This window comes from Prionailurus bengalensis, chromosome B4 (genome assembly GCF_016509475.1).
Source record: "Prionailurus bengalensis isolate Pbe53 chromosome B4, Fcat_Pben_1.1_paternal_pri, whole genome shotgun sequence".
NCBI lineage: Eukaryota > Metazoa > Chordata > Mammalia > Carnivora > Felidae > Prionailurus > Prionailurus bengalensis.
In genome coordinates, this window is record NC_057358.1 from 135247088 (window position 1) to 135391266 (window position 144179).

At 49.8% G+C, this 144179-nt stretch overlaps 1 protein-coding gene across 3 annotated transcripts; it reads right to left on the reverse strand.

Moving 5' to 3' along the window:
* Window positions 1–3112: 3112 nt before the first annotated feature.
* TCF20 (transcription factor 20) lies at window positions 3113–114365 on the reverse strand. 3 transcript variants are annotated; one of them, XM_043562777.1, is made up of 6 exons: window positions 114309–114365; window positions 52645–58350; window positions 18649–18742; window positions 10821–10870; window positions 9567–9694; window positions 3113–4380 (listed from the first exon to the last, which is right to left on the reverse strand). In XM_043562777.1, exons 1-5 carry the CDS (start codon window positions 114312–114314, stop codon window positions 9611–9613), a joined length of 5940 nt encoding a protein of 1979 aa, XP_043418712.1. In that variant the 5' UTR covers window positions 114315–114365; the 3' UTR covers window positions 3113–4380; window positions 9567–9610. The 3 variants fall into 3 exon arrangements, with proteins under 3 accessions (XP_043418712.1, XP_043418714.1, XP_043418713.1); XM_043562779.1 differs by lacking the exon at window positions 114309–114365 and adding an exon at window positions 106837–106934; XM_043562778.1 differs by lacking the exon at window positions 9567–9694.
* Window positions 114366–144179: the final 29814 nt, after the last annotated feature.

Here is a 144179-nt window from a genome sequence, read left to right on the forward strand (position 1 = left end):
GCTTCCTTCCCGAATTCCCACACCCCTACTCTCCTGCTGGGCCCAGGACCTAGTTTTTTGGGGCCCAGCTGGGCCTTCCCTGCATCTCGCCATGGCCAAGTACTTGATGGGCTTGGATTCTGTCCCACCCACACCGGAAGTACTATGTGCTGGGTACTGGGTGCTGGGCTAAGTACTGGCAACATGGTGGGAAGCAGATGGCGGGCCCTGCTCCAAGGTGCTCAGGACCCGGAGGAGGCCAGGCCGGCAGCGTGGGGACTGCTTTCAGGGTCACGGGGACACTGCCCCAGGCTGGAGCAGGACTTTCTGGAGGACCCTGGAGCACTGCAAAGTCTTGTGGGTGGTGAGGGTGGGGCAGCCGGAGGGAGGCGCCTGGAGGTGGCAGCTTTGCAAGTCTGGCTGAGGTCTAGACTGTGCGAAATTGCGGTCTTGGCTTCCAGGAGGCAGGGAGACCACTTCTAAGGCCACTCGATAGAGCAGGAGGGCGAGACCCTAGGCGCCCTGGGGGAGGGGGGGGGGGGCTCTGATCTGCCTCAGCTGCGCGCTCCTGTTCAGCGAGCGGCGACTCTCTACCCGGACCGCCGGTCAGGTGGTGTTAGCATGGGGAAACGTGAGGGCCCGAGTGTCCGGTCACACAGTGGCCTTAGATAAACTATCCCTACCCCTTCTTTTGATGCATCGTGCCCACTGGGGGGTTGCGAAGGGCAGTGGCCTGTTGTCCAGGGCGGGGTGGCCTCGTGAGGCCTGTGGCCTTCTGCAGCCATTGTGCAATCATAGCTTCGTGTGCCAGGCGCTGCTGTTCACGTGCCCTCTCTGCAGCCCCTAAGGCTGCTGGCTTCCAGTTCGTGGTAGGAGATCAAAGTCATCGAGCAGCATTGGGGTCCGTTTCAAAGTGCGTGCTCTGAGTTACCGTTCCACACTGGACAAACACTTCAAGGGCCAGCACTTGAGTTCCGGGGATTTACTCACAGACACACTCAGGGCCGCCCCACCCCCAGTCAGGCGGTGAGGCTGCCCAGGAGAAGCGGAGATGGGAGTGAGCGCTTCGCAGGGACCACACGTGTCACTGGAGTTCGCCTGCCCGGGGAGGGATGGCACCAACACGGCGCGGACCGGGAACCGCCCACCCCCGGCACCCCTGGGAGGGAGCTTCGGCACCCAGCGAGGGCGCTGGGAACGTCGGTGGCATTTTGCTAGCCGTGACCCCTCTCCCTCCCTGCGGCATGGCGGCGCCCACAGAGGAAAGCCCCCAAAATTCCTGGGGACAGAAAGAGGCAGAAGGTTAAAGCGGACCCTGCGTGCAGCTTGCCGGGCACATGGGCCTGGATCTCGCACCTGTCAATGCGAATATACTCAACACTGCACACTGGTTAAGATGGTAAATATTTTATCCGCGATTTTAAACTTATGAAAAAAAATCCATGTTATCGCCATTGCATACCTATTAGAATGGCCAAAATCCAGCACACTGACACCACCAAATACTGTTAAAGCTGTGGGGCAAAAGGAACTTCCATAAGCGGCCGCTGAGAACGCAAAATGGCACGGCCACTGTGCAAGGTGGCTGGTGGTTCCTTACAAAACGAAACCTTCTTACCATGTGATCCAGCAAGATCCTCGATATCGACCCAAAGGAGTTGAGAACGGATGTCCACACAAAAACCTGCACACAGGTATTCACAGCAGCTTTATTCATAATTGCCAAAACTGGGAAGCAACCAAGACGTCTCTCGGCAGGTGAGTGAACTGTGGTACATCTGGACAATGGAATATTCCTTAGCACTAAATGAGCTATCAAGCCATGAAAAGCCGTGGAGGAACCTTGAATGCGTTTTCACTGAGTGAAGGAAGCCAATCTGACAAGGCTACATACTGTATGATTCCAACCATATGACATTCTGGAAAAGGCAAAACTATGGAGACAGTAAAAAGATCAGTGGTTGCCAGGGGCTGGGAGGAGGGAGGACAGGCAGAGCACAGAAGATCTTCAGGGCGGTGAGACTACTCTGAGACTGTAACGGTGGACACGTGTCATTACACCTCTAGTCCAAACCCACGGAGTGTGCAACACCAAGAATGCACCCAAATGTCAACTACGGGCTCTGGGTGACAACGATGGGTCTACGTAGTAGGATCACCGGTTGTAACAAACGCACCGCTTGGCTGGGGTAGGCTGTGTGTGGGGGGACCGGGAACACACGGGCACGTTCTGTAACTTCTGCTCAATACTGCTATGAACTTAAAATGCAGGAGGTGAGGCTTCCTGCAGAAGCTGGAAAGCCGGAGCCAGGAGCGGAGTGTGGAACGCAGCCACGCCCCGGGGAAACGGTCATTTCAGAAGCCAGTTTGAGGAAAGTCCTAGAATCATCCCATGTGCCTCACTCAAGTATCATCGGCAAGTCAAAAGGGGACAGAAGAATAAAAGCAAAATGACAAAGAATCATTTGCCATTGGGAAAATATTTTCCTCGAGACACATATTTTTCAAGGTTTGTGGTTTAGCCCCTGACACCTGAAATCTATCAATTTCATTTGAACCGTGTTAACGCCAAGTCAAGACCAGACGGAAAGCCGCGCGGCTCAAAAAGCCGTCACTTCCATGCAGGTCCCACAGCCCGCCCAGCACACCGACCCACGCCTCCGTCCTGGTGGGCGAAATGAGAAATGGGCCGCACGGCTTGATGGAGCCATTAACACAGAATTAATCTGCCATTTCTGCAGTCCCAAATTGATGAGCACACAAGAACTCATTTATAATTGCTTATTTCTACTTCACAACATTCCTTCCAGTATTTCTGTTCTCTAAAAAAGTCCATTAACATTGCATTATTTTTTCATAACCTTTAAAATTAATGTTGATTGGAAACCTGTCCTCATACCAACTTAAGTAAATCTGCCCATCCCCGCACACTGGCTGAGTTCCACCCGCCCGGGCGGGGCCGCAGAGGAGCTTGGGTTTTGTGTCCTTCCAGGCCCCGCTGCGAGGGCCGCGGGGGGCGCGGGAGGCTGGGGCTCGGCTGGACAGTCAGATGCAGTGGAGCAAAGCCACCTTTGGGGGCTGGAATGGGAGGAGGAAGAGACGCGTTTGCTTTACATTAAACCAAAAAAGGAAACAAGGTTAAAATGAAGTTTATTATTTTTTGATTTTTTTTTTGTTTTTTAAATAAAACTGTTTGTGAAACAGCCATTTTATCCCCACGGCAGAGTGACCCCTGAAAGATGCACTAACCCCTTCTTAAGGCCTTAACAAGATTTTTTTTGTACTTTTTTCTTCTTTTTTTAAAACTCAGATATTTAAAAATTATACAATTTACAAAACAAAACAATACAACATAAAGAATCATGTAGCGTGGAGCTGCTCACCTGACAGGCCCCCTTTTCCTTTATAAAAATGAAAGCAAAAGAAAAAAGGGCTAACTGGGTGTTCCTGGTCAGCCTAACCACACTGATGGCACTCAACAGCCCCTCCCCCGTGTGCCGAGTCCTACAACTTAGATTTCCTGTCCCGTCCTTCGGCCTGGGGAGGGGGAGGGGGGGACAGGGTACAGCTGCCAGGAATGCATCCAGAGGCAGGCCACCCCCTGACCCTGCCTGCCGGGCACACTTAGTGGGGCGCTCATGGTTCTCACTGGCCACAGTGACCCAGGACATAGCTGTGACCTTGGGACATCTGCCAATCTCACCCCCCAAAAAGATAAAACTTTTAAAAATAATAAATAAATAGTGTTTCTGGAAATGAAAAAATTTATTTGTGTTTAAACATCATTCCCCCACTCTTGAAAACACGGACCGTCCCCACATCCCCCACCCCCCCAACCCCCAAACCTTCCCACTTTGAGACAAATTAACGACAAAGGATGGTTCTGGTGTGGTCTGTCTGCTCTTTCAACCCTGGGTCTGCAGCTCTCTGAACCGGCGTGAGGCAGGCTAAAGATCAAAGCCACACCCCGTCCTTTATGAGACCAGCTTGTTCAATTTCACACTTAAATTTCACTGTTATTGGAACAAATTTGGAGTTCTTTAACTAGAGAATTTTAAAATAGAATCAAAAGGGATAGCGCACCTTTCATTTAAACAAAGTCTTTCCAGACTAAAAATAGATTTATATATATATATTTTTATCCCACCCTTTTAACCCCCCCTTTCCCATCATCCCACCCCACCCCCCTCCCCCCACATTGTCACTATGGAGATCGTGTCCATGGAAACAGCCATTCCAACTTCTTGGGTCTTTCTTTCCTGTGGTGTCACGGTTTGGGTGTGATGTAAGGACTTAGGGAGGAGGTGCTGGCGGGGCAGGGCGGGCGGGGCGGGGCCGCACAGCAGGACGGTTCTGGTTCCATCGCGAGTGTCCACCACCTTCTCATCTCCACAGTCTCACCTGGAAGACAGAACCGACACTGGGTGCCGGGAACGTCCGTGCGGCCCTGCGGCCGACAGCCCCCACTCCGTGGGTCCAGCGGCTGCAGACCCCCCCCCACAACGGTGCCATCGAGGCAGGAGACCCCCCAAGACCGGTGGTGGCCAGGAACACGGTTAAAGACGGCAGTGACCCCGCCGGCTGCTCTGTGACTAGACTCTGTGCCCCGAGGTGCGGCTGCCTCTCCGGCAAACGGAAGGAACTGAGGCCAGGAAAGGGCTCCCCAACTGTCCTGGTGGGGGCCGCCCCGGAGTCGGGCAGCTCTTGGGGTGACCCCTGCTCAGGATGCCACCACCAGGGGCCCGGAGTGGGGCTCGGCACTGTGGCGGCCCAGAGCGGTCCTCACAGAGGTGGCTGAGCACCCAGGCGATCTGTGGAAGAACCGCTCACAGCCACAGCTGCTCGCGGTTGACAAGAGTGATACTTCACATGACAAAAGAACACTCTCCGGCCGGCGGCTCTGACAGGGAGGGCAGAGCCAGCTCTGAGGCTCCCCAGGCGCCCCCTGCCACGGTTCCTCTTCCAGCCCAGGCTCCAGGCTCAGAAAGATGATCCAGACAACACCCGGGGGCCAGTGGGGCAGTGCCGGGGGCCTCCTCAGACTACCTCACGGGTCACTGTGCGGGCCGAGGGCTGAGAGAGACACGCGGCTTCCGAGGATCAGTGGCGAACAATCAGCGGAAGCCGAGAGTGGCGGAGGCCTCCCCCCGACCTGCTCCCTGCTACTCAGAGTGCCCCCCTCTCCCTCCGACCCCCTCTGGGGCCCCCCTCCAACAAATAACCCCCAGGAAAACCCAGGCGGTGCTGTCCCTTTTCTGTCCTCATACAACTAAGAGGCAGGACAGTTAAGAAGGCTATCTGTGTGCAGGAGCTGAGAACCTTCTATTTAGAAGCACCCGAACGTATACCTGCCCTTGCCGAAAAGAGATGCCTAACTGCTTGGCGTAAAACATGGTTACACGGGAAGCCCTTCTGCAGAGACAGCAGGACAACGTCATCCCACTCAGGTGAGGCAAACTCCAGGGCTCCAGCAGCCACTCAGGACGTCCACGGCGACAGCGTGGCTTCCCTAGTTCTGAAGGTGGCCCTGGGCCCCAGAGGTCGCCCTGGCCCTTGCGGCCCATGCTCTGATTGGCCCCCAGCACGGGGAGACTCTCCACTCCGCCCTCTGGTTTTCCTGAGGTGAAGGCCGCCAGGGGAGGGGAGAGAACCAAAGGTCCCGTGTAAAGGTGATGACAAGGGTGGAGCTAATGGGATGACTCAAGCGACAGCCAGAGTGGGGAATCTTGCTGGGGACGCAGGACACCCGTCCAGGCACACCGCGTAAGGCCCTGCGTGGGGAGGGAGGGACAGGGTGGGGTCCCTTGGCACAGCGCTGGGCCTGCAGCCCCAGCCTGTTGGCTGCTCAGAAGAGCAGGCCCCACCCCGGCCCCCAACCTCAGAATGAAGCAGGCCCAGCACCTGGGGTCAGCCTGGCCGGGGTGGGGGGACTCGGCAGGGTGCTGACCTCGGGCTCTGGAGCGCCTGGTAGTCTAGGCAGCCGTGGCCTTTACAGCACCTCCTGCCTGGCTCTGTCTGCCAGCCTTGCTAACGGGGACCTTTCCTCAGGGTCTGATGTCAGACTGCCCTGAATATGTGACACCTTGAATGTCAGGGGACCCTAACTTCTCAGAGCTATTTCCAAAAAGCTGTTCCTTCGACAGGGAGCACAGGAAGAAAATTCGTGTGCCAGGTACTATGCCAGAAGTTTTACAGGGGTCCTCGTGAGGACACCAAGGCCTGACCCCCGTCTCACAGGGACCCAAAGCCACGGGGGCTGCTGACAGGGGCTGCTGGGACTGGGGCTCCCACCCAGCGAAGCCCTTCTGTCTGGGCCCCCGGGACCCTGCCTTCGAGCCTCAGTCACCGCGTGGTCTTGTCCAACCACATGGGACGTGGCCGAGACAGCATGGTCCCGGGCGGGGAGCCAGGGGCAAACGCCGTGCCAGCTGCAGTCACTCAGCGGCGCGGGTTTTCAATACTCTCTGTAAAAGGCACCTTGGTGTCCGGCTGCCAGGGAACAGGATCTCACCCTGGGCTACAGCCTTCCAGGACTCCCGCTCTCCTCCGCTCCCACCTTCCTTCCCCTTCAGCGTCACCTCTGTGGCCTGGACAGGCCTCTGGCCGCACAGGCACAGCCTGCCTTCCCCAACCTTCTCTAACCGCAGCCAGAATCCATCACCCCAGCCCACCCTACCTGGCCAGTTTCCACCTGTCGGGGTGGGACTGTGTGCCACTTTCTTCTCTGGGGTGCGTGCCCCCCTCTAACCGACTGCCTGCATTGCCCTGTGCGCGCGCTCAGCTAGGGCACAAGTGGGCAGATCCAAACACGGTTCCTGTCCTCAGTGGGGACACAGTTTATTGGAGAGGCACATAAGCAAGCAAACAAATGATTCCAAATTGGCCTAAGAAGGCTGCAGCCTGGGAAGGAGGTGGTTAGACAGGGGCTCAGGAGGGAAGGCCTCGTGAGCAAGTGACACGGAAGCCAAGACCTGAGATGAGAGGGAGCCTGTCACTGAAGATGGGGGGGGGGGGGAGAGTACCGAGGCCCAGGGGGATGGCAAGTGCCAAGGCCCCTAGGGAGGAAGTCTGGCCTCCGAGGAGCTCACTGGACACTCCTATAGGCCTTTGGAGGCACGGTTAGGAGTCAGCACAGGGAGAGGGCGGGCACCCACCGGCCTGTCGCCCTGCTTCCTGACACTCACAAGTGGGGAAGAGGCGGCCCACTGGGTGACTGTCTGCCCAAGGAGCTTTCCTCCCTGGCCATGTTGGCCTGCTGAGGGACAAGTGCAGGTACCTTGTCCCGGAAGGACTAGAACTCCCACCTCCCAGCCCCCGGGCTTTGTGTTAGACAGGGAGGCACAGGGTCCCACCCAGCCGGGCACAGCAGGCCAGCACCCCACGCTACACTGCACAGACACGTTAAAGACATTTCTTGACCGAATCCTCACAAGGTGGGCCATCGTCATTCCTCTCTTTACAGAAGAAACAGAAGCAGAGGCATTTAGCGGCCTGCCCCTGGTTACATAGCACTTTCTGTGTGAGAAAGGGGGGCACCAAGAAGCAGGACTCATGTACTCCTGTCCCTTCCCTGCCTTGTCAGGGTCACCCATTGATTGTGGCTCTCTGTTCCTAGAAACGGCCCCAAGATGAAATGTTCTCTGTCTCCGATTACTGGGGTTCCCATACAATGTGTGGAGGGCCACTGCTCTCAATGAGATGGCTGAACTGAGAAAGCGGGACAAGGGTCCCGCCTTGTGGGGACAGCGTATGAAGAAAATCGTTTCAGGTGGACAAAGCTGGACCCCACACCGATGGGCCAGGCCGTCACCACTCAGAGCTGCAGTGTCTTTTGTGCACGTGGGAAGCACACACCGACACTGAGGTCTGAATGCTGAAGCTTCCTGCTCCACGCGGGGGCCGAGGGCTACTGGCTGGCAGGGCCCAAGGCTGGCTGGAGAGGAAGCAGTTGATGAACAAAATTAAAATTCCCAACTGGAGTTCTGCTTACCAGGCCCAGGGCTCAGACTTCCTTTTTTTGTTTTTATCCCTCTCCAAACATGAGCTGGGATTCTGGGACAAAACCAAAAGGCACTCAGCACCAACTGGTTCTTTCCCTAACCTGGTCATCCAAGGGCACTTCCAGAATGTTCCTCGTGGCCCCTGTAGCATGTGGCTCTGCCTGGCAGGCAGCCAGGCAGTGGAGTTGACAGGAAGAAGGGAGAGCCCAGGCACAGGACAAAGGCCAACAGAAACAAGCTGGAAAAGCAACCAGCCTGCTGTCTTGCCCCAGGGGCTGCTCGGTGGGGAAGGAGGGCAGGAACAGTGGCGTCGCTGCATTCCAGAAACCCGGGGCTGCTGCTAGCAGCAGTGTGCTCATTTGGTTCCTGAGACCCAACCACCTGTTCTGCTCTGTCCCTTCCATTCCTCAGCCCCCTCCCTGGGAGAGGAAGACAGGCCTAACTGCAAAGGCCTCACTCGACAGCCCCCTCGAGAAAGCACCACAGGCCTCCACAGCCCTGCAGCCTCCACGGCGGAGCAGAGGGGCTTCTCTGGAATTCTGTACCAGGACCCACCTGAAGAACGAGGACTTCTCAAAGGACAAAACCCGCCACTGTCTGAGACAAATTCTATTTTTTCCTCAAATTACTGTTGGGTATTCCAGAGAAAGGTGGAATCTGCCGGTTGTAACAGGGGGAGGAAACGTGCCACAGACTAAGCGCACCTGTGTGTGGCTCTCAGACGCCGGGAGTAAACACAGAAGCCCTTCATTTGAAGAGAAATAATCCCTTAATGAACATTTCTGAGACAACTGGCTCCCCCACCCCATCCTATAGGAGCAACCGCCTCAAGTTACATTTTGGCTTTTCTTTTTTTCTCTTTATGGTCTCTTTTCCTCAGTCCTCAGTGACTCCATGTGTGTGTGGGGGGGGGGGGGGGCAAGGAAGCCAGTTGGGGAGGAGGGGACGCCCGCTGCCTCTGGGGACGCTGGTCCTCTAATCCCGTTTTCACAGATGCACACCGCCCTGACCACGAGCCTGGACACACTCGCAAAAAGCATAACTCAATCTCTTGAGGTTTTTAGGAGTAAAATTAAATCGGATGCTAAAGTCTCCTAAATCTTTGAGGGGATTTTCCTTCCCTTTGTACTTTTGCGCAAAGGAGTCCTTCACAGTACTTGGGGAAAGAGATTTCAAAGAACAAAACTGGGAATTTTTTTGTTTTTCAAAGGAAAAGCCACGATAAGCTTTACAGAGAGGGAACAAATAAAAAAGGACAGCCCCCTGGCTAGAAGCATTTCTGAGTCGGACACAGGGGGTGGGCTGCTGGCAGGGTCTGTCCCAGAAGCCTCTGGGAGCACCACACGCACGCGCGCATGGGCTGACTTCAGCTCGGTCACTGTGAGCTCCGACGGGCAATGGGACAGCCTCAATCACCCCTCCTCGGGCTCCAGGGAAGCTAAGCGACGGACGGGGAGACGTTCTATCCACCTGGTGTCGGCCGTCCACGTGATTAAAGACCTGGGTGCAGCCGGGCCTGGGGCGAGCAGGAGGGCAGAGGCCATGACACCCACCGGGACTCTGGCAGGGGTGCCGGCCCCGACTCACCTGTGCTTGCTGTACTTTCCATTCCCACGAGCACTCTGCCCCCCTCACCCCCGCTCCGACTGCTCTGTGCTGAGGCTGCCTTTCGCTGTCTTGTTCTGCAAGGGGGGGAGGGGGAATGGGAGGGGAGGCTGACGCCGGCAAAGCCAAGGACACGAGACAGGAGGGACAGAAGAACAGTGTGGGGGTCAGGGAGGGCAGAGGCGAGGAGAGGAATGGCACATGGAAAAGGAAAGAAAAAGCAAAGAGTCAGTATTGAATGACAAACAGGAGATATTCAGACAGGGTTTTCTAAGACAAAATGTGACCATTAGAGAAGTTTAAAAAATAAAAAAAAAATGCAAATTAACTCGAAGAGAATACTGTAAGATCCTAGGATCCATTTCTGGAAGTGAACTTTTAAAGAAAAGCCGGAGTAAGCATCTTTCAGAAGTGTTTTGAAGGCAGACTGTCAGGATGGCTTCTTAGTTCGCTCTGGCCCCAGTCGGAGACTGAAGCCTGTGAGCGTCCAGTGACCACCAGGTGTCAGTGTGACCTCAGCCAGAGGACAGCACGGCCGCTGCAGGAGCTCCAGGAGGCGACAGACCTTGGCCGCAGCCCCCATCCTCTCCAGGGCTTCCCCGCACCCCCCTCTGCACCCTCCCTCCCTCCTCCCCCACACGTGCTGGCTCAGCAATGGCCCAGTCACCCCAGATCTTCCATCATTTCCTAAAGGGGCCACCAAGAGAGGAGAGACGCCTCTTGAATGATGTGGGAAATCAGGTGGCGGCGGCCCACCAACCACACCACAGGTCGCTTCCGCAGTGAGGTAAGATCTAGAAGAGACTGAGTTTCCCAGCAAAGCCCTGGAGTCAAGTCTTATTTCTTTCAGTCTGGGAAAATGCCTCTGATTATGCACCAAGGCCTACAACCAATCTTACCTTGCGCCAACCTGTGAACTGGGGTTCCATTAAACTAAAATGGAAATCAGTGGTTTTATTGAGTTTCATCTTCGCATTTCTCTTAACAATCAGATACACACCTTCTGCTTCCAGACATCTCTCCCAGCCTCCCACACCACATGGTGGGGGGGGTCGCCCCAGGGCACAGGTCTCCCTCCTGCAGGGAGAGACTTCCCCCAGAGAGCACAGGGCCTCTCTGCCCTCCCAGGGCCAGGAGTGGACCGGAGCCCAATCACAAGGGTTCTCCAAATTCTGGTCTGTAGCTCGTACAGAACCCCGCCCCCGCAGCCTGCCGGGGGCACTAGCTCTGACTCACCTTGTGCTTGGGGCACCTCACCGAGAAGTTCTCCTCATGTAGCAAACAATCTGCAAGACAGAAAGGGGCAGTCAGACAGCTGGCAGACAGCACAGCCCAAGGGGAGTGGGGCCATGCTAGCCAGGACTGACAGGGTCAGACATGGAGATAGGAGGCCCCCGCACTGGCGTTTCTAAAACATCAGAAACACCCCCAAATAAACTATGGGACTGCAACATGATGGAGCATCAGTCACTTAAAGCATTAGTGTTTCAAAACAGCCAGTGGTACAGGGAAACACTCATGACACAAAATGGCTTGAAATGCCAGGATACATAAATATAGAAGTACAATCCTAATTTTAACAAAGTGTGTTATATATGCGTTTTAAAAAAGAAAGGAAATTTACCAAAATCTAACAGTGCTTCTCTCTGGGCAGCAAGACCACATAGGTGATTTTATTTATTTATTTTTTTTTACATGTTTCCACGATTACACCATATTATTTTAACAATGAGAAACAACCTCCAATAAATCTTATTTTTAAGATCCCTGATTCTAGGCTAAGCCCCTCCCACAGGCCCAAGCTGAAGCTTCCCTGTGAAAACGCCCCAAATCCGGAGGCACCTTTCTCCTCTGTTGCAAGCCCCGCCATCTATCACCTTTGCTGTACAACCCACGGAGACACAGGAGAAGTTCCCGACACGAACCACATAATCCACACTAAATGCTTCAGGGGAAAACGAAATCCCACGAGGGGGTTACTAATCCTTGGAGGAAAATGATTCATTCCAACTTTTAACGTGGTGACAGCATCCTCGCTGACAGCAAGGACACGCATCCGCCTCCAGGTGAGTCGAGCTCCGTGGCACAGGGGTAGCGTGTGGAGCGGGGCGAAGAGATCTAATTAATGAATTCGCTCTGCACACCACAGCTCCCGGAGACCGACAGCCAGGTCACCGGTGCCAGATGTGATGGCAGAATGTTAATAAATATTGATCGCACATTCTCAGAGAGCTCCCGGGCACCATGGCGGGAGGCAGCCACGGTACTTAGCCTTGTTAAATGTATGATTTAACTCAGGTTTAAACTGAGGTCCAAATTCGCAGCCTGTGTACCCACAGATTTCAGATGAAATAGTAATGAGCAAGGGAACACACAAATGAAAACTTCTGAGGTCCTTTGTATCTTAAACAAACAGAAAAAGACCCTTTCATAATTGGGCCGGGCCTGTCCCATCACTGCCTCCCCCTGGAGCCTCTGAACACCCAGGGGTGGGCAGGCAGCCTCCCTGCTCCCGGGGCAAGCCTCAGGGCACAGGAGCTCCGCAAGTCCGCTAACCTCCGAGCCCTCCCCCTGCAAGCAAATAGCACGGCAGTAAATGAAATGTGTTAATTTAAAACCCACGAGTACATGGCGTGACCAAGGCTCCCGCTGCTCCAATCTGCCAGAGAGCTTATGAACAGCAGGACACAGACAACTGGAGCTCAAGGGAAGCACTTGCTCCTTACCTGGGCTTTAGCAGCGCCGCGTGCTGGCGGTCTCTAGGTTGGGCCACAGAGAAACAAACGGCAGAGCCCACGTGGGGCTCGGCCACCTCGACGCCATAGGGGTTTAGAGAAACGAGGAGGGGGACCACGCTGGCTGGAAACGGTGCCACCCGAGAGGCAGAGGCGGCTCCGTCCGCCTCCCAGCCACGAGGAGTCACCAGCTGTGAGAGACCATTAGTAAAATATGTCTGAAGCTAGGAAACACCTTCCCTCTAAGTTAAAAAGCAGAAAAGAAATAAAGTAATCTAAGTACACACTGCAAGCAACTAGAGTTAATGTCAGGTACTTCTGCAAATGCAAGGCTCCTAACAAAATCTGCCAGAGACCACGTCCACCTGTGGCAACATCTCCCGCGCAGACAGACTGCAGACAAACGCTCTCATCCGTGCTTGGAATACCCACAGGCCACCAGGAACCGCCATCACGCTCCTGGCAGGCACAAGAACCAGGGCCAGAGAGCTTAGACACCCGCAAGGGCACGGGGAGCCTCTTCTTGGCTGCCTCGAACCAGCCCTTGCTGGGGGAAGGGGCGCGGTGAGGCCTTTCCTGAGGTCTCTCAGCAGGCGCCCGCCCTACACAGCCAGCCAGCCTCTCGATTTGTTTTCCTTAAGCCCCTGGTGATATCCCGCACTGGCCAGAGGGCCTGGTCAGCACTTCCACACACTGAAGTCAAAGTAAATGGCTTGCCGGATCATCACACACGCTGGAAAAGACTCACAAGGTTGTCTCGTCAACAAGACGGCTTCCAGACACAAACACCGATGCCCCAGAAGAGGATTCCGCTTTCATTTCTCTCTACGCTCGTCTTCACTGAGATCCTCATGACAAGCTCCTTGGAGCTTCAGATACTCACATGCAGCCGCAGCCACAGCCACCCTGGGTGTGGATGGTAAACTCGAGGAGGGAGGAAAGGAGAGGGGAGGGCTCATGTCCTTCACACGTGCCAGGCTCCGGAAGCTGTCACCAGCTCACCTGCAACCCACCTCAGAGCTAGTTAGTACTTAGATTGGTAAAATCCAGGCCGGGACACGGGGACCTGCCAGTCTCACCCGCCTTGCTGGGCCCAAGGAGGGGACTATCAGGGCAGGGCAAGCAGGGCCTTGGCACTGCTTCTAGGGTGCAGAGCGTGGCCCCTCCAGGGAAGGGCCAGACACCAGTCCGCTCAAGGGCCCTGAACCCACTCTGCGGCAAGATCAAGATCAAAGTGCAGTGGAAGAGCGGCTTCTAAACGCTGCTGCAAGGGTGGCTGCAGAAAGCAAGTTTCCAGCTGGGCCTCCTCCTGAGGGGAAGAGGAAAATCCCCTCCAGGCTGGATTCTTTGTGCACAGTAGTTATTAATGTGCTACCGCAGTCCTTTTTTTCTTTTGGTCTTAATTGCTGTGGCTCATTGCATTAGTATGTCATTTCTTTTGAAACTAGTGCTCACGTTCTCCTCACTGCATCTCCCCGGAGCCCCAGGCTGCGCCTGTGACGGAACAAGTAGCACAGGACAGCCAACCATGATGTCACTAACGCAGGACCAACAACAGGTGGAGGGAAGCTGTGGCAGCTACAGACCCTCAGGAGAACAAGATTCTGTTTCCATGGAGATGTCCCCAGCCATAAAAGTTCTCTCTTAGACACGAACAGCTCTGTAAAGGTCTGGGTGGTTCACAGCCAGGCAAAGATGAAAGTGTTCAAACTGTTCTTTACAACAAGTAGCAATGAGGGGCTCTCCAACCCAGGGATGTATAATTAGGAAGGAAGTCAACCAATGAACGCCTTTCCTGGACACACAGATCCATCACATATAGAACAGAATTCCTCAGGAGACCCTGTGGGATAAACACAAGCATCTATCCCCACAGAGCAGTGTGGCCTTCTGGGTCACTGTGACTCAGGTCATCAAAAAAGACTGATAAATCCCAAGACACGGTCATCCGGTGATGCTGCTTCCTTGGTCCCAGATCTTCACGTGGAGCAGCGGTAAAGCCAGCAGCAGCTGGGGCAACAGCGTCAGGGCCTCGGCCCCACCTGGGCGCCCCCCTGACCCAGGCAGCCCCTCTCTCACCGGATACTCGGCCACCAATTTCTGCCAAACAGTCATGTTCTCAACTCACCTGGGAAGGCCACACAAGACAGGCTCAAACAGAGAGTGACAAATACCATTTTCTTTCTAATCTTCAGCTGGTGAAGCAGCCCCTGCTTCCCTGCAGAGTGGCGGATTGAGCAAGCCTCCTTTGCAGAGGAAGAGGAGCCCAGCGCCACTTCCCAGACAACCCAGTCCCGCCGCCGGAGCTTGGAGGAGGCAGTGAACTAAGCCCAGGCTTTCCAGCTGCTACCCACACGGGGACATGTAAAGTTTAAGTTTAAATACAATGAAGTAAAATAAAAATTCAGTCCCTCATTCCCAACTAGCCACATGTTAAGCACTTAGTAGTAACACAAGGCTTGTGGCTACTATGCTGGAGAGTGCAGATCTACAACATTCCCATTATGGCAGAGTCCTACCGAGCACCCTGCTTAATCCCTAGAGAAACTGCCAGGAGGCAGGCTGTGAGCCTGGACCCTAACCTGGCTGGCACCCCAGGGTGCAGACAGGGAGCGCACTCATGCGGGGGTGGGGGTTGTGTACGATGTTATCTGCCTGTGGCTCACTGGATGTTTCTGGGCAAAGCCTCAGTGCAGGAGATCACCTCTCACCTGGCCACTGACTGGGACAGCCAAACCTTACAGTATTCCCCGCACAAAATTATAAACTGCCACAAACTTAATATGTTTAAACATCTTCATTTAAAAACCACGAAGCTTAAACTAAAAAGAGAATGTAACCAGGGGCAATATCATAACAACGAGAAAAGGCAGTGGCTGGCTCTCGAGGGAGAGGAATGAATGGCTATACTCGGGAATGTGCTGGACCACAACCCAGGGTGAATGGCAGCTCTGACTCAACAAAGAAACATGGAGGGGAAAGGAAGAAAGAGAATGGAAAGGCCGGACTAAAACCCAAGATCCCTGAATTGACATCTTAAGGCTGTCTTCTTACTCGCTCTGGCCAAGCAGCGTCCCAGCCACCAGCTGCCCTTCAACGTGCAAATGCATACTTTCCTAAGAACTAACTTTGGCATAATAAGCATTATCTTTCTGGATCTTTCTGGTGTTCAGCTATGCCTCCTATGGAAACTTGGAAGGAAAATCAGAGAGGGAAAGGAGGAATAAGAGAAGGACTTGTGAGGCAGAGGGCCCGCAGCTCCAACAACCACAATGGAAGGAAGCAGCATCCAGATAACACACTTCTCCCCGCGTCTGTCGGGTTCTACTCCGTGTGCCTCACGCTGCTGTACCTGCTTCCGCCACCTGCTCAGCCATGCCCTCCCCTCTTCCCTGCCAATTCTAAATCAAACCTCACCTTCTGGGGAGAGTGGGGCTGCCTCCATGGAAGGAGGGACTCCTTCCTCAAGCACTCAGGCATAAGAAGCATCCTGCCACTCGCTGCCTCTCGTGGACCTTCCCTTTTTCTCCCCCTCCTTCCTGAATGAAAGTACAGTAAAACCTTGGTCTGCGAGCATAATTCCTTCTGGAAACATGCTTATAATCCAAAGCACTTGTACATCAAATTGAATTTCAAGAACCATTGGCTCAGTCGTGATGTGACATTCGGCGTCACGTGCTACTTGTATTGCAAGACACTGCTCACTTATCAAGTTAAAATTTATTAGAAACGTTTGCACAGAACAAGTTACTCACAATCCATGGTTTTACTATATTATGAGGGCCACTGAGGTGAAGCCCTTAGTCACATGCTCAACAAGTTACAGGTGAAAACGTCCACTGAAAGGACAGGAGTCTAAAAGAAGAGGACTTTCCCAGGCTAAAGCTCTGAGTCAAAATTTAAGGCATCACTGGGGCACTTGGGTGGCTCAGTCGGTTTAAGCATTCGACTCCTGATTTAGGCTCAGGTCATGATCTCACAATTTGTGAGATCACGCTCCGCACTGGGCTCTGTGCTGACAGCGCAGAACCTGCTTGGGATTCTCTCTCCCCCTCCCCTACTTGCACTCTCTTTCTCTCTCTCAAAAGTAAATAAATACACATTAAAAAAAAGTTTAAGGCTTCTGGGGCGCCTGGGTGGCTCAGTCGGTTAAGCATCCAACTTCGGCTCAGGTCATGATCTCACGATCCATGAGTTTGAGCCCCGCATCGGGCTCTGTGCTGACAGCTCGGAGCCTGGAGCCCGTTTCAGATTCTGTGTCTCCCTCTCTCTCTGCCCCTTCCCTGTTCATGTTCTGTCTCTCTCTGTCTCAAAAATAAATAAACGTTAAAAAAAATTAAAAACAATTAAAAAAAAAAAAGTTTAAGGCTTCTGCATCACTCACTGGATGGAACTTTCTGGACGAAAGTTTCCCCTTCTTTCCACAGTTACGACACTGCAAAATACTACTCTGATCACATCAACAGACATGGAAAAAGGAAAAACTGCAGTATCCTTTCATGATAAAACCACTAAACAAACTAACCACTAAACAAACTCAGCTGCATCAAGAACATCTATGAAAACCCCACAGCTATCATCACATTTAATGGGTCAGAAACAAGGCACGGATGTCAGCTCTTGCCATTGCTACCCAACATTATGCTAGATGTTCTAGCCAGGGCAATTAGGCAAGAAAAAGAAATAAAAGGCATCTGATTGGAAAGGAAGAAGTAAAACTACCCATTTGCAGATGACATATCTTGTATGTAGAAATCCATTAAAAAACTATTAGAACTAATCAACGAGCTGAGCAAAGTTGCAGGATACAAGATCAATAACAAAATCAAACGTGTTTCTATACGCTCACAATGAACAATGTGAAAATTAAATCAGGGAAACAATTCCACTCACAATCACACCAAAAATAGTAAAATACTTAAGAATAAATTTAACAAGTGTAAAACTTAAACTGTGAAACTATCTCGTCTGGTCATGAGTTGGAAGACATACTACTGGTTAAGATGGGAAAACCCCCCAACTTTACCTGCAGATTCAGTGCAATCCCTAGAGCTCCAATGGCTTCTCTGTACAGAAACAGACCAGTTGATCTTAATTAAAATTCACAGGAAATAGTAAAGGACCCAGAATAGCCAAAACAATCTTGAAAAAAGGAATAAAACTAGAAGACTCCCACTTCCCAATTTCAAAATCTACTACAAAGTTACAGTAATCAAGACTGCGTGGGACTGGAGAAAGTCCAGAAATAAGCCCATCCATCTATGGTCAACTGGTTTTTGACAAAGTTGTGCCAAGATCATTCCACGAGGAAAAGAACAGTCTTTTCTACAAACGGAGCTAAGACAACTGAAATCCACATGGAAAGAATGAAGTGGACTCCTACTTCACACCATATATAAAAATTAACTCAAAGTGGATCAAAGACCTGTGTAAGAGCTAAATTCTTAGAAGAAAACATAGGCATGAATCTTTGTGATTCTGGATTAGGCAACAGTTTCTTAGATATAAGAAAAGGCAGGGACGCCTGGGTGGCTCAGTTGGTTAAATGTCCGATTTGAGCTCAGGTCATGATCTCACTGTATGGATTCAAGCTCCGCATCAGGCTCTATGCTGACAGCTCGGAGCCTGGAGCCTGCTTCGGATTCTGTGTCTCCCTCTCTGTCCCTCCCCCGCTCACGCTCTGTCTCTTCCTTCCTTAAAAATAAACATTAAAAAAAAAAAAAGGGAACAACCACCTAAACGTGCATCGACTGTTAAATGATAAATAAAATATGGCCTAAAATATGGTGTCCTTAAAATATGATTTGGCAATACAAATGAAGTAGTGACACACGTCACAACATGGATAAACCTGAAAAACATTATGCTAAGGGACAGAAGCCAGTCATAAAGAGTATGTACGGTATGATTCCACTTCTACAAAATGCCCCAGAACAGGCACATCCATCACGACAAGAAGGAGATCAGTGGTTGCCAGGGGCTGGAGTGGGTGGAGGGCGAGTGACTGCTAACGGGTAGGAATTTACGAGGTGATGAAAATGTTCGAAAACTGATTGTGGTGATGGCTGCACAATTTTGTGGATCTACTAAAAACCACTGAATTGTACACTTAAATAGTGAATCATGTGAATTATATGAATAAAACTGTTATTATGACCCCATTTCACTCCTTTTTATTATCCTCTCTGCATTCCTTTAGAGTTGACAAACAGAACAGGGTCAGAAGTGACAAAAAGAACTATAAAGAGAGGAAAGAAGGCAGGGAAGGAACCAAAATGTACGTCCCGCCCTTCAGATGCTCTGGATAAGGGTACGTAGTCCCGTCTTACCTGCGTCAATGGCACACGGGTAATGGTATCGGAAGGAGCAGCCTTTGTTGTAGCAGCCCAAGGTGGCACCTGCCTCCTGGCAGTGGGAACATTTCTGGAAGGAAAGAAGTGCACCACATCAGCATTCCAGAGTCACCCTCTCCTCCAGGCCTTCCCTAAACCCCATCTGTCATACCTCAGTACGTCTCTGTGGTTACAGGTCTGTGGTTGCGGGGGGGGGGGGGGGGGGGGGGGCTGGTCAATTGCTAACCTGCCACCCACTGACCACACGGTGGAAAGGATCCAGCAGGAACGTTTTAGGCCAGGCCTCACAAATGTCCACAAACAGATCAAACAGAACACCGCGGTGGGGCAGGGTCCCCAGACTCGCCTATGGTGCTCCTCCTGCCCACCCACCCGCACACATGCTTGCCCGTCCTTTCCTCGTTCCTGCCGCATCCTAAAATGCCAGCTCTTGCCTGTTTATTTCTGCTGTGAAAGTCTGGGGTAGCAGGAGAGGGTAAGATAGTAGAGTTATATATAAACCTTTTAGAATTAAAAGTGGAATTTGGTTTCTAGTTCTTATATTTGTAAGATTTTATTTTTATTCTACTTTATCCCAAATGCCCAATACAAGTATATTTCCCTTTTCAAAAAAGATGGGCTCCTGTGTGCAAATGGTATTTTTATACACAAATCCTATTTTAAATGCACTAGGAAACCTGCCACAAATTTCTGGCTAAGTGAGACACTATTCTGTAATTGAGATGCTCCCCCTTACATGGGCAGGTTTCCTTAAAGCGGGGCACATCTCTATCATCCTGTGATGCGGCAGCTGTGAGCTCTCAATCCTGTCGGCATAGGAAATGTGACCTATCAAAAGTCATCGTTATTTGTAAAATTCAACCAACTTGGCCCTACCGAGAAGGATGCAGACTCTTCAGGTGGCTGAGGCACACCCCGATAAGGCTACCTGCATGGCCCAGACACTTGTTCCTGATTCTAGGAAACGGACCATGAAAAAGTTCTCCCTCAGCAGTCATACTTGTGGAGAGGAATGGCTCCCCACACATGCCCTCGTGCTCCCTGAGACAAAGTGCCTCAACGGCACCCTTCTCCCTCTTGTCTCGTGCAAAGGCAGGGCCCAGGTGGCAGCCTCTCAGGGGACAGTGTGGTCCCCAGATCTGCAGCAGTCAGGACCGCCTCGCCAGTGGGAGGAAGCTCGCCTGGATGGTGCCGTGGAATGGGCGGGACGCCCGGGACACCCCGGCACAGAGTAGCAGGCCCAAGACCAGGGAGCCGGATCAAGCTTCCCTGGTGCTGACGCTACAACCACACTAGCGCCAGCGACCGCAGAGCCCGAGTGCCCCCTATGCAATGGGTGTCCCTGTGTGCCACTGACGCACGCCCGCTCAGTCAGCCCCGTCACCTCCCCACTCTCCCTCCAGATGAGGTGCCTGAGGCACCAGAGAGAGCGCACTCGCTCCGGCTCAGAGCAGATCCGGGCTGACCACCCCTGGCATCCTCCAAAGACAAACTTGGCTGGAATAGGGTGGTAAGACAGGTCTTTCGGGGGCTCTGCCTTCCTCTCAGGAGACCAACATCTTTCTGAGTGCCGGTGATCAGTAAATGTTTGCCCTGTGCCCTCGCACCCTTGCCAAGGCACAAAAGATTACTCGGCCTGGACTAAACCAAGGGCAGCTGGCAGCATTCTGAGTGGCCCGGGACCGTACCTACCTTTGTCCGTGCCACAGAGCACCTTCAGGACAAAGGGAACATGGCTGATTGGTCAGGGGCCCTGCCCGCAGCAACTCCTGCTGCCTCACCTCTGACTCCAGGAGCCCCCAACAGTCAGGTATCCAGAGCGCTTGTGCTCCAGGCCCTCCCTACCCTGGAGAGTGAATCTCAATCAGTGGTGGTCATTTACAGGTGGGTGCAGCAAGCATTTCTGGAAGGAAGGTCTGCAGTTTAAGGAACTTCTAAGGAAGTTTCACCCCTCTTAAAAAGGGACAAGAGGCAGGAACAGGCTGTCTGCTCACTCGGCCCCCATGAGGATGGGATGGTCACCACGAGGGGACAGCTGCAAAGATAAAGCCCAAGCTGCTGAGGACAGCAAAGTGACAGGGTGGAGGGAACCTGGACCTCTGAGACCCTGCTAAGGATTACATTAACCAGGTCAGGGACCATCCCATCTCCAGACTGTTAAGGGGGAGGACACTTAAAAAAAAATCACTTTTGGGGCACTTGGGTAGCTCAGTTGGTTAAGCGTCGGACTTTGGCTCAGGTCATGATCTCGCGATTCGTGAGTTTGAGCCCCGTGTTGGGCTCTGTGTTGACAGCTCAGAACCTGGAGCCTGCTTCTGATTCCGTGCCTCCCTCTCTCTCTCTCTGCTCCTCCCCTGTTTGCACTCTCTCTTTCTCTCAAAAATAAATAAACATTAAAAACTTTTTAATAAAAAAAAACAAAAAAAACCAGACATTCTACACAGACCCCCTATGAAAAGCAACCTGGAGAGCAGGATTTGTCATCACCCAAGTTCACAGACAGGAAAGGGAAGCAATCAAGCTTGGATGTGAACAAGGTCCATTTCCTTTCTACCTTAGCACATGACTCTGTCCCCTGCAGCCCCTGCAGGGCTTCTCAATGCTCCCTGCCCTGAATCAGCCCACAGACCACAGGTACTATCTTTTGCATAAAGAAAGCAAACTCACCACTCATCAATGATGATGCTTGTTTCTTTCAGTTAAAAAGCATAATTAATTTACTATATTGCATCCAGAGGAGAAAGATTCCGTTATGGTATACTTGGGTCTTGAAGAAAGGACATTAAAGAGTTTGTTTTGTATGTATGTATGTATGTATGTATGTATGTATGTATGTATGTATTTCAGTGGTTCTCAAAGTGTAGTCCTTGGACCAGCAGCATCCAAGCATCACCCTGGAACTTGTCAGAAATGAAAATTTTGGGATTCCGGGAAGACATTGGAGTAGGCAGAACCAGGAATCTGTCTCCCTACCTGGTCGACAACTGAACTGGCCGAATCTGTCTGATAGAACTATTTTGGAACTCTGGTGTCTGTTGTAGGCGTGCAAGTTTCAGGGGAAGACTTGGGTGGTAAACTGCAGCTAATTTTGGTCAATTCCAGCTCCTGGCACAGTGGCTTCCATCTCCCGTTCACAGCCAAGCTCCAGGCAGCTGTGCACACGATCCTGGAGCAGCTTGCACACAGCCTGGGGGAGCCAGGGTGGGCAAAAAGAAACCCATCCTCCAAGTATCAGTGTATTGGGGGGAATCTCTGTTCTGACTGATTATTGCTTCAGATCACAGAGGTGCAGATGGAGGTGGCCAACCACGCTGTACCTCCCCCTGACTGTTGTAAGCCCCTCCCCCTCAGGCTGAAGGGACTTCTAGGAGATTTAAAAGGCTGGCATCCTCTCCTCACCATTTTTTGCTTTTTTCCCTTCTGGGAGCTAGACATTAAAGAGTAGGATGTTAAAAGAACAGCTATATACTTGGGTGCAATTAGAAAGTGACCCATGTGTTCCCACGGAAAGGCTTAGTAAAGACCTGAGAAGGCTTGAGTGAAACCTCAAGCTGATCCCAGACACAGAAACAACATACAACAATGGAAAACAAACAAACAAACAAAACCAAAACAATTAACAACCTCCCAAAAAGCAAAGTTTGGGGAAGGGGGAAGTATGATTTTCAGAGTGATCACATTATTAAATTCAAATTTCCAGTGTTCAACAAAGAAATCACACGACATACATAGAGACAGGAAAGGCCAGTCTATTTGAAGGAAATAAATTAAACAACAGAAACCTTCCCTGAAAAAGACCTAACGGCAAGTATACCAACGACTTTAAAAGAACTGTCTTAAAAATGCTCAAAGAAAGAGAAAGTTAAGAACACAATGTGTGAACAAATAAAAATAGCAGTAAAGAAGTAAAGAAAACCTAAAAAGATAACCAAAAGAAATTCTTAAAGCTGAAAAGTGTAACTGGAATTTAAAAATTCACTAGAGGGATTCAAATGCAGACTGGAGCAGGCAGGAGAAAGAATCAGTGAACTTGAAGATAGGACGATGGAAATGATTGAGTCTGAGAAACAGGAGGGAAAAAAAAAAAAAAGACTGAAGAAAAGTGAACAGAGCCTAAGGGAAACCATTAAGTAGACCATCATAGGCAGTGAGGGAGTCCCTGAAAGAGAAGAGAGTGGAAGGGGCAGAGACAATTTTGGAATGGCTGAACACTTCCTAACTCTGATGAAAGACATAAATATAAACATCCAAGAAGCTCAATGAACTCCAAGAAAGATGAACTCAGAGACCTACAGTGAGACACATTACAATCAAACTTTCAAAAGCCAAAGAGAGACTCTTGGGAGAAGTAAACCATCACAAGCAATCCTCTCTGTATGACTACTTGCAGATTCCTTATCAGAAACTTTGGAGACTGCAAACAGTGGGCTGATACATTCAAAAATCTAAAGAAAAAAAAAAACTATCAACCAAGAATCCTATATCTGGCAATGCTGTCCTTCAAGAATGTAAGAAAAATTAAGACACTGCCAAATAAACAAAAACTGAGGGAGCTGATGGCTGCTAGACCTGCTCTGCAAGATATACTCCAGGGAGCCCTGCAGGGTGAAGCTGTGCAGAGGAATAAAAAGCTTAATAAAGGTAAACACACTGGCAATTATAAATACAGGTGCTACGGGAGCAATGGCTTGTAACTGCATTTTTTGTTTTTCTACATGATTTAAGAGACTAATACAGCTAAAGAAAAAAAAAACCCAATTAGTGTAAAAGCTAGTATTACTGTTAACTTTGGTTTGTGACTGCAAATCTTGTTTTCTACATAATTTAAGAGAACAATACATTTAAAAACTTATTAGTTTGGGGTGCCTGGGTGGCGCAGTCGGTTAAGCGTCAGACTTCAGCCAGGTCATGATCTCGCGGTCCGTGAGTTCAAGCCCCGCGTCAGGCTCTGAGCTGATGGCTCGGAGCCTGGAGCCTGTTTCCGATGCTGTGTCTCCCTCTCTCTGCCCCTCCCCCGTTCATGCTCTGCTTCTCTCTGTCCCAAAAATAAATAAAAAACGTTGAAAAAAAAATTAAAAAAAAAAAAACTTATTAGTTTATGTTTTGGGGCACACAATGTATAAAGATGTAACTGGGGGACATCAACAACAGAAAGGACTGGAGCTGCAGAGGGGCAGAGTTTTTGCATGTTATGGAAATTAAACTGGCAAAAAAATAGCTATTAAATATATAGGAAAGGAAATGAGAAAGGAATTTAAATTTTCCACCATTAAAAAAAATCAACAACACAGAAAAAAGACAGTAATGCAGGAAATGAGGGACACAAAAACCATAAGACATCTAGAAACAAAATAGCAAAATAACAGAAGGGGCTCATTATCATAATTACTTTAAATGTAAATGGATTAAACTTTCCAATCAAAAAACAGAGACTGGCAGAATGGATATAAACTTATGATTCAACTATATGCTATACATAAGAGTCTTACTTTAGATACAAAGACAAAATTGACAAAGTAAAAGGATGGAGATACTCCATGCGAGTAGTAACCAAATGAGTGGAGTGGTATCCTATTATCAGACAAAACAGACTTGATGGATAGAAAAACCAGACAGAAGAAAGAAAATAGAGGACTTAACCTTATAAAGCAACCAGTCTAACAGACATACACAGAACATACTACCCAACAACAGAACACACGTTCTTTCAGTGCACACAGGACACCTTCCAGGACAGACCACATGTCAGGCCACAAAGTAAGTCTCAACAAATTTAAAAAGATATCATACAAAGTATCTTCTCTGAGCACAAAGAAGTTCGAAATGAGTAACCAAAGGAAAACTGGGAAATTTAAAAAACTGTGGAAATTAACATACTTTTAAACAAAAAGTGGATCAAAAAAGAAATCACAAGGGAAATAAAAAATATTTAGAGATGAATAAAAATAAAACCACAACATATTAAAACTTTTGGGATTCAGCAGAAGTGGTGCTAAGGGGGAAATTTATAGCTATAAACACTTACATTAAAAATAAGATCTCAAAGCAACTATCTACCTTTGTAACTTAAGGAACTACAGAAAGAAGAACAAACTAAACCCAAAACTAGCAGAAGGAAGGAAATAAAAAGGATTAGAATGGAGATAAATGAAATAGAGATCAACAGCAGAGAAAAATCAGTGAATCCAAAAGTTGGTTCTTTGCAACACTCAACAAAATCAACAAACCTTTAGTTAAATGGACTAAGAAAGAGATAGGAGACTCAAATTACTAGAATCAGAAATGAAAATGGGGGCAATACTATTGATTCTACAGAAATGAAAAGGATTATAAAACAGTACTATAAGCAACTGTATGCGAATAAATTGAATAACCTAGAAGAAATGGACCGATTTGCAGAAACACAAAACCTACCAAGATTAAATCATAAAGAAATAAAATACCTGCATACACCTGTAACTAGTAAGGAGATTGAATCAGTAGTAAAAAATCTCCCCCCAAAAGAAAAGCCCTGGACCTGATGGCTTCACTGGTGAATTCCACCAAACCTTTGAACTATTTCAACACTGAACTATTTGAACTGATATCAATTCTTGTGAAACTTTCCCCCCTAACTAGAGGAGGGAACATTTTCAGAATTATTCCAAGGCCAGCATTACCTGATGCCAAAGCCAGACAAAGACAGTATATATATAAACAACAATAACAACAACACAAAAAACAACAAATATCCTTTATGAATATGATATAAGAATCCTCAATCTAAATACTAGCAAACAGAATTTAGCAGCATATTAAAAGGATTATATGCATGACCAAGTGGGACTTAGTCCTGGAATGCAAGGCTGGTTCAACATAAGAAAACTGTTTGTTGTAATACATCACAACAGTATGAAGGAAATAACCACAGATCAACTCAATTGATGCAGAAAAAGCATCTGATAAAATTCAACACACTTTTATGATAAAAACACTCAACAGAATAGGAATAGAAGGAAATTACCTCAATATAAACAAAAGACATATATGAAAAACCCACAGGGACTATCATACCTAAAGGTAAAAAGATGAAAGCATTTCCTCTAAGATGAGGAACAAAGAGAGGATGCTGGCTTTCACCACTTCTATTCAACACAGTACTGGAGGTTCTAGCCAGAGCAATTAGGAAAGAAAAAGAAATAAGAGGTATCCAAACTGGAAAGGAGAAGTAAAATGATCTGTTGGTAGATGTTATGACCTAATATGTAGAAAACAAACACTAAAGAGTCCACAAAAAACCTGCTAGAATAAATGAATTCAGCAATGTAGAAAGATACAAAAATCAATACACAAAATATCAGTTGCATGTCTATACACAAACTGAATAACCTGAAAAAAATTACACACACTTTTGATTTTCAATAGCATCAACAGAATATTTAGGAATTAACTAAAGAAGTGAAAGACTTGTACAATGAAAATTATAAAACATTGTTAAAAGAAATTAAAGAAGATATGAATAAATGGAAATCCATCCATTTTCATGGATTAGAAGACTTCATATTTAATTAAAGCGTCAATACTACCCAACGTGATCTGCATATTCAAAAAAAATCTCCCCCCCCCCTTTTTTTTTAAAGAAATACCTATCCTGAAATTCAAGGGACCACAAATTGCTAAAATAATCTTGGACAAGAAGATAACTGGAAGACTCCTACTTCCTGATTTCAAAACTTACTACAAAGCTACAGTAATCAACAGTGTGGTCCAGGCATAAAGACAGGGATATAGACCAAGACAACAGAGCAGAAAGCCCTGAAGTAAACTCTGGCACATAGAGTCAAATGATTTTTGACAAGGGTGCCAATACCATTCAGTGAGGAAAAGGACAGTCTTTTCAACAAATGGTGCCAGGAAAACTAGATATCCACATGCAGCAGAATGAAGTTGGACCCTTACCTAACACTATATTAAAATATTAACTTAGAATGGGTTAAGAACTTAAATGTAAAACCAAAACAATAGAACTCTTAGGAGAAAACATAGGGCAAATGCTTCATGACATCGGGTTTGTCAGTGATCTGTGGTTTATGACACCCAAGGCCCATATAACAAAAGAAAAAAGACAAATTGGACTTCATGAAAATTAAAAAAAATTTGTGCATTAAAAGACACCATCACCAGAGTTAAGAATGGTGATTTACACAATGGGAGAAAATATTTGCAAATCATATACTGAATAAAGCATTAAAATTCAGAATATACAGAGAATGCCTAAAACTCAATGGCAACAAAACCACCTATTTCAAAAATGGGCAGAGGCCCTGAACAGACAGTTCTCAAGGCAACATACAAATGGCCGATGAGCACATGAAAAGATGTTCAACATCACTCATCAATAGGGAAATGCAAATAATAAGATGTCACCTCATACCCATCAGAACAACAAAAACCAAGGGCACCTGGGTGGCTCAGCTGGTTGATCGTCTCTTGATTTCAATCAACTCAGGTCACGACCCCAGGGTCATGGGATTGAGCACCATGTAGGGCTCTGTGCAGTACACGGAGCCTGCTTAGGATTCTCTCATTCTCTCTCCCTCTCTCTCTCCCCCTCTGCCTCTCTGTCAAATTAAAACCATACAAAACAAAACAAAACCCCAAAACCAACAAGTGTGGCAAGGATAGGAAGGATGTGGAGAAAAGTAGAACCCTTGGGCACTGTTGGTGTGAACGTAAAAGGAATAGCTACTGCGGAAAACAGTATGGCAATTCCTCAAAACATTCAAAATACAATTATCGGGGCACCTGGGGGGTGCATTTGATTAAGCGTCTGACTCTAGATCTCGGCTCAGGCCATGATCTCACAATTTGTGAGTCTGAGTCCCTCATTGGGCTCTGTGCTGATGATGTGGAACCTGCATGGGATCCTGTCTCTCCTTCTCTCTGCCCCTCCCTGGCTTGTACTCGTGTGCGCATGCTCTAAGTAAACTTAAAAAAATAAAAAATACAAATAGAATTACTGTATGATCCTACAATTCCACTTTTGGGCATATAGACTCAGAAATGAAAGCAGGGTCTCAAAGATATTTGTACACCCATGTTCACAGTGGCTCTACTCACAATAGCTAAGATGTGGAAGCAACTCAAGTGTCCACTGACAGATGAATGGATAGGTAAAGTGTGGTGTATACACACAACAGAGTATCATCCCGCCTTAAAAAGGAAGGAATTCTGATGCCCTGTTACAACAGAGAAACCTTGAGGACACCATCCTCAGTGAATTACACCGGTCAGAAAAAGACATATACTGTATGATTCTACTTACATGAGACAGCTAGAATAGTTAAGATCATAGACACAGAAAGCATAATGGTAGCTGCCATGATCTGGGGATAGGGAGGAGAGAATGGGAGTTAGTGTTTAATGGGCACAGAGTTTCAGTTTTGCAAGATGAAGAGTTCCGGAGAAGGAGAAGGAAAAGGAAATGTAAATTCTCAAGGCCCATCTCAGTCTGTGCCGTGACAAGTGTCCACGCAGTTCTGACGCACAGTACAATGTGAGAACCCTTGGTCCAATTTCAACTCTCCAACTTTTTAGCTGAGGAAAACAAAGACCCAGAGAGGTGCAAGAACTGGCTGAGCTAGGATTTCAGGTGTCCTGGGAGCCATTTAGTGCTTCCCTCACTATACTTCTGTTCCCTACTGACCAATGTAGATTATGGCCGGGGGGGGGGGGGGCGGGGGGTGATAGGCAGAACTACACCCCAAAATGTCAAAGATGTCCAACCTCATTCCCAGAACCTGCCACCTTACATGGCAAAGGGACTTTGTAGATGTGACTCGGTCAAGGACGCTGGGATGGGCAAGAGTATGCTGGAGTCTCCAGGTGGCCCCAATCTAGTCACGGGCCCACTCAAGCAAAGGAGCCCTCCCAGAGGTAGTGAGAGTTCAGGGTTTTCGGGAGATGCCAACACTGCTGGTTTCAACGATGGAAGAAGGGGCCATGAGCCAAGAATGGGGGCGGGGGTGGCCTTAGAAGCTGGGTGAGACATGCAAACAAATGCTTCCTTAGAGCCTCGAGGAAGAACAGAGCCCTGCCGGCACCTAGTGTCACCGAGTGTGAGCCTAGTGAGACCTGTGCGGGACCTGAGACCTACAGAACTGTAAGATGACAAGTCTGTGCTTCCAGCCCCCAAGTTTACAGTAATGTGCTACAGCAGGGATAGGAGACTAGGAAGTGGGGATTTCCTGCGAAAATCTCACAAGAAAGAAGTGACTCTTCATTTTCCTTTTACGTTCTTCAATGTAACAGATTTCTCCCTCATGGCAACACCCACAACTTTCCTCGCTTTTTATTAGACAAATTCTGGCGTCATCAGTGACACTGGACCTGGAAGGGACACTGGCTCTGTCATCAGTGCCCTTGTTTCTGGTTTAAGAAACAGAGGCAAAGTGGCCCGCTGGAGATCACGTCACCAGAAGTACCAGCACTTCAAACTGCAGCCCTTTTTCTTCTGAACCCCAAGCTCGACATTCTTTATACCACATGGCCTTCCAGTCCCCTTCATCCACTCAACTCTCCAACCTTTGAAAAGTACTTCCTACATGCCAGGTGCCAAAGACAGAACAGAGAGGCCTCTCTCTACAGTGTCTTCAGTTTCCATCCCATACCCCAAATCAATACCCAGGCTGATACCATTTCCAATTGGATTTTTATTTGCCTTTTATTTAAAAAAAAATTTTTTTTTTCAACGTTTATTTATTTTTGGGACAGAGAGAGACAGAGCATGATCGGGGGAGGGGCAGAGAGAGAGGGAGACACAGAATCGGAAACAGGCTCCAGGCTCTGAGCCATCAGCCCAGAGCCTGACGCGGGGCTCGAACTCACGGACCGCGAGATCGTGACCTGGATGAAGTCGGACGCTTAACCGACTGCGCCACCCAGGCGCCCCTATTTGCCTTTTAAAGAAGCTGTTTACACTATCATTCTCCTACAATGCAAATAATACAATAAAGTCACTGCACAGCTAAACGTCCTTTGTTTTGGACTACACTGTTGTTACAAATTTGGGGGTATTCATTCCTAGGGGAGGTTGAGGCCACACAATACTGCTCTCCACACAAGTGAGATACACAGTGGGACTTCAATCATCATTTCTAAACCAAGGAATGCCTTTTTTTTTTTTTTTTAATGTTTATTTGTTTTGAGAGAGAGAGAGAGAGGCAGAGAGAGAATCCTAAGCAGGCTCCGTGTTGTCAGTACAGAGCCTGACCTGGGGCTCAATCCCATGAATTGTGAGATCATGACCTAAGCTGAAATCAAGAGTCAGAGACTCAACCGAGAGCCACCCAGGCACCCCAAGTCAAGGTATGTTCTTTTCCTTTCAGTGTTCATTTATCTTTGAGAGACAGTGAGACACAGAATCTGAAGCAGGCTCCAGGCTCTGAGCGGTCAGCACAGAGCCCAAGGAGGGGCTCGAATCCACAAACCATGAGATCCTGACCCGAGCCAAAGTCAAACACTTAACCAATTGAGCCACCCAGGTGCCCCTCAAGGTAGGTTTTCTTTTTTTTTTTTTTAAATTTTTTTTTCCCAATGTTTATTTATTTTTGGGACAGAGAGAGACAGAGCATGAACGGGGGAGGGGCAGAGAGAGAGGGAGACACAGAATCGGAAACAGGCTCCAGGCTCTGAGCCATCAGCCCAGAGCCTGACGCGGGGCTCGAACTCACGGACCGCGAGATCGTGACCTGGCTGAAGTCGGACGCTTAACCGACTGCGCCACCCAGGCGCCCCAAAGGTAGGTTTTCAAACAAACAACAGCCCAATCTTCCCAACAGCAACATTTTCATTTATTATTGAAGAGAATGGGGCGCCTGGGTGGCTCAGTCGGTTGAGGGTCCGACTTCGGCTTGTGTCATGACCTCACGGTTTGTGAGTTTGAGCCCCGTGTCGGGCTCTTGTGCTGACAGCTCAGAGCCTGGAGCCTGCTTTGGAATCTGTGTCTCCCTCCCTCTCTGTTCCTCCCCTGCTCATGCACTGTCTCTGTCTCGCAACAATAAATAAACATTTAGAAAATATGTTTATTATTGAAGGGAATAAAGGTTATTTTTAAGCAACTCTTGTCATTTCTGATGTTGTTATCTTGGCAAATGGATTGTAAAATGTATCCTTAGTTTTGGGGCACACTTCAACAACAGAAAGTGGCCAAACACCCACCCCGACCCTTTCACCAGCCCTTCTCGCTGTCCCAGAGGCAGGGCTCACTGACTGGAGGTGGCAAACTGCAGGAGCTGAATCGCTTAAGAGCGGTTTAATCCGGATCTGCCGGGGCTCTGAGGAAAAGTTTTGCGTGCCTCTTCATTCACAGAAAGCCTCTTTCCTGGGAGATGTAACGGCGACCTGAATAATCGCTCTGTTTAATGAGCATCTCGAAGCAGCCTCAGAGCACCGAAGCATTTGGGTCAGAGTATTATTAGTGTTGGTGATAACGGGTCCCGTTCAAGGTTTGAAGATCACACGTGCCGCCTCTACCGTGCCCGAGATGGCTTTTATCTGCACGCGCTTTTGTGCGTGCTCACGTTATTTACCCACTCCTCTTTGTCCACCTCCCCTCAACCGTGAGACTCACTCTTGTGTCCCCAGGACAGCACGCCGCAGGAACCGTGAATATGAGCTGGCCGAGTGAGCGCGAGGTCTGACGAACTCCAGAGCTTGAGAAAAATGAATGAGGCTACTCTTCGAGAGGAGTTAAACAGCTGATGCTGGTAGCGCTTGGAGAATGTGGAGCAAGGTGTGTGCTCCTTCTTGGCTACCGGCAGGAGCTTTTTTCCCCCCCTCTTTTAATTATGCCTTCTAGATCTAGGACAGAAGCCTCTGCTGCCGGAGCAATCTACTCTACCTACGTGGCAGCGACATGGCTGATACACAAGGAGCTGCCCTTTAAGGCCCTCAAAGCATCTTTGTTTGACGCAACTCTGCATCCTATCAATTTTCTTTCAAGAGCACTTCAAGGTGTCGGCCGAAGCAATCCATATAAAACCTTATATGTTTTGGGTCCTTGCTTCCTCAGAGCTAGATAATCTCCTTATGTTCCCTCACGAAAGCTCATGAGACCAGCTAGAGCATTTTCCTGCTGCTCGCCATTCTCAGACTCCAGAGACGGGCTTGGCGACAGCCTCTGGAACCCACACCATGGCCCAGAGCGCCACCAAGGCTTCAAAGCCAACCTTGGAGGGCCAGGGAGATGCCCAGGTCTTTTCCAGCTCTACAAGACACGCAGCACACGGGCTTGAAAGGTGTGCTTGTGTCCCACAGCTGTTCTAGCAAATGCATCAATTTTAGTAACTGAATCCATTAAATACACCTCTCAGTAAATTGGGACGACACCACTGTAAATGCCAGTCGGTCACATTAGCAGCACTCACTGGCTAAAGGGTGTGTGTACCTGAAAACAAAGTGTCAGGTTTGACCAGCTTTTCAGAAAACATGCGGACAGCCCAATGTCACTATCATCCAGGTGTGGAGCCGCGCAAGGGCCGGTGGAAAAAGAACCTGAGGGTGTCAGCTCTTGTACCAAAGCCAAAGTCAGCACACCAATTTTATCATCTGTAAGATGGGGATAACAGTATTTGCTTTAACTTCCTCATAAAGTTCTTATGTGAAGTAACTGTGAAATGTCTTATAAGTTAGTTATGTAATTACTAGGACTTATAACAACATGGAAAACACACCTTCATCTATAACGTGTCATATTTTTGACAGTTACTGATGTCAAAATTAGACCCACCACAAACCAAGTAGAGTCTATTAAGACAAACTAAGTCAAACAATTATTTTTTGAAACACTTCCCTTGCGAATCCTGCCTGAAACACGCCGACCCTAGCTGGTCCTGAACACCCGCCACACAGTCGTACTGCCGCTTCGGGGGGTGTGTATGGTCAGCTTTTCTCTATAAATAATGGCAATTAGTTGTGGTGTTTTGTGCAGCACTTTCGCGATGGAAGGTACTAAGTAAACAAGGAGGAATAAAACCACACACAATCAAGTACAAATTAAACACTTGCAGGAGATCAAGAGCATCTTAACGTACCCAAAGCAGACACACTGAGCACAACCAGACCGAGGCAAAGTGCCCTGCAGGCTGGTCCCCTGCATCTGCAGATACTTACACCTTCCTGTTACGTGGACAGCAGGCCCAGGCTGCCTCTGCCAGCGTCACGAGCCGCACGCTCCTAGCCACAGTTCTCCCAGCTCCCCCCCACCCTTGTTATGCAGCCCCTCTCACTCGCGGTGGAATGATCTGGAATAATTTCTCCTGCTGCTTCTGGGTGTCCTGCCACAAGGGGCTGAGGGCCCGCAGGTGGGAATGCTCCTCCCAACACTTCTAGAGCCTAACGGCTCATCTCTGTCCCCTGGGAGTCATCTGCTTCCCACCAAAACCAAGAGATGAAACATACACACGCACAATCTTCCTTAATCTGATCATTATCTTTCAGGTATAAAAATAATCTAGAAGTTGAAATGATACTTTTAGACACCCCCCCCCCACCCCCTCCCATGTCCCAATCAAAAAGTGGTTCTGCTGCTGGCCCTGAAATTATTAGTTTCTTTGGGAAAGCTTCTCAAACGACACGATAAACCTACAGTAATAAGGGTCTCTGTGGCCGAGTAGGGGTTGAGGGGTGGGTGGTCCTGGAGGTGGAGCAAAACACAAGACAGCATGATCAAGGTCAAAGTCAACATGCAGCTGTTCTAGCAGTCTCTTAGTTACATCCCTGATCCACGAGGACAGTCTGTTCCCTGAATCCCCTTCCTACTGTCTTTGTACTCACAGATGGATTTACAGTAAAGTTATGCTGCTTTGAATGAGGCCAGAGGGCTTGGGATTAAAGGACTCTTTTCTCTTCATTAACAGTGTCCTTCCTTGTCTTTCTGCACTTCATCTGCCAAACAGAGGAAGCCAGGATTTAGCTACAACCTTGAGCACACGAACAATATATTTAGAGTACACATGCCTTTATACAACAGATATGGTGATTTTACCATTCAGCAAACAAATAAGAAAAGATTAGGTGTAAGATGCAGCCGGGCAAGGGTGTCTTTTCTCTAGAAGACTCTATCACATACACCTTTTTGGTCGTTGTTGTTTTATACATCTAGATTTTCACATGGCAGTGTGCCGAAGCAAGGTACACCTGTTTCCCTCCGTCAGACGGGAAGGGAAGTATTGGCTGACAGGTGAAAGTCAGGCTGGTGCTTCTTTGCAGAATGACGAAATGCAAGTTATTCTACTGAATATGATGAAAGGATTTTGACTTCCTGATGAGCTCTTCTTGGGACTTTTAATTTGCCTCATTACCGTGTCCATTCTGAGTCAACGGCACAAAACTGCGAAGTCCAGAAACTAGGAACACGGGTTGGAGGAAAGTGAGTAGGAACTGGATCCCTTGGTCCCTAGGGGCTGCTTACTCCTTACCTTCCCTGGAAGGTACCTCACAGGTGTGGTCAAGGGGCCTTGGATCCTCAGGGGACTTCGCTTTGATACTTAAGTTTGCTTAAATGGTGTCAACTTCAGAAATGTAAAAATCCTTCCTTTTTTATTATTCATTCAACACATTTTTATTACATGCCTATGGGCAAGGCAAAGAGGCCCCCAAACTGAGGACCCAAAGTCAGGTAGTGTCGGCCCTCAGGCAACTTCCAGAAGAACTGGGATGTGCTACGATGTGAATAGGACTCTCCAGCTTAGAGGCAGGATGCCCACCTGGTTAAGGTCGGGAGCGCACTCCTGAGGGGGTGTTGCCTGAGCAGTCTAGCTGTGAAGGAGGAGCAGGAGCTACTGGGGCAAAGAAGGCAGGGAAGGCGTCCACCACAGGGGGAACAAACAGGAACAAGCAGTCAGGGTGTGGAAGGTGCATGTGGTGGAACAGGATTCTGAAGGGGTGGAGCCAGATGAGCAGGAACGTGGGGCCAACGTCACTGCCAGGTTAGGGATATCATGGAAGTTTGTGTGGGAGGGTGAGGAAATGCATACAAGAGGCTGCACTTAGAGACACTGAAGATAAACCGGTAGGACTTGGTGACAAGCTATAGCCCGGAGTCTGTGAGTCGTGTCTCGGGAGCCCTGGTGCGTGGCGGTGCCTTCGCTTGGTGCACGAAGTGGAAGGGGAGCCCTTCGGGCATCAGCACAGCAAGATTCTGATGAGCAGAGGACTCTCAGAGCCCCAGCTCTACAAGTGACTTACCTTCAAAACATTCCGTTTACAGAGTAGAATGTTTTGGACCTAGAACAAAATCTTGACTGGAATAACCAGGAATGGGTTTAATTTCAAATGACATTTTCTGGGGTAACTGAAGATAAAGCTAGAAACCCTTTCCGGAACACATTACACTATTTTGAATTAAATTCATAATCTCTATTGCCTCAGAGTGATGATTCCATTATTAGGAATATTCTTGTAAGATACTAGGTAAAGACTAGGCGTTATCAAAGTGACCCCAAGATAGAACTTAAAAACTTGCTTCTAAAAATGAATCTCAGGGCACCTGGGTGGCTCAGTCAGTTAAGCGTCTGACTTGGGCTCAGGTCATGATCTCACAGCTCATGGGTTCGAGCCCTGCGTCGGGCTCTCCATTGACAGTTCAGAGCCTGGAGCCTGCTTCGGATTCTCTGTCTCCCTCTCTCTCACTGTACCTCTGGGACCTGTGCTCTCTCTCAAAAATAAATAAATAATCATAAAAAAAAAAAAAAGAAGAACATGTAATAGAAAACATTACAAAAAAGTAAATCTCTGCTGGGAAGCTTTTTTTTTTTTTTTTTTTTTTATCATTTTCTTGTTTATTTTAAAGTGGAGGGGAGAAAAAGAATGCAGTGAAAGACATGTTCCAGTTAGTTAGCTGACATCTCCTATATTTGCCTTCCTTGCATTCCGTGGGGAATCTTGGTTCCTGCCTCAAATACTGGCGTCTAAAAAGAGATGAAAACATGAAATGAGAAAAAAGGAGAGAAAGCCAGGTTGGAAAAAGACCTTCCTTGAGAAAGGAAACCAACCCCTGGCCCTGCCTCTCACCAGCCAGATGAGCATGGCCCAGTTAATCTATTTAAACCTCGATTCTCTCAACAGTAAATCGGGGATAAAATCCCACTGGGAAAAAAGGAAGGAGGTGGAGAATCTTTTAAGAAAACTGGTGAATGAGATGGGGGGTGGGGGCGTCTGGGTGGCTCAGTCGGTTAAGTGTCTGACTCTTGGTTTCAGCTCAGGTCATGATCATGCAGCTTGTGGAATTGAGCCCCACATCGGCTCCATGCTGACAGCATGGAGCCTGCTACGGATTCTGTCTCTCTATGCCCCTCCCCCACTCGTTCGTTTTCTCTCTCTCTCTCTCTCTCTCTCTCTCTCCCTCTCAAAATAAATAAATAAACTTAAAAAAAAAAGAAAGAAAACTGATGAGAGGGAAAAAAACTCAAACCGTATAAAACTCTAAATGTGTTTGACAATGAGGGAAGAGTGTTTTGTAAATGACATGTAAGGTATTCCTAAGACACCCTGCATAAAAACAGAAGGAAAAAGTTCCAGCAGTGATCCCAAAGGGAATGGACAGCCATTCCAGAACAACCAGAGCCCCCCACTGGGCTTATCTGGAAGGCCACGGGAAGCTGGAGATGGACAGCAGCACAGACTTCCAGGAAGATCTGGCTTTTAAAACAATCCACCACTGGGGCGCCCGGGTGGCTCAGTCGGTTAAGCGTCTGACTTCAGCTCAGGTCATGATCTCGTGGTCTGTGGGCCCCAGCCCCGTGTCAGGCTCTGTGCTGACAGCTTGGAGCCTGGAGCCTGGAGCCTGCTTCGGATTCTGTGTCTCCCTCTCTCTGCCCCTCCCCTGCTCATGCCTCTGTCTCTCTCTCTTTCTCTCAAAAGTAAATAAACATTAAAAAAATTTTTTTTGACACAATCCACCACTAGCAATTAAACACAGCTATTACTACTTATGTGCGCTTGTTTTGAATATTTATCTTTTCACTGGAACATTTTTAACAGATCAGGAACAGTATTTACCCCCTCTCAATTATATGTCTTCATATAAACACTTTACTGATGACAGTGGTCTCTGAACACATACAGGTCCTAGTAACCATTTCTACCAAGGTGCCCGCAAAGCTGAAACAGTTTGTAACGATCACGTATGGAATGAACTTCAACAGTTGATGAGGTGGGGCGCAGATACTGACTACCTGTTGTGGGTTTTAAACGTTCTAGAATTCCCTCTCCTGGACTTAGAGTCTTCGGGTTCAGCAATAATAAAGGTATAAAGGCAAGGCAAAGCAATATAAAGCAATTTCCCTAACAAAATGCATCCACTTGCCAAATGTAAGTTAAAACCAATCTCTATCCCCCCACTTCCTGGAATATTAAACTGTTAAAAAACTGTTAGCTTAATCGTTTTTCTTTTGCACAAAACATACAGTTATGTTAATATACATTCTTCATAACTCCACCTATCAAAAACTCCACACAGGTTTTGCTAAGGATGATGTTTCTTTAGGCTAACCAGACCTTGGTTTTCTCCAGTTTGTAATTTTATCCTACACGTAGTTTACATTTTAGCTTACCTACAAGTACATACACTCCATTAAAATAATTCTAATCAGAGGGCATCTTTTATAGCTGGGGAAGAAAGCTGTGGCTTTGATAAAACGTTACACATTTTGTTGAGGGGGATTTTTAAATATTACAAATGAAAGAGATTTGTGCCCTTTAGGAAGTTAGAAAGGAGGGGCTTGGGTCAGGGAGGTTTTTTAAAGCAGTAATTAGCATGTTTGCTCCCAGTGGCAGCTGAGAACCTGAGAAAAGGCTGCACCCAGCAGGAGCAGGAGCCCCGGCAGCCCAGGGAGAAGAAAGAGAATAGCCTTTTCTTGAAGTATAGAGATAAATGCTTATGGACAGAGTTGAAAACATTGAACTTAAAGTTGCACGAGACTACTTACTAGCGTAATTTTATTTTCCCCTTTGCTCAAACGGTGGATTGGATTTAAGGAGTAATAATTACCTTTTGTGTTTAGCAAGGCATCTTTTTAAAGAAACTGCCTGCCAGGAAAGGGACTCTGTATAATCCTCCTCCTCTCCACGGCTCATCCCAGGAGTTGAGTCTATGCTTCCAGAAAACCAATTACAGGGAGCCGCTCATTCACAAGATGCTCGCATCTAACTGTTGACGATTTCGGTAACAGAAATGACAAACGTGCTGCCACCACAGGCCTCCTTTAACGGGACTCTGAATCTGCACAGTCTACACGGGAGCTTCAATCTGCAAAGTTCCCAACCCTTGGAGGCCTTCTTCCGTATTTTTACTGCCTCTTTTCCCACTTGGCTTAGTTTTATCCTTTCCTGCCGGATCCGCCTCCACCTCACCATCCCTCTCACCCACGCATCTGTCTTGTCTGCAAAGCCACCCCACTTCCGCAGTGGCCGGTTCCTCAAGGGCAAGGCCAGCCTGAAAATGGACAGAGGAGGCACCTTCATCCAGAAAAAAGGCAGAAAGGAACCTGAGAAAACTAGGATGTCTTGGGTGTATTTAAACTAGTGCCAGTGTAACTCTCCACAGGGCTGCTGGCCCCCGCACCCTAGAGCCAGGTGCCAGATCCCAACAACCCTCTCTGAGGGCTTTATGGGGCCACTTAATGAAGCGACAATGTGTGAGACACCTCACTTCAGGTCCAAAGCCTCATGCCCTCCTTCCCAGAAACCTTGCACTGGAAGGAAAAATTGGTACGAACCCGGCATGGAAACTGTAACCAAAACTGGTTGACTGGCTCATGATCTAGCTTTTGTGAACTAGCTCAAACACACGGAGTGTTCAGAGTTGATTTTGGCCCGTCACCTGAAGCATGTGTTAACAATACAGACTATGGCCACGACCCAGAAGGACTGAAGGTGCACCATCATCCCAGGTGTTTCTAATCCCCAAGAAAGTTTAAGAACCATTGGCTCAGTCCATCTTCATGGATATGTATGTATATTTTCTTCCTGATTTTCTACTTTAGAAGCTTAATCCCAGAATGGAAGATACTCAGCAAAAGGCCAATCTTAACTTCAACAGAGGAAGAAAATGGAAACTTAGATGTAATATGACTAAGATTAGAAATATTGACTAAATTCAACAATTACCTCTTCCACCTCCAAGCTTTATTTTTTTTTAATTCTGTTTTTAACGTTTATTTTATTTTGAGAGAGACAGAGAGAGCATGCAGGTGAGGGGAAGAGGGAGAGGAGAGAGAGAGAATCCTAAGCAGGCTTCATGCTGTCAGCACAGAGCCTGATACGGGGCTCGATCTCATGAACTGTAAGATCGGAGTCAAAACCAAGAGTCAGACACTTAACTGACTCGGCCACCCAGGTGCCCCCACCTCCAATTTTTAAATGACAATTGACTGTTATGGCCAATCTCATTTTATTCCTTAAAACAACCCGATAGGGTGGTCCCGTTATTATCTCCGTTTTTACTGGGTAAAAAATTAGGTGGGGAGAGGCTAAATGACTTGTCTACCATTACAATTTTGCAAGCAGCCAATCCTTATGAATAATTCCAGAATAAAATGAGACCTACAAGAGTCTGTAATCATTACCCCTTGCCAACAATCTCTTCTGGTGTCTTCAAAGACCTTCTGTTGGATAAATGCAAGAGTCCCTTTTTCTCTGGGCAGCCTGGTCAGTGCACAGTGGTTATGTGATAAAAAGGTGGCTCCATCACGTGGGTTCTCTTTCATGAGTAAGATTACAAGGGCAACAAATACACGATGGCGTTGGCAAAATTACTGAAACCGTTTGAAAATATATCAATGACTACGGCGCTTCAGAATTCCCAAGTCAAATTAAAGAGCTAAAGGCAACAATTGGTATTTGCTCGTGGTCTCAGAGCCTTTGAGGGCCCAAGGGGTGGGTGTGTGGGTGTGTGTGTGTGTGCACGCGCACGTGTGTATCATTTCCTGGGGTTCCCTAGAGTTAATCTGGAAGCTAATTCTGAATGTGATCTTCTAAAACTCACCAACAAAATCTTGTTGGCATATTCACAGTAAATGGAATTCTCTTTTCCAAAGGAGGGGGAAGGATGCGTCTGGGAGAATGGAATTTCCTTGCTGGAGAGATTAATACCCCTGGAAGTGATTCACTTTACCGAAGAAAGGTGTCTAAGTCCCTGTAAAGCCTAGCCCTGCCAGGAGGCGAAGCTGAAGCAACAGCAGTTTACAAAGACACCCACCACAACCCTATAGCCACCTTGCACAGTGCTTCTCCATCTCTACCGTGGGTGCTCAGCACACAACCCTGGTCTGACATGTCACAGTGGAGAGAAAGTCTCTTGGACAGTACCTGGCCCACAGTGAGTGTGCTAACTACTAATGACCATTTATGACCACCTGTGACGGATAAGGGGCAGGAGCACGTGGAGAGAGCAGGGTGAAGGGGTTGCTCGAAGTAGAGAATGAAGAGTGGTCCTGGTGGACTGTGGGTGTCAGAGGGCATGGGAGCAGGGCTTGGGAAAGCAGGGAGGTGTGGCTCTTAATATGTGCCTATTTCTCCCTCCACTCACTCTTCAAATCCCCCAAGTCACTCTGACCTATTGGCAAGAGCCTTCCTGACTCAAGTTACGTGCGGCTTCTTGGTGCCTGCACAGACCCCACGCTCTCACTGCACTTTTCATAAGTGCTGATCTAAGCGAAGCTAGAGCTGCTCTTAGCCACAAGAAACCATCCATCAAAATTCCTTAGTTCTGAAAGGGTCGTACTTCCCTCGGATGGCTAAGAGGCACCTCAGACTCACCATGAACATAGTACACCTTTTGATTTCCCCACCAAACCGGTTCCTCCTCCAGGCTTTCCAGCGTCAAGAAACGGCATCGTGTCTGCCCCATTGTTCTGTGCCAGTCCTGCTCACACAGGCCACAGGAATTAGCTCCTGCCCACCTCTCCAACTTCATTACCCTCTCTCTGTATCCAGTACTGCCTCACCATACTGCCTTTTCTGTTTCTCAAATCCACCAAGCTCGGTTTCCCCCTACGGCCTCTGTATGCTCTGTCTACCGTGCCCTCTGATCTCATTATATAATGAGTGGCTCATTATACCACTCCCACCTCAGCCCGTCAGGGAAATTTACCTGGACCCCCAATCTGAAGCAGCTACCCAGTCACTGTCTATAACATCATCTCATTTTAACTATGTGCACTGATTTGTTCCTGGCACAGAACAGATGCCAACTAATACTGGCTGAATGGACAAGTGTAAGGTGCCAGTAAACGGGGGCTGGAAGCCTGCAGGGCATGGCTATGCTTGGGGTTTAGAAACATCGCTGCAGCGTAGGAGGCCTGGGTGGCTCAGCTGGTTAAGCATCCGACTCTTAATTTTGGCTCAGGTCATGCATGATCTTACACTTCACTGAGTTCAAGCCCCATGACTCTTGGTTTGGGCTCAGGTCATATTCTCACAGTTTGTGAGTTCAAGCCCTGCGTCGGGCTCTGTGTTGCACTGACGGTGCAGAGCCTGCTTAGGATTCTCTCTCCGTCCCTCCTCCCCTACTCTCTCTCTCTCTCAAAAATAAACAAACATTTAAAAACATAAGATAAAGTAAGTACTTTAAATGGCATCCAAAGGCCCACCTCCTACCACCAAACATCTGTTGCTCGTTACAGGTCTCTTAGGACAGCCAGCTAGACACAGGTTCACCCTGCCCCGATCAGCCATGTGTCAGGCACTATGGTCGGTTCAGGCAGGAAAAGTCATGATACATGGTGCTGAGTGGCACAACAGGTATGACGGGAGTGCTGGGGACTTGCTGCCTGGAGGACCAGGTGACAGGTGAGCTGGTTTTTTAAATGTGCTTTTCAAGAACAACAACAGTGGATTAAAATGCCCCGGCCTGCTGGGAGGTGCAAAGTCTCATGTCTGCAAACACAAACAGTGTTTTTGAGGGGCTGCTTTTTCAAAGCACTAATATATTTTGATTTCTTCCAGAGGGAACTCTACCTAGAAAGAAGCAAAGAGAACCAACTGGCCGACTATCCTACTGCTTAACGAACTATCATCCCACCAACTCAGCTTTTTTCAACAACAGCAGCAAATACAACTTACAAGCACACCAAAGGCCTACACCTGACATCCGGCTCAACCAAGATTTAAACTTCACAGAGACAGTTTTCCAAGCCTGGAGCCACCTGGCATCTCTGTGGAGCCAGTTACCATGAATACGCCTGCGAGTGAAATGAACAAAGACGTTTTACTAGAAACTCTTCCACAGGCTGTGCAGTGAAACACGTAAGAAATGAAATGCCTCCAAAACCGATGTCACTGCAGCTGGGTCCCTCTCCCATCCTGAAGTCTGTTCTTTCAGACGGAAACGCGACGTTGTGTTGACCTTGGTCTCACGCGTCTGCTTGTGTGGCAGTTCTTCAGTTCTATTCTCTTAAGGCACATTTGACAGCCGTCTGCTGGCAACATATTCAAATTAAGTGTCAGCTCATAAGCACTGCGGCCAAAATCACCCCACCGTACCTGGCTTACTGGGACAGGGTCATCCAGGGCTGACTTTCCTCTTCAGCTTAATTCTACCCAATAAGCTTACTGACAGGGACATACCTCCACTAAAAGGACACGTGAGGACACTTTCCAGGCCAGACACCAGCTCACAGTACTTGCTTCCTTTAAAACTACCTCGACGCCAAAGCTTCTAGGAATAGTTTAGTGTCCACCAACGAAGCTGCCTGATCTCCAACGAAGTTAATTGTACCAACAGTCCTCGGTCACCGTCCTATTTATAGATGAGAAAACTTTATCTAGGTGCTCTCCTAAATGCCTCCTTTAGGTGGCCCTCCTGAAGAAAGGGTTTCCATGGGTCCCCATTTCCCAGGTAACTGAAGTTATTCAGACTGGGGAAATGATGCACACAAAAATGACAAAGTGAGGAGAAACATTAAAATTAATAGGGGACGACTGCAATATCACTAATCCAAGAAATAAAATTTAAAGGAAAAAATTAAAAATTTAAAAATACCCAATGTTGTTTGCCTCATAGTAAAATGTGGGCTCTCCTGTATCTGTGGATGATCATAGCTCAATACGATCCTTTTTGGTTAAACCGCAAGATAATGCCTAGCAAAACGCTTAAATATTCACACTTTTTGACTTAGCAGCTTAACATCTGGAGGTTTTCCCTCACATAAAACTCCACGAATAGAAATGTTTACCGCCGCATAAGAAATAGTAAATAAACTGGAATCCTCAATGTCTAACAGTGCAGGAATACTTGGCTAAATTACACTTATACACGTATTAAAACAAAATACCCTAAGTTACTATGCAAGCTAAAATTACAAAATTAAGTGAAAAAAGCAACACAGCTTTGTATCTGTAGTTAATGGCAGAGCCTCTCTGGGTCTGGATCCTGGGCTCAGTTTTGTCCAGGAGCGCAAGGAGGCCCACCTCGGAGGGCTGCTGTGAGGTTTAAATGTGATAATTCACGCACAGCACTTGGAAAGCACTCCATCCACGTCCACAATTGTTACTACACTATTATTATATCTAGTAAAACAAGCACATGGACAAAATCTGGAAAAGAGGCAAATCTACTGGGCTGTCGGGATTTTGCCTTTCTTTTACCTACTGTTCCATTAGTTTTACGATATGAATAACACTGTTACTATTTACGCTTATGTAGAGAACATGTAATTCTGTCATAGAAGGTAGTTTGCCCTTTTATGACTCAGGAGTTAAGACGGAGCTTCCAGCCTGTGGACGCACCCAGCGCCCCCCGTAGAGCTCGAGTGGCCAGTCTGCTAAACCTGTTCTTCTTTAGTCCTTTCTCGGCTTTCCTGTTGCTTCCTAAATTTAGTCCTTTCTTGGCTTTCCTGTTGCTTCCTGTGAGTGGAACTTCTCAGACCCTCCAAAAATAAGTGTCCGTGCATAGTGACAACCTGAACCTCAGAACCCATGTGACCTCAAAGTAAAGTGCATGCACTTTGTCTCATCTCAGTTCAGCACATACAGGCCTTCAGCTACACCCTGGAACTCTGAGAAAATGGGGTGTGACACTGTGCACAACAGAGTCTTTTCCAGGCCCCCAAAAGTAATGTTTCATATCAGCTCTTTCTCACTATAATTAAATGCAATTTGGTATTCCACTGTGTTGTCAATAATGTCAATGTCTTGGAAAATTATTAGAAAGCCAAAAATAGGGGCGCCTGGGTGGCGCAGTCAGTTAAGCGGCCGACTTCAGCCAGGTCACGATCTCGCGGTCCGGGAGTTCGAGCCCCGCGTCGGGCTCTGGGCTGATGGCTCAGAGCCTGGAGCCTGTTTCCGATTCTGTGTCTCCCTCTCTCTCTGCCCCTCCCCCGTTCATGCTCTGTCTCTCTCTGTCCCAAAAATAAATAAACGTTGAAAAAAAAAAAAAAAAGCCAAAAATAGCAAATTACCTCTTCTGTGCCCCCTCCCACCCCCAATCATATTGTAGCAATAATTAAAATGATAGCTTAATTTCTTTGATGGCTTTTCAGAGAATTCTCTATGAAGGATTTTTTTTTTTTTTTGAATGACACAGATCTCATGATTTCCTATTTCTTCCCACTTTCTTGCAACGTGGATTAAGTTTACTGGTTTTACACATATCCAAAAAGCTAAATAAAAACCAGCCAGTCCTTAGGAGAAAGTACCGTCCTGGAGACCCGGAGCACGGTCGCCCCGAACACGCAGACTCGGCTGAGCTTTCACGCCTAGTGTTCCCTCCTGCCCACAACACGTTAGCTACCAAACGAGGGTCTCCCTTCTCTTCCTCATCCCCTCTTTGCTGCTACTGGGGTCTTACCCACCCCATCCACTGACCCGCTGGCTTGGATGGGAAGCCTCAGCATCATTCCTCACTTTCCTTTACCTGCCACACCTAGTTGGTTTGGGATTCTATTGACTTTAACTTCCAAAGTGATCGTCGTTATCTATCCACTCCTTCCGATTCCCTTCTCTGCCACTTCTTCGGCCCGTGTCATCTCTATGTAGACTAATGCCACAGCCCTTCAACCAGAGACCTGCCTCTTCATCTCTCCCTGCGTCTCTCCTGAGTTGCCCTCATAAGACCAAACCCAATCGTGTGATGTTACACACTCAGAAACTGCTAGTGGTTTCGCACTGCCCTTAAGTTACAGGCTCAATCCTCAGACTACAGTACAGCCCTCTGCAGTCTTCATATACTATACGCGTTACCTTTTGGGCGGGGGGGCGGGTGGTGGAGTGTGATGGTTCTGAATCATTCTGTGAATTCTTTATTATTCTGGATCTCTGGGTGCTGACCCATCAAAAATGTTTATTTAAAAAATAATTTTAAGGGTGCCCGGGTGGCTCAGTCGGTTGAGCATCTGACTTCGGCTCAGGTCATGATCTCACGGTTTGTGAGTTTGAGCCCCGCGTCAGGCTCTGTGCTGACAGCTCAGGGCCTGGATCCTGCTTCGGATTCTGTGTCTCCCTCTCTCTCTCTGCCCCTCCCCCACTCGCACTCTCTGTCTCTCAAAAATAAATTAAAAACTGTTAAAAAATTAAAAAAACAATAACTTTACTACTGGGTAGACTCTTTACTTCGGCCTTAGGTAATCACTATCGAAAAATTACCAACTCACAAAAAAGAACGTTAATGCTCTTATTTAATGTACAAGGCAGATTTTATTCCCTTCGTTCCATCTCCTCTCCTTTGAATAATCTAATTCCTGAGAACGTCCGCGTGGGCTGCTGCCATATCAGAAGACACTAACCAATACTGCACCTGAAATGCCACACACCCTGCTCTCCCCAAACAAGAGTAAAAATGAAAAGAAAATGGTTGTTTCACATGCAGGGCAGCCTCCCTTCCTGGAAGAAGCACTGACGGCCCACGGACTACAGCTCCCGGGGTGAGCTCACAGGGACGCATCTTCACGAGAGCACGAGAACGCCACTCTAGGGCAGACACTGGCCCACAGCCTCGCCAAACATTACTCCGTGCACCTTCCAAAGAGTCACTCGTGCTCCTGACAACCGTCTTCACAGCAGGCACTATCAGTCTCCACGTTTTATAGATGAAGAAGGTGAAGCACACGAGCTAAGTAAGTGCCTTGAGCAAGTGACTAGCTGGGAAATGCCAAGTCCTGGATTCACACGAGGCAACAGGACTCCAGGGCTCTCACGGGACCGCCACCGCCCCGGCCGCTGAGCAGAACGGCAAAGGCACGAAGGCGAGGAGGATCTCTGAGGGTACCATTAGGCTGACTGGATTTTCCCTTATCAGACTTCTTTTCAATAGGAAGATGGGAAGACACCGGCCTGCAGCTGGAGGCCTTCAGGTCCTACAAAACTGGCCTTGGCCTGGGGCAAGGGGTGGAGGACAGTATGGAATGAAGGAAGCCCCACGTCCTGGAAAATCCAAGCTCTCGTGCGGGGAACCGTGTGGCACGATGCGTGAATCACATAACCCTTCCTGACAGAGGCCGGGAGCCCTCCTGCCAAGTGCCGTTTCCCATACACCAGTGTGGGACCTGGGGCCAAGGCTCCCCGACGCTGAGGAGGGAGTGAGGGGCGCTTCCAGCGTTCAAACTTCAGAGCTGTACCGGTTTTCTAGAGGGACCCAGACAGCTGCCGACGTGAAACGAATGCCTACTTCTGCGTGCTATCTCATCACCTTAGCTCTTTTAACACATCAGCAGTAACCAGTTCAACGGCTCAGGGATGACTTATTTGGCCTAGTATGGAGTAACCTGTCGATATTCTTGTTTATGGTCCTTTCCCTTTGGCATTTAGTCTATTCCTTATAGCTTTTATTTTATAATCAGGTGTAAAGTTTCTCTCATTATCCCTCCACCTCTAAAAGAAACAGATTTTAGGAAAATTCTTTCAATTTGTCACAATGTATTCTGTAACACAATATAAGCAACAAAATTCAAAACTGCGAATTTCATGATACTCCTTAGAATTTAGAAAAACCAAATCCTGAAAGTTAACCTTTCTCTGGAGGTTAGTGTCAAGGTCATCACAGGTCGTGTTGAGAAAAACAGGTAATAAGATAATCACACAACTCTGTTATCTGCTGAAAGTCACAGGAATAGAGAGATGCATGAACCCCGGTGCCTGAATGGGTGATACAGACAGGCTGGGACAGAGGTGTGATTTGTGGCAACAATGATGAAGTGACAGCCAGAGAGAGGGGACCAGAGAGGAAGACAGTGTAAGGAAGCCAGGGCAGGGGGGGGGGGGGGGGGGGGGGTGGTCCAGGGGAGGGACCGTCACCGGGGGGCATGCGTGTACAGTGAGTCAAGAGCAGAGACCAGGAGCCTAGTGGGAAACCTTCAGCAGGACCTGGGCAGCCTCCTTGGGTGGGTGACAGTCCATTACTCACTCAGGGAACACAAACGGAAATTCAGGGAGCATAGGACAACGCCTTTATTTCACACATAACCAGAGAGGCAAACTGACCTGTTTTTGATCATTTAACATGCAGTTACGTTTTCATAATGTAATAGATATATTAATACTTTTACACTTGTGAAATTATGTTTTTTGTCACAATTTAAAAATTAAGGAGAATATTAGCCTGTTAGAGATGGTGGAAGGATCTATTTAAAGTTGTATTAAAAATAAGCTTTAGGGGCGCCTGGCTGGCTCAGTCAGAAGAGCATTCAGCTCTTGATCTTGGGGTCATGAGTTCGAGCCACACGTTGGGTGTAGAGATTACTTAGGTAAAACTTAAAAAAGAAAAAACAAAACTTTAAATGGAATCTTTAATACATTGATTAAAAAAAAAAATATTAACCCCAATCTAGTTAACACACACTGTGGGGTAAAACCTTTTTAAATTCCCATGGAGGTTGTTAAGAATCTGTTTGGAAGGGGAGTGGTCAGCCAGGGCAAGGGGGGGGGGGGTGGAGGGGAAAGGAGGGAACAAGCAGGCCAGCTCTTCCCCAGAGCAGGGCACACCAGGGATCCCTGTCTGCTGCCACAACCCTGAACCCTGAAGGCCTTCACGTTCTAAAAGTATCAAACATGGTTTCTGTACACCGAGTTATGCGTATGTCTGTTTCGAGGCAACTGCCTCTGTCACAACATCGTGTCCGATCAGAGGTCACTGTGGGCTCACATATACAATCAGACCAAGGTAAATAAACAGAGGTAAGAGTCAGACAAAACCAGAGGACTGTGCAGAAATGAACGGATTAAGTCCCACACTCAGAAAAGGAAGGAGAGCAAAGGCCATCTGCTTGAACAGGAATGTTCTAGTTTTCAGCAGTTTTCACAGGGTGACACTTACAGGGAGGGAACTGCTGTCTCTCGAGGACTTCATATTATTTTGTTATAATATTATGCTTGTCAAAACACCTGATAAATGCATAGGCCAAAATGGATCTCTAATGAAATATATGTGGCCTTATCTCAACATGATAGGGTTGAGAGGATGCTTGTTAAGCGCACTGCAATTGAACGCATCTGCTAAAACCTAAGATAAAACTAGACTCAAAGTGGCCTTGACAAATTGAAACAGCATCTATCAAATTAAATAAGAGAAGGCAAGTTAGTGTAATTTTAATTTGTTCTCAAGTACATAAGGAAAAGGAGAATAAAAACCGGGCAAATAAAACAGAAAAAGAGCCTGTAGTCATAGTGGAACATCGGTCAGCTCAAAAAGCTAAAGAAGCATAATTTTTTAAACCATTTTTAAAATCAACACATCCATCCGAGTGTGTTTCACTAAAGCCAAATCATTCTTTATTCTGAGGGTAATGGAATGGTGCTGTCTCCCTTCCTATCTCATTGGGTGGCTTGTGGGAATAAAACAGATATGCAAGTGTACAGAGAAATTAAATTCAATATACAAAGCTAGCATTCTACTCCAAAATGGGTGTTAAATAAACAGAATGGAATTGAGGGAAGAAAAAGTTTAGTAATTTTTAAAGGGTGACGGCATTGAGAGTGCAACATAAGAAGATAAAGATTCAGCTGTAGTATGAGGTATATTAAGATCTGTCATGAAACTACTATGTTCTATGTCAATTATACCTCAATTAAAAAAATAAGATTGGTCAGCTATTTGTCTGAACCCTGTTATTAAAGGAGATGGTGGAATCTGCAGCCCTGATGGGGCCACCAGAGAACCCAAAAATCTAATTTAGAGCCTCTACTATATGGAAGAAGCATAGGGACAAAATTACTGCCTTTATGCCTTTTACCTTTAAATGGAGCATTCCAACTTTTTATCCCTTAGGACAGATGATTAATTTGAAGTACTTTTGAAACAGCTGAGGCTGAAATTAAGATTTTATTTTTTAATGTTTATTTTTTTTTTATTTTTGAGAGAGAGAGAGAGAGAGCACAAGCAGGGGCGGGGCAGAGAGGGAGGGAGACAGAGAATCCCAAGCAGGCTCCGGCTGTCAGTGCAAAGCCCGATGCAGGGCCTGAACCCAAGAACCTCGAGATCATGACCTGAGCCCAAGTCATATACTCAACTGACCGAGCCACTCGGGCGTCCCTGAAATTATTTCTAAAAAACAGAAACCACTTTCAATTTTCTCCATCTAAAGTGCTTCATGTTCTCCTAACCACCTAGACCATGGCAGCGGTGGGATGGGGATGGGCCAGAGAGAATGATTTATCATATTCAGTCTATTTGTTCCAACTATATAACATGCCAGATTTTACTTTGGGATCAAAGCTGACAAGTAGTAAATAAGCTAAATTGTGACTTTCTGAAGACACAGATTCCCAATTAGGAATTTTAAGAGGTAAGTTTGCTGGTCACCAACCTTTCTGGGGTGGAGGGACTTGTGATTTAGTGTGGTCACATTATTCTCGGGTGTCTTCTACTTTCTATAAACTAGATGTGGACTGAGACACAGGATTTAGGGATCTGCTGGGCAGGAGTCCACCTGCTGACAACCGGTTACCAACGACTGCCCCAGAATGTTCAACAGTTTAGACATAAAAGTTACTCTGAGAGGGGCACCTGGGTGGCTCAGTTGGTTAAGTGTCCGACCTCGGCTCAGGTCATGATCTCGGGGTTCATGAGTTTGAGCCCCACGTGGGGCTGGCTGCTGTTAGCATAGAGCCCACTTTGGACCTTCTGTCCCCCTCTCTCTCTGCCCCTACTCCACCGGTGCTATCTCAAAAATAAACATTTAAAAAAGTTACTCTGAGAGAAATTAATAATATTCTATGTTGTAATAAAGAAAACACTGGCAGGGGTGCCTGGGTGACTCAGTCAGTTAAGCTTCTGCCTCTTGGTTTTGGCTCAGGTCATGATCTCATGGTTCTTGAGATCAAGACCTGCATTGGGCTCTGCACTGACAGTGCAGAGCCTGCTTGGAATTCTCTCTCTCCCTCTCTCTCTGCCCCTCCCCTGCTTGCCAGTGCAAGTGCACATGTGCTCTCTCTCAAAATAAACAAACATAGAAAGAAAGAAAGAAAGAAAGAAAGAAAAGAAAGAAAGAAAGGAAGGAAGAAAACACTGAAAGGTGGGCAGGGACACATACCTAAAATAACAAACACAACAAAACAAACCACCAAATATGGCAGGCAGGCCACCAGCAAGATGAGTACTGAGGCCACCAGCTGATAGAGTACTGAATACTCAGGATTGACTATTTACAGAATTTTGTACTTAAGGGTCTTAAAATGTTAGGTCCCTTTAGGACTTGTGCATTGTAAAATGTCACATGTGTACGAAGTAAATGTGTTTCAAGCCTGGGGATTGGGAGCAACTCTGGTGATGGAGAGGAAAGGAGGGAGAAAAAACTCCCGTGGGGGGAAAAGGTCTGAGAGGGAAAGGCAAGCCCCTCGTGTGACTGAATCAGAATGTTCTAATTTCAATTATGTTATCAACTTCACAGGGCACCTGGGTAGCTCAGCTAGTTAAGCGTCTGACTTTGGCTCAGGTCATGATCTCACAGCTTGTGAGTTCAAGCCCTGTGTCGGGCTCTGTGCTGACAGCTCAGAGCCTGGAGTCTACTTCAAATTCTTTGTCTCCCTCTCTCTCTGCCCCTAACCCACTCACATTCTGTCTTAGTCTCTCTCAAAAATAAACATGAAAACATTTTTTTAATTAAAAAATATATAAACTTCCCATTAATTACATTCTTTACTACAGTTTACAGTTTTGATTTCCTTTTTTTATCAGAGACTGATCAATTCTGGAGACAATACAATGATAAAATATACTGCTTTGGGGAGAAACGTAGGGGGAGAGGAAAAGAATGTCCAAGAATACTATGATCCTGGCTGACACAATCCTTCTTCACGATGATTAAAAGTCATCAGTATATTTGTCCAGCGTGGTAAAATTTAAATATATATGAATACAAAAACTCTTACGTGATTCAATATCGTAGACCCACCATACATTTCCCACATCTGTTCCCCTCCCAGAAAGATACAGGGAACAGCTTCTATGACATGGACATGAAGGACAAGGACATGAAGAACGGGAGAGGAAACAAACACATGAGAGATGTCCCAATTTCCAGACGCTGGAAGTCGAACAAAGGGGGTGCGAGCCAACGGTCTGAGAGGCACAGAGAGGAGCGAGTGCAGCGGGGGAGCCACTAGAATGCCAGCCACTGTGGCACAGAGCCTGGAAAGGCACAGGCGTCCCAGAAAGTGGGGCCAGCAACCAGGTCGTTGGCTCAAAATTTTAAGAGGAGTTAAGGTCTCTAACCCAACCCAATTCAAGCGGTCAGTGGTCCACCTCCCAGAAGGATATTTGGAAAAGAGAAGTTTCTTGAGAGTACCAGAAATAAAGATAAATAAATCTTTATTTAGAGCTGAAGAGAGTGTGGAGAAATTAGAACAAAAAGGCAGAGAGAGGGAGAAAGAGAGAGAACCCAGTAGAGAAAAGGCAAAGCCAGAGGATTAACTCAGGAGGTACAACACCTAACTGACAGGATTCTGGAAAGAACAGAGAAAAGAGAAGGAAGGAAAGTATCCAAGAAACAACACACAACAAACTTCCTCAACTGGAAGGCAGGAGTCTACAGTCAGCAAGGGCTGACACAGTGAGTGAAGAGACCCACCCCAAGGGCAACTGAGAGGATCCTCAAACCTTCCAGAGGAGGAAGGCAGCACACACACTAAAGACTGAATCACAACAGCTCCTGTCCCTCAGCTGCAGCACTAGAAGCTAGAGGGCAAGTCAGGAGTCAGGACTTGAAGGCAGTGAGAGAAAATTATTCCAAATCTAGAATTCTATACCCAGCCAAACCTCGATTAAGCAAGAGGATGGGATAAAGACATGTTTTTGCATAAGACAAGATCTCAGAGTATTTACCTCCCACCACCCTTCTCAGCAAACTCCTAGGGGATGATGATGTCCCGTGCGAGCTGAGGGCACAGGCTAAGAAAGGCGAAGACATGGGGTTGAGGAAACAGCGTTCACTGGAGGAAAGAAGTGAGTGATAATGACGACGAATGCCCCAGGACAACCGTTACCAAACAGTCCTAAACAGTAAATACCCTGACTGTCAGGTTTGGGTCAGGGAGATGTGGTCCAAGGAAAGCCATAAAAACATGAATTAATAATTCTAGAGAAATGGAAGAGTTTTAGAAGAAAGGAAACATAACCGTGGTATACTTCATAAGCCTTACAGAGTCAGATGTTGAAAAACGGGGGAAAAGGATCCGTGAATAACACAGATAGCGGTAAAAGCTTATTGTTTAGAAACAGGAAACTGGCAGAGGAGTGGGCGGTCGGGTTCGAGGAGGGGTGTGTTCTGGTAAGCGGTGCCACACCGACGTGACTTTGTAACCCAGGGACCCTTCTTACCGATAAAACAGACGTTAAACAAATCTTCCAAATTACTTCATTTTCTGTCCATCGTTTGAGCCTAGGGGCTTTAATCTGGAGGAATTACCGTGCGATACAGAACAACAGGGCTGGAACAAGCGAAGGCGGAAGGAACCGCGCAGAAGGGACAGAAAGAGCAAGCTGGGAAGGGGCTTTGCACTCACCATCTCTCTGGCTATTTCCAGCGCCTCCTGCAGGCCATAGAGCCTGCCGCACACCAGGTAGATTCCGTTGGCCCAGAGAATACAACCCTCATGGACCCAAAATTCATTGCTGTCAAGAGGTAGTTCAGGGATTTGTAACTCCAGCTCGGGGCCACCTTCGGAAGTGGTGGGCATGGAGGGCTTTGAGTCCAAAACGGTCTTTTCGCCGCCACCCTCGGTGGTTGCTTTCTTACAAGGGAGCCCCCTGGACAGGGACCGAGGGCCCCCGCCACAGTCTTCCGAGCGGTGTCGCCGCTTAAACCTGGGGTGGGCGGCCAGGCTCCTCTGCTCCTTCTGCTGCTGCTCTTCCTCCTCCTCAGTGTCCGTCTTGGAGCCGTTGGACGCGCTTTTGTGCCGTACCTTAACCTTGCTCTGCATTTCCGTGGCCCTCTTGGGCGGCGGATTCTTCGGGAGAGTGGCTGCATAATCTTGGGGATAAAAGGGTCCAAAGAGGTCGCCCATGTTCCGGTAACTGGCCCACTTGCCACACAGACAGCAAACCAGGTGCCCCATAACAGAAGACTCTGTCACGACGGGGCCCTGCAGCATGAAGGACGAAGCCGGGAGCACCTTGCTTTCAGTGCTGCTGGGCGGCGGGGTCAGAGACCTCTGACCCTTCCGACCCCTCACCAATTTGGTCTGTTCTTCTTCTTCAGCATTGATGATTGTACACACGGCTCCAAGTTCACACTTATTTACTACATGGATATAAGGGAAAAAAGACTTGTTCTTGGCGTCGGTTTTATCCAGTGGCTGGGTGGCATACTTTAGTTTGATCTCAGGTTCTTGGGGTTCCACGATGGGAACCGCCTGTTTGGTTTTCCGCTTCCTTGGCTGGGCCCCAGGCTTCCTTCTCTCCCGCCTTTGCCTCTGCTTTTTTGGCTTTGGCTCTCCATCTGCAGAAGCTTCTGGTATCTGAGGGGGCTGAGGGGGTGGAGGTGGTGGCTGCTGTTTCTTCTGCTTGTTCACACTACCGATGGGTCTCCCCTTCTTCTTTCCTGACGGGAAGTACCCCTTCGGGGGGAAACCCTCTTGTTTGGGGGAAATCGTCACTGAATCGCTCTCCTTGTCTTCAGCCTTGGGGTTTGCCTCAGGGGCCGACACGCCCGCTGGAGGTACATTCTTTGCGTCAGAAAAGATTAAAGGCGCAGTCCCACCAAGGGAACCGTCTGGTCTCCCCTGGTTACTCCCAGGCTTCTGTGAGGTGGTGGACGTCATGGTGCCAGGGGGTTCCTTTCCAGCGGTGACCGTGTCTGGGTGTGTTTCGGTCTTCACTTTGTCGTCCCCACTGCCACGCCACTCCTCGGAAGACCTCGCCAGGGGCTTTTCTACGTTCAAGTCCTGGCTTGTGGGACAGACTAGGTCAGATACCAGCTCACCTTTTCTCTTCTCCATCTCGGCGTCCGGAACAGCCACACTCCCACCTTCGGGAGGGCCACTCTTCAAAGACAGTATGTCATCGAGAGTAACCGTGTCTCCCCCAGCCTCCGCGCTGTTCGAGGATGCACTCCTCCTAATATTCGGGGACGTGATCTTCTGAACTATAGCCTCCAGTTTCAACCCCCGTCCTTTCCGAGGGGGCAGTATTTTGGTCTTAGCAGGGCTCGTGAGGGTGACGGCAGGGCAGTTCCTACTATCTGGACTCGGAAGGTCCTTGGAGGATTCTCTCTTAGGGACAGACTTGACATCCTGACTGTGAGAAAGATGCGCATAGGAATTGAATGCTCGATCGGCGCCTTCTTTTGGTGGGTGAAGGAGGCGCCCTTTATCTTCGGTGTTACTGTTTTTCACATCTTGTGACTGCCTCTTGCTGGGGATGGGAGAGATAAAGGAACGCACCCGCCTCCGCATGATTAAGGGGTTTTGAGAAGAATGATCCTCTTGGCCTGGAAGCCTGAGCATAACATTGCCGGGTTTGGATGACTGTGCGGTCTCGGCGAGCCCGTGCCCATCGGCCTCATGGGGGGGTCCGTACCTTTTCTGATTGGACATTCCCGGAGGGCCGCTGCTTTTGGCTGGAGAAGTCTGTCGGGAAAGATCCCAACAAGATTCTTGTTGTAGCTTCTGGGAGCCATGCTTCAATTCAATGCCTTTGTTAGACAGACTGTCACTAGACATGAGGCAGCGCCCGCCTTCCTGAGCGCTGGGGTCGTGGTAAGTCCCCATTGGTGGGCCATACATCATACCGTCTTTGTCGTTTTTCAGGGGGCTCCGCACCCTGTCGAGAAACTGCTGCTGCCTCGGGCTCTTCCGTGGTCCCTCCTGCCTGTGCTGTGCCGCAGAGATTACTCCCTGAGCAGAGCTGCTGCTCCAGTCTTTGTATTCCTCTTGTTGCTGTTGGTACATCTGTCTCTTATAATGGAGCTGAGAATTCAAGCCTGCGTTGGGGTCCCCATAAGCATGAGCCCGCGTATTTGTGTGGTAAGCGGAGGCCAGGCTTTCTGAGTTGGGAGAGAAGGGAGCGTGTAAAGAAGTCCGGTTGGCCCTCTCCGAGAAGGTCATGTGTGGGTTCATGTGATGAGGGTCTCCCCCTGGGCCTCTGCTCCTCCCAGGAGACATCTTCAGTTTTTCTGAGAAGTCATGATATTGCGAAGGGGACCGACCCCTCATGCCCTCCCGACCACCGACTCTGCCAGGGACCCGCCGCATTGGCGCGGGTCTGCTGTCCTGTGGGCCATAGTCTGAGATGGAATCGTGGGCTGCTCCAGGGCTGGCATTGCCGCGGTAAGACTCGTGCTTGATGCTAGCAGGATGGCAGTGGTCTCCGGATTTCTTGTTGTTGAAACTAGCTTGAGATTTGGGTGGTTCAAAGTCTTCTTCTTTTATCTGCCCGCTCTGGGATTTCAGCTTTGTTTCCATGGATACCAACCCACCCGGAAGAATGACCGACTGACTTAAACTTGGATTGAGCCGTTCACTCCTTGCAAGTCTGGCGTCAGCACCCATGTGTCCCAGTGAGTGAGCCCCCGGGTCCCTGACAATCTGTCTTAGTGGAGAAATATCACAGATCACTGATCTTCTTTCAGAGAGGGAACCCCCGGGCTCATGAGCCGATGACTGGGGCTCTATTTCAAACTTTCTGGGAATCGGATAGTCAGCCAAATTGATCTGTTTCATCTCAGGAGCCGTGCCGCTTGACTTCCTCTCCCAGGGGCCCCAGTGGGGGTTTTCTAGTAGGGACCCAATGCTTTTGTTCAAAAGGCCCCTGCTAGCCAATTCATTGGTTTGACTGACCAAGACGTTAGGCCTCGTGGCTCCTTCCAGGCCACCAGCCATGCCCTGATGCTCCTGAGTGCTCCTAGAATATCTCCTGTCAGGGTGGTGGTGGTAGCCCTGAAGCACTTCCTGCAGGAGGCTAGGGAACTTCTCATTTCTACCCTTTCGCTCCCCGTGGCCAGTGAAATCACCCTTATCTTGTCCCGTAGGATACTGAGGAAAGCTACTGACGTTTCTTGGCACGGCCGACCCGAAACTATCTTTGTAACTGTAGCGCAGGCTTCCAGGAGATTTGCTGGGCTCACTTCTGCCTATAAAACCAGGGCCCACCGTGGAGTGCCCGCTCTGGCCATTTCCCTCTCCATTGTGGTTCGAGTTATTATCTCCATTCTTGTTTCCTTTGCTCCCTCCCCCCGGGGGCTCTGGCTGTGGAACTGATGGGTGACTGGTCTCCTTTGCCCCACCAGTGCTGGGTGGCCTTTGAGTGACTGCAGGATCATCCTCTTGGGAGCTTTTATCTTGCCCACCAGGCTTTTCTACCCGACTTGTCATAGCTTCCCGGGAGACAATCACCCCAACCGTCTTCTCATTGACTTTTGGGTTGCCCTCGGATGACAGCGGTGTGTCCTTAGCGCCTGGCGAGGCAGCCTCTTCTCCGGCTGCAGGACTGGCATTGAGTCTGGGGGCTTCGTTCTGAGTGCCTTGCGCTGGTGAGGAGCCAGCTTTCTCGGAGGCTCCGCCCTTGTAGGTGGTGTCGGAGCTGGTGCTCTGGCCACTTAACTGCCTCACACGCTCGCCTTGATCCTCAGAGCTGCTGGAGCAGCCTCCGTCCAGCGACTCTGCCATGGGGGACTTCAGTTGTTCTTCAGGCTGTGAGGAGCCTTCAGAGTTTGTGCAGCTGTCTGCTTTCTTAGAAGATGAGGAGGGCCTCTTGGAGGTCTTCTTCTGAGGTGTCAGGGCATCAGAAAGTAGCATGTGCTGAACGGTATTAGGAAGATTGGCCACTTGAGTACTCAGGGCGCTCAAACTACTCAGCCCAGGATCTGTCAGTCGCTTTTCTGGCACTCCTTCTAGTCCAAACCCTTTGAAGCCTGCAGCATGAGAATTAGGGCTGGGCATCATTGAGGGGGTCGGGCTGAGCTGGGGCATTAACTGTAAAATTCTGTTTCTGGAACCCATGGGCACACTGCCTTGCCCGCACTGGAGGCTCTCCCCACTCTGCATCAGAGGAGACGGGGTGGAGCTACAGCTCGGAGACTGAACCACCGAGGCCGCGGGGGAGGGGTTCGAGATGGGGCTGAAGTTCTGGTGGAACTGCATGGGGGACCTCACAGGAACCTCGGGCTGGCTGTACTGGCCCACCTGGCCCTGCAGGGGCAGCTTGGTGGCAGCGTTGGCGTACTGCATCACATGCTGAGGGGGGTGCTGCTGCGCCTGCTGCGCCTGCTGCTGCGGCTGCTGCTGCGGCTGCTGCGTCCCTGGTGGAATCTTTGCCTGTTCAAAATTCTTCATAGATTGAGGCTGATAGCTGTAATTTGATTGTGTCCCATAGGCCTGTGCATTAGAACCCACGCCGTGTCCTTCATACTGGGATCCAGCGTTCACGCTGTAACCGCCGTCGTAGCTCTGTCCCGACTGGCTGAAACGCTGTGGCGAAGGGAAGGAGGAGGAGGAGGAGGCGGCAGAAGACTGGTAGTGTTGGCCGAACTGACCCACTCGGAGCTGGTACCCGGCAGCAGAGGACGGCAGAGCTGAGGGCCGCTGCATCGGCTGCAGATGGGACGAACCGGACGCCGGCTGGCCAGTGGCTTGCGGCAGAGGCTGATGGGACTGGTAAAGCTGTTGTCTCAACTGCTGTACCTGCTGCTGCTGCTGCTGCTGCTGCTGCTGCTGCTGCTGGCTGGAGGCCTGCTGCTGGTACTGAGCGCTCCCTGGAGAGAAGGGCCCCGTGTAATCCTGCTGATAATGAGACACACCACCAAGGGCAGAGTGCTGTGCTTGAAACTGGCCCACGTGACCCTCGCTCCCATACTGATTGCCAAAGCTGCTCCCCTGGGGGGGTCCGTAGCTCTGCACAGGCCCCGAAGGCCTTCGCTGAGGCGGCTGTGGGGTTCCCGACGTCACGGGGTCTTTGCTGCCCGCCATGTAGTAAAAGTCTCCAGCCTCCTTCCTGAAACCCTGGTAGCCCTGGTGGCCAGAGGTTTCGCTAGCCATCGCTGCCGCAGCCGCCGTTCCTCGTCGCCCACCGCCGCCGCCGCCGCCGCTGCCACCACCGCCGCCACCTGCACCCCCAAAATTCTGGAACATCTGGGCCTGACGAGGGCTGAACTCTTCTATCCGGGATGAGCCGTGTACCTCCTGCGGGTAGCTCTGTTGGTCTCCGTGGTAACTGCTTTGCTCCCGGAAGGACTGCATACTGTTCAGCAGCACGGCAGCAGGCCAACAGCCCTCCTGGAAATGGAAGAGGAGACAGGAAAATATCAGACACGCATCTCCTCCGTACAAAGAAAATCAAGTCTAGATGATGGAGGGGATACAATCATTCAGATGCCCAGATGAAGGGGACTGGGCTGAATCTCATCTCCTTTGATTTCTTATCCTATCCCTTTCTGAAAATGCAAATAAGTGGGGAAATGGCCTCAGGAGTGAGGCAGAAGCCTGTGGCAGATGAAAAGAAACAGTCTGGGTAAATACAAATTTAATACAGAAAAAAACCTCATAAGTAAATAAATGAGCCCCCAACATTCTATCGGGCTAAAATATGGGGCTGTGCTATTACTATTAATAAAAAAAAAAAAACAAAAAAAACCCCAGCAATTTTTAAGTAAGTCTTCCAGTTACAGTGGGGGAGTATGAGGAAAAAAACACTTTCATTTATTTGCTTTCGTTATTATTTGTCTGATCGCTGAACTGAGTCTCAAATAATGATGAGGCAGTCACTCCACTGGCTGTCCCACCCTCCCCAACTTTGAGCAACAGAACTCAGTCTCATGTCCAAGTGCATGCTATTGCAGGTTTCCTGTAATTACTGACTGGTGACCCCAGGACACTCAACTCTGACCAGTGTATGGATCCCCTGATTGCTGCAGTCATTCCTCACAAACTCAGGGCTTAACCTCTTTCCTGACAAGCGACTGTGTGCCAGGCACTCCTCCTTTCAGCCATCTGTCCTTAACTCCCAGGGACAAAGGACTAGGCAGCATAAGCCAAAGCAGCAGTGACTTTTCTTCCAGATTCTTTTTGTAGGTCTGCAAGAAGTTCCAGCACCTCTAACACCCACACAGATTCTTATTTGCCAATCTAGTATTCACAGAGTTATAACTGGCCATTACTGTGAAGTAGGAAATTGAAACAGTCACTTTGGAAGACAGTACAAAATATAGAAGAAAATAAAAATTCATCAACTAGGACCTAGACTCTTCTCAAAGTCATCCGATTGGGTCAACAGCTTGCATTACCTTTGCTGATGTAATTAGCATGTAATGTACTACTCTTCTTAGTCAATCAAGAGACGATCTTATTTTTTTGCCTTTTGCCTGGGCCTGTCTACTTCTCAGGGTTAGCTGAGTAAAACAAGGTCAAAGAGCTCCAAAAACTCTTTAAAATCAGTTACTTAAAGAAGTTGTGAGGGGCACCTGGGTGGCTCAGTCAGTTAAGCGTCCAACTGGCTCGGGTCATTTGTGGGTCTGAGCCCCGCGTCGGGCTCTGTGCTGACAGCTCGGAGCCTGAAGGCTGCTTCAGATTCAGTGTCTCCCTCTCTACCCCTTCCCTGATCGTGTTCTGTCTGTCTGTCTCTCTCAGAAATAAACATTTTTTTTTAATTAAAAAAAGTTGTGAAACACATCTAAGTTAGGGTAAGTGAGGGCAAAGTTTTCTTACAATGGCTTATTAAGCTAGTTTTTTCTTCTTAGTTCCTGCTCAGGGAGCTGACAATAATGCTGCTAGCAGGTAAGTCAGCAATCCTTTTCAAAGTTAAGCTGGAGTTCGCATCTCCAAGCCCGGGGGGGGGGGGGGGGGGGGGGGGGGGGGGCTCAACTCGCCATCTCATTCAAGTGAAGCTGCTCTGGCGGGGGGGGGGGTCCCTGTCTCCACCCCATTAACTCTCTGACCTCCTCCCCTGCCACTCTCTGCTCTGGTCCTGTGGTATCCTGCTTTGGGGACCATCAAAGGCATTTCTACAGAGGAATTTTGCTCTGCCTGCGATGCGCTTCCCCTGTAGACGCATGGCTTGCCCCTCTTAACTTCCTTCCAGTCTCTGGGCAAAGGCCAACTGACCGGTAAGGCCTTCCCTGGCCATCCTATTAAGAACAGCTAACTCCACAGCCGAGGCTGGGCTTTCCCGGTCTCCCTCCCCAGCACTTAATTCCCAACAGACACAGAAATGCTACTTGGGTACTAGTCATCTCTCCCCGCCACTAGAATGTAAACTTCCTAAAGGGCAGACTTGTCCCTTGCTGTAATCCTCATGTCATTAAAGAGCACACGGCAGGCGTTCCGTGAACCAGTAAACGGTAGAAGAACTAGGCTTTAGAGAACTAGGCTAGAACGTACCTACTCAGAGGTGGTAGCGTGGCGGGGAGATGAGAGAGTGGCAGGATGAGAAAACAGAACGTGATCAATCTAAAAGCAGAGCTGGAGGGTGCCGAACACCCTGCAATCCTGCAAAATCATCCAGGCCCAGTCCCAAGGGGGGAACACCCAACTTGAGTCCACAAGAGAGCCGTGAGGAGGCTTTGGAGAGTAAACATGGGTCAGAGCTGAAGATGGTCAGTAACTCCAAACTCAGGAAGTTGGCCCACTTCTTCCCGAAATATCTTAAGTCTAAAATAGCTAGACGAGTGTCTACTACTTTGATATTAAGCTTGATTATATAATCACATGACCCAAAGTCATCTTTAAACATTCAAGTACAAATAATCTCAGAACCTAAAGGAAACCGCTTCTCATCATCTTCAAACTCCTGCAACAGACTGCTCTTTTCTGTGTTCCTGTGAATCTGCTGCTGAGCAACAGACAATAGCTTACTGTAGTGTTCGCTACAGTACCAGCCCCTCACATGCACCGTCACTAACCCTCACAGCACGGACACCCTCATTTTACAGATGAGGACACCAAAGCACAGAGCTCACAAGGCTCCTGAGCAGCAGGCACCCTCGGGCCACGTTCCTAATATTACACTACCCCGAGGATCCGTGATGCAGCCAGTGACAGGTGCCATCTGTCCTGTCAGGGATCACACATTCCAGTGTGTCCCTTCTCTGCCTCCCTCTCACAAGGACCTCCCCCATTATGTCCAGCACCGCCGAAAACATTCTGTCCACACAGGTATTTCTCCTGTTTGTGATTGTACCTCTACCCTGGCTCTCAATGCCGGTGGCCTTCTCCAAACAATCGAAGGTGGCTGAGATGGGTTCCACTGAACAAAAAGACTAAACCTGGTAGGTTAATGAAAAGTTCTCTCAAGAGATACTCTCTCCACAAATAAATATTTTACATGCTGTTTAATTAATCCTTCTGTAAATAAAATCAGGCTTCTGAAAATCTACATGTAAATCTAAATGTCACTTGCTCCAAAGTTTTCCTTAGCAGGAGCTCCTAAGAGCTGAAGACCAGCTTAACGCTGGCCAATCCCGCCCACCACAGGCCGGTGGCTCCCTGAGAAAACCCTATCTCCAGAGGGAAAGAGATTTGGGTACAACTCCTCAGAGGTCTTTCTCAGCCCTTCCCTGGAGCTTCCCTGTCCTGTGGGATGCCCTCCTCCTCCCTATCGTTGTAGTTCTGGTTTATGAACCAGACGAAAAAAAAAAAATTCCCAGCCAAATACCTCCTGCAGGGTACCAGTCAAGCTAAACATTCTTAATATATATGAAGTATCCGGTCCATAAGAAAGTGAACGCAAGTTCCTCTGTTTTGGGAGTTCCAAGTAAAACAAGAAGAAAACCAAGTATACCAGCAACTAAAAATGTCAGCCAGAGGGGCTCCTGGGTGGCTCAGTCAGTTAAACGGCTGACTCTTGATTGCGGCTCAGGTCATGATCCCACGGTTTGTGAGTTCAAGCCCCACGTTGGGCTCTGAACTGACAGTGTAGAGCCTGCTTGGGATCTCTCCCTCTCTCTCTGCTCCTCCCCCGCTTGTTCTTTCTCTCTCTCAAAATAAATAAACTTAAAAAAAAAATGTCAGCCAGAATATTTGTAACTTTAGTATCAGCCTTATAAAATAAGCTAATAGAGATCTTTCAGATGGTATCTGAAAGATACCATCCTATCATTTTAAAAATGCAAATACAGTTTTGAACATCATGATTAATACTGACAAATGCCTGAATTTCCTTGTTTGAATGAATACAGATGTGGTTAGAGAAAAACTGACACTCCAAAGGAAGCCAGTCACCCATGAGGAATTTGTAGACGCGCTCTGAAAAGAGGTTTGCCAACGCACCTCCCTCCCCAACTCTCCCTTTCCCTGACTTCCCCTTTTCTGGTTTTCTCCTATTTTCTAGCTTTCTGAATGGGTTCAGCGGGCCGTGGAGTGGCACTAGTGAGGTCCCAAACTCAGTGCCCTCACGTTCACAGCCCAGAGCCTGCATGCCGACCTCCACCGCAAGCACCGCTTCTGCCTGTGGCCTGCCCTCCAGCCTGTCACAGGGCCACGAATTGCCACCTCACAGAAAAGAGCCGTGGCTTGTCTTGTCCTCCTTTCCTTGCACGTGCGTCACCCCGCTCCCCAATCCAGTCTTCCCCACAAAAGCCTCCAAACTGCCTTCAACACCGTCTCCTCGGAGGTCTCTCCAGGCACCTGCTTCCTTTCTCAGTTCTGGCTTAACCACTGTGTTTCTGCCCCTTCTCCTCCCTTGCCTTGAAAAACTGCCTCAGCTCTCAGGACAAAATCACCACCTATGCTTCTAGTTATGGCCCCTGCCTGGTGGACCATTCTGTCTGCCCTGCAGCCTCCCTCCTTACCCATCTCCCCCCTACTCCAGGCCCGGAGAGGAGGCAGAGTAGGGACCCGAAGAGGTTCCGGTGCCCCCTGTGGCTTCTGGCCCAATCTGGCTGGGAGGAGGCAGGAAGAGAGTGAGGAGGGGGGATTTGTTCTCCGGGTTCCCACCCTGCAGTCACTGAGGCTGGCTGAGACGGTGCGCCAATGGCCACGCTCCATTTGGGCAACCTGAACGGCCACTTTCTCCAGGCCTCAGGAACTGCTTCCTCTTCTTGCCTTTCAGGCCTGGGAGAGTAACAACTCCTGCTATTGCTGGCCCAGAGACTCCACTTTCTCCACTGGTGTCCCCAACCCTGCTCACTCACTGTGAACAGTCCCAATCCTGCACTGTGGTCAATTCCGTGTCATGATGACTCTCTTCTAAGCCCTCCTCTGTAGATCAGAAGCTGGGAGCTACTTTCCATAACCCCCTTTCCAGCATGGTCGCAAAGAGAAGCACAAGACAGATTTGGAAGACAGAAGAGAAAGCAGAGATCGCTACCCCAGAGGAAGTGGTGACAACAGACACAGGTGCATAGCGGCTTCCCTGTGAGCTCATGAGAACCACTCACTGAGGTACCTCGGCCCTAGATGGGCAGGAGCAGCATCTCTGACCTTCTCAACCCCAGCTGTTCTGCCGGCAGTAGGATAAACCTTAATTCTTCTGTCAAAACTCTTCAGGAGCACCTGGGTGGCTCAGGCAGTTTCAGGTCACGGTCTCATGGTTTGTGAGTTCGAGCCCCACGTGGGGGTCTGTGCCGACCCAGCTCAGAGTCTGGAGCCTGCTTTGGATCTGTGTCTCCCTCTCTCTCTCTGCCCCTCCCCCATTCACACTCTGTCTCTGTCCCTCAAAAATAAATAAAAATTAAACACACACACACACACACACACACACACACACACACACACACACTCTTCATACCTGGAACAGAAAAGCTTCCCCTCTCCTGAATGATACAATTAAATGCTCCTCAAATTACCCAGTTTGAGTATGCCATCTGTTTCCTGCAGGACCCTGACTAATATAGTTCTTCTCTTATTCCTAGGATTTCAGAGTAGATTATTATCACTTGGGGAGTGAGAGACTTCTATTTCATGCAATATGGCATACCAGAGGAACTAAGAAATCTCCTCTCAACAAAACACCTAGAAATGTCAGAGAAAATGCACAGCCAAGCTGCAAATAAGATATGTCCAGGGTTCAAAATTGGATGGAATACCAAAAACAGAGTGGCAAGCAGGTGCTAGGCTCTGACTGCCAGGGATGGGGTAGGAAGGCGTTTGCAGCATTTATCAACCGCACCGCCACAGTTCTGATGACCATGCGGGGGTAGAAGACAAGGCCTCCAGTGGCGGGGGGCGGTGGGGAGGGGGTGGGGAAGAATAGTCACTTCTGCATGTAAAGACTCTGGGCAGCGTCACTTGTGGCTCAAATAATTTCTCTAAAGATGACAAAATAGATTTATTCTTAGGCCGTCACCAACTCATATTTTCAATGACAAAAACGTTCTTTCCTCAATGGATCCAACTTCCCATCCTCCGGGAAAACCACAATCAGCTCTCAGCTACCCTAAGCAAGAAGCTTTAGAATAACCCCAAACTCAACTCTTCCTTTAACCCTTTGTATTTAAGATGTCACCTAATCCTGCCACTTCTCCATTTCCTGTGTTTGTCCTTTACCTCTCCAGCCTTGTCACTGGCGCTTTTGCCTTTCTTGATGGACAAGAACATGTCCAGAAGTTCTCTTTCCCAGCACCCATCACCCGGAACAGCTTTGCTTCACCAACGTCTTGACGGTGTTCCCCTCCCCACATGCCCTGAAGCCCTCTGATGTCTTCCCAACTGCATTTCTGCTCCTCTCCACCCAAACAAACCTGCTCAGTCCCGTCTAGGCCACCACGTGCTCTTCCTTTTCTGAAGCATCCCTAGGTCCAAAAATTCCTTCCTCCTTTGTCAGTCACATGGCTCTCAGAACCTAAAGAACTCCTGAAACGTGATCTTCTCTACCATTCTTCCTTAAAACAGAGAATTTGCTGGCTTTTCTCTGCTTTGTAACAACAAACACAGTGGAGTACGCTTGCCCTTAACCACTATCCAAGGCACGTGCTATTGATATAATAACTACCATTTATTCTACGTGTCATACACTGTATGCTTTACATACATTTCAATTTACTGATGAGGAAACAAAAACAAATTATGTAATTTGCCAAAGTCACCCTTCTAGGATAAGTTGGAGCTGATATTCTATAACTCAGTTCCAAAGTCCATGATCTTTCTGGCATTACATCACAAATTCTGTAAGGAGCACCCAAGTCCAGGTTTTTAAAAGTCCTGACCAACTTTTGTGTCAGATTTATAATACCTGCAGCAATCTCCTATTTACTGCACGTCTAATACAAGTCCTGCACTGCACCAGGCGTTTTACGTAAATGTTAATGTATTTTCATCCTCACCATGCTCTAAGAAGTATTAGTGCTCCTTTTTGTAAACTGAGGCTCAGAAAAGCTCAACAAGCAAAACATTCATAGTAAACAGAGGTGAGATACAGAATGGCCACTCCCCAAACCCCACTGTACTTCTGGCAGAAGCCTGCCTTGAACCAGGAGCAAGACACTCACAAACCAGGAAGCATTTTAAAATTTGTTTATTTTTATCTTGACAGAGAGAGAGAGAGAGAGAAAGCGCATGTACACAGCAGGGAAGGGGCAGAGAGAGAAGAGGAGAGAGAATCCCAAGCAGGCTCCTCGCTGTCAGCACAGAGCCTGATGTGGGGCTCGAACTCACGAACGGTGAGATCGTGACCTGAGCTGAAATCAAGAGTCAGATGCCTAACCAGCTGAGCCACCCAGGAGCCCCTGGAAAGCATTTTAAAAAGAAATCTTGAAAGGCACCCTGGGTGGCTCAGTCAGTTGAGCATCCGACTTCGGCTCAGGTCATGATCACACGGTTTGTGAGTTTGAGCCCCACACGGGGCTCTGTGCTGACACCTCAGAGCCTGAAGCCTGCTTTAGATTCTGTGTGTGTGTGTGTGTGTGTGTGTGTGTTTCTCTCTCTCTCTCTCTCTACCCCTTCCCCGTTCACACACTATCTAAAAAAATTAACATTAAAAAAAAATTTTTTTTAAGAAATCTTGAAATTTGCTAGAACTGCACTGCTTGTATCTGGATATATCCATGCTATTTGCTTTACACATGTGCAAATGAGGGATCTTCCTAAATAGATCAATCAGGCCCAAAGACCTGCCCAATGACTTGATAATTCAAATTCTATGTCCTATTTGCAGAGGTACAGTCTAGATTTTTCCAGTGACTGATAGGTTCAGCACAATTAGGCCTTTAGAATAAGCCAAGGTACTGACAGTGCTTGCTGACTGGCTCCCTGGCTGAGAAGCCCAGAAAGCAGCTTAAGAAACCAACTCAGATGTCTGTCATCTAGAGGAAAAGAAACCCACCCAGAATGCCTAAAAAGTTTACTCTCTGAGGGTCAAAAATCTGTATTCTAATTAGTCATGTAAACTATAAAAAATATCTATTTTCAACCACGATGAAATTAATGATGATAAAATCCAGGGGCACAAATTTATAGCTATTAATTTTTCAAAAAAAAAAAATTAAGAGATGATACCCTGTCTGGTGAGGTTGGGGTGAACCTGGTACAAACAATTAACAAAAGCAGCATAAGTTTCCACAACTCTTTAAAAAAAGCAATTTGGGGGGCGCCTGGGTGGCTCAGTTGGTTGAGCTTCTGCTCAGGTCACGATCTCGCAGTCTGTGAGTTCGAGCCCCGCATCGGGCTCTGTGCTGACAGCTTGGAGCCTGGAGCCTGTTTCGGATTCTGTGTCTCCCTCTCTCTGACCCTCCCCCGTTCATGCTTTGTCTCTGTCTCAAAAATAAATAAACGTTAAAAAAAAATTTTTTTTTAAGTCATGTTTAGGGGGCGCCTGGGTGGCTCAGTTGGTTAAGCAACCAACTCTTGATTTTGGCTCAGATCAAGATCTCACGGTTGGTGAGATCAAGCCCCGCGTGGGGCTCTGCACTGAAAGCACAGAGTCTGCTTGGGATTCTCTCTCTCTCCCCCTCCGCCCCTCCCCCTGCATACACATTCCCTCTCTCTCTCAAAATAAATAAACTAAAAAAAAAAGTTACATTTATACTATAGTCTATTAAATACGCAATAGCATTATGTCTAAGAAAACAGTGCACATACCGTAATTTGAAAATACTCTATTGTTGGGGTGCTTGGATGGCTCAGTTGGTTAAGCATCCAACTTTGGCTGAGGTCATGATCTCATGGTTTGTGGGTTTGAGCCCCATGTCGGGCTCTGTGCTCACAGCTCAGAGCCTGGAGCCTGTTTCAGATTCTGTGTCTCCCTCTCTCTCTCTGCCCCTACCCTGCTTGCACTCTCTCCTTTTTTCTCTCAAATATAAACATAAAAAAAAAATACTTTGTTAAAAAATGCTAACCATTTTCTGAACTTTCAGTGAGTTATAATGGTGTTTTTTTTTTTAAGTTTATTTATTTATTTTGAGAGAGACAGAGAGAGTATCCAAGTGGGAGAGGAGCAGAGAAAGGGGGACAGAGGATCCAAGACAGGATCTGCACTGAGAGCAGACAGCCTGACGCGGGGCTCAAAGTCACAAACCACAAGATCGTGACCTGAGCCAAAGGCAGATGTTTAACTGATGAGCCACCCAGGCGCCCCGCAGCCAGTCATAATCTTGATCACCGATCACCATAACAAACATAATAATAATAATAATAATAATAATAATAATAATAATAATAATGAAAACGTATGAAATATTACAGAACTGCCAAAATGTAACACAGAAACACACTGTGAAGCCAACTGTTGGAAAATGGTGCCGATTAACCTGCTTGATGCAGCACAGCCACAAACCTTCAATTTGTAAAAAAAAAAAACCCAAACAACCCCCCTCCAAAAGTACACAGTATCTGCAAAGTACAATAAAATGAAGTGCAATAAAACATGGTATGCCCGTAAATTCGTTACCTGTGCTATGGTTACAGTGGTCTAGATATTAGGTGTTCATTTGGCCCACAGCCAGAGAATAGTATGGCAAAATTAAAACCTTGTGACTGTTGAGGGTGGCAGAACTGTGGTTTGCATTTTCTTCCTTTTAATTTCTATTTACATTAATGCTTGCGTAGAAAATAATCACTTTAAAATTTAATTAGCCTCATTTAAAAAATATACCCCTCACACGATCTCAAAAATATCTTTGCTCTATCTGCTCCTACTGACAGCAAAGCACTTCCCTGCTCATGGGGAAGAAAGGAAAGAACAGAAGACCCCACAAGTCCAGAGCAGGTTGGAGAGAGAGAGGCATTTGCCAGGCACAATCTCTGCTCTGGGAAACCTGGCACCAATACCACACATGCACCTTGGACACTGTGGCGCTCAGGCGAGTGTACATGCAAAAATAACCAGCTCTGAGCTATTTTTCTTTTCAGAATCAGGCCTAAAAACAGCCGATTTCCACTCCACAGTGGGCAGGCCTATTTTTAGACATAATCTCAAACAGCCATGAGGTTGTAGCATCCTATCAACTGCATGCTTCTAGAACTGCACAGAAATGCCATAAATTTGTTCCTGGCTTGGCCCAAAGAGGTTGGATCCCACCCCCGTTTGATGGCTACTTGTCATATTCACAGGGGCATCACAAGATCAATTTAGATGGCCACAAGTGTGGGCAGGATAGTCAACAGTTCTTAGAAAAGAAGCAGGAACAGGGTGAGGGGCCAGCTAGGGTTCCCTGAAGGTTTTTCCTAACTGTTGAGCCTGAGGGCTTTTAAAGTTGTTACTGAAATTCTTTTCCCATTTAAAGGTTATATGAGTACATAATTTCTAAGCCTTCCCATACAAAAGGATCACATAAAGCAATTAGTATTGATACTTAACAGGCAAAAAGTGTTTCATTTTACAATAGCAACATAATTAAAAAGATACCAGTGGGCTAATCCAAAGAAGTGGGTAAAAGCTATGTGATGAAAATTACAAACTTTACTGAAGGACCCAAAAGGAGAGCTCAAAATACAACAAAATAGACAAACCAGAAGAACACACAATGTATCTAAACAAAAAGACCCAGTATGGTTAAGAGATCAAGTCTCCAGATTAGTTTATAAAACTAACAGTTCCAGTCAAAATCTCAATAGTGTATTAGAAAACAAGTTTGAAATAATTTCAAATGCACAGAAATGTACAAGAATAGTACAGTGCTCACATACTCCCTTCAACAAGATTCCCCAACTGACAATGGTTTATATCATTTGCTCTATTATCTACGCATATTCATTACCTATATATAGCCTACACACACACACACACAGACACACGCGCGCGCACACACACACACACACACACACACACACACACACCAGCTTTTTCCTGACCTCTCTGGAAGCAGGTTGAAGATACGGAGCCCTAGCGACCCTAAATAGTATGCCTATTTCCAAAAATAAGGACACTCTTCCATGTAACCAGCACACAACCCTCCATATCAGAAAATCAACATTCATACTACACCACCAATCCAATCTACAGACTCCATTCAAATTTGATAAGCTGCCCAAACAGTATTTTCTTCCTTTCTGGCCCAGGATCCCATCCAGGAACACAAGCTGTCATTTCTCACTGTGTCTTGTTGACCTGGAATGGGTTCCTCAGGGTTTTCCTGACTTCCATGTCCCTGACAGAGTGAACCCCTTGCATTCTGTGGGATGGACCTCAACCTGTATGTCTAGACCCAGCTCTCATGTTCTCAGCAGCACAGACATGGTGCTGTGCTCTTTCCAGTGTGTCAGGGCAGGCGAGATGCAGGGTGAGCTGACCACAGTCACCTGGTCAAGTCCATCTCTGCCAGGTTTCCCCACTGTAAAGCTACTACCTTATTCTTTGTGACCCGTAAGCATATTGTGGGAGAAATCCTGAGATTAGGCCAGTATCTTGTTCTTTGTCAAACATCCACCTTTGATGACTCCCATGAATCAACCACTTCTATGATGGCTGCCAAACGGTGATTCTCTATTCATCATTAGTAGGCAGACCTTTCCTTCCTCACCCATTTATTCATTCATTGATGCTCAAACTGTCCCAGATCTGACCAGTGGAAACCTCCTCCAATAGGCCCTTACTTCCTTTTTGACACATTCCATTTTTTGAGCATTCCCTTATTCCCCGGCACAAGACATTTCAGGCTCATCTTGTGTTTTCCCTTCTTCAAGCCCTGGAACTAGCCATTTCTCCAAGGACACCTGATCCCTTTTAGAGGAGAAAAGTATTTAGAAACAAAGATCTGAGTGTTAGCACTGTTCACTGCTACCGGGATGTCATTGCTTCTAGCTGGAAAATATTATGCACGTACACGAACACCCACACCTAGAACTACTTCTGTATGTGCAGTTTGTATGTTAAAGAAGTTCATCTTGATACCTCCAATTCTAATCCAACACCCTCAGGGTTCTTCCCAACCGTCCATCTTCCCATGTTTGTAACTCTCTCCTCAGACTGTAAGAAACCTGGCTCCCACTGTCCTCAAGATTCATTTACATACCTGCTGAATCAACTTATATTTTTTGCTCAACATAACCAATCTTCCAAGCTTCCAAGCTTTGCAGCCTCATCCTTCACCCCCTCACCAAGGGGACGTGCCACTGCCTCTGCACTGCAACCCCCCCCCCCAACAGGTTTTGATAAATTCTGAAGTTCATATAAAGAAAATGTGCAAAGCCAGGCAAGAAAATGTGGGAAACTATGAAAAATCAGGAGACATCTGCCCTGCCGTGCACCACAACTTTTTCTAAATTATAATTAAATTAAAGGGTGTTGGGATAACATGCTACCTTTCTGGAAGAAAAATAATTGTGAGACCTCTCATCTCGTAATATTCATAAAAACAACCTCCAGGTGAATGAAAAAGCCAAACATCTCTCTCTCTCTCTCTCTCTCTCTCTCTCTCTCTCTCTCACACACACACACACACACGGTTGTTTTTGGAAGAAAACGCTAATACATCTTACGGAAACAAACTGACATTCAGTTTTGGATTTCCAAATGTCATTCCTTCACTAAATGGAATCAGGGCTTCTTGGAAAAATGGCTGGTTTTCCAAGGGGCAGGCAAAGTCCGAGGTGCACACCTGTAACACTTTGCTGTACCGTAAAGGTGAGACATGCTTTCAGCCTAAGGGAGACGTGTCAAACAAGCCTGAGGGGGTAACTTGAGATTCGGTAGGACCAAGCTCTTTTTTTACTATATTAGATGAATTAACAATGGAATTTTTCCAAGTTAGCTCCTAGGTCTGTGTGTGTCAATATGGATAAACTTGAGAAACAATATACATGAAACAGGCATGTCATTTGGAGGTTTGGGTCTAGTGGAGGTAGAGAAGTACTCAGAAGGATGTTAAATCTGGGTGATGGGTACACAGGCACCATTAGTCTGGGTGCTTTTCTATATGTTTGACATATCTTGCAAATAAACAAAATTGTGGTTCCCTATCTGACCAGCTTGAAAATGTATGACAGTTCACAGCATGGAATTCAAGACCCTTCCGTGTTTCTGACACCAACAGAATTTCCATCTTCACCTCTCATGACCTCCCTTCACACTTCTTATTCCCAGTGACAACGGCCTTCTCTCCATTTCCCCACGTGTGCTCTAGACCTCCAGGTCCTTGCCCAAGCTGTTACCATGACTAGAATGCGAGCACCCTACCCACTTTTACTACCTGATTAACCCGACTCTTCTGTGAAGACTGGCTTGAAAGTCCATTCTCCAGGCACTCCCTTCTCCTGGCAGCACGGAGAGTGGAAATGGCACGCAAGGACTCTGAACCCAGCCACGTCAGATTCTGAGTTGGGTTTTGTAGCTCACTGCTGGTGAGATCTTGAGCAAATTACTCACTTCTTTAAGCCTCAGTTTCCTCAACTGTCAAAAAGAAGTGGCCCTGGAGTTTGTCCCGGATAAAATGAACAATACGTTGCACGATTATTCTGCCAAGTAAGTGTTCCTCCAATACCAGAAGCAAGCTCCACTCCACCTTTTCTTTTGTTACTGATAAATTTCAAAACAATAAATGCAGAAAATAGCTGGAAAGGTCACATACCAAAATATTAACTAAGAAAGTTAATTAAAAAAAAAAAAAAGACCACAGTCATGTGTTACTGAAGCTCTGAGGGTGAAGAAGGGTAGGAGGGTACCAGAGTGAGGACTCGGGGTAAACACCTAAAATTCAAAACAAAGAAAACCATAAGGAAGGTCCCTCCTCTCAAAGAGACCCATTTATTTATCTATTTATTTATTTTTAAAGTTTATTTATTTGTGAGAGGGGGACTGTGAGCACACAGGGAAGAGGCAAAGAGAGAGGGAAAGAGAGATCAAGGCAGAGACAGAGAGAGAATCCCAAGCAGACTCCGCACCACAAGCGTGGAGCCCGATGTGGAGCTCGGACTCACAAACCATGAGATCATGACCCGAGCCGAAGTCGGACACTTAACCGACTAAGCCACCCAGGTGCTCCCTCAAAGAGCCCCTTTCTCACAGGGGGAAACATTTACGCATACAAATATTCACCATTCAATACGCGTTTGAGCAAATACCACATTCCAGGCACCAATTCTAAGTTCTGGGGATACAGATTTCAACAAGACTCAAAGTTCTGACCCTCCATGAAAACAGCATGCAAATAGGGTCAAAACAATAAACAAATAAATGCACGCATTCAAATAGGGACAAAACAATAAACAAATAGGGACCAAGAGATACTGGGAAAGAAATAAGGGAGGCTGAGGGGACAGAGAAGGACAGAAGGGAAAGGACAGAATGTTAACAGGATGGCCAGGACCAGCCTCCTCCAGGAGGGGAAGTGTGGGCACAGACTTGAACGAGCTGGGGGAAAAAGACCATGCAGAGGCCCATGGAAAGGTGAGCACAAGGCCAGAGGCAGGAATTAGCTGGGGACAGGAATAACCAAGTGGCTGATGTGGCAAAAGCCAAACGCAGAGAGCAGAGGGCGGCGCAGTCCGAGAAGGGGGCCCCGAGCACAGGGCCGTGCTGCCGCGGGGGCCACAGGGCAGCGGCGCTGCCATCTGGGTGCGGGCAGGAGACGCAGCGTTGTGGGCAGTGAGGGCCTGAGCAATCAGAATCCGCATGAACAAGCTCCCCAGTAAGGCTCACGCACGCTACAGTTTGAGATGTCCTGACGAAGGGCCCTGTAAGCTATGAAAGAATTTTGGATTTTATTAGAAGGCTTTGGAGGGGTCTGAGCTAGACAGCGACATACTCTGGTTTCAATTCTCAAACGGCCATTCTGTTCTGTGGGAAACAGACTCTGGGAGGGGCGAGGGCAGAAGCAGGGAGTTAGTTAAGAAGCTATTTTAGTCATCTGGGGAAGGGATGCTGGCTGCACAGACGAATGTGGTGTTGATGAAGGTGGTGATGTGTGGTCAAATAAAGGACATATTTTGATGTTGGAGCCAAAGGAAATTGCTAACGGATCAGAAGTGGATGCAAGGGACACAACAATGATGACAAACAGCAGCCGCCAACACTAGCGGAGCACCAGCCACATGCCAGCCACTGCTCTACGGCCTTTGCAGGTAAAAATTCAGTCAATCTTCACCGCAGTCCCACGAGGAGGGTACAGCCAACAAGCCCACTTTATTAAAACAAAGACAATGAGGCGGCGAGAGGCTCAGTAACTGCCCACGGCCTCCAAGCTTATCAGACAGAAGCCTGGGTCTGAGCCCAAGCAGAGGGCTCTGGAGCCTGTACTCCAGCACTGTCCTCCACTGACTGAGCCGCTGAGAACCCAGCACCGTGTACGGAGGGGGAAGCGGTGGGGAGCGTAATGGGCGGAAGGGGATCAGGAGTGCTTTGCTGGACGGGTTAACTTTGTGATTCCTAGTGGACATCTGAGTGGACATGTCAGGTAGACATCGGGCATGTCTGGTGTCAGGGAAAGATGAGGATGGAGCTATAAATGGTCATCAGCAGAAAGACAGTATTTAAAGCCAAAGGAGTAGATGAGATCATCCGGAGCAGTTTTTCAAACTGAAGGTTGTGAAATCAATTTAGTGGGTCATGAACAGCACTTAAAAAAAAAGAAAAAAAGAAAAAAAAAAGAAAGGAAGGAAAGAAAAAAGAAAAGAAATAGAACAGAATGGAAAATAACAGAGTCCAGGGCCCAAAGTAAGATGAAGAACTGTTCTGTGCAACTCCTGTTTCAGTTGTGTCTGTGCACAAGCGAGTGCAGTGTGTGTACCAGGCTGGCATTTGGTTTGGTCAAAGAAAGGTTTAAAGCCACATACGGGTCCAGGGATTCCATACAGGATCAATCTCTGAATCACTCCAGCATTTAGAGGACAGGAAAGAGGAAGAGCGGCTAGAGAACGAGAATTTAAAGGGAAAAAAACAACTAGAGAAGGCAAAAGAAGGGAACATGGGCCCCCAGAGCCAGGTGAGTGTGACATGCTGGACAGCGATGTGCTGGTGAGATCACGCGGGATGATCCCAAACAGGTGCACAGAAGTAATTATGGGATGGAGAGGGAAACGACAGTGCTGTGGGAGCAGAGGGGAGGGTGACCTGTTTAAGGTCTGTTAGTTGAGAACAGAATGAAAGGGGGAATGGACAGAGAGAAGATTAAGATTTTATTTTAGACTCTGAGTTTGAGGGGACAGCAGGATATCCAGTCTATAATTTCCATAAAGAGCAAATATGCAGCTGTTCAAGTTTTCTTTGGTGTATACTATGGCCTGGGAATACAGGCACGACTAGGACACTGTGGCCAAGAAGGAAGACAAGGGCGATGCAGCGAGATCAGGGCTGAGAGGCAGACGGTGGGCTTGGTGAGGGCACTGCAATTTTCCCCTCGCACCATACTGCTCACGACTGGCCAACCCACATCCACCACCGTCCAGACCGTGCACTCAACCAATACCTATACTCTCCTGACTTGTGCTTTGCCCCTCCCAAAAATGTTTCCCAAATCTGAATCAATTTTTCAAGGCCTGGTTTGCAGCTGACCTCTTCAAGGAGGCCTTCAAGGGCCGCCTGGGTGGCTTGGTTGGTTGGGCATCCAACTTCAGCTCAGGTCATGATCTCGTGGTTTGTGAGTTCAAGCCCTGCATCGGGCTCTGTGCTGATGGCTCGGAGCCTGGAGCCTGCTTCGAATTCTGTGTCTCCCTCTCTCTCTGCCCCTCCCCCGCTTGTGTTCTGTCTCTCTCTCAAAAATAAATAAGATGTAAAAAAAAAAAAAAAAGAGAGAGAGAGAAATGCTCAGATCAGTGATGATCTGGCCTTTCCTGAAGAGCTACAGCATTTCTTGTCCACCTAACACTCCCTGGTGCCTGGTCCGTGCCTTGTCCTTACTTCCCTCCCTCATTTCTCCAACTAGGACATGCATGTTGAAGGCTTGTAACAAACATGTCTGACATCTACAAGGCACTCTAACAGCTAAGCAAACACTTGCTTCCCCACTACAAGACTTCAATCCAACTTACATTTCAGCCCTGTTCCTGAAGCAGGTCTAATCAAGTCACTTTGACCTCTAAAACCTTCACTGGCTTCTAATTATGAGTAAATACATGTATAGCCCAGTCATGTCTTCCAGGCACGCCACACCCTTCCCTTTCCCTACCTCCCAAACACCAAACACCCTAAAGCTGAAACAATGGCAATCAAAACAAATACAGGTATACCTCATTTCATTACACTTCACAGATACTGAATTTTATTTTATTTTTTTTACCAAACTGAAAGTTGGTGGCAACTGTGTCAAGCTAGTTTACCAGTGCCACTTTTTCAACATTGACACTTCATGTCTGTCACATTTCAGCAATTCTCTCAATATTTCAAAAATTTCCGGGGCGCCTGGGTGGCTTGGTCGGTTGAGCGTCCGACTTCAGCTCAGGTCACGATCTCGCGGTCCGTGGGTTCGAGCCCCACGTCGGGCTCTGTGCTGACAGCTCAAAGCCTGGAGCCTGTTTCAGATTCTGTGTCTCCCTCTCTCTGTGACCCTCCCCCGTTCATGCTCTGTCTCTCTCTGTCTCAAAAATAAACGTTAAAAAAAATTTCCATCTTGATTATATTTGTTATAGTGATCTTTGATGTCACTATTGCAAATGTTTCAGTGTACCACAAACCACACCCACATATGATGGCATATATGTGTTCTGACTACTCCACCAACCATTCCTTCTCTTTCTCTCTTCCTCTCCTCAGGTCTCCCTATTCCCCGGAACACAACAATACTGCAATTAGGCCAATTAATCACCCCACAATGGACTGTAAGTGGTCAAGTGAGAGGAAGAGTCACTCGCCTCTCACGTTAAATCAAAAGCTAGAAATGATTAAGCTCAATGAAGAAGGCATGTCAAAAGGCAAGACAGGCTGAAAGCTTGCTTGGCTAAACAGCCAAGTTATGAATGCAAAGAAAACGTTCTTGAAGGAAATGAAAAGTGCTACTACAGTGAACACAGGAATGATAAGTGAAACAGCCTTACTCCTGATACGGGGAAAGTTTTAGTGGTCTGGGCAGAAGATCAAACCAGCCACACCATTCCCTTAAGACAAAGCCTAACCTAGAGCAAAACTCGTAACTCTCTCAATTTCTATGCAGGCTGAGAGAAGCCACAGAAGAAGAGTCTGAAGCTAGCAGAGATGGATTCGTGGGGTTTAAGGAAAGAAGCTGGCTTCAAAACATCAAAGTGCAAGGTGAGGCAGCAAGTGCTGACGTAGAAGCTGCAGCAAGTTATCCAAAAGACTCAGCTAAGATAATGAACGTGGCTACACTAAACAATAGGTTTTCAATATAGACGAAACAGCCTTATGTTGGAAGAAGATGCTATCTAGGACTTTCATAGCTAGAGAGGAGAAGTCAGTGCCTGGCTTCAAAGTTTCAAAGGACAGGCCAACTCTCTTGTTAGGGGATAATGCAGCTGGTGACTTTCAGTTGAAGCCAATGCTCATTTACCATTCTGAAAATCCTAGAACCCTCAAGAATTATGCTAAATCTGCTCTGCCTGTACTCTATAAATGAAACAACAAAGCCTGGATGATGGCATATCTGTTCACATGGTCTGCTGAATATTTTAAGCTCACTGTTGAGAACTACTCAGAAAAAAAGGATTCTGGGGCACCTGGCTGGCTCTGTCAGTAGAGAGTGTGACTCCTGATCTCAGGGTTCTGAGTTCAAGCCCCATGTTGGGCATGGAGGCTACTTTAAGAAAAGAAAAGAAGGGGCGCCTGGCTGGCGCAGTCAGTTAAGCGTCCGACTTCAACCAGGTCACGATCTTGCGGTCTGTGAGTTCGAGCCCCGCGTCAGGCTCTGGGCTGATGGCTCAGAGCCTGGAGCCTGTTTCTGATTCTGTGTCTCCCTCTCTCTCTGCCCCTCCCCCGTTCATGCTCTGTCTCTCTCTGCCCCAAAAATAAACGTTGAAAAAAAAAATTAAATAAAAGAAAAGAAAAGAAAAGAAAAAGAAGAGAAAAAGAAAAAAGACAAGAAAGGATTCCATTCAAAATATTACTGTTCATTGACAATACTTCTGGTCATCCAAGAACTCTGATGGAGGTATACAATGAGATTAATGTTGTTTTCATGCCTACTAACACAGCATCCATTCTGCAGCCCATGGGATCAAGGAATAACTGTGACTTTCAAATCTCATTATTTAACAAACAAACCTGTATCATAAGGCTAGCTGCCATAGATAGTGATTCCTTTGATGGATCTGGGCAAAGTAAATGGAAAAGCTTCTGGAAATAATTCACTATTCTAGATGCCATTAAGAACACTCATGTTTCATGGGAAGAGGTCAAAATATGAACACGAACAGGAGTTTGGACGAAGCTGATTCCAACCCACGATCATGGATGACTCAGAGTGGTCGAAGACTTCCATGGAGAAGGAACTGCAGATGGGGTGGAAACAGCAAGAGAAGCAGAATTAGAAGTGGGGCCTGGAGACAGGACTGAATGGCTGCAGTCTCATAATAAAACTCTAATGGATGAGGAGCTGCTTCTCCAAGATGAGCAAAGAAAGTGGTTTCTTGAGACGGAATCTACTGGCAAAGATGCTATGAGGACTGCTGAAATGACAACAAAGGATTTGGAACAGGACACACAGTTGATAAAACAGGGGCAGAGTCTGAGAGGATGGGCTCCAATTCTGAAAAAGTTCCACTGTGAGTAAAATGCTGTCAAACAGCATCACGTGCTACAGAGAAATCATTTGTGGAAGAAGTGTCCATCAATGTGGCAAACTTCATTACCGCCTCATTCAAAGAAATCACCACAGCCACCCCAGCCCTCAGCAACCAGCACCCTGGTCAGTCAGCAGCCATCAATATGGAGGCAAGACTCCACCAGCAAAAAGATTACAACTGACCGAGAGCTCAGATGATAGTATTTTTTAGCAGTATTTTTTTAAACTAAGGCGTGTACAGTGTCCCTTTCAGACATAATGTTATTGTACACTTAAGAGACTATACAGTACAGTGTGAATGGAACCTTTATATGCACTGAGAAACCAAAAAATTCGTCTGACTCAGTTTATCATGACACTTTATTTGAGATGGTCTGGAACCAAACACACAATAACTCCGAGGTATGTGTGTACAAAAAAACAAAGATGAACAGAAATGAAAGTAAAAAGGAGACATTCACCAAACTGTTGACGATAGCTGTCCTTAGGGTGGGGTTGTGGGGGGATAGTCATCTTCTAGGAGCTGTTTTAATGAACATGTGAACTTAAAAATAAGAAATGCCATTTGGGGCATCTGGGTGGCTCAGTCAGTTAAGTGTCCAACTCTTGATTTCAGCTCAGGTCATGATCTCACGGTTTGTGGGAACGAGCCCACCATCAGGCTCTGTGCTGACAGTGCGCAGCCTGCTTGGGATTCTATTTCCCCCTCTCAAAACAAACAAACAAACAAACAAACAAACAAACTTTAAAAGGTAAGTAGAGTAAGAAATACCATTTAAAAAGCAAAGGAATTTAATATTTGCAGCTATTTTTATTGAGTGCTTACATTATGTGCCAGGCAATATATTAGTCTCGTTTAATCTTAACGAGCCTTTGCATGTAGTTACCAGCCATTCTGCAGATGGGGAAATGGGGGCTCAGAGAGCTGAACTCTCACAAGGTTACACAGCTACTTGGTGAAGAAATGCTGGGATTTAATCCCAGGTCTAATAACGAATGTGCCCTTTACCTCTCCTATTCTTACACATATTCTGTGTATTCCCAGTGCCCCCCGTGTGTACCTTCTACAGCCTTTCCTTTGTTCTAGCTGGTTCTTCTGCCTGAGTAATATTAGTTTTGCTGACATACCGCTCCCCTTTAAAGTCTAGTCCAAGTTCAGCTTTCCCCCTCACTCCTCCCTAGGCACATACCATGTGGGGTCAGCATTATCTGAGAGCCATTTACCCTCTGTTTCCCCCACAGCTTGGGACTTTGGCTGTCCTACCGGCACGCACATAGCAAGCATGCAAATGCTGGGTGATTTCAGTTGACAATATAAATTCTCCTTCTGACAGAAGCAAAGATAACAGATGGAGACCAAAAGTTTTCATCTGTGAGGGAAGTTAATCCTGAGAACAGGTTTCTATAATCCCTCCCTCCCTCCCAGCTTTGAGCCTCACCTCTCACTGAAGCCTAAGGAGAGGCGGGTTGATCTACAGCTTTTCGGGTGACTGAACATAATAGCTACCATTTCTGATAAATAAAAACAACTTAACTTACTATTAAATAACATAAATTAAAAGGTTTTTTAAAATGTTGCAAAGGGTTTTCAAAATTTGGTACCTCTTTCCAAAGGCTCTGACTTTGAAAGAAAGCACTTTTTTAAGTTCAACACAAAGATATGCAAAAATATGAAAAGATAACTCACATATACATGGAGACACATGAGCTAGTGAATCAGACATGTTTAAAATGCGAAATGACCTTTTAACACCAACTGACCACATCCTGAGTTTAGGAACAGAAGTTGAATCCAAACAAATAACACATAAGACAAAAGCACTGCCCCAACAACCTAAGAAAGGAAATACAGGATGGGACAAACAGATTTTAATGCGTCCCTGGCCTTCTTGAGCAAAGCAATGAGAAATGCACTCAACCAAAGCATTAAGACTTGATTTTATTGGAGGTACCAACCCCATAGGTCAACCTGTCAAATGAAGCAAGAGGCCGGACTGAGTTCTATGGGTAGAGTCCACTCCAGATAAAAGCCAATGGACCTTTTTACAGGTTATGGGGTCCTCTCCGTATGGCTAGGGATGCAGGCATGGGAGGAATATTGTCTGGATGATGAATTCCTGTGGAAGAGCACAAGCGGAGCTGAGCTGACACACTCCACAATTTGCACTGTTGCCTCCAATTCACCACGACTCCAGAATCCCAAGGAATAGTGTTAGCTCTTGTTAAATGCATCTATAAACTAAGTGTCCTTCTAAGGATTTCTGAACTTCCCACTTAAAACCAGAAAAACAAACAAAAAACCCCCCCACAAAATTCTACACCTATAAATAGCTCAACAGACTGTTTCAAACATGTTACAAACTTTGAAACTTCAACTCTGAACTAAAAGAGTCACCTCTAAATCTCCAAGAAGTGCTTCAAGAAATTAGCAAATTAACCTGGGGCTGGACAACTTAAAAAAAAAAGTTTTTTTTAATGTTTTATTTATTCTTGAGAGAGAGCGCACAGAGTGAGCATGAGCAGGGGAGGGACAGAGCGAGAGAGGGACACATAATCCAAAGCAGCCTCCGGACTCTGAACTGTCTGCACAGAACCCGACCTGAGGCTCGAACTCGCAAACCGTGAGATCATGACCTGAGCCGAAGTCCGACGCTTTACCGACTGAGCCACCCAGGCACCCCTGGGGCCGGATGACTTTAAAGAAATAAAAAGATCACTTCAGTAGCCTAAGATCTTTGTGAGTGGCTTTAGCTGTAGACGGTATTTCAGGTTTTCATTTCATTTCATAAAGAGGGGAGATGAGGGAGGAGCCGTAACTGTAACAAGGAGGATGCCAAACACATCCGTAACAGGCACCGGAGACAAAAGAAACTACTGGCAACTGTTTGCTCTTTCCCAAGAAATTCGGGAAGCAGTAGCAATAAAACCCTCCTCCAGGGGGGCCTCCTTCCATGTGTGTATGGTACTGGAGAGAAGAGCAAGAGACTGGGCTCAATCAGTACACAGCCATGCGGCCACCTCATCTCTCCACTTACGGGACCATGAGAGCATCGAGCACTTTCTTACCTACAGTCAAACTACATGTCTTGAAGAAAGACACCAAGAAAAACATGTTTCAAAAAATCATCTGAAAATAGAATTTTGTTTCAGCAAAATGAGCAAAAATACAACTTTATTTTAGCAAGGTACAATTGCTTCCCCTATTAAACTTGTTTTCAATAATTCTCCTGGGTGATGCACTGGAAAAATACTATATTTAGAACCAGGAAACCTATATTTAAATACTTACTGGTTTTGTCACTTATTCTGTGACTTGGGCAAGTTACTTAACCTGCTGCCTCACAGAAATGTTCCACGATAAATGTGTAAGCTGCTAAGTACCACATAAATTAAAATGATCGTTATTAGTATTACCATCCTCTCTGACTTTCCCAGGTAAATGTCTGAACCAGTGAAAAATCAGGCAAAAGATAAGCAACAAGGAAAAAAGCTGGAAGAGGCACTATCAGTCAATCAAACAAATGAAATACGACAAACCCCTAAAAAAAACAAGTCACTGCTACGACTGATAGAAAACCACTCTGTGGACAGCTAATTCCTATGTCATTCTCTAATTAAGAAAAGCTCCCACACCCTGGGATCTACAGTCCATTCATAAAAATCACAGCAGGGTTAAATCCTCACCAGCCCTCCTAATTCACAATCAAAATGCCAACAGAGCACATTCTCACTACATACGCGAGAGCCACAGCCATAGGACCAATCCCCACCCCTCCCCACAGAGGGACAGTGGCCTGACTGTTGGAGATGCACTGGGGGGTAGTTGGTCTCTGAAGGGCAGGAGAGAGTGTAACTCTTCCTCCCCTCACCACTGGCATGAAATCAGCAAACACTGACTTCAGTCACTCCAGAATAAGCCCGCAGAGAACAGGTGGCTGATGAGAAGGCATTGCTGCTTGCAATCCCAAATTTTGACAATAAAAGCCAAAAGGGCATGAACATTTTCTGAAAAATCAGATACTATCAAATTTTCCAGATGGCTTAATACTAGGTAAAATTTATCTAGTGATTACTAGGAGTCAGGCGATACCCTAAGTTTGAGCCATTAACTAATTTAAGCAGCACAACCACAGGTAAGTACAATTAATATTTCCATTTTTAGACGCGAAAACAGAGACACAGAAGTGACTGGATTAAGGTCACACTGCTAACATGTGGTAAAACTGGGATTTAAAAGTCAGGTAGTTTGCTTGCTCTAGGTGCGGCTTCTTGAAGAACCCTCCAACAAATGCTACTTGGTTTACCCAACCATTCTGCGATCTCCTCCTCACTCAGCACCACAGAGTTGTAAAAAAGGCCACAGGGTAGCACCTCTCACCTTATGGCCACTTGTTTCCAGGTGAGTATTAGGATAACATGAGCCCATGAAAATAAGGTCTCATTTTCTGCATCCAATAATGACGGACTAAATACCCTGACACAAAAACTGGATGATATATACATACCTCTTTTTTTTTTTTTAATTTTTTTTTTCAATGTTTATTTATTTTTGGGACAGAGAGAGACAGAGCATGAACGGGGGAGGGGCAGAGAGAGAGGGAGACACAGAATCGGAAACAGGCTCCAGGCTCTGAGCCATCAGCCCAGAGCCCGACGCGGGGCTCGAACTCACGGACCGCGAGATCGTGACCTGGCTGAAGTTGGACGCTTAACCAACTGTGCCACCCAGGCGCCCCTATACATACCTCTTTTTAAGATCGGTAACAAATTAACAGGATCGTGAGGAATTACCATGTTACTACCCTGGAAAGAACAGATATCCAAAGAAGTGAGACCTGGGGCACTTGCTGATCTACCAGAGGTGGCCAAGAGGCCCAATGCCATGTCTGGCCCTTCCAGGACCCTTGTAGGGAGATCCACAGCTGCCCGCCACCAAATCAGTGGATTGGGGCCCTAAAGGGCAGCATCCTATGAGTAGGAGTGAAGTGGAAGTCAGCCTTCCCATGGACTCAGCTTCAAATCACCTGGTTAGTTCAGAAAATCTCAAACTCTCAACTTGGATTAAAGTGATCCTGGTTTGCTAGTACCCTCAGGCACCTGGAAAAAGCAAATAAAAATCCTCCTTGGAAAAAGACATCTAAGGCCTCTAATCATTTCTATAAATAATGTTTCAAATACCACGTCCAGCACACAAACATACGAATAGACAAAACACCATGAGTAAGAACCATCAAAAACAGTCACAGACCCAAAGGGACTTCAGATAATGGAAGTGAGGAGAAGATTATGAAACAACTATATTTACTCTGTTTTAGAAAATAAAAGCCAAGCTTGAAAAATTTAGCAGGGAACAGGAATCCATAAAAAGCAACTTAGCCGATTTGAAAAGAACCAAAACTGAAAAATACAACAAACTCATCCACTGAGTTCTTAATTTCAATTAAACGCAATTAGCCAAAGAGGGAATTGGTTAAAATGGACAACAGGTCACAATTAACTACCCAGAATGAAAAACTGAAAAGGACAAAAAATGCAGGAGAAAGGATAAGTGACAAAAAGGACAAAAAAGAAAGTCTTAACACATCGGTGTCCCTGGAGTCTCAGAACGAGAAAAGAATGGGTACAAATTCATATGGACGAGAACAGCTGGGCATTCTCCAGAACAGGGAAGAGACACAAAGACACAGACTCAAGAAACCTAGAATGCTTCTAAAAATGACACAACCTGTTCTCTAAGCATAGTGCCACAGCTAATCAAACAAGTACCTACTATGGTCCTACTAGGGGCTACACACAGGGAATACAAAAGCACGGCACAAAAGTCAAGCACTTAGAAGAGAGATGTTAAATCATAATAATCTAAAACAGTTCACCTCATGTGCTACCAAAAAGAAGGGGAAAAAAGGGAAAAGGCAAGAAGAAAATGCTAGAAAAGTATTTAAAAGGAAAATGGATTAAATTAAAAAACAATAAAACTAAAAGGCACTGGAGTAATAACAATAAGGAGGATCCAAAGCCCAGGCCTAGAAGCTATTTCCATTTCTTTTACAGTGATAATTAATCACACCTCACTATCTGAACTGAAAATCCTTGGCATGAGAAACTCAAAGAATCTTTTCCTCATATTCCACACCCCCCAACCCTACCTAATAAATGATTTTAAAAAATGGTAAGTCTGAACAGACAGCTCTTACTTCGCTCTATTCACGGTGCCATAACCCACTCTAACAAGCGCTTTTTCCAAGACAACATGGAGGAGCTGACTCTTGAAAGGTTAGGCAAAGGAAGAGTTCCACCAGGAGCCAGCTGAGCAAAGACCAGTCACTCACTGGGGAGTGGGGAATACCTATGGTCACTTAGCAGATAATCAGGAAACAAGTATATATTTCATGGAATCCTTAAGTTATATGGAAATCAATTGTGTAAAAAGCCCAAGGATCTCTGCTTTCTATTAAGCTCAAACCGCTAGATGAACCCTCTCCGCCAAGAAGGTAAAATACAGGGCCACAACTTGTGTAACACAGTACATTCCCATATAGGGAATCAGGTAGGAGTGGAACTGGCTGAAAGAGGGAAGCATAAAACCCTGTGCCCAAGTGGACCTGCAAAGAAGCAGGTGGTACATATACCACTGTGTTGATGAAATGAAATAAACCCTTTCTGAAGCAAAGTTCTAATGAAGTTTCTGGACAAGCTGTCAATTACTGGGAGGGCTCCTGTGATTCTGTATTTAGAGTATGACTGTCAATTAACATGACATGATTCAACACATAACTCTAAATGTCTCGGTCTTAGGAATAAAGTGGTTTAGGATATTTTACGTATGTTGGGTTTTTCCAGATCTCATGAGTCTTGTGAGCTGTACAGGCTTCAAAGATACCAGGGAAAAAAATACAATGACTAAATAAAAATATAGGCATCAAATTTCAAAATTGTTCAAAATTGCTTCTATTTCTGGGATTCCACTATTGTTCAAACCTGCACAGAGGCTTATTCATATCTAAGCTAATGTGTCTAAACTAACTTGTTCAATTGATACTAGCAGAAAAGAACTCCAAATTCCCAGACAATGAAAAGCACTATCTGATATCTGATAAGGGTCTAGTATCTAGAATATATAAAGAACTCTTACAACTCAACACTAAAGAGACAGTGCAATTAAAAAATAAACAAAGGACTTCAATGGATATTTCTCAAAAAATGATACTGAAATGGCTAATAAGCACATGAAAAGATGCTCAACATTATTAGGGAAATGCAAATCGAAACCACAGTGAGATCCCACCTCACACGCATTTGGATGGCTATAATCAAGAAACAGGAAATTACAAGCGTTGCCAGGATGTGGAGAAATCAGAACCCTCACACATTGCTGTGGTGAATGTAAAATGGTGCAGAGGCTTTGGAAGCCAACTTAGCACTTCCACAAAAATTTATACAGAGTTACTATAGGACCCAGCAATTCCACTCCAGGTGTATACCCCAAAGAACTGGAAACAGAGACGTAGACAGATACCTGGATGCCCATGTTGACTGCAGCACTATTCAAAGCAGCCAAGAGGTAAAAACAACACAAGTGTCCATCAGATGAATGGATGAATCAAAGGTGATATACACAGCGAAGTATTATTCAATCACAAAAAGGAAAGGAAGTTCTGGTATTTGCTACAACATGAATGAACCCTGAAAACATTAGTGAAATATGTCAGATGCAAAAGGACAAATAGTGTATGATTTTACTTACAAGAGATACCTAGAACAGGCAAAATCAGATAGAGAAAATAGATTAGGGGTACTACAGCCTGGGGGTGGGGTGAGGCAGGAAGAGGTAGTTATTGCTTAATAGTTTCCTAGTTTCTGTTTGGGGGTGATAAAAAGGTTTTGGAGACAGTGGTGGTGGTTTCACAACACCAAGTAATCGATGCTAGTGAAATATACACTTAAAAATGGTTAAAATGGAAATTTGTACTATAGTTAAAAAAAAAAGAAGTTAATATACATCCATTGTGGAAGATCATTTGGCAATTTCTTACAAAGCTAAAATATTCTTACTAAACAATCCAGCAGCCGTGCTCCTAGACGTTTACCCAAATGAGTTGAAACTTCTGTAAACATAAACACTTGCACATTAACGTTGACAGCTTTGTTTACAACTGCCCAAAACTGTAAACAATAGAAATGTCCTTCAACAGGTAAAATGGATATAAACTGGGGTACATCCATACAACGAAATATTATTTGGTGATAAAAAATACAAGCTATCAAGCCACAAGAAGACACAGAATAAACGTAAATGCACACTGCTGTGTGAAAAGATCAGAGTCTGAAAAGGCTACATAACTATATGATTCTAACTAAATAATATTCTGAAAAAGACGAAACTATAGAGACAGTAAAAATACTAGTGGTTGCCAGGGATGCAAGGGGAGGGGAGAAGGGATGAACAGGTGGGGCAGAGGGAACTTTTAAGACAGTGAAAGTATTCTGGATGATACATGACACTATGTCAAAGTCCACAGAACGTACAACAAAGAGTGAGCTCAAATATGAACTGTGCATTTTAGTCAACAATGTGGTATCAGTATTGGTTCATCAACTGTAGCAAATGTATCCCACTAACTTGAAATGTTAGTAGCAGGGGAAACACCTCAGTTAGTGTCCTATACTTGTTCTAACTGAACCGATACTGATACTTTATTATTAACTTACTATTAACAACTGAAAACAGGTATTCAAACAAAGTACTGACAAATGCTACAATGTGGATGAACCTCGAAAACATGCTCAGCGACAGAAGCCAGGCAAAAGGGGCCACATATTGTTTGATTCCATTTACACGAAATCATCGCAATAGGTCAATCGACAGACAGAAAGCAGATTAGTAGCTGCCACGGGCTGGGGGACGTGGGGAGGAGATTAACTATTTACGGGGTATGGAGTCTCTTTGGGGTGTGATGAAAATCTTTTGGAACTAAACACAGGCTGCAGATGCATGTCATGAATGTACTAAATGCCACTGAACTCTCCTGTTCACTTTAAAATGGTTACTTTTGGTCAAAGGGTACAAACTTAACAGTGGTATGATGAATAAATTCTAGAGACTTAATACGGCATGGTTACTATGGTTAATAATGTGTTGTATTAAAATGGCTACTTTTGTGGGAACTTCACATCAATTAAAAAAAGAAAACAAGGGGCGCCTGGGTGGCTCAGTCGAGGGGGACACGGGACTCTTCATTTTGGGGTTGTCAGTCTGAGTCCCATGTTGAGTACAGAGATTACTTAAAAATAAAATCTTAAAACCCAAAGGAGGCATCTCAGTCTAAAAGAACCCAGGACACCCAAGAGTGAGCAATTTGTGACTTGATCTCCCCCCACTCCTCATCTGCACTACTGCTGGCTCCTGTACTGAATAGTTGAATACTTTCAATCCCGAGCCCCGCAAACCTGTGAAACACTGAACAAGCTGCTATGTAAGTTTCAAACACTAAATTCACTATTGTTTCTTTCAACCACGACCTACCTCCCCCCTCCATAAATCTAAGCTCACACACTAAAAGCTAACCTTTTATGACCGTCATCGTGAAATATCTTTGTGACACCTTCTGCAATGCTCATTTAAGAGGGACAGAACCACTGTCTTAACCCTAAGACTGCTTCCTACAGCATGATGCCAACCTTTCTGTCCACCGTCTCAGGACCTCAATCTTGCTAAGGTCACTGGCTGTTACCCCAAACACTTTTCTAGAATCAACCATTGTTTTCTAGCGCCTTCCCTTCTCTATGGCTACATTTTCAAAATGTACTAATTTTGATCTAACATGTCTGTTTCCCTCACTGTACTGCGGAACACCCTGAGGACAAGTCCTGGGACTCACCTCAGAACTCTGAAAAACAAGTGCTGCTCCTATCTAGTCATTTCTCCACCTGGCTTCCTGGCTTCTCCTCCAGATCAGACCCACTCACTATACACTCCATTCTTTACCCACCCCACCCCACCCCACGCTCAGCTTCTCTTCAAAAAGGTTCCTGACCACCAAAACAATCCTTGATGAAGAACAAGTCTTCCCTGTGCCAAAGTAAATGCCATTAATTCTGTCTTTTGTCTACCTTTGTTCTTCTCTACTTCAAAAACTATTCTCAGTCGGCTCACATATTCAATGCACCACAGAGAACATAAGGAGTGTTGACACTATAATCCGTGCCTTCAAAGAGGACTGGGGAAGGAGGGCGAGAACACGTTGAAGAACATAATAAAAAGCGAAGATTAAATGTACACAAGAAAATTATAAAATTCCATGAGAGAAACACCCAGTTAAGAGGGGGTTAGGTTTCCTGGAAGAAGGAGCATTTTAAAGAAAGGCCTTGAAAGACAGAGATCTCAACAGAGGCAGAAGGGGCAAAGAAGGCATGGGCACATGCATGGAATTGGGGACACAGAAGCCACAGGAGAGGATACACACAGGGAAACCAGGAGACGGGGCTGGAAAGGCAGGACAGCATCCTACCTACCGTGAACCCTGAACAACAAGGAAGGCACCCACCTTTAATTCAGGACACAACTGAGAAGGACAGGGGAAGAGCTGACCCTGGCAGTGGTTAGAGACTGGACCAAGAACTGGGGAAGAGCTACCCTCGGGAGGCTCCGACAAGCAGCACCTCCTTCGTTCAAACTACCTCCAATCTCTATTTCCACGGCAGTCTGTCTCCTCCTCAGCTGGTTCCTCAGCATCTTCTCAAGGGACCCCTCTCTGAACCCCTTCGCCTAAATCACTAACTAAAAAGGAAAATAATAGTCTGTCCTACAAAAGCGATTAAAAGCAAATCTTATGGGCTGATCTATGGCACAGACTCCTTAAGACGAATATGTGAGCTCCTACCGTGTACCAAGTACAAGCTCTAGGCAGCAGACCTGCAAAGGTGAAGGAGACACTTTCTATCCCATGGACTTTACATTTTAGTGGAAGAAAGAGATAAAAGACAAACATGTCAGACAAATGCTGTGATGAGAGCGAGGCAGAGAGCATGGGGGCTGCCTGAGCTCAGGTGGGTGAGGAAGGGAAGCAGCCAGGCAGTATGCATTTTCACAAGGTACACATTTTACATTAAAAGGGAGAAACAGGTTTTGGAGCCACAAAGAGCTGGGTTCAAGCCCGGATTCTATCACTTAATGACTGAATGACCTCTTGAAAATGACCTAATCTCTCCTAAATATATTTCTTTACCCCCATTTCACAGATAAAGTACTAACCTTATAAAGCTCTTTTATGAGAATTAAATAATGAATATAAATACTGTGCACTTGGTAAAGAATATATAAATGTTAGCCATTAGATCAGTGGCTTAATAGACATAGAAACTATTTTGCTGCTGTTATCTAAAAACTAGGTAATAATTTGGCATAAATGGTTGAATACAAGAAGTCTTTGGGATATGAACCAAGTATAACAGAAACCTGGGAATATTTCATTAAACAGTCTTAAGAACTACCTTCATCTACACATAAGAAGACAGTTGTATTATTCAGTGATAAAAAGAAATGAGCTATCAAGCCATGAAAAAACATGGAGGAAACTTAAATGCATATAACTAAGTGAAAAAAGCCAATCTGACAAGACTACATGCTATGATTCCAACCATATGACATCTAGAAAAGGCAAAACCAAGAGACCGTAAAAACACTAGTGGCTGCCAGGGGTTGGGGAGAGGGAGGGATGAGGAGGCGGAGCATAGAAGATTCTTAGAACAGTGAGACTACTCTGGATGATACTGTAACGGAGGACACATGTCATTACTCAATTGTCCAAAACCACAGAACAGCATAACACCAAGAGTGAACTGTAATGTAAACTATGGGCTTTGGGGGACAATGATGTGTCATTTGGGTTCACAGTTTTAACAAATGCACCACTCTGGTCGATGGTGTTGATAATGGGGGAGGTTGTGGGAGGGGTAGGAAGGAGGTGTACAGGAAATCCCTGTACCTTGCTCTCAATTTTGCCGTGAACCTAAAACCATTCTAAAAAATAAAGGCAATTTTTAAAAACAAGTGCAGAGGGGTGCCTGGGTAGCTCAGCTGGTTAAGCATCCGACTCCTGACTTTGGCTCAGATCATGATCTCACCGTTCAAGAGAGAGTGAGCCCTGTGTCTGGCTCTGTACTAACAGTGCAGAGCCTGCTTGGGATTCTCTCTCCCCCACCCCCGTACCACCCCATCCCCCCACGCTCTCTCTGTCAAAAATTAATAAACATTAGAAAAAATTTAATTTAAAAAATAAAAACAGGGGCGCCTGGGTGGCTCAGTCGGTTGAGCGTCCGACTTTGGCTCAGGTCATGATCTCGCGGTCTGTGAGTTCGAGCCCCACGTCAGGCTCTGGGCTGATGGCTCAGAGCCTGGAGCCTGCTTCCGATTCTGTGTCTCCTTCTCTCTCTGCCCCTCCCCCATTCATGCTCTGTCTCAAAAATAAATAAATGTTAAAAAAAAATTTTTTAAACAAAAAATAAAAACAAATTGGAAAAATACGCGCTAAACTGTAAGAACGGTGATCTCTGGAGAGTAAGGTTATACACCTCTGTATTGTTTTTATGCCATAAGCACACACTAATTTCATAATAAAAAGATACATTTCAATAAAAGAAAGTTGTGGGGTTTTTTTGAAGTTTATTTATATTGACAGAAAGAGACAATGAGCGGGGGAGGGGCAAAGAGAGAAGAGCCAAACAGGCTTCGCTGACAGCACAAAGCCCCACCCCCGGCTCAATCCCACAAACCGTGAGATCATGACCTGAGCTATAATCAAGGGCTGATGCTCAACCAACTGAGCCACCCGTGCGGCCCAATAAAAGACAGCTCTAAAAGTTAAACTAAAATACGATGCTAACATTCTTGACATTTTTTTCTCTAACGTATATAATTATTTCCATGTATAACTATTTCAACAAAAGTAACGATTTTCATATGACCATTTCATCTCTAGGAAGAGCGGGATTTTTTTCAAATTTGTAATGTAGTAGAGTCAAATCTTATTCTTAAAAGAAAATATTATGAGGTATGCATTTAAATAAAATATTAATAAGCTGAATCAGGTCACCAAGAGAAACAATACACTGGCTTACAGAACTAAGTCTGAATATTTATAGATGAAAAGAGACAATATTTCCCATTTTCCCGTTCTCAAATGATTTAATTTAGAATGAACTAAAATAGAAAACATTAGTCTCCTCCTCCTTAGGAACTTATTATCACCTAGTAATTTGCTAATGAAATCAGATATATGACTTCTACATGGTTGATGCTGAAGCTTTACATTAGCAGAGACATCTCCAGAGTTGTATCACCACTGGGCTCCTGGAAGAGATTTCCTAACCACTCATTCACTGAGGGAACTTCTATGGCAGATACAGGTAGACCAGTATCAAATATTAAGAATACTGGCAAAAAAAAACAAAACAAAGGGAAACAGAGATGATGCCTGGTCTGTTAAGAAGGATTCCATAAATATATAATCTCAACTACTATAATTAGAAGTCATTTCCAATTCTCTTTTGTTTTTTAGATATTAGTGTTTTATTTTTTGTTTATTTTTTTAAGTTTTTATTTTATTTAAATGTTTGTTTATTTTTGACAGAGAGAGACAGAGCATGAGCGGGGGAGGGGCAGAGAGACAGGGAGACAGAATCTGAAGCAGGCTCCAGGCTCTGAGCTGTCAGCACAGAGCCCGACGCCGAAGTCGGACGCTCAACCAACTGAGCCACCCAGGCACCCCTTAAGTTTTTATTTTAAATCCAGTTAGTTAATGCACAGTGTCATACTAGTTTCAGGTATGCAATACAGTGAGTGATTCAGCACTTCTAATTCTTTTTTTTTAATTTTTTTAATGTTTATTCATTTTTGAGAGACAGAGAGAGACAGACCATGAGTGGGGAAGGGGCAGAGAGAGAAGGAGACATAGAATCTGACGCAGGCTCCAGGCTCCGAGCTGTCAGCACAGAGCCCTACATGGGGCTTGAACTCACAAACCATGAGATCATGACCTGAGCCGAAGTCGGATGCTCAACTGACTGAGCCACCCAGGTGCCCCCTAATTCTCTTTAATAATATTTCCAAGGCTTACATCTTCAACACAGGCATATGAAAAGCCAAACGCATCAACAAAAGAAATCACATTTACATAAATAGATTGCTAAAATCTTAAAACCTAATATGTTGATTTTGAAAATAAGTTGCTGATTTTTTTTAAATCCCAAAAACAGTAGACTGAGCTGGCATCCTCTGAAAGCTGAGCAAGGTAAGTTCAATAAGAACAAGCAAGCAATAAATTCACGGAACTCATTAATTCAGAAAGGGATCGCGAACGGTGAGTCAAAGGGAGAAAAAAACTGAAGTCTCCACGGTATATTCCCTTGAGGGCTGGCAGCAAAATTTATTTATTAATCTACACAAAGACTATTTGCTGAGCACTAACTACATACCAAGCACTGTTCTGGGCACTGGGGATATGATTCAGAGTAGAAAGTCCCTGCCTTCACACAAATGATGTTCTAACAAGCAGGTCCCCAGATGGCAATTCTTGGGTTCCATGCTGCTCTTTTTCTACAATCCAAACCCACACTCCTCTTCAAAGGGGTCATAAACTTATTCTGCAAGAGTTTTCTTCCAGTTCATTTAAACACAGAATTGCACTGTGTACGGGTTAAGGGCACAGAGTCCAGAGACAGGATGCTCGGTTCCAAATCCTGGCTTTCCTACTTTTTATTTATTTAAAAAAAAAATTTTTATGTTTATTTTTGAGAGAGAGAGAGAGAGAGAGAGAGAGAGAGGGAGAAAGGGACAGAGGGGGTAGGGGACTGTGAGACAGGGAGACACAGAATCCAAAGCAGGCTCCAGGCTCTGAGATGTCAGCACAGAGCCCAACATGAGGCTCCAACCCACGAACCCTGAGATCATGACCTGAATTGAAGTCAAATGCTCAACTGACTGAGCCACCCAGGAGCCCCGTGGCTCTGCTACTTTTTAGATGAAACCTTGGAGGAAATAGCTCAACCTCTCTATTACAGTTTCCTCATCTAAACAACGGAGATAATAATACTACCTCAAAGAATTTTTGTAAGAATTAAGCAAGTTACTATTTTTCAAGTGTTTAGAACATCTGGCACTTAGAATTTATTATTTATATAAAGTATTTATGTTAGTTTTTATTTAGTATTATTTATTCCAGTTTTTGGTAAATAGAATATCCTTGTCGATCTGTTCTAGAATCAAAGTGGACTGATGCCAAAATTTCCTGTAAATCCATTTATTTCAACCAGTTGCTAAATTTTACAGATCTTTCTCATGCATACTAGAGCCTTGGGAAAACCTGAACAGAAGACGCACAGATGATCAATTCATTAGCCCTCCCATCTCCTTCCCACTTGTCTCTCAATAGCACACCTCTCTTCACAAAACCTTGTTCCATTTATGAGAATCCAGTGCCCTGGGCCAGACTCAAGTCCCATCACCAAGGGCCTCACTCTCAGCCCACAGCCCCTTCTGACATCCCTTCTCTGTAATCTCCAGGCTTCCTAAGATCCTGCGCTTTTCCATGTAATATGCCACATACTTGCAAGCCTTGGTTCTTGAAGGACCTCCCCTTGGAATGCTCCTCTCCATCCTTCTGGGTCCTGCTCATATGTGTCCCTTCCTCTATATCCTTCTCTGATATTCTTCCCATATTTAAGCAGAAGTAAAGCCTCCCATTAGTTCTCTCCTAGAACTCTGGCTACACCACTATTTTAGCTGTATAGATCCCACATAGCTTTATAAGTGGGAAGCTTCCATGTCTGACTCTGCTATAGACATGGCATTCCAGGGGAAAGGAAGAGGTCTTATTTGTTTTGCATTTCTGGTTCCTAGCATGGCAATCTTGGCTGAAGTGAAGTAGGAATTTTCTTTTTCTTGTATTTTCTCTGATGGTTCATTCCTATAGGCTTCATTTGACCTGTGTCTCTGTGTCCCTTATTTTTAGGGATAGTCAACTTTCAGCACTCTGCTAGCCAATGTAAAAAAAAAAAAAAAAAAAAAAAAAAAAAAAAGTTAATGTTTTTTTTTTTTAGAAAGAAACATTTAATAAATGCTGCAGGCTGCAATGTCCTTCTTTCCAACTCAAATTTCTCCTATTCAATATGTAAGAACATAAATCTGGTCCCACAAAGACTTCTACTAAAAGATGAAAATTCTACTCCCATTATGTTTAATCTTATATATCCACCAGGAAAAAAACAAAACAAGAGGCACTGAAGTCGATGCAATGTGTACATTTGTGCTTATGTCTGTTCACTATTGTGCAGGTACCTGTACATCTGTTTAGGTTCATCTACCCTGAGTACGTTGAGTTTACAGGAACCATTTGGCAGAAATCTTGACAGCATGTTCGCTACACCTCTGCCATCAAGTAGGGATTATTGGACACAAGGAAGTCTATTCCACTTGTTCTAAAACTCTCCAGGAGGAACTCCCAGGGTTCCTTACAAGGCAGGGAGTTATCCGGTCTGTTCACCTAAGCCACTCATACTCCATCTGACCTCATTTGCTATTGTTTGTTTTCCTTCTCAGAGTTGAGAAACAGTTGACCACCACTCTTTAACACACCCTAAAACCTTCATTAACTCACTGTTTAGAATACTTGATCAGGGGGCGCCTGGGTGGCTCAGTCGGTTAAGCGTCCGGCTTCGGCTTGGGTCATGATCTCGCTGTTCGTAGGTTCGAGCCCCGCATCAGGCTCTGTGCTGACAGCTCAGAGCCTGGAGCCTGCTTCCGATTCTGTGTCTCCCCCTCTCTCTCCCCCTCCCTTGCTCATGCTCTGTCTCTATCTCTCAAGAATAAATAAACTTAAAAAAAAAATTAAAAAAAATACTTTGATCAGGCTAAATTAACTCCGTTATTTGGATGATACATTCTCTGATTTTTTCCCCATTATTTTTTCATTTTTTATTTTTTAATTGGAGAGAGAGTGTGTGCAAGTGTGCAGGGGGAAGAGAGGCAGATGGAGAGAAAGAATCTTAAGCAGGCTCCTCACTCAGCACAGAGCCTGGTACGGGGCTTGATCCCACAACCCTAGGATCATGACCTGAGACGAAATCAAGAGTTGGTCCCTCAACAAACTGAGCCACCCAGGCCCTCCTTCCCCATTCTTAAACCATTTGAGTTACTCTTAGGAATACTTTTCAAGTTTTCTACAAGTAATCCAAATTTAACATTACTTTAATACCTACTCTGCAAAAGAGATATGAAGAAATTAAGATTATCAAGGCACGGTGGCCACCTAAGAATACACAATTTTGTGGTGAAACAGACACATTCTGCATCAACTGTAAGTAGACATACATTAACTGTAACATATGGATAAAGACAGAGGAGGATAAAGACAGGGTGTTCCAGAGCACAGCCTCAAAGGCAAAGCCAGCACATTCACTCTCAATGCACTGACAAGGCAAAATGCCAGATGCTGGGGTTATAAAATAAAACAAAACACAGCCTTGACTGCAAGGATCTTACCACCTGGTACAGTGGTGTTCAAGAACATTTTGCAGTTTTTCCAGCAAAAATCTTGCACCGACACCCCAAAGTTAAGAGAGCATGGACAAGTGTTGCTGAGACTGAACTGGGGAGAGGTGAGTCTCACTCTTCTGCCCCAGTCAGGCCACCTGGGCCCCAGCCACCTCTGCAAACCTGGGGCAGCCCAGCTCCAAGGGATTCTGAGTGCCCCCACCTAACCCTGCTGCTTCAACAGAGCACTTAGAACACTGCCACCTACCTAACCATGAATGCTGCGTGAGTACTGGTTAAATAAAATATGAGAGGTCTGGAATAATTTACAAGTTACTGGTCTAGTGAATGGGAATGGCAGAGGCATAAGGGGAAGGAGTGGGATCACCAGACACAAGGCAGGAAAAGCTGAGTCCAAGTCACTGGAATGTGAAACCAGACAGAGAATTGGAAAGGTCTGATCAGTTTCTCTCAAATCCCAGGAGGCAGAAAGCTCATCTTAACTACTTTCTACTTCCCCCTGTGATTCCCGTTTCCTCTGTTAGCTCTATCTGCCTGCCACGGCAGTTTCCTCAAATCTTTCCTGCGCTCTTTAAGCTTCCAACTCCCCACCTCACTCCTGTCCCCCAGCAGGATCTTCAGAGAACACAGAAAAGTGCTCCTTACCTTCCAGCCTTCATGCCCATCAGTTTCCTGCCCACACACCTCTGCTCTCCTCCGGGAGGTACTATTCTTACCATCGAAACAATGCCCCAGGATCACAGTGGGCTCCGAGTTCTCCAGGAAGGTCCCCAGTCCAGCAAGCCCTCCTGCATCTTCAACACTGTCCAGTGATGCTCCTTCCCACCTCCATCTACGCTCGCTCAAGGTTCTCATACATGTTAAAGAATGTCTTCTCTGGACCTCAGATTCCCTCTGCAGCTATTTTTCACTTTCCTGTAATAGCCAAATTTTAGGAAGATTTGGCCCCAAACTTACCCTGCCCCTTCACCTCACTTTCTCATGAACACACAACAAGCTGGCTTCACTTATCCTCTCCCCTCCCAACTGACACTCGGTGACCTTGGCTGCCACCTCTGATCTGAAACACTTTCTGTTTTCGTGCCATGCTCTTTGGGTTTTCCTCCAAACCAGTCCGGTGGCATCCTCTCTGCTCTTGAAACAGTGCTCTACTCCCTTAAATGTTCACATTCCTCGGAGTTTTGTTCTCCGAGCATTTGTCACTATTAGCAGTGATGAGGGGGTGGGGGTGTGCTCCTAAAACTACAAAACCTCCTACATAAGGGCTGAGCCCTATAAAGTCCTCATTACTGGTGGGAGATGCTTACCACCCAGGCAGGGAAAAAGCAACCACTTCTCTGCCTCTACATACCCACACCCTTGACCACTTGAGAGCAATCTCATCTGTTCCTGGGCTGGACCACAAGTGCTAACCTCTGAGTCTTAGTCTATAGACCAGTTCCTTCTCCTAAATGTCAGATCCATGCCTCAAACACTTGATGCTCTCCTCAAACTTAAGACCAAAACGAAATTCATCACTTTATACCCTGGCCCAATCTTCTTTCCTCCATGATTTTTCATTTCAACGAATGGTGCCACCATCACCTAGTTTCCAAGGCCAAAGTCTTCACTCTCCTTGGCCCCTTTTTCTGCCTCACAGGCCGACCTCCTAAACAATCTTCTCTCACTACCACCACCCCAAAACCTTCTCTTAGTCAATACTTCTGGCCCACATGGGCCAAATACCACTACAGACACAAAGAATACAGCAGTGAACAAATCAAGCTTAATCCCAGTGGGAGGAGACAGGCAAACAAATAAATAAAAGGCCAAAATAATTTCAGACTTGATCAAGCTGGGTGATGTGATGGGACACAACTTTAGACAGAGACAGTCAGAGAAAATCTCCCAGAAAAGGAAACCTTTAAACTGAACCTGAAAGACATACAAGTATCACACAGATCTGTGAGGTGGCGAGCTCCCACCAGACGGAGGAGCCAAGTGTAAAGGTCCTAAGGCAGAAATGAACTTCAGGTGTTCAGAATGGGGTGGGGGGGTGGGGTGGGGATCAACGAGGCTGGAATTTAGAGAGTAAGGAGGTGGCCACAGCAGATGGGCTCACAGGGAGACAGGGGTCAGACAGGCCCTAGCTGGCCACCATGAAAGCAATGGAAAGCTACTGGAGGATTGTAGGAAGACAACTGACATAACCCAATTTGAATTTTTAAAGGTCACTTTAGCTGATAAGTGGAAAAAATGGTTTGGGAGGAGGCCAAAAATAGGGGGTTAGAACAGCAGTCAGGAGGCTAAAATACAGTCCAGACAAGAGGAGATAGTGCTTGAGATAGGAGGAAACAAATTCAGGATATTTTTTGGACATACAGTGAACAGAACTTGCTGGGACATTAAATGTTGAGAGTGGGGGACAGGGGAAGGAATCTAGGACAATTCCTAGGTTGTTTGTAGGTATAATTTACACACAGTAAAATTACATACAGTATATGGATTCAATCAGATTTGATGACTGCCTATCAAGACTCAGAATATTTCCATCACTCTACAAAGTTCTCTCCTGTCCCCTCCCAGTCAATCCCCTTCCACTCAAGAAGCAACCACTGATCTGATTTCTAGTATCACAGACCACTTTTGCCTGTTCAAGAAGGTCTTATAAATGGAATCATCCATTATGTATTTTTTTGTGCCTGGTTTTTCACTCAGCATTAATACCTGTGAGACTCACCCTTACTACGCGTCTCAGTAGTTTGTTCCTTTTTACTGCTGAGCGTCCACTGCATGAAAGTAACAGTTTGTTTATCCATTCTCCCACTGATGGACAGCTGGACTACTACAGTTTCTGGTTACCATGAATAAAGCTGCTTCACATTAACATTCTTGTATAAGGCTTATCTGTGAACATGTATTTGCATTTCTCTTGGATAAAGACCTAGAAATGGAACTGCTTGGTCACAGGGTAGCCATACATTCAGCTTCTGAAGAAACTTCCAAAGAGTTTTCTAAAGTGGTGGCATCACTTTATATTCTCATCAGCATTAGATGTGCCTTGCGGCCGCCTGACTCCTAGTATTCTGCTCGAAGAGGTGGAGTTCTAGGCCACAACCAAACTCTCGGTCTGTCAGCTCTTCAAACACATTTCTGTGTCTCTTTGCTAGACCTTTATAGATGGACTCTAAGGACACTTTTCCTCCTTATTCCATCATCCCCTTCGCTGCCTGTCTCATGCTATTTATTCATTCAACAAATATCCTGAAGGGTGAGAAAAAGGCTGGCCTGGCCAGAGCGTTCGAGGCAGAGCAAGTGGCATATGAAGAGGTCCCTCAGGTGGTAAAGAGCTGGGTGCCTTCGGGAGACTTGGAAGTGAATGCGGCTGGGGGACAGCAAGGAGGGGAGGTCAGGGAGGCGGGCGGGGCCCAGGGTACCGAGGGCCTTGTGAGAAAGGGGAAGGAGCTGGGACTGTCTTCCGAGCGCTAGGAGAAACCGTGACGCTTTTAAGAGGAGGAAAGACAGGCAACCCTTGGCCATTCCAGGCAAAGTAGAGGAGACACGAACAGGACTGGAAATGGAGAGGCCACGCTGAGAGGCAATCAGTGTGTGCCAGGTAGGAGATGATGGCGGCTCAGAGGGCAGTGGCAGGAGAGCAGACAGACTCCAGTCACGGTACAGAAATGGCACTGACTTGGCGATGGGGGACACGTAGAGGGTGGTGAGAGAAAGGGAGGTCGCTAACCTGGAAGATGAGGGGCCGGTAAAGCCACTTACTGAGAAGGGGACAGATGAAGGACAAAGAGCTTTCAAGGAATACGTGTTCAGTTTTGGACTTGGGAAGCTCAAGTTACCGGTAACATAGACAAGCAGTGGTGTCAAGCCGGAGCTGGAGGGTCCAGGAGAGACCTGGCTGAACTTATCAATCGGCTCGCGGATGACCATGAGCACCTGGGGATATCCGAGAGCACCCAGGGAGAAGGCACACCAAAATACGAGGCTGCAGACAACACCGACGGTCAAGCAGAAGGAGGGAGCCGCAGAGTGGCAGAGTGGGAAGGAACAGATGAGAGAAAAGCGGGTGGATGAGGAAGTACGTGGTCCTCTTCCGAGAAGCTGCTTCTGACCTTTCAAGTTAGGGTTACACATCTTGGTAGAGCCCCTTGTACTCCCTTCATCAGAGCACATCTGACACCCCTGCTTCTGTGCCTTCTCTGCCAGGCGGTGTCTGAGACAGGGGAGTGTACTCTGAACCGGATACACTCAGTAGGAACCAGCCCTGCTCTAGTCCGGCGTCTTGACACAGCACGACGTTGGTGTAACGGACCGCTACCATCCGCTGAGTAGCATCTATAGATCGTACACCCCACCGTACACTTTGTCTATTTTCATTCCTTTTCCCAATAGCTCTGAGGAAGTATATTTCCATTTTACAGATGAAGAAACTGTGGCTAGGGCAAAATGCCCAAAGTCACCGCTGGTAAGTGACGGAGCCAAAGGGAAGACACACATCCTCTGTCACGTGCTCTGCTGCCTCCATAAAGTGCCCATCGTGTGGACTCTTTACAGCAGGAGTGCCCTCTCACATTCCTGCCAAAGGTATACAAAAGCTGCCCCCAGGTCACTGGCCCACCAGAGCGCTAAGTCTGGGAGATGCCAGGGAAGAATCCCTGCTCGTCAGGCACACAGAATAATCTCCAGGCTCCCGGAGGGTGCTTCTGAATGTAGAAGCAAAATCTCCCATGACACAGGGTCTCAAGGTGAAAAAACAAAAAAACAAAAAAACAAAAAAACAAAAAAACAGGACTCCTAGGGCTTTTTAACTCTTTAATTTTAGAACTTAATTTAGCCACATTTCAGAAATTTCCCACTACTTCTATTTTTTTTTAATTTTTTTAATGTTTTTTTTTTTTTAATTTATTTTTGAAGGAGAGAGACAGAGCATGAGCAGGGGAGGGGCAGAGAGAGAGGGAGACACAGAATCTGAAACAGGCTCCAGGCTCCGAGCTGTCAGCACAGAGCCCGACACAGGGCTCGAACCCAGGTCACGCAGGTCACGAACCGCGAGATCATGACCTGAGCCCAAGTCGGACGGTCAACCTACTGAGCCACCCAGGCGCCCCTCACTACTTCTAAAGGGCCTTACTCTAACTTCACAACTAATGCAGAACGTGGTGGCATCCTTTCCAGACCAAGACATGATCAGGATGAGATTACGTCTCGATGGAGCCTGAGAAACCAATACTATGTATTTGTGTGAAAACTAACGATGGTACGGTATTCTTTATTTTCCATATTCTGCTTTTGAGATAAATGTACTGTCTTTGCCCTGACTTCTTAAATTCGGAACTACACAGGTTTTTTCCTAAGTGGGTACAATAATACCCAGAGGCTTCCTTTCTTTATCCACTCAGGAGCAACTGTTAACTATCAACCCTCTGGTGAGGGCATGGGCTACGGGGGAAAGAACACTAGCTTAGCTGGCAAAGAACAGGGTCGCAGCCTTGACTCTGTCCGTGTAAAGCATCAGCATCTCTCCAGAGCTATAAAGCCAAAGAGCTAGACTAGCTAATGTCTTAGGATTCTTTCAGGTCTCTATAGAATTCTACAATTAGAGAGCGTAGAAAGGGTGAGTGAAGGTACTAGGACGCGGCAGGCTAGCTGGGAAAGGCTGGCAGGACGAACCCTTCAGGCTACGATTAAGTTAACAGCCAGTCTGAACTGCACTCTTTCCTTCCCTGCCAGCGCTCCCCCCCACTCCCCCTACAAACTGTGAGCTATCCTTGTCGTCCTCAACAGCCCCCAACCCAAGTTCCACTCAGTCACTTGGGATTCTCCATTTGTTGTAATACCTAGCAAAGTACCCTGTATACAGATGTCACTAATATTTGCTGGCTTCATTGGAAGCTTTAACAAAATATGATGATTACAACACCCCCAATCCAATTTCCCAACAAAGAAACATAAACACAACTAAAGGATGTTTCTAATAATGCCTAGCACTCATCAATATAACACATCTCTACTTTTTTTTTTTTTAATCAGAACAACTACCCTTTACAAAGGGTGATCACTTCTTTCTTTCCTGCCCCTTACAGGATACCACTAATGATCCATCCTAAGTTCTTTTGAGCCAAGTCCCCATTCACAAGCATGAAGATATAAACAGAGGAAAGATTTCCACCAACCCACTTCTATTCTTTGGATTAACGTCTCAAGATGCTCAGGGCTAAAGCAAATTATTTACTTTGTTTAATGCCATTTTCATCCATCCCACAGATCAAGTCCGACTGCCCTGCTGGCAAAAAAGGCTTCAGAAGAGGGGACATCTTCTACTCTCACTAGCATACCCTGAGTCACTGTCATGTCTTTTTGTTCTCTTCGTAGCTATCACCTCCAGACATTCTTATTTAGTCAATGTTTACAGCCCAACTTCAGAGCAGTTTCCTTTTCTATTTTGCCCGCCACTGCATCCCCCATGCTTAGAAAAGTGTCTATAAATACCTGTTAATGAAAACTGGAACATACACAGAGGGCTTCAGTCCTCATTCAGGAATGTGATGTTCAAACATGGAAACCACCTTCCCATCAGGCTGGCATTCAAGTGTTCCAATGAACTTTCACTCTTTCCTACAGGACAGCTCTCATGTGCACATGACAATAAGGATATTTTCCCCTATAGCTAATGTTTTCTCTTTCTTAACTTCCCCACAATGAAGCATCAGATAACAAGCCACAGATAAACCAATAAGTCACTTTTTAGTTGATCTTCCTGCTGGGTTTCACACATTACCTACAAAGCAAACACAGCTCTAACGCAGAAAGTACTGATTGTGTTGTCACCATGAGAACCTTTTCACCCATACTGCAGGCATCACGGGTATTAAGAGGACTTTAAGCAGCCTAAGTAATAATAAAAAAGCCATCCAGTCTAAGTACAATGTAACCAAATTATGCTCTATGAAAGCCTTGACTTCCTTATATTTCAAATGTGTAACTTTGGTGTACGGTTATACTCCAACATAAATAGGGTTTTTACCGTTTTGCTTTATTTTGTTACTTTTACCTCCACAAAAAGAAAATGAACACACCAGAGTCAGAAACCCCAGACAGATCTAATGAGCACTAAGGTGCCTTGAATACAAGTACCCATGAGGAAGAGTGCTTAAGGCATACGGGGGACTGTCTTTTGTAACTGTATCTTTTGAGTCCCATCTGGTCAAACAGAGCGGTCACCACATAGTATGATTCCTGTGCGGTAGCACAGACCGGAAAAGAGACAGCCCCTTACCTGTGATATCATTCTTTGAGCTGATACAAGACGTTTCCAGCTCAAGACAGAATGGCAGAATTGGGAATGAAAGAGAGACTTTTTTTTTTAACGTTTGAGAAAGAGAGTGCGAGAGCGGGAGGTACAGCAAAAGAGGGGGACAGAGGATCTGAAGCAGGCTCTGAGCTGACAGCAGCCAACCAGACACAGGGCTAGAACTCACGAACCATGAGATCATGACCTGAGCCGAAGTCAGACGCTCAACCGAGTCACCCAGGTGCCCAGAAAAAGAAATTTTTTACATTCTATCTCAGGTACACTAATAAAATTGACTAGGTATAGGGAAAGTGAAAGTTTACAAAACTCCCAGGGGGTCACTAAACCAGAGTCTGGTTTGGTGGCATGGTTGCAAAAATCATGCTTTCCACTACTCTGCCCAAGCCCAGATTTCCATTTTGTTATAACTTAAAAAAATAAATAAATAAAAAATAAATAGGGGTACCTGGGTGTCTCAGTCAACTGAGCATCTGACTTCAGCTCAGGTCGTGATCTTGTGGTTCGTGGGTTTGAGCCCCACGTTGGGCTCGCTGCTGTCAGCCTGTCAGCACTTGAGCCTGCTTTGGATCCTCTGTCCCCCTCTCTCTCTGCCCCTCCCCTGCTTGTGCTCTCTCGTGCTCTCTCTCAAAAAATAAATAAAACGTTAAACAAACAAAAGAATGGGCAAAGCATGAAGTATGGATTCCAAGGCCAATCCACCACCAGCTGATCTGTGCCTTGAGCAGGCAAGGAGCTGTAACAGATCTAGTAAAGGCTTTGGAGCCAAGGGGAGGACAGTCACATCCACTCTCTGGCCCTCACTAGCCGTGACCTCTCAGGAAAAAAGAGAGCTCATTTACTTCTCAGGTCTGCTGGGTAGATTTTTACAAGACAAGTTAAAATACCTTGGACAGAACCTAGCACACTGGATTTAAAAAAACAACAAAAAAGCCCACTCAAATGTTAGCGTCCTTTCCTATCCATATGAAGAGCAAGCTACACTCACCACAAGTCCAAGTTTAATTTCTTGGTCTAGATAGACATGATTTCAATTCCATTCCATTCCATTTCATGAAATTAAAAAAAAAAAAAAAGTATACCATTAAAAGGTTATGGAACCTAAAACCTATGTCTCCTAACATCCTGCTCCCTTGGCAACCTTCTCTCCCTCTCTCTCTCTCTCTCTCTCTCTCTCACACACACACACACACACAAATTAACTCTACAGAATAAGAATTTTATAATAATCTTTTCCTTGTTAAGTGTAAGTTATAATGCAGAAGTAAACACATGTGAGTATGAAAACTACTTATAACTTAAGTAGCCAGGATTTGTAAAATCCCACACCAAACCCAAGGTCATATTTCAAATACCAACACAAAATAAACTATTTATTTTGAGAAACTCCAAATAATCTGTGTAGCCATATAAAAGTGTCTGCCTATTGTGTGACAGGCCTGGTGTTAACACACGAGAAAAATTCTACCAGTCCATCTCCAGAGTCAACATTAGGAGCACACCTCCCAATGCTGAGAAGACCCTTCATGAATCTGTACAGACTGAATAAAAAAGTGACCGAGGACATATTACACCACATTAGGCATATGTCCTTCCAGCACACAGTACCAGAAATTTAAGACCAACAAGGCCAAGGCTGAGGATGGTCGAGAAGGGCTAAGTAGTCAAAAGCGTGGCCTAAGGCTCTCACACACCATAAAATCAGTGAAACTAATTGGGGTTCTGCAGCATCTGAGAGGAAGCATCCGGCTACCATTAAGGAATAAATTGGGGGTGCAAATAATTAGTGCACCCCGAGGTGACAGTTAATCCCACGAGCACGCCATCTCACAGGAGGTATTAGGGAATTCCTCTTTATCCCTACTCGGAGGGTACTGAGGTTGGAAATTTCAAAAATTAGCCAAATGCCAAACATCCCATCAAAGAATTTCAAGTAAGGTCCCTCCACAATCCCCTGCAGAAACAGATCCTGGAATTCCTTCGAGCCAACCAACTTACACGGCCCCAAACACACCTGCATTCTCTACCCTTCCAAGTAGTCAAACTTTCTCTGAAATCTTTCTCCTGATAACTTCTCTTTGCACAAAGACAAAAACACATAAGGCATCTTCAGCACAGACTATAATACGACACACTTTGAGAAGCACAGAACAGAATCTGAGGTTTGAAGAAAAATTATCATTGTAACCAAGTTTTATGCTCTGTTGCAGAAGGAAGAGGCTGGAAACTAAAAAGTGGGACAGGATCTTAAAGGCCAGGTAAGAAACATCCTGCATTTCTCAAGAAGGCTGCCTGTGACTTAAACAAAAGCACAAGATAGGAAACCAAAAACAAACCAAGAGGAAAAAAAAAAAAAACACAACAACAACCCAAAAACAACAACAAGAAATAAAACCCTACCCAAGGCCACCGTAGTGTTTGACCTGGAAGGGAGTCCTCATTTAACAGATAAGGAAATTGAAGGCTTGAGAGGACAGGTAACTCGGCCAGGGTTACAGTTTATTTGGGAGCAAAGCTGGAAGCAGATTCCTGGTCTCCCAGGTCGGACTTCTGAGCAGCTTCTTATTCCACCATGTAAGACGTTCCGCTGCCACCCTAAGTAAGATGTTTTACGAAAGTCTTCACTGAGGCTGTTAACATAAGGGTCCAATTATCATTCAAAGATCTGCCTGTTAGATAATAGCTCGAAAATTCCATCCATTTTACAGCAGTTACCAGAGTCATCTAATCTTGGAGGGGGAGAAAAAGCAAAGAGGAAAAGGGGGGGGGGGGGAGTCCTAACGCTGATCTGTCCCCTAAGGGCAAACTCAAGGGACGCTTACAGACAGGCAGACAGCGCTAGCATCCACAACCACGAAAACAGACAATAATCCCCACCCACAGGCCCAGGAAAACGACCGCTCCTCGGCACCCCTCCCCACCCCCAACACACTGAATTCCACTCCCATCCCGGCGCAGGGGGGACATTCCACCTCCTGCCGCTGCCAGAGCGAGCTGGGCCGGATGGACCACTCTCCTTCCACCACCACTCCCCCGCCCCAAAAGAGACGAGGAGCTGCAGCCTCGGGCCCCCAAACGGGCGCTCGCTCGCACCCGGGACTACCGGATCAAACACCGGCCCCGCTCACCGCGGCGGGGGAGGCGGACAAAACCCCACGCAGGAAGTGTGTCCCGCGCTCCGCTCCCCGCCAACCCCCCCGCGCCGGGACCTTGCGCCCCGCCAGCCGGTACCTGTCCTCCGCCCCCAACAGGCGAGAAGCTGCTGCGTCCACATGGCTTCAGGTGTTCACATGGCAATAAACGGGCCCCCGTCCCTCCCGCGGCCGGGCGCGCTCCGACTCCCGGTGCCGCTCCCGTCCCAAGCCCAGCCCTCGCCCGCCGGCCTCGCCCCCAGCCGCCACCGAGAGGCGAGCGCCGCGGGACGCCGGGGGCTGCCAGGGGTCTCGGGGTGGGCGGCGCTGACCCCGCGAACCCCTGGGCGCCGCCCGCTCACACCCGCCGCCTTTGCACCCGAGGCCGCGACGGGCAGGTACCTTCCCGCGACACCCTCAGGCTAGGACTGGTGCCCAAGCCCCGCCGGACTCTCAGGCCAGACCGAGACCCCTCAGCGCCCAGATGCCAGGCCGGGCCCCTGCCCCTCCACACCCCAAGGCCAGGCCAGGCCAGGCCGCTCCTCTCTGCGCTCCTCGGTCGGGCCAGGCAGGGACATTCCCCTGAGCACCCGGTGCCCTGGCCTCGGGAGTCGAGGGGGCTCAGCACTCCCAGGTCGGCCGGGCCAGGACCTCTGCCCCCAGCCCCCGGGGCCGGACACCCCGGCCTGGCCCCATCCCCTCAGCCCTGCCCCCTGCCCCTCCCCCTCAGGCCCAGGAGGCGGTTACCTGCGGGAGCCCCCCGCCCGGTCCCTCGGCCTCGGCCGGGGGCGGGAGGGGAGGGAGCGGCGGCGGCGGCGGCGGCGGCGGCGGGCGGCGCTGCGCGAGGTGGGGGTGGGGGAGCCTCCGCCGCCTCCAGCTCGGGCGCCCGGGCCGGCGGCGGGGCGGGCCGGGGCCGTGGCCCCTCGAGCCTCGCTCCGGCCCGCGCGCTCGCTCCCCGGTCAGGCACGCCTCAGGGCGGGCTCCCCCGGCGGAGGCCGCGGCCGCCTCGCAGGGGCCGAAAGCGGCTCGGCTCCGGGTTTTTTCTCTCCATTCTCCCAACACACAGGAAATAACAGAGCGTCAGGTGACGGCGCGCGGCCAATGGGGAGGCTCCGGGCCGCGGCGCGCGGGCGGGCGGGAGGGCGCGCGGCGGGGCGGTGCGCGCGGCGGGGGCGGGGCGGCAGGGGGCGGGGCCGGCGGGTGCGCGCGTGCCCACCCGCGTGCGGCGGCGCCGAGGCCTGCGCGCGTGGGGCCGGGGCCACCGAGACCCCAGCCTGGCGGCTGGGGTCACGCGGGGTCCCCCGAGGCAGCAGCCCGGCGCCACGCGTGTAGCTCGCCGCTCGCACAGTGCCATCTTGGCCGGCGGCTCCGGGCCGTCCGGGGAGTGGCCGCGAGCCAACTTTCTGGGGAGTTGGTGGCCCGGAATCTCTCCCTGGGATTTCTGGAGTTCCCTAGAGCCTCCAACGCCTGAATCGCGCCTTTGGCATCCGAGGGAGCCCGCGTTGGCAAGGGCCTGGTCTCCTCCGGGCAACCTGCTTAGTGGGGCCGGGCACGGGGGCAGCTCCTGACCGCCAAGCGCCCTCGGCCCGGCAGGCCTGGTTCACTTGCCTCCTCCGCCCCTTAGCGCCGCGTGCCCTTGGATGAATGACTTAGGCTCTCTAGATAACAGATAACTTCCTCAGTTTCCTCCGCAAAAAAAGCGAGGCGCTGGGAGGCCCACCAACCTCGCATGTAAAATACATACTCACCGAGTGCCAGTTCCCCTTCGCCTGTGGCGGCATTAAAACGCTGCAACGCCTGGCTGGCTGGACCCAGGGTCCAGAATTAATTTGGAGATAAGGTGGAGGATTTGCGGTGCCAAGGCCTCAGGCCGTTCCCAGTCTTCCTTTACAAACCTCATGTATGTTTTATGGAGCAAAGCAACGGCTTGGCTTTTTTTTTTTTTTTTTTTTAAAGAAAATCTCAGTCGTAGAACCACCACTGAGATGTTTGTTCCCTGTGACCCACCGCTATCAAAAGAGAGGCGGCCAGTGGGGGTGAGATGTGTTTAGAGTGTTTGTGATCTTACTTCTGACTCACCCAGAGACCTGGCCAAATTCTCTTCTCACTCTGGGCCTCAGTTTCCCATTGGTATAATCAGAAGGAGGAGAGTTTGAACTAGATGTCCCTTATGTTGGCTGAAATTGCTGATTCTAAATTAAGCCCCCATCTGCCCTAGATGTTAGGGGAGTATGTGGCTTCCTTTCCTGAAGCAACCCAACTTGAAAGTAAATTGGAATTGGAAGAGCGCTTTGGGCAGCAGGTGGAGGCTGATAGGAACGAGGTGTGGCCTGGGACCCAGATTTCAGTATATCTGAGGTGCAAAGCTCCCCTGGGCCTGGACCTACCCTTTCACCTCTAGCCTCACCTAGCCAGAAATGTAAAACGTTTTGCCTTGCCTTGGGCCACCCAAGGAAGGTCCCCGGCTGCAGCAACACCTGCCCCCAGTGAAGGGATCAGAGGCAGGGCCTCAGTTGGTTCTGGCACCCCGAGGAGGATGTGGTCGGGGAAGGCAGTGATTTCTCCTGGCTTCTGTCCAGTTTCACAAAGTGGGGGCTGGCTCCGATGTGGGTCAGGGCTATTCTTGGAGACTTGATTCCCCAACACCTCCTGCATGCCAAGCGGGGTGTCCGGCTCTTCTGGGACAGAGCTGAAGAGGCTGCTAGGCCCTGCCCTCTGGCTGTTCCATTGTTCTGCGAGTTTCATTTTCAAATTCTTTGGCACTAAGACTTACTTAGAAGACGAGTGCTGGCTTCTGCTTGGGTCAGGGCTGCAGAGGGAAAGGATGGGGGGACTCCCAGCACAGACCCATGTTTTCTGGACAACGTGGAAGGACGCAGGGGAGCTTTCTAAACACTGGGTGTTGGGGCACCCTCAGTTTCTTGAGAGAACTCATGAAGGGAAGCCCTTTTCCTTAGTCTCCTGCCCCATCACTCCTTCCTTCCCTTCCCCTCTTCCTCAGCTCACTCAGGTGCCCCCAGGGGACTAAAACATGAACGTATGGTGATGAACTGTGCAGAGAGCCTCATTCGGAAGGGAGGGAATGCAGATAGAGGACCTGAGTCCAGGATCTTGTTTGCTCCTGCCTCGAGTCCCATCCTGGGACGGACTCTCTAGCCCCCTCCCCACCCCCTTGGACCCTGCCAGAACACTGCCCAGCCAACCTCCACCTGGAAACTTCCCCAGTCCTAGGGCCAGGCCAGCCAGGACCTCTTCACCCCTGGTGGCCCGTCACTTTTCCTTTTAGAACCATTTGGAAAAAGAACGTGCGGGCATTATGGCCCACAGACACATAAGGGTTATTGCTCTTGGGCTGCGTGGCCTTAGACAAGCCACTTCACCTCTCTGAGCTCTGGTTTCCTCAGCTGTAAACTGGGGATAGTATGACCTCACTTATAAGGTATCATGGGAACCTAAAGAGATCTGCGTAAAGAAGTCAGTACAGGGCACCTGGGTGGCTCAGTCGGTTAACCATCCAACTCTTGGTTTTGGCTCAGGTCATGATCTCACGGTTTCTTGGGTTTGAGGCCCGCACCGGGCTCTGTGCTGACAGCGTGGAGCCTGCTTGGGATTCTGCCTCCCATTCTCTCTGCCCTTCCCCCACTCGCCCTGTCTCTGTCTGTCTCAAAATAAATAAACGTAAAAAAGAGAGAGAGAGAGAGAGAGAGAGACAATTCAGTACAATACCAGGCACATATTAACTACAGTTCTATGATATGGCCACAATATGACACACGAGCAGACTGAGGCTCAGAAAGGGCAAGTGACTGCCCAAGACCCCACAGTGGCCGGAGCCCAATTACTGGGGATCTCCTCTTTGATCACGTTAGAGTACGTCTATTGTTCTCTCCTGTCTCATCTAGAGAATCATGTTTTTCCTACCACTTTAAGGAAAGGACAGTAGATCGTTTTTTTTTTTTTCCTCTTCTCTCCTAGTCTACTCAAAAAATACTTATTGAACTGAATCAGTGGTTTCAATTCCAGAAGCAAAATTAATCCTTTCCCTCCTCCTCCAGTGCAGAGATGGCTTTTGGAAACCCTGTGTCACTCCCTTTATTACAAACTCTTCTGCCCTCCTCCAGGCGCCTGGGCCACTCCGGGATTACAAATGGAGCCTTCTGCCTCTAGGTCACTGATTCCGCTACCATCTGTCAGCACGGATTGATTGAGGAGACTGGCCTGCTCGGCAGATCAGTGACTTGTGCGAAGTGAGCCGGGTGTCAGTGCCTTCAGCGGCAGGCGGGTGGCCTTTCCCTCCCTCTCTGGCTCTGAGGCACACGTGTACCACCCTCACCTTTATCCTTCACCGGTCCCCAGCTCTCCTTCCTCTCTGGAGGTCCCTCCTGCTAACTCTAGCACACCAAGTGGGAAGCCTGGAATGCCGGCTCACGGACCTCCAGGAGACAGCAGTTTGCAAAAGCCTCGGGTTAACAGAGTGAGAAACCCCCCACAGCGTCCTGCAAGGGGGGGGGGGGCGGTCCCAAGCCAGGCACAAAACAGCAGGAGTGGACGGATCCTTTGTGGACATGGCTTCATTGCACACAGAGCAGTTGGCTGTGTGCTAGGCTGTTAAGTCCTGATGGAGGGAGGGAAGGGCTCAGACACAGCAAGTCCTTCTGGGACAAGGGCAGGGCAGGCTCTAAGGCTAAGGGGATAGGAAAAGCTCCAAACGGGCCCAGGGCATACGAACACACATCAGTGTGTCCGCGGCCACCTGCTGTTCCCAGGAGGGCCTTGCCCGGGGCAGGCACAAGGGAAGGAGCAAGGAGGATGCAGAGGTGGGCGAGGGTGGATTCCTACAGGGCCTTGGCGTGAACTTGTTTCACAGGGTCTCACGGTCACTGACCTCTGCTTAGGAGGTGCACTCCTCAATCCTCCCCTCCACCCCAGCCCTCCAGGATCAAAGCTGTGGCCCCCTCCTCAGCTCCCACTGGTCGCGTGGCGCCGTTTGTGACTGTATCCATCTCTCCCACAGGGCTGTGCGTATCTGCAGGGCAGGGACAGCCTATGCAGGGCAGGGCACCATATCCATAAAAATGGTAACGATAATCACAGCCCAGAGGGACCCAAGCTTACTGGGAACAGGCACTGTGAGTTCAGGTTGGTATTGTTATCACCACCATTACAGAGAGGGCCAGAGAGAGTCACTGGTCCCAAGTCACATAGCTTAGAAGAGGCCGAGCTGGGATAGGAACCCAGGTCTTTAGAGGCTGCACTCTTAACCACCAAGCTTCCCAGCATTTGAAAAACACTGGACGGGCGCAGACTCCGTCGTAGAGTCCCAAAGTCTACAGGCAGACAGGGAAAGAGATGTGAGAGGGTCTACCGGGTCAGCACCAGTCTTTCCCCATAGTGACACGCCAAAGCCCCGGAGACGGGACAGTCTGCAGGCGACGGGCTCTCAGACCCCACACCCAGAAGATCGCAGCCCGCCCAAGTAGCAGCTGCTGTGCAGCAACTCCCTCTTCCCACAGGTGAGCAGAGAGAAAACACCGGAGGAGACACAGCTGTGCCACTGGAGGCCCCCTGCAGCCGGGCCACAGGGGAGATCACCCCTCCCACTTGGCCCACTTGGCACTTCTTTCCCTAGTGGCTCCGCTCTCCCTGGGCAGCCCCTGGCATGACGGCCTAGCACAGGTCACTGAACTAGGGGCCCAGCCTGGTCTCAACAACGTACGTCCTTCAGTAAATCATCCAATGGCTCAGAATCTCCATCTCCCCCTCTGGGAATCGGAATGGGTGGGAGGAGGGGCTGAGTGGTCTGCCTGCCTCCGGGGAGTCGGGTCCCTTTACCTGGGCAACCCCATTCACTCCTCCAAACAGCCTTATGAGGCAGAGACTGTTATCTTCATTGTACAGAGCAGGAAATGGACACGCAGAGATGCTAAGAGATTTGCCTGCGGTCACACAGCTAGCAAGCGACAGAGCTGGAATCTGAACTCAGCCTTCTGCCTCCCCTGAGTCACTTCCAGCACCACAAAGAGTTAAAGCAAGATGAAATGATCTAGCAGCGGTAGTGACACAAGTGTTCTAAGCACTGCACCTGCATTAACTTGCTTAACCCTTACAACAGCCCTACGGTGTGGATTCTGTCACCTTGTTTGGCAGATGAGGAAACTGAGGCACACAGCAGCTAGGAAGGGGCAGGGCTGGAATCAACGCAGGCAGGTTGGGCCGCAGAGCCCCTGCAATTGCTTTATCACATGGTGACAATAGGGAGGTTCCTTTCCGTTGGGATTATTTCTGCTTGAAAAGCTCAAGACTTTTAGCCTCATCACTGCTGGGCTCCACAGGAAGGCAGTGCCACATGCTGAGGCATGCTGGGAAAGGACTTTGTTCCATCCTGTTTTGTTGACATGCTCTTCATTTTAAGCCTGAAGCCCAAGCTTGCTGCAAAGAATTCAAACTGCGGAGAAAAACGCAGCCATGATACGGCCACGACTTCCTGAGCCCCCAGTGTTCGCTGTGCTTGGGGCTCTGTGTGTGTCCTCACGTTTAACCTTCACCATGCCCGAACAGCCCCCACCTCACAGCTGAAGAAACTGAAGCCCAGAGTTGCTAACAAGATGCCCAAAGGCACACAGCCTCCAAGCGGAAGATCTGGGACTTGAGAGTCCTGGCTCTTCTGACCACGTGGGCTGTGCCCCCATGGGAGCAAGGAGGTGCTGTCTTGTTTGCTGGGCTTTGACAGAAATGCTTCTATTCATCTCCTGGCACAGGCCAGTCCCCTCCGTGTCACAATCCCTTGGCCACTGGGAAGGCACCAGGACACAGGTGTAGGGAGACATAGCTAGGTGCTGCCTTCTGGGTTGGGGAAGCTGAGAAAACGTGGACCTGGATGCACCCCTACCCTGCCCCGTCTCCATCTCTCCCTCCAGTGACTCGGGGATGACTGGCCTGCAACCAGGAGGATTGTCTTCTGGAAGCAGTGATGTCGTGTGAGGTTCCCTGTCTCTGCCCTGCGCTCCCTGCTGGCTCTGGAGGACGAGGGACAAGGCACGTGTGTGGTTCCGGAGAAACGGAAAACAGCAGTCGATGGTTTCTCCCAACTCCCAACCGGTCCTTTTGACTGTAGCCTCTGTTCCCGGCCCCCCCGCTCCCCCGTCCCCATCTCTGCAGCCGACTCATTACAGTGACCCAAAGCCAGCTTGGACCCTCCTGCCCCTGGCTCAAAAAGTTTTCAAAGGGTCCCAAGTGGCTTCAGAATCCTAGTCGATTCTCATTCACCTCGAACGCAGAGCCCTTGTTTGGCCCCAGCTCACTTCTCCAACCCTCCCTCTCACATGTCCCGTTCTGCCTCTTTGCTAAACCAAGTGAGTTGTGTCCCCGCCACGTGCCTCTCTGCTGCCCAAAGCAGGAAGCCCTTCCTTCTTGCCTAGAGACCGAAAGTACGACCTCTTTCAAGACTCACTCAAGGGCCACCACCTCCATGGAGCCTTACCTTAATACTCATCAGAAATTCCCCCCAGAAACATTCACTGAGTCCAAGGGCCCTTGTTGTCACGGGGCTGAGTCCCACCATGGGGCCACTAGAGAGAACGAGTCAACACATAAACAATCCTTTGGTAAAGGTGAGGTACCCGTTAGTAAGAACGCATGGCAGGTGCACAGAGGGTGTATAATGGGACCCTGGGCATTGGGGATCCAGGGGGGATTTGAGGTGAGACCTGAAAGATAAGCAGGAGCCATAGGCTGAGGCTGGAAGTGCGGTCCAGGCAGCAGGCACAGCACAGGCAAAGGCCTTGAGGCAGGAGGGAGCAAGTGGATGTGCAGGAAGGGGAAAAAGGCCAATGCAATTTAAGCGAAACGAGAAAGCTAGAGCTGCAGCTGGAAGAAGACTGTGCCGGCCACAAGAGGCACGGGGACTTTATCCCAAGGCAAGAGGGGGAGCCACTGAAACATTCCGAACAGAGGAAACAGTCAGTATTTCATTTATAAATGATCCTGCCAGAGCCCCCGTGGATGTGCATCTTCTGAAAAATGCATACTTCTGCGTCCGGCCACCCCTGAACCTCAGGGCATCCGGTCAGGTGGGTATGGAGTCTTCAAATCCTTCCTCCCGGACTGAGCTCTCGAGGGTAGGGCAGACCTCTGGTTATCCCGCGCTCATCCCCAGCACATGCAACTGCTCCAAAAACATTTGTGGAACAAACTAACAACAGACAGAACAAAACACTTACCAGCATTTCCCCTGGAAGGGGCCAGGCTGCCTGAGGGGCCTTCCACGTTCTCTGGAAATCACAAAATTCAAGGGGTTTAGTGAGGCCACTACTCAGGGAGCCCTTGAGAGCAGGGCCAGCATCCCACCGATGTCGGTCGGCATCCAGCATGCATGGCATGGCTCAGGCAAATGCCCATGACCGTCTCACGAGATGACCAGAAACAGAACCGAAAGATCTCGACGGCCGTAAGGTGCTTTTGAGCTTACAAACTACATTTCGCAGGAGCAGTCTCACAGGGGGTCAACCCTCTCCGGGAGGGTATATGATTATTGCCCCCTTTTACAGATGAGGAAACTGAGGCCCAGGAAAGGAAGGGACCCTGGCAAATTGTGCCAAAGCCGAGTCTAGAACCTGACAACAATCAGGCTACTTATGGCCCCATGGGGGTAAGAAAGCTCTCCAGAAATTTCTTTTGAACATGTTTCAAAATGACATATTTCATCAGGATGTCTGTCACGCCAGCAGTGGGAGCCAACACACCAATTCTCGCAGGCCGCTCCGACTACACGTCAGATCCACACACTCAGCCCCAGGCCCTGAGGCTGGCAGCTTAGCCCAGAGCACAGGAGGGGCCTGTGTGATGAATCCTTGGCTCCCCGGGCTTGGTGCTGGCACAGAGCAGGTGCTCAGCAAACTGAGCGTCTGAGGGGCATCTGCACTGGTTTGAGGGGATAACAATAGAGAACATTCCTACAGCTCTCCTGTGGGCACCGAGCTGAGTTACTGCATTAACTCAGGTCACCCTCACAGAGTACGACAATTGTCCCCATTTACAGGTAAGGAAACTCGAGGCTCAAAGCAATAAATAATTAGCCTGCGATCACACAGCCAGGGAGTGACACAGCCAGGATCTGAACCCACGCAGAGCCCTTCACCCCATGCCCTGAGTGGAGGTGGGCAGGACAGGAGGATGTGCATTCCTCAAGGGCTGGGACCGTGCGGGGCGCCCCTCCCCCGCACCCGGGATGACCATTAGTCCCATCCCCATAGATCCTGTGTGGGCAAGAAATGACAAGCTGACAGGTAACCGCCTTGTCACAGGCTTCTTTGTCTCTCCAATCTCTCTCCCCTAGTGGTCTCTGGGCTCCCTTTACCTGTCCTGCCTCGTCCGGGCTCCCTGCATTATAATTCGCCTCGGCTCCGTTTTGGTAGTAGGCGTGATGTAAAGAGAAAGGGGAAGCGGAAGACAATGCAGCCTTGGGCAAGCTCCCTAAGCTCTTGGAGCCTCAGCTTTTCCACCTGCAGAACGGGGTCATGACATCGCCTGCCACGGAGGGCTGTCCACACGGTGCTCAATCAATGACCTTGCACCTGAGGGCTGTTTCCACCACTCTGGGCTCAGGTGCCCCCTGAGGTGAAACTGCTGGTCCAGGGAGCGAGCAGGCTCGGGTAGTAAGGTGCCCTCCAGCACCCAGCACCCAGCAAAGAGCACAGTGGAACAAGGGGTGAGCCGACGGTCCGACTCCAGAGCTCCCACCGAGGAGACAGTGTCGATGAACCCCTTGGGTGTTCCCTGGCAGCTCAGCCGCGCACAGCCAGGTGTGGGCCAGATGTGGTTTCCCAGCCCCCTATGCTCACACTCCGGGGGCATCCCCCCAACACAGCACATGTCGCATGGTGTCGGGGCCTGCCCCGCCGGATGTTCTCAGCCCCCTACCCCAGGCCGGGTGAGCTGTATGGGTGGGGGCAGGAGGAGCAATGGGAAAGGCTAGGCACCGTGGCTGACTGCAGAATAGAAGAGAAGATGGCACCCTTTCTGGAAAATTCAATGGGCAGCCGATGCTGCCGAAGTCCCAATCTGCATGGAGGCCATCCAAAAAAAGCCCGAGACAAGAGAATCAAAGCCCCTGATAGCAGGTGGGGACCTGAGAGGTGAGTAAGCCCAAGCCCGCGTCATACAGATGGGGAAACTGAGGCCTGAGGTGGGGCCATGGCTTGCTCGAGGCCCCACAGTGTGTTGGAGGCTCTGCCATGTGTGAGGGGGCCCAGCCCCAGGTGGCTCATTGGCCGCGGCGAGTGGGCCCTTTGCTGGTCTTCACGCCCCAGCCATCCGATCCCCTCTGGTCTTGCCCACACTGCCAAGCATGCCAGTTTAGCCTCACCCAGAAAACACCAACCCTCATGCTCCTCCCCGTAGGCTTTTGGCTTCTTGGGTGCCCCACCCCCCTCCCCACACTCCCCTCGCATGTTGGGCAGAGTTGGGGAGACCTATTCAATAAGCCACCACACAGTTACGCAATTAAAACATCCCACCTAACTCCCAGTAAGTGCACATAAATGTTAACTATTATTACCAGGCACGATTACCAGCCATCTTACAGGTAGGGAAACTGAGGCTCGGAGGGACTGAGTGGCCCATAGATACGAGGTGCTAGAGCTTTCACTCTCCTGGGTTGACTTTTCTTTTAGCTAATGGTTACTGAGTGGCCCTGGGAGCCAGGCTCTGGGCTGACTGCTTTGTGAGATTTATCTTACACAATCCTCACCCTAGCCCTGTGATTTAAGAACTGTGATCACCCTGCGGCGCCTGGGTGGCTCGGTCGGGTAAGCGTCCGACTTTGGGTCAGGTCATGATCTCACCGTTTGTGAGTTTGAGCCCCACATCTGGCTCTGTGATGACAGTTCAGAGCCTGGAGCCTGCTTCGGATTCTGTGTCTCCTTCTCTCTCTGTTCCTCCCCCACTCATGCTCTGTCTCTCTGTCTCTCAAAAACACATAAACGTTAAGAAAAATTTTTTAAAAAGAACTGGGATCACTCTAAGAAACTGAGGCTCAGAGAGGGCAGTCGACTTGGCTGAGGCCACACAGCTGGTAAATGGCAGAGCCACAGTGATCTCACACAGCCTGCCTCTGGTTGTACCGCCATCTCCCTTGGGGCAGATTGAAGGGAGTAGCCACCCTGGCCTCTTGCAGGGGCTTCCAGTCACTTCAGGGTCCCAGGCTGGACAGCCTGCTCCAGGAACTCTCACCCAAGTCAGAGACCAGGTGTCCATTCTACTTCCCCGGCAATGTCGGCCCTAACTCACAGCGGGGCCTGGGCCAGTCCTGGACCCCCGGAGTCCTGAAACTTCAAATTAGAAGAAGACCCAGGCCACTCCTTAAATTCAAGTATGGGACTGCCTGCGAATCCCAACACCACAAGACCAGCCTGAGAAGCCTGACTTGAGAGCAGCTAAAACAAGCCTGCTTTCCAGGATCCTAGAGAACTGTCCGACGTCCTAAGCCACGAATGCCTCCAGAAAGTCAAGTTTGCGGTGATCCAGATGTCTGCGTCAAACCTGCCCACTCTGTCATCAACTCAGCTTCCTCCCTTCCTCTAGAACTGGCTCCCACTGCCAAAGGGAATGGGCCTTGTCTCCCCCTAACCTTCCCTGAGCTTCAGCCACACCAGGTGACCCCCCCTTTACCCCTGGAAGCTCTGTGCTTGCTCTTCCTCTGGTGACACCCCCTCCCCTGCCTCAGCTTGGCAAAGTCCCACTCATTCTTCAAGGCCTTCAAATACCACCTCCTCCTTGAAGCCCCTTTCAACTGTCCTATGAGAATTCACCGGGGTACCCCACGGAGAACATTTCTCACTGCGCCTCTGGGTTGCTGGGACAGCCAGCTCCCTCATAACCACAGCTGCCACTAGTTGAACACCTGCTGTGGGCAGGTGCTGCGCCTGCAGTCTCTTAGTCCCCAGACAAGTGTGCAGGTAGAGGTTACGGCCCCCAGGGCACCGCCTTTTAAAACTGCGGCTCTGAGGGACTAAGTGACTTGCCCAAGGTCACACAGACAGGAAGCAGCCAGGGAAGACTGCCACTCAGAACTGTCTGACTCCAGGGACGCCTGGGTGGCTCAGGCACTTAAACATCTAACTTGATCCCAACTCAAGTCTTGATCTCAGAGTCGTGAGTTCAAGCCCCGTGCTGGGCTCCGTGCTGGGCGTGGAACACTCAGAACTGTCTGACTCCAGAGCTCCCGGGATTCCTGAGACTGGGGGCATCCAGACCCCCCCCCCCCCCCCCCCGCCCCAGAGAGGGCCTGCTATGCTTCTCCCATCTCTACATGCCAGAAGGGTGCCGGCTTCGAGGGCAGTCTCCGTGAACCTGGGATGGGTGAAGGGAGCTGACCGGCCGGGCGGCCCTCGCTGTGGCTCCCCACCTGGTACTCTCCACACCCCCTGGCCAGGGGAGGGTCTCAAGCCCAGACCTGGAACGGCCCCGGCATCTTGGCCTTGGGGAGAGCCTATCCACTCTTCCTGCCTTTTCCATCTGGCAAAGGAAGCTCCGTGCGAAGGCCAGGCGGGCAGCTGCTCCATGGTCTCTGCGGCGCTTCCTGGCTCCCCTGTGGAGGTTGGCTTGTGCGCCCAGGACCTGAAGGAAATGCCAGGGTAGATAAACGAGCCCACCACCAGTTTTAGAAGGGACATTATTTAGCCACATGAGGCTCTGCAGTTCAGGGCAGACAGAGCTCCCCGGCATGGCTGCGATTTGCCCTCATGTGTCAGGCTCCACGGGGAAAAATTCTCCTTGGGCGGGTTTGCCCGAAAGGAAGCGAGCCCATCACCACTCCCAGGGTGTGAGGCAGGGTGCCTGCTCCTGGTGGCCTACTTTCCTGGGGCATTTGTGGGTCTGGATCTGCTCCCCTGGCCTCCAGGCAAAACTCTGTGCTCAGCTCTGGGCAGGTGCTGGGAACACTGGGAGCATGCCCTGAAAGTCCCCGTACCCAAGGGCCTCACAGTGACCACAGTGTGATCAGCGCTGTGAGCGGGGGCCTGGGGGGTGGGCACGGCACAGGCCCCCAGCCCATCCAAGTGGAGGGGAGGGGGAGGTAAAGGGAGTCCGGAAGGACTTAACCAGGCAGAAGAGGAGGAACCAGCCTCGTGTGTGACAGGCTGGACCCAGCTGGCCACACAGCCTTTCCCTGACCCTCCATCTGAGAAGGGATCCTGCCTCCACTTCTCAGCTCCGAACCCTCTGTTCCTGCTGGGACCTGAGCGGTGGCCTGACCCTGCAGATCCCACCCTGTGTGCTCTCTGCAGATCTGCTCCAAAGACTGACCACCTGTATGCATGCTACTGTGCCTGCCTGAGCCCTGTTGCGGCCCAGGGCTTTAAAGCTTCCGGGCCAGGTCAGGTTCAAGCTCCCTGCCCTCACGGGCCCGTCAGAGGAGTCACGGTCCTGGGACACTTTGCCAACACCAGCCTGGCCACAGAACCCTTTGCCAGCCCGGCCTTGTATCTCTGAAGCCCCGTCTCAGCCTCGGTGCCAGGCCCCCGGTCTCCAGGCAGCCTCAGGAAGCAGCTGTGGGCAGAATTAGCCTTCTGAGACCTCGGGCTGCCCAGGCGAAGAGAATGATGGGACTGCGACCCTCGCCGGGGACAGAGACCTCGCAGGGAGATGGCCAAGATGGGGCAATGGCTGGGGGTCGGAAGAGCAGCCTGGGCATCCCGCAGAGTGAGGAGGGGGCTGCCGTGCCAGGGAGGAGGGAGGACCAGCCCCTCCCTGCCATGCTGGCCTGTCTGTCTCCAGCATTTCACTGTAAAAATAAATGGAAGAAGCACACGCCAGACAGAAAAAAGGGAAGGAAAAAAAAAAAAACACCCCCAACCGCCCCACATGGGCTCCCTCGGCGGGTCTGGGCCAAGGCCTTGGCCTGGGTTACTTGCTGCTGCTTTTCCCGGGAAGCTGCTGGTGCCGAATTTGCATTTACCACAAACAGAGACAACACAATGTCATAATCCTTCTCCTGTCATTCTCCCCTCTCTTCCTCCTCCCACCTCAGACACACACACGCTAACACAAAATGACGGCTCCCTCGACAGCCTGAATGAGCAAAGCCCTCGATCTGCCTCTTAATTGTTGGCGTTTCTCTCTGGCCCGCGCGCTGCGCTCGGTGCCCATCGCCCAACTTGCAGCAGACCACCCACTGCCCCCTCCTTTGTCCCGAATCACCGCTGACAAATGGCCTGCTGGAGGTGGAAGAATATGCCTGGAAATAATGGGGGGGGCGGGGGGGGAGAAGCCAGCCCCTGCGCCCCGCCGCCTCTGCACCCTCCCTGCTGGGGTCCTGGCTGCGGAAGCTGGCTGGACTCGAGGGGACAAGGGGCAGTGATGGTGACTCGGCCCCTGGGACTCTGACCCAGGGCCCTGCCCTTCACGCCCCTGCTGCTGCCCGGCCGCCCGCGCTCTCCCAGGGCAGCCCCCTCCCGCCCCTCCTCTCCCGGCCACCCTCCTGGGCACTGCTCCGAACATCCCCCGCGCTCCCCTCCCTCCATCGCTCTTTATGGCAGTTTCAAAGCTGCAGCCGCCACTCGAGCAGCTGCGGCCTTTGATGGGGACAAGGCAGGGAAGGCGGCCTGGGAGGCCCCTGCCCGCCCTGCCCTGGCCCGGCCCGGCCCTGCCCGCCCCCGCCCGCCCCCCGGGAGCCTCGGGCCGGGCCGCGCGGCGCGGCGGAGCGCCCAGCGGGCACGCCTCGCGCACCAGAGCAAACTTTCACGACCGGAGGGAGAGCACCGCGCACGCCCGCTACCTTTGCAGCAGCATCGTTCCTGGCACTTGCCCCAGACCCTCCGACAGACCGGCGGGGAGGAAAGCAACTCCCAAGCCCCAAGCCGAGGCTGGGGAGGAGGGGAGAGGGAAAAAGGAGAAGGAAAAGGAAGAGGGGGGCAGTTTCTCGTCTTTCAGCCTCCTCGCGGCTCCTCCTGCCCGAGCCGGCAAGTGAAGTCACAGGGCTGGGGCGGTGACATCAGCCGAGCCTCTGACATCACGGCCCCTGCCGGATCTCACCTCTGCAGGGTGGAGATGGAAGAGCAGCAGGGAGGAGGGGATGGATGGAGGAGGGAGGGGAGCACCGATCCTTCCTTCACCCTCAACTGCGGAGAGCGTGTGCCAGCGTGGGGGGGGGGAGGGGAGGGGAGGGGAGGGGAGGGGAGGGGAGGGGGGCGGCTCATCTCTGAAGACTATGTTTTATCTCTATAGATAGGGGCGATTATGTGTCTATTTATAATTGGCCCCAGAGTGAATGGCTTAAAAGGGGCGACCGCCCACCAAAGGCAAGAATCGCAGCTCTCTGCTCTTCTTGGAGCCACGGGGTAAAGGCCAGCGTGACCGCTCACAGGCCGGGGACTCAACAACCCCTCAGGCAGTGATCACGAAGACCAGGGGAGGCTCAGAGAGGGAAGGGTCTCCCTGAGGCTGCACAGCAGGAAAACGAGCTGGGATTTGAGCGGGCAAAGGCACTAGAAGGTGGGAAAGGGCTGGTCCGGGCCAGTAGAGGGGTCCAGAGCCTGAAGGGCCAGCCAGGCAGCTTCAGGGGGTTTCGACGCCTTCACCAGCTGCAGGACTGAGGCTTTGGGTCTGATGATTCAACCCAGGCCGCACCCCCACAAAGGTGGGCTTCAGAAGGGGGAGGCGGGCAGGCTGGAGCAGTCCCAATCACCCGAGTCCCATTGCGGGGGGACGGGGTGGGGGGTTGGCAGCAGCAGGGGGTCTGCCCCGGGCTGAGCCAGCACTGGCCCTCTTGCTCCTCTTTTATTCCCTGGCGCCGCCTGAGAAGTAGGTACCCAAACCCCACCCACATCAGGATGGAGAAACCGAGGCCCAAGATGTGATACGACAAAACAGGGACCCAGGTGTCCAGTACCTGGACTCCAGACATGGCCAGAGCCCTGGCCCCGCGATGCCCTTGGCCTGAGCCTCCTATGCTACAACTGCTTAGCCTATCCCCAGCCTGGCAGGGTCTCCCTGGTCCTATGCCCACCGCCTCTGAGAAAACCACGGTTGCTCCAGCCTCTGCCCTCAGATGGGAGGGAGCATAGCCCGCTCTGCTGTGCTCCCTTCGGCCTGAGACCCTAGGCCAGCCCAGGGCCCCTCCAGGCCCCAGCGTGGACGGCACCCTCTTCCTGGCACCACGGGGTGCATGGGCTGCTGACCACTGACACACCGTCTGAGCTTCTAGACCTGACAGTTGGTGAGAGCCCACTAAGCACCAGGCTCTGGTTTCTCACTTCGTCTTTTCCACGTGCAGGATGTCAGGGTTACAGGGTTACAGGCCAGGACACAGGGCTCCTCCACTGTCTGCAAAGTACTTCCATTTCTCTCAGGCTTTCGCCAAAGCCCAGAGCGGATGCTCCCATCTCAGGCCTCCTGCCACGCTTCTGCACCAAGCCCGTTCCCCAACCAACACCCAACACGGTGCAGAATCCACACCAGGCACCCAGCAAGCCCTTGTAGTAAAAGGACTCTACTCACAAAAGACGGGTGTGCAACTCCCAACACCGACCAGGACGCCCAGAACAAACACCTTCCTTCCAGGCTCTCTCGTGCCTCCAGGCCTTTGCCCGTGCTGTTCCCTCTGCCTGGAATACCTTCTCGGCCCAGCCCCACCCCTTCCCTGGTAACACGGGCATCTCAGCCGAGACATCACTTCCTCTGCGAAGCACTTCCTGACCCTCGAGTCCCAAGTTCGATGCTGCTCTCCGCGTCCTTCCCCCACCACCGCTCCCACTCACGGTGTCCAGGCCCGGCAAGAAGTGGTGGAAAGGGATGGGGGTTCTGACAGAACGGCTGGCCTCACACGCCAGCTCTCTGGCTGCCCACTGTGTGGCCTTGGACAAGTGACTTGACCCCCGTAAGTCTGTTTCCTCCTCTGTGAGGTGGGGGGCAATCCCTACAGTGCTGTTACGGGGTCTCGGCACAGTCCAGACCCTCCCCGGACCCCAGGAGAACCGTTCCTGCTCTTTCATCCGCCTGCCTCCCCAGCTGGGCCGCTAGATCAGCCAAGGACATGGGTCGGTCTTGTCTTCTGAGCCCTGGCACAGTGCCCACACTGAGGAACCTAGGCAAGGTTGGTCGAAACGGTGGATTGGAGAATTTTAATTCAGTTCAGCAGGCACCTACATCAGGGCGTCTGGTTTTAAATCTTGGCCCCACCACTTCCTTCCTGTGTGATCTTGGGCAAGTTACTTAACTTCTCTGAGCCTTATATGCCCCACCTGTAAAATGAGGATAAGAATAGACTCTACCTTATAAGGTCGTTGTAAGATTACACGCGAGAGGGGATGTAAAACAGCACAGACTCTTAAAGCAGGAGCCAGGCTTGTGTTAGCTGCCATCATTATTTACCTGATCGGGGCCTGCAAGGTACCACAGGGGACAGAGAGAAGCTAGAGATGCGGTGGGACAGTGGGAAGGAAGTGGGCTTTAGAGGAGCAGAGGCTGGGCTCCCGCACAATCTCACTGAGCCTCAGTTTCCCACTCCTGAAGCAGGGTAGCTCTCCTTACTTTGCTGAGTGTTCCAGTGGGTACCTGCAAACAACGGATATGAAAGTGCGTAGCACACGGTCGGGCACTTAGGAGAGAAGCAATAAGCGTGGGTTCCCTTCAGTCTCCTCAAAGCATGGACACCCAAGCACAGTTACTCAGTAACTGCTCACGAACATCCCGACACGGGTGAAGTGTGATCACAAGCCACAGGGCAGCTTACAAGGAAGGGCAGCTGGGAGGGGACAACAGGAAAGGCTCCCAGGAGGAGGAGGTGTGTGAGCAGGGTCAAGAAGCATCCCCAGGGAAGGGAAGAGGGAGCAAAGGCAAGGGCAGAAGAGTTGGGGCACACAACCCCCCAGAAGCAAGGCACATTCCTGAGGCAGCAACCTGCACGCATCCTTGGGCGGAGGGGGCTCCTCTGCCTCCATTTGGAAGCACAGGTTTTTTGGTAGCCTGATGGCTGAGCCGGAGGGCTCCGTGAGAGCCGAGCTGGGCCTGTTGTCAGGGATCAAGGCCGAGAGCACGGGGACCAGAACAACCAAGCTGGGAGGGATACGCTGGAATCATCTGGCCCAACCATTCTATACACATGGAAACTGAGGTCCAGAGAGATGAAGGGACTTGTCCAAGGTCACATGGAAGATCAGTGGCAGAGCTAAGGCCTATGCTCAGCACCATGACCCCTGGGTCAGAATTCTTTTAATGATACCAGTGATAACAACAGTTAATGATACTTAACGTTGTGCTCACCGAGTGCACCCCTGTCTCGGCTTGTTAGGAAGATGAACTAATTTGAGCCCCGCAACTAACCTCTGGTGAGGCACTACCATTACCCCCTTTTACAGATGAGCAAACCGAGGCCCAGAGAACTGAGTGGAGTTGTCCAAAGTCACACCGCTCATAAAGAACATACCCAGGATTCAATGCTAGGCTCATGAGGCCCCAGAGCCTGGGCTTTTAGTCAACATACCCTGGCTGCTGCTCACCACAGCACATATGCATCCCATCATGCATGCATGCACCCAGCTACCCAATCAAGCATGCATGCATTCATTCAAGCATGCATGCATTCATTCAAGCAGTGCTTTATTTGAACTCCTGCTGTTCCAGGCACTGAGGAGTTAGCAATGAATGAAGAGCCAACCCCACAGGGCTCCGCCCACCTGTCCGTGACCCCTGTAGCCCCGCACTGTGCTGAGCTGCTTCAGCGCTTACTAAAAACCTTCCCCCTGAAAAGCCCAGCTTCAAATTTAGCTGCTCAAGACCACAGACCACTCAGCTATTGGGAAACCACGAACCAGCCCCCTTTCAAAGGCCATTATGCCGTCTGCTCAGAAAAGGGGGAGAAAAGAACGGTTGGTCCAGTATCAATTTCTGGACAGAATGGTGAGTTGCTTGGAGGTCTGGGGCCTCACTGGCAGAAATAATTCCTGCAAATCAGATCTGGAAATGTTCAGTCCATGAAGCTTGAAACAATCGAGCCAAAAAGTGCAATGGTTGAGTTCTGCCACCACAAGAGCTTTCACTATGCCCAGCCTCCCCGGGCAGAGAGGAGGGAGCCCAATCACATGTGCTGGGCAATCTTTCAGATAGCCTTCCGGGCTCCCAGAAGACCCAGGCCTTTCCCTGCTCTGTTCCGGGCCCACTGCACTGTTCTACCGCAAAAGGCTGGCATGGCTGTGCCATTCCTCAGACGAGGAAACTGAGACCCAGAGAAAGGAAGACTTGCCCAAGGACAACAGGGACCCAGCTGGTTTCAAAGACCGCGATCCCCTCTCGACGCTGCTACTTTAGTGCAGCCCCGAGCAGGCTCGTTCCTTCTCCAATCCACTTCCTCCTCCTTAAAGTGAAGAAATAGGGGAATAAGAGCAGGAAACCCCCTTCTGGCCCTGGCATTCAGTGCTCCCATCTGGTGAGGCTGCAAGCCTGGGGCCGAGGACAGGAAGGACGGCCAGGCAGACGCCTCTCAGCCCGTACCACCACCACCTTCCTCTCCCCTCCACCAGTACCCTACAAGTTAATCAAGCCCTAGGACCACAGATCTTAAAACAGGCATCTACTTCAGGGAGAGGAGGCATTTTTACACCCATTCTACAGATGGAGCTATAGATTCAAATCTCTAGGATCAGCGCTTTCTCCCTGCCACTGCACCTCCATCGCACTCCGGGAGGTTCCGAACATCATCCACTGTTGCCCAAAGGGTAGAGACAAAGCAAGAACTGGGTGGCTGCTGCAGTCAGGTTATTAGAATTATTAATAATGATATCCCAAATCTGCATGGCGTGGTGCCACTTCTTGGCTGTGCAAATGCTCACAGCTTCAGTTTCCTCTTCCATAAAATGGGAATACCACTACTTATCCTTCCCTGCGACGGCAGGACAGGGATCACGCCTCCTGTTTTACAGATGAGTAAACTGAGGCACAGAGAGGCGAGGCCTCAATTCGAACATGGGTCAGAACAGAGGAGGGTGAGAGGAGAGAAAAGGCTGGGGTGGGTGTGGGGTGAGCTGAGATTCTGAACCCAACACGCTCTCATCCACGGGCAGGCTGCCGATGGCCACAAATGAGGGGTGATCTGGCCGCCCGGGGGGGGGGCCATCAGGGGCCTGCAGCCTGCCCTGGGCACAGCTGCCGCCCTGGCAGACCCCCAAAGAGCCCCCTGAAGAAATCACTGCACTCCCGAGCTTTTTTCCCATTCCAAACATGCCAGAGCCCCGTGGACCCCGGAGGCTGCTACTTAGCGCCAGATTAATCACACCGAATTCTCCATCCAGATATTGCGTGCAGGCCGAACTCCCACCGCTAATCGCCGTAATATTCTCCTCGGCGTGTGCAGGCGGCCGGGGCGATGTTCCAGGAATATTAATTCTCCACAGCCGGCTCACTCCCGCCGCACGCATGCGCCCCCTGCACCGCCCGCTGCTGCTCGGGGATCGGGGGGCCAGACTGGGGGACAGGGGGCCAGCAGGAGGCACAGAGCAGGCCAAAACCCTCCCCGGGGGCCGGGGCCCGCCTGGTGGGCAGCGGCGGCCCCAAGGCTCGGCTGACCTTTTAACATGAGCCACCGCAGGGCTGGAGATGGCTCGTGCCTGTGGTGAGGGTCCACCGCTCACCCTGCCAGTCCTGCCCCTGAGCCCCCTGCCCCAGGACCTGCGGGAGGCTGAGGGCCCCCAAGGAGCCATACAGCATGGCCCCTGTGCTGTCTTCTCCACACAACAGAGCTTTGAGCAAATGGGCAGCTAGGGACCAGCTAATCCCAGCCAAAGATGAAAAAAAGGAAAGAAAGAAAGAAAAGAAAACACACACAGAAAGGAATGAAAATCTTTCAACTGCTCAAAATATAAAAACGTGGGTGTTGGAGGAGACTCAGGTAAAGGAAGGTTGGGCTCTGCTGTGGGCCTGGCTGGGGCATTGAGGGGGCAGGCCGCCGCTGCTGGCAACTCTTAACCCTATTAGCACAAGGAGGGGACCCTCTTCCTACAGCGCGACCATTAATAAGGGGGGCCCAGGGCAGGATGGCTTTTAGTTTCTGGAGGATCCCTGAGGAGAGAGAGCACACCTCTATTCCAAGCCCACAGGTTCTGGCTGCAGCACGGGCTGCTGGGCCTGGGAATGAGCCCCTGGCCTGGCCTCGGGGAAGCCAGCCGCTCAAGGTAGATGCCAGCCTCCCTGAGCACAGGCCCCGGGAGCGAACCTGCTGCTCACTCTGACCCTGAGGCCTCTAGAGCGGCACTGGGAAGAGGCACATCTTCAAGGGCTTTTGCAAAGTGCACCCTCTTGCCTTGGTTCAAACTCAGTACAGCCACAGGAGGCAGCTTGAACCTGCCGTTTACAAATAAGGAAACTGAGGCACGGAGAAGCAAAGGAAATGGCCCAGCAGATCAGTCCCCAGGCTGTCAGAATTCGGAGCCGGTACCCTCCCCTCTCCACCGCACAGCCTGACTCCGTGCCCTGTCCCTCCCCTCTCTGGGACTCCAGCTCTTCTTCTCTGAAATGACCTTTAAGGCCCTTCTTGCTCCCACCCACATCCTAACAACCAAAAGCATTTATTGAGCACCTACTGTGTGCCAGGCCCAGGGTTCCAGAAATGCATAAGGTTGCTCAAGCAGCTCATAGTCTGGTGGGAGGAAAGATAAACCAATGACCACAGTCCAGACTGAGCCCCAGGGGAAGGGGCCCTATCTCCCATGGCCTTGGGGGATAGGGAGGGCTTGCTGGAGAAGGCAGGCATTGAGGAGACATGGAGAGGAGTGGTGATCTTTACACTGGACTCTGGCCTAGGGTGGCCAGATGAGGCCAAGGGCAGTTTTTTCGAGTGGTGCAGTGAAGGTGGCTTCCGGGGGGGGGGGGGATCAGATGAGAACAGGAAGGGTGTGGCTGACAGGGGTGCTGTTCTGGGCAGGACAGGGCTGGGTGTGGGTCCAGGTAGGCTGGGCTGTCTCCTGTGCATGGCTCACCTGGGGGGGTGGGGGGGGGGCTCGGGCCATGGGACACTGAAGAGGGGGCCTCTTGAACCCAGGTCTCCCGATTCCAGGTCCAATGCTCTAGGAGGCAGAAACTGTAAGAACACCAAAAAAAGTGGGTCCAGACTAACAAGTGAGAAGGGGGCTGCACGAGGGTTTGGGGCTCAACCCAATTGCTTTCCGGCACAGAGAGGTTAAGAGAATGAAGATTTACATTTAAACCACAGAAGGAGGGGATGGAGTTCAAGCCTCTGGCATCCCCTACAGCAGCCGACACCTGTCTAGCCTCAGGGACACTGGTCATTCCCCTATGCCCCATGGACCTGAGGTGCGTGACCCGGGTGGGGGCAGGCCCCTCTCGTACATTACCCCTCACACTCGAGTCTCACACCACTGGAAAACCAAAGGGTTCCTCACCCATGTCTCAGATAAGGAAACTGAGACTTGGAGGAAAACCAGGCAGAAACCAATGCCCATGGGCCTCCTCCATGCTGTGGTCTCTGCCTACAATCTCACAGGGTGGGATTACAAGTAAGTCCCATAGGTAGCAGCAGGCGGCGTTTTCTGGCTCCTGGGTCTGGGCCTGGGTGTCCAGTGTCCTGCCCTCCACATTCTGCCGCTCGTTCCTGATGAGAACACGTGCACAGGGGCCAGGAAAAATGTAGTAAAAAGGAGCCCCTCTTGCCCTCCTCTTCCTCTCACAGTCCTCAAGCACCATGGGGTCCATGCCTTAGCCTCAATTTACGGATGAGAAATCCCAAGAACCGGGACTCGGTTGGGAGCCAGCAGATACCGAAAGACCAGGGGACAAGCCAGGGCCCCAAATCTGCCCTCAGGAGATAACATCCCAGCAGGTCAACTGACCACGGTGGGTCTTGAGACCCCAACAGAGTGGGCATCAAGCCAGCCTGGGAAAGTCCCAGAAGGCTTCCTGGAAGAGAGGAACCTAGAGGCTAAGAAGGCCTGCGTCAGCTGTAAAGGGCCACGCACATGAGACACAGGGCCCCGTGTCTCAGGGAGGCACAACTCTCCACCACCCTCTCCCGCCAACCAGCCCCATTCCGGGCCAGTCCTATGCCTGTGGCCAGTGCCAGTGCAGGCCCGGTCCCAGGAGAGTCCTCCTAAATGACAACTGGTCTGATCGTGGTAGCGCAGAGGTGCTTGCTGTGTCCTGAGGCTCCAGATCCCACACTCCCTCCCATTCAGCACCACCTGCCCAGGAGTGGCAGGGTCTGGGTCTCAGCTGCTAAGCCTTGTAGGCAGGGCTGATGGACCAGGCAGTCAGGCCCTTGGGCTCTTCCTAGACTCCCTTCTGGAGCAAGGCAGGGGGCAGGGCATGAAGCGGGGATGAACCAAAGGCCTGTTCCCCCACAGGAAGCCTCCTGGTCAGGCCCACGTCCCTGAAGGAGGCTGACAAGTGTCCTTCCTGGGCACCTCCCTCCGAGAGATTCAATAGTTTCCAGTGTTGGCTCCCAGCTCCTCCAGCAGGGGAAAGACCCTGATCTGGGCCCAACCTCCCCACTCCTTGCTGGGACTCTGAGCAAACGCCTCCCTCTCCAAGCGTCAGTTTGCTCATCTGAAACGGGGACTGGCCACGCCTATCTTGCAAAGACTCTGAGTGTTAGTGGTCTCCAGGTGAGGGACAAACAGAAGGGGTAAACGGCTCCTTCCACAGGGCTGGGCTTTTAAAAAAGACCCAGGGATATAAAACCAGGTCTTCTCCCGGACAAGAGAATTCACATTTACCTCCTTTATTGCTCAGGACCGCCTGGAGAGGGAAGGACTATATTCTAATTTTACAGGTGAGGATCTGAAAGCAGGCAGATGAGGGGTCTTGCCCAAGGTCATAGAGCCCCATGTCCCAGGTGTCTTGCCTGACTCTGTAAGTAGGTATGTTTGGGCTTTCAAAGGGGTGGGCAGGGAGGAGGCCTGGGCACCGTGAACCAGCCCAACCCCAGGGCTTAGCCTGGCCCCACACCCCAGCTCGGGAAGAAGAGAGCCCCTCATCCCCAGCCTCCCGGAGCCTGCAGCCATCTTGGGCTCTGGCACGGGCTTGTTTTGAAAGCCAGGAGCCCATCAGCCCATCAGCCCCAGGAAGGGGCTGGGAAGTGGGAACATCCCCTCAGGATGAGCCTCCTGGTGGGGAACCACCCCCTGCCAGCGTCCCGCCAGCCTCCTGCAGTGCAGTGCGTCAATGGAGCACAAATGCTGTGCAGGCACCTGCCAATCTCAGCCCACGGCCCCCGCCCCAGCCCCCCTCTCCCGGAGGACAGATAATTCTCTCGCTCTCCCAGCCTGACAAAATAACTAATGCTAACTCAATAAGGTCCCCCTTGAAGGTTTTTAATTACCAGACTGAGCTGAAGACTAAAGACTCCAGGAGCAGGAGGGAGGCCAGGGGAGGCTGATGGAGGTCGGCAAGGCAGAGGTAGGGCAGTGGGCGGGCGTCCCTTCCTACTCGGGAAGAGGGCACGGCCAGGCCGCTGCTGTCCAGGGTGCTGGGCCTGGCGGTCACAAGGATTTAGGATTCATATTTGCAACAGCGGCCACTGATGGAGGCCAGGCTAGGTTCCCAGCAGGAACCTGACAGAGATTCCCTCATTTGAGCCTTATGACCAATCCCAAGGCAGAAACTGATATCCCCACTGTACAGATGAGGACAATGAGGCTGGCGGGCGGGGGCGGGGGGGGGGGGGCAGTGACATGCTGTGGTTACACAGCCAAGCCCAGATTGTCCAGTTACACTTGGCGTCAGGCAGAGTGCCTGGCTGTCTGCAGCAGGAAATATGAACCAGGGATGTGGCTGAATGGAGGGTCTGAGAGCACAGGGATGGCCCTCCGGAAGGGGGGTCTCATGGTGTGCAGTGAGATGCGCTGGGCTGGGGAGGCAGACAGCACAGCCAGCAGCTGGCTGGATAGAGGTTGCCCAGGGAGAACCAATCGCCTAAAGGCAGCAGCAGCCTGGCTAGGTCCTGCCTGGAACTGGAACACGGACAGCCACGGGGCAAGGGGGCTCAGAGACCCCCCTGAGGAATCCCCACTACCACCAAGGGAAATGACAAGGGAGGGGAAGCCACTGCAGGGGAGGTCTAGTGACCGAGCCAAGCCTCCTAACTCCCGCGCAGACACTTCCTCTCCGACTGAGGGAAAAGGCAGTAACACCTGAAGTGCCTCCCTCCCGGAACGACCCCCAAACTCCTCCCCACCCTCTGTGAGCTGGCCCTGCCCTCGTCAGCCCCCACCCATTCCGCAGTCCCATCCAGGGGCCTGCCTTCTGCCCCATCCAGCTTGTCTTGCCTCTTCCTGCCTCAGGACCTTCGCCCTGGCCCTGGCTGTTCCCTCTCCCTGGGATGCTCTTACTCCAGCACATCTGGGCTGGTCCATGTCACTGAGGTCACAGCGCAAACAGCATGCCTCCCTAAAGAAGCTTTCCTTGAACTGCCTCCTTACCAAGGCCTTCTCTGTCAAAGGCCAAGTGCCCACCAGCAGAAACGCCGTGCAGCCTTTGGTCCCAACCCACACAACCATCCCCTCCTCGGGGCAGCCTTCCCGTGCCCCAGACAGACTGACGTGCTCCCCCAACGGTACAGGTTGCCCTCAACACTCGGACCCTAGGCGTCACTGAGGTGTGGACTCTGAAGGCAGCAGCCTGCTGGGGTTCAAATCCTGCCTCAGTCACTTCCCAGCTGTATGGGCTTCTGTGGACCTGTTTCTTCACCTATAAAATGGGGGTAAACCCCCTATTTGTGGGGGACTTAGCATAGCGCCCGGTGTGTCCCCAGCATCCTCCCCCAGCACAAGCCCCGGACACACGGATACTCAGTGAGCGCTGGCTAAATGTCTGACCCTGTGCAACTGGCCAGGGAGGTGCACCTGGCTCCATTTTCTAGATGAGGAAATGGAAGCTGCAGGAGGCTCAGCCTCCTGTGGACCTGCTGCCCCGGCTGTGCTCTGCTCTTTTCGCTGCTGCTTCTGCGAATCTGCTCTTCCCAGCTCTGCAGAGGCGCCAACCTGGGGAGGGGGTGGGGGTGGCACTGAGAGCCAGCACAGCTGTGCCTGGCTCCCGAGGGCCGCGTGGGGCGGCTGGAGGCCCCAACAGCCAGCCCCGCCTGGAGCCTCCTGGCTGGGATCACAGCCCTGCGGTGTTCGAGCTGCTGCCCACCAGCCGGCCCCCTGGCATCGGGCCCGGGATGCCAGCCAGCCGGGAGAGGAGGCAGCGTGGCTGTCAGCCAGCTCACAGTGCCCGAGCTGTCAGCCGGGAGGCAGGCCAGGCGGGGCAGAGACCCCCGCCCCTGAACGGGGCCCTGGCCAGGCCACCAGGACAGGACCAAGCTTCTCACTGCCACACCTCTAAGGGGACCCTACGGGCGCCAGCCCCAAACAGGGCTCAGGGACATAATCTCACGGGGGGGGGGGGAGGGGAGGGGGTGCCCAGGAGGCTTCGTCCCCATTTATTCAGCTCAGCTTTTCACTATAGTGGAAACAGCACGTGGAGCAGGGGAATTTTCAAGTCAAATAATAATAAAAACAGCAACAACTACGGCTGACATTTAGCAAGCACTTCTTCTGTGCCAGGTGTTTTAAGTGCTGCTGCACTGACTCCTCCCAAAGGGAGATGCTGTTTTTATCCCTCCTCCACAGACTGGCAGCTGAGCTCAGAGAGGTGCAGTAACTCACTCTGAACCACACAGCAAGCGGGGCGGGGTGGGGAGAGATGGGGGGGGGGGGCGAGGACTCAGATTTTGAACTCAGGCTCCAGAACCTATATTCCAACCTCTCCGCTCCACTGGCTCAGGCAGGCCTAGGTGCCCACACTGGATGGCCTCGGGCCAAGAGGTCACCCGTCTGTCAAATGGGCACTTGTCAGAGGGTCACACTGCAGAGCTGACCAGGGGCTAAAGACAAAAAAAAAAACAGGCCTGAGCAAAGGACATGTTCCCTAAATATGGCTAGTGGTTGGTCGGATTCACTGGGCTTCCGGGAGTGATGAGGACGAAAAGGCCCATCTAATCGGAGCCTCTGCCAGCCTGTGCCGCCCCCCTCCCTGCCCCCACAGCTTTCTGGGCACCCTCCATGGGCATAGCTGGGCGAGGGGCACTGGGGAGGGGCACAGCTGGGTGGGCACTGGGGAGGGGCGGTTCCTAAGGCTAACTGAAACCCCTTGATACAGGGCCTTGAGGCTCAGACCCAGGAAGTGCCCCTTTGTACCACCGCTCCCGACTCCCAGACGAGGCAGACTCAGAAAGGACTGGCCAGAGAATCATGGGCCTCGGCCAGACAAACGTGTGTAGACCCGTCTCTCTAGTATGGATCTCTCTCGCCCCTCAGTCCACGGAAAGGCTTGGGTTCTGCAGCCCCCTATCGGCGGGGGCTCGCTGGAAGGGGCCCGCTATTTTTGATTCAAGGTCTCATAGAAAAGACTGGGGTCACTGGCCCCTGCACAGAGGGGGCATTGGTGAGCATGTGCCAGGGTGCAAAGACAACCACTCAGCCCAGCTGCTCACATCTGCACAAAGTACTGTTTATTTTTACCCCTTTCCTTTCAACTCAAAACAAGCCCAATGGGAGAGAAGGCACTGCCGTCCGTATTGCCGCTGACCCTGTTTTCCGTATGCCCAGACAGGGACAGCGACTTACCCGAGGTGGCACAGGTCATTAGGATGCAGACAAGGGGGTCCTGAGGCCCCCAGCACTCCTATTACCAGATTTCTTTATCCGGGGGAGGGCCAAGCCCTCGGGTTCAGAGCCACTCTGAGCTCCCAGAGCAGCAGGGGAGTGCAAGGGAGGGTGGAGGGCAGACAGGTTTGGGAGGTCTTCTAGAGAGAGGGCAGACGAGAGAGCCGGCACACTGGCAGTCACCCTGACGGGCGGGGCACCCCGTGAGCACGGCACATGAGGGCAGCTGCTGAGAAGGCAGCCAGAGAGATGGGAAGCAGCCTGAGCATCACTGACTGGGGCTTCGAGGAGGGAAACCGGCCAGATGCCAGGAGTGGGTGCTCCTGGTATTCCACAATGGGAAGGCTGGCAAGAAACTGCCAAAGCCCTCCTGGCATCGCTGAAGCCTGCCCCGTGCCCTCCTGCCCAGACACCCAGCCAGCAGATGGTGCCCTGAGCAGAGTGGGGTGGGGGCGGCAGAGCAGTCTGGGCTCCAGCCCAGCTGTCTGACCGTGTGAGTCTCGGCACCTCTCTGAACCTGGACTCCTCCTCTGCCAGTCATGGAGCAGGACAGGGCAGACCCTCCCTGCCCCTAGGAAGGGCTGGGCACCCAGTAGGACTACCAGCCTGCTGGCACAATTACAGCTTTGCCCTAATTGCTGCTGTCTCCGCTCGCCTTTCATGAACAAGCCTGCCAGATTTTTTTTTAAGCACAGAAAGTAGAGCAGGGACAGGGGCCTAGGGGCCAGGTGGGGGTGGGGGGACTCTCCCCACAAAGCACAGATCGCCCCCCTCAGGGAGTTCAGAACCTGCCAGCCCCACACCTTGCGCTCCATCCCCATGGCCCCGATTAGTGTGTTCTCGACCTGATTGTGGACCAGCACCCTGGGCCGTGAATTACACGCGGCAGGGAGTCGCTTCCCATACCCACGGCCCGCCCTCTGTGGGTGCGGAGGAAAGTGGGGGCTGGCCAGAGAGATAAATCCGACACAAGCCCTGCAGATTCAGCTTTTAGAAAGCGAGAGACGGACAGGAGAGGCTGGTGGACAGACAGCAAGGGCTCCCAGGGTCACCAACTAGAGACCCCAGGGAGCATTTACAGGGCAGGAGAGAGCAGGCAGCAGCAGCAGGGGAGGGAGGGAGGGTCCCACTGGGGGTCGGGGCCAAGGCCTTTCTCCACTTGCCTCTTACACACCAGCCACCCACTGGCACTACCCATTCCTACATTCCTGATCCTCCCGCCCCCACTCCCTCCTGCCAGGGGACCTCCAATGCCCCAGACCTCAGTTTCCCCCCAGGACAAAAGGGCTACTGCCCTGAACCAGGCAGCCTTGGCCTCAAGACCTCATGAATAAAAGAGGCCGACCGTGGCGCATCATCCAGGATCATCAGAGGACTGGGGCAGGGGGTAGAGGCCTGTCCCTCCTCCACAGTGGATGCAGCCCGGTGGTGGGTGACTCTTCCTCTCTCTCTCCAGCCAGCAACTCGCTACCCCCCACCCCGTTCCCCGCACAGCAGCCCTCTCCCCCAAACTTCAACCGCCCTGGGCTGACCCAGCCAGGTGTGTAAAACCCAGAGTGAAGGGCAATCAGCAGGTACCCTGGAGGAGGAGGAGGAGGAGGAGGAGGAGGAGGAGGAGGAGGGGGAAGAGAGAATAGCACAGGAGAGGAAGTGGAGGGGAAGGGGGAGGCGGGAGGAGAGGAGAAGAGGGGGAGGGGAGGGGAGAAAGGGGGGAGGAGGAAGTGGAAGGGAGGAGGGGGGAGGGGAGAAGAGGGAAAGGGGTGAGAGGGAAAAGTAGAGGGGGAGAGGAAGGGAGAGGGAATGGAGGGGAAAGAAGGGAGGGGAGGGGGAGAGAACGAGGAGGGGGGGAGGGGACGGGAGGGACCGGAGGGGGGAGGGGCAGAAGGGCGGTCTGAAATCTCCCGCAACATCAAAGCCTTCCCAGCCGCAGAGCACAGTCACGTGCGTGCGGCCTCGTCGCTTGCTCTCATTCCTTCGTTGGGAGAAGCCGCTGGGCCTGGGGCTGCTGAAGGAATTTTAAAACGAGGCAGATTGCCTGGAATATTGGGGGCTGGGGGGTGCAGTCAGAGAGCTTTATCTCCAGGCAGGTTTTGAAACCTTTCCCTCCGAGGAGAGTGTCAGGGCAGAAGGGGCCTCCGGTCAGCGACTGGGCAGGTGGCCAAGAGTGAGGACCACCCAGCTACTTGGAGCCCACTGGTGGGAGGCTTGGGCAAGGCCAGCCCCGTTATCAAGAGAAGCTGGAAATCTGGATTTGTTGTGAAAGCTTCCCCTTTTCAATACTGGCTCAAGTGGAAAAAAAAAAAAAAAGAAAAAAAGAAAGAAAGAAAGAAAGAAAGAAAGAAAGAAAGAAAGAAAGAAAGAAAGAAAGAAAGAAAGAAAGAAAGAAAGAAAAGGAAAAAACACCACATGGGCCAAACAGAGAACGTCCTGATTTGCGTCTAGGACCTTGGTCTGTCACTTCTGATGGACTCCAACCCACTTGTCCCACAAGGGAAACTGACGCCCAGGGAGAGAACGGGGCTTGCTCAAGGTCACCTGGGGGGCACTCAGGGGCAGGGGCTAGAAATTGGGGATCTCAGGACTCGCAGGCTGGAACCTCAGGGTCAGGCAGACAGGCCAGCCCAAGGGTCAGGAGCCCAAGGGGCGGGCAAGCCGTTGACTGATGAAAGAAAGGGTTCCTGGCGAGGGGGCGGGGCGGGGGGATGTCTCAGAATGCTGCCCCTTCTGTCCTGACCCATCCTGCCAAGTCCTCCGCGCCCGCAGGCCCCAGCACGCCACCATGATGCCCTGTCACAGTCAGGTACTCGCTCAACCACCCCTTTGTCCACTCCCACCAGGCCCTGGAGCAGCCTTGGCCCCACCCACAAGCAAGGCCAGGATAGGGAACAGGTGCTGGACCGTGGTGGGGACAGAGACACAGGAGCTCCAAGGAGGCAGCAGCTGCCCCAGCGAGGTGGTGACAGAACGTTCCCCCAAAGGAAGGTTCCAGGGCCAGGCACAGAGGACTCTGGGCAAGACGCACAGCATCTGTGCTTGCCAGGGATCAGTATAAAGGGCTGCTGGGGGCCAGGGGTGAGGCTGGGTGAGGTGTGAATGCGGGGAGACTCGCAGGCTCAAAAGCTTGGACCCCTTATCTTAAGGGCACCGGGGAGCCTCTGGACGTGGCTGAGCAGGAGAGAGGTGGGCTTTGATCTCCCCTTTGGGGTCGCGGTGTGGGGCTGGACGGGCTGCTCTGGAAATCACTCATTCATTCCTGCTTTGGTTCAACTTCAACAGGTATCTACTGAGCGCTTACTCTGTGCCTTGCCCCAGGCGGAGAGAGAGACAGAGGGATGCGGTGCGGCCCCCAGGTGGTGGCGGGGAAGCCAATGGGAACCCTGAGTGAGAAACCCACTACAGGGGGGGCTGTCCTGGGCCTCCAAGCAGAAGGCCACCTGTGGGATCAGTACGTGCACAGGCCCAACAACGAGCAGCGGTGGGGTTTCTCTCAAGGTGTAAAAGTGCTTCGCAGGCCAGGGTGAAAGGTGATGTAGCCTCTGCACAAGGGCCACGGGGTGGGGTGGGGGTGGGGGAACAAGGGAATTGATGCTGTGGGGGCCGGGCGCGGGGGGGGGGGCACTGGCACAGGCCTGGGCTCTCTGAAGTCGTGGGGGAAGGGACCCCTCTCTTTTTATCAGCGGTACCGAGCAGACGGGCAGCTGTTCCTGCGAGCTGACTTCAGTTCTAGTCAAGGAAGAACTTTCCAGGCCCAGGGCCCCCAATGCAGCCGAAGACCTCAAGCAAGTCCCTCAGCCTGAGCCTCTGGAGGAAGGGCCCCTACAGAGGACCTGCCAGGGCACCTAGAGAGGATCCTGGAGCGGACCTAGCATGGCACTGATCCTGACCTTGGAGCAGGCATCAGAGGGGCGGCTGAGGGTATGGGGGGAAAGGAGCCATCCTTGGGGGAGCTGGGGGGTACCCCTCACTGAGCAGGTGCCTTGGTGCCAACAATAACGCTGTAAGGTGTCATGAGCCCCGTTCTCCAAGTGGGGAAACTGAGGCTGGGGCTCCCACAGGACAGCTGACGGTGGGGGTGGGGGATCGAGGGGACACCACCCATGTGGCCCCGCGTCGTCACTTGCACCTTCATCTGGGGCAGGATTTGAGGTGGGGTGAGTGGTCTCAGGTGACCCACCTCTATCCTCAAAGAGCTGCCACCACACCCACCAGCCAGTAGTGACCCCCCTTTTACAGATGAAGAAACCAAGGCCAGAGAAAGATGCCTTGCCGAGGTCACTAGCCGGTGAGAGGCAAAAGCCAGCCAGGCCCTCCGCTCCCGGGGCTTTGACTGGTAGAATTCCTGGGTGTCTCATGTCCGGGGTGGGGGCAGGTGGACAAGGAAAGGGACAGGAAGGGAACTGGCCTTGCCTCTGGCCCCGCCCCAAGCGGGCTCATCCAGGACGCAGCGCCTCCATGCTCAAACTGTGGCGTGCCCGGCACCCCCCTCACCCTGCAGTTCTGGAATGACCGGTTCACCGGGTGCTCCGCTCACATGGGTGGTCTTCCCCCACTACTGGCTTAACCTGGGTCTCAAGCCCCCGCACCCAGGAGGGAACTGAGGCCCAGAGAGGTCCAGCCACTCACTCTCGGTCACGCAGAAACAGCTAATCCTGGCAAACACCGCCTGCTCCGTGCAGGGCACAAATCCAAGCACTTTGCAGTATTTCCTCATTTAACCTTCCCAACAACCCCTTAGGCAGCTATTACCCTATCCCCATTTTCCAGACGAGGGCTTGGCTACATACCGAATTTAAGTAACTTGCCTGATAAGCCCAAGAACTGGGATTCGATCCCGGGGTATCTGGCCCCAGTCCACACCTTTAATCAGCTTCTCCCTGCCATCAGCGTCCTGGTTTCTGTGGTCTGTGCCCTTTCCACACATCCACTGAGGGGATCCGTTAGGGATGCTGGCGGGGGGGGGGGGGTGGGCTGCGGATGGGAGGTAAAGGGAAGAGGAAGAGGAGGGGAATGGAGGGAGGGAAATATGAGGGGGAAGGGAAAGAGAGGGGGAGAGGAGGGAAGAGGGGAACAAGGGTGAGGGAGGAGGAAGAGGAAAAGGGGGAAGGAGGGAGAGGGAAGGGAGGAGGGGGCTACTCTCCCCCAGGGGCCTGGCAGGCCACATTCCAGGGAAGATCTGTGCCAGGGAAGATCTGCCCGGTCCCCCTGCTACAAGAACATCAAAGCTGGTTCCCAGCCAACCCCAAGGTAGTGTCCTTTGAGGTTTGGCAGAGATGGGGCCATATTTCAGGCTGATACAAAGCAGGCTGCACCCCACCCCCTCCCGCCCAAGATCCCCATCTGGGCTGTCTACTTAATACCCCATTACAGAAGAAAATATACAGCCAGCTCCCGCCCGGCCTCAGCTGCCCAGTCCTCCCTCCGAAAAGATCAAAGCTGCACTAGATTCCTGCCCAGAGAGTCTGTAACCAGAATGCAGACTGGGGCAGAGGCAGGTAGGGCCCAACACAGTGGTGACGATGGGAAAGGGAGGAGGCTGGGGGGGGGGGGGTGCAGGTGGGTCCAGGCTTCCAGATGGTTGCTGGGGCGGGCTGGGTCAGGAGCCTGGCAGGAGGGGGGCAGCCCTGGGCTCGGAGAGGGGAGTCACACACCTCACTCCGGTCCCTGGGTGCTTACCTGGCCTGTCCACCCCCGCCCCACCCAGGAGAGCCCTCCCAACTCCCCACCCCCTTGGCTCCCAGAGCCTGTTGCACTTGATGTCCATACACAGCCCTCTGAGACTCTCCCTGGCCTCACAGCAAGTCCTGGGAGGTGAGTGATAGGAGTGGCTTAATCTGTATCGACTGTAATCAGCACACCCCAGCTTCAGGCCTGCTGCATGCCAGGTAGGCACTCTGGCGATCACTGGAGTCACAGCCATCCGTCGAGGGGGGCAGGAGGATCTGGGTTTGCAGCTGGGGAGGGGGCACGGGAGTTCAGAGGCGGTGAGCAGCCGCGGGTTTGGGCGGCCCAGTGCCCACTGCTCGCACAAAGAGTGAAACAACTGGGGCAAACGTCAGCCCTGCTCCTACGGGGCTGCCTCCTGGACCCTAAGGCTGTAGGTGAAAATTAATGAGCTGGCCCAACTCCCTAATTCATACTAGCTGGTGACTGACTCCTCCCTTTTAATAAGGACTATATCCCTCCTCCCCACCAAAAAACCACTCCTCTCCCTGCGTCTCCTTCCCTCCTTCCCAAGAAATGGCACCGTCAGCTACCTGGGGCCAGCAACCTGGGGCCATCCCGGCCACTCAACTTCCGGCATTCTTCCTGGCCCTCCTATGCCCCTTCCCAAACACTCTCCACGCTGGTTGCCCCACTGGCCTCTCTCTAAACTGCACACCGAACAACCAAGTCTCCCCCAGTCCCCAGGGGACACCAAACTCCCCGCTCTGGGTGGACACCTGGCTTGCCCTGCGAGCCCGCGTTATCTCCGCACCACCGCCTAACCGTAACCGTGGGACGAAGAGATGGATGGATGAGGTCTCAGTTCCTTGGCACATGCCGTTCCAGGATCAGGGAATGCCTCTCCCGTCCTCCCCACCCCTGCATCTGTCCTTCCAGACCCTGGACACCGCCCCCCCCCCCCAGGCTTCCATCTTCTGGCCTCCATACACTTTGGCCTGTCCAACAGTGGCCCTTGACCAGGCGTCATCACTGCTGAGCTATCTGCCTCCCCACGGCTAGGAGCTCCCCGAAGCCGGGGCGGTGCCTGCCCCTCATCTACATCATGCCCACTCCTGAGTGGGGACTTCCGAGGCACTCGACTCTGGAAGGCAGGAAAAACCCCTCGGGAGGGATGCTCAAGGCACTGGCAGCCCCGAGGGGGGCCCCCCGGGGAGCTCAGAGACTTCTGCCCCCTTCACTGTCCACTGAAGGTTGACCCCCGCCCCCACCTCCCCTCGCCACCAGGGACGGAGCAGCAAGCACGGGACGAGCCAAGCGATTTTCCAGACCTGGTGTGCCCCGGCAAGCCAATTTGAGCGTACAACGAACCTCTGGCCTCTGCGAGGGGGCACGGCAAACAGTGCGAGCAGAGCAGCCCCCACGGCCGTCCCCCCCCCACCCCCCACCTCGAGCCGAGAGCGCGGCTGCCGATTCCCCGGCTCAGCAGAAAAGCCTCCATTTTGCGGAGAGAAATTAATGAAAGGGAGAAGCCTGGGAAATTACGAGTTGCCACCTGCAATCTCTCCTTCCAAGGAAAGCGGTGCGCTGGCTGATTAAGGCTGCAGCCACCCTGCCAGGCTGGGCCAGCAGCTGAGGACCTTCTGCCCGCTGGAAAGAGACAGGTGGGAAGCCACTGGGGCGGGGGGCGGGGGTGGGGACAGCTAGGGGACTCGGCAGAACTGGGGAAGCCTCCAGCCAAAAAGAAACTTCCTCTCCCCTCCAGCGCTTTTTACCATCAGGCAGTCGGTGGCCCCGGCCCTGCCGTAACCTGCGCAGCCCCGTGGATTAAAGGGCACGAGGCACCCAACCCCCACCCCAGGTGCTGGGCGCTCCGCAGGCTGGTGGGGGAACTGGGGAAATGGCACATACGGGGCTTCACTCATTCCTCGGCTGTGCTGGGTGCCCCCGAGGTTCATTCACCTAGTGACTCTTCAAAGCCACTGGGATAGGACCACTAGCCCATTTCACAGACCAGGAAATGGAGGCTCAGAGAGCAACACTTGTCCAAAGCTGCTGCTGAGGGAGAGCAAGAGCTGGGTGCCAAGCCGTCTGGTGACAACAATGGGGCTCTGGTGACAGCACAGCGTTGCTCCTGAGATGGGCAGAGGGAAGACAGTCGCACAGGACATCCACTGCAGTAGCTAGGACTTGCACACGACCAGCGGCACGGTCACTCCCTGCTGGACTATGAAGAAAGGCACTGGTCACCACCCCAAGCCTCTCCTTCTGAAATCAAGCCAAGTTCCCCGACTCCCAGACTGCCATCTGTACTCAGGGATAGGGCAGTAGACAGCCGGGAAGGGTGACTTTGGAGCCACTGCTCTGGGTCCCACTGCCCCACCTAATCTGACAGGAGCTGGACCATTTCTCTCTTCCAATAGCCCACAGATCTCTCGCTCCTTCGGATCTGAGCCCTCACCAGGAAGTGAATTCAGACTAAGGTGAGAATGGCTGATACCAGCTTCCTCTCGGGTTTATGTATTCTGAGGCATTAAACTTGACTTCCCAAATGTGAGGATGTTGATTCACAGGAGTGAGGAGCTGAGCGAAAAGCTCTCTGGGATGAGAATCTGGAAGCTCTGGTCCTAGCACCAAGATCAAAGACGAATGGAACGCAATCACCTGGGAGGAAGGCCAGCTCCTTCTCCTTTAGCTGTGCATCTTAGGGTAAGCCCCATGCCCTCTCTGAGCCTCAGTCTCTTCTTTCTCAGTTCTCCCACTGAGTGACCCCAGGTAGGCCCTTACCCTCCCTCGGCTCCGGCGTGGAGAGTCGGGAGGCAGCCTGCTGTGGTATCCTCCGGAAGGCAAACTTTGAGGCACTGCTATCTCCCGCTCCGCGGCCCTGGCCGTATATTATTATAATGGCCTTGGCCAATAGGGGCGCAGGCTATTAGAATGAGTTAAGACCAGATTAATCTGCTTAAAAAAATATGCCTGGTTTTTACGCTGTGCATTCCCTCCTAACAACTCAGGCTCCTTCCAGGCCATTATCTCGTTTTATCGTTAATTCAATTCCATAAACATGTATTAAGTGTCTATTATGTGCAGAGCCCTGGTCTGGTAGCTGGGGTGGGGTGAAGGGGCAATGGGGGGGGAGCAGCCCCAGCCCCCAAGATGCTTACAGTCAGGCAAGGGACCCACCTGACCCTCAGACCTCACCACTGGGACACAAAGCAGGTGAGCGGGAGCTCGGAGGAAGGAGATGCTCACCAGCCTGGAGGGTCTGGGGGTGTTTCCTGGAGGAGGGGGCCCATCAAAACGTGGGATATGGACAGAGGGCCTACTATGTGCCAGGTACCATTCCCAGCACTTTGCACTCAGGGACTCAATCCTACCAACAATCCAGGGGGCAGGCACCGATGTCACCCCCACCTCCCATTTTACAGATGAAGAAACTGAGATTAAGATAGCTAATTAGAGGTCCCAAAGCTGGTTAAGGGTGAAGCCATGAAATCCAGCTCCAGAGCACGGACCTTATGTAGGGTCACCAGTGCCAAGAAGGGTGGCTAAGGTAGGGGGTGGGCACAAGGTATCTGGGAAGGAAGGAAAGGAGGGAGCACTAGCCTCTGCCATGGGCCAGAACGGAGTCTGGTCTTTCCAGGCGGAGCCCTGAAGGTTGGATTTTGGGAAGCAGAGATGAGGCAGGGGCCGGGAGAGGGGGATCCCTGCCGGGCAGGGCAGGACAGGACTGCGGAGTCGGCCAGACCCGGGTCCAAATCCTGGTTCCATCTCACGGGCTGGGTAATCACAAGCGGTTATGTAATCTCTCTGAGGCTCAGTTTCCCTCCCTGTGAAATGGGGAGGGACACCTGCCTTGCTGGGCAGCGGTGAGGACACAATGGGCCGGGGCTGTCCACTGAGCACGCAGGGTGGACATCAGTGCCTCCAGCCTGGTGCGGAGGGCTGGTGGGACACATTGGAGGGGCTGGCCGGCCCAGACCACCAGCCTGGGAGGCCACGTAACAAGCAGGGACCATGGGCCTCAGAGAAGTGACCCCAGACGGCACTGGGAGGGGCAGGTGGCACATCTCTTCTGGAAACGAGAAGACAGGAACAGAGGGACCCCGCCCAGCCCGTGTGACAGTCACTGGACTCCTTCTCACGTTCTTCCCAAAGGATGTATGCGCCACAAACACTCCCCGGGGACCCCCGCCCACCTTGTCAGCTGGGAAGAAACAGAGCGGAGGCTGGACAAGCAGAAACTACAAACAGGGACAAGCAGGGACCACGGAGCCTGGAAGCCGCCAGAAACCAGAGCCCGCAGTGGCCGCATGCCAGGACCACAGGAACAGACCACATGCCAAGAGCCTCCATCCATCACCCAGGCCCCCGGCAGGCTCCCGGGTCCTGGGCCTCCCCACACTTAAGAGCTCCCCACCCCTGCATGCCCCCACACCACCCCCAGCCCCCCGCTCCTCCAGACCTGGGCCCACACAGTCCTCAGAGTAAGCAGTGCCCTCCTGGCCCCCTCTTGGGCTGAAAGACTGTGTATGCTTCCTTCCAGTGTCATCTTTTTCCTCTGTGAACTTCAACTCCTGCCCCACTGACACGGCAGCGCGGGGGACCCCACCATATCCTAACAGCCCCTCACTGGCTGCAGAGAAGCAAACAACCCGGAATGCAGCTGGAGGTCAAGTCCAGCTTTTCATGAACTAGTGGCAAGCCATGCCACTTGAACCCTGCTGTCCTCATCCGTGAAGCTGGGCCACGCCAGCACCTCACAGTGTGAGGTTGTTTTTT

Bases quoted from the DNA above. Each gene is read 5' to 3' on its own strand.
- TCF20 (XM_043562777.1), bottom strand. The intron at 10,871-18,648 runs GTAAGACGGGAC...TCTGTCTTGCAG, and splicing joins CCCGTGTGCCATTGACGCAG to ATTGTTTGCTACATGAGGAG. The intron at 9,695-10,820 runs GTGAGTCAGAGC...TGCCGGCGTCAG, and splicing joins TGAGGTGCCCCAAGCACAAG to CCTCCCCTCCCATTCCCCCT.